The sequence below is a fragment of the Phocoena phocoena genome, chromosome 5 (genome assembly GCF_963924675.1).
Source record: "Phocoena phocoena chromosome 5, mPhoPho1.1, whole genome shotgun sequence".
In the NCBI taxonomy this organism is placed as follows: domain Eukaryota; kingdom Metazoa; phylum Chordata; class Mammalia; order Artiodactyla; family Phocoenidae; genus Phocoena; species Phocoena phocoena.
In genome coordinates this window covers 125,806,580-125,950,758 of record NC_089223.1, presented here as the reverse complement: position 1 = coordinate 125,950,758, position 144,179 = coordinate 125,806,580, and positions in this window count along the sequence as shown.

Genomic DNA, 144,179 nt, shown 5'->3' with positions numbered 1-144,179 from the left:
TCCAGTATTGTAGAGACACCTACCCAATATGTAACAGCAGCAAGTATTTACACATTGCCAGGCGTGTACTTTCTTCTTGGATACTGGGAATTATCAGGGGCAAACAAATCACAAGAGAAAATTTACAGTCCTGTCCAAAAGAAGCTCACGGATTAGTAGGAAGCAGATATAAAACATAATTACTGGCATTTATCCCTCTGTTTTGAAGACTTATGTACAACAAAGGGTGGTAAGAGGACCCAAGAGAACAAAATCTTCCCAAGAGGATCAAAAAACACAGTCACAGAGATGACTTTTGAGTGGGGTCCTGAAGGATGAGTAGAAGTTTGCCATGTAGAAAATAGAGAAGGAATATACTGGGCAAAGAAAAATGTGCAGGAAAAAATGAAGTAAAAGAATCTTCTAAGCATAACTATACCATTGAAACCACTGTAACAAATTAAATCCATGGCCACTTGCTCTGCATCATCAACAACCTGACTTTCTCTGGATCTACTGCTACAAAGTGATTTCAGGGTCACACTAAACAATTCGTTCTTCCTTGACTAAAAACGATGCCTTGAGAATTCACTGATGGCCAGAGTGCAATCAATATTAATCAGGTAATATGCACTGGCCCTGAGATAACAAAGCATCCAGAATCCCTATGTATGAATTCATACTTAATCAATACTGCCTTATATGAGGAGAGGATTTTTTCACATTCCAAATCATTTTAGTAAGATGCTGAGAAAAATCAATAACTTATTAGATGCCAGTTTCCTCATTAAAACAAACTATTAATCACTGCTGTTTCTATCAGATTGGGGCCACAGATCTGCCTTTATTTCTTGGTGTTGCAAGGATGATAGTCAGGTGTTGGAAATATTTCAAGAAATTATTTTATTAACAAGAAATTATTGTTATTTTATTAACAAAGTCTCTCCTCCTCCTAGCAATTATTTTTCACCAGTTTCAGCTGAAGTTAATAGTGTTCCTTTTTTTCCTCTACTGAGACCTTTTTTTCTTCAGTAATGCATTGGGAGTCCATTTCCTATAGCAGCCCCATCTTGGCTGCAGTGTGCAGTCATTCTGTACATCATTTCTTCCAATGAATGGGGTAAACCTGTGAGCATGCACCCCACTACAAAATATATAAAGTTATATTCATCTCTAGTTTTCAGATGGCCCCTTTTTAGCAACTTGAAAGTACACATTAATGTACATGTGTATTTTGTGAAATGGAAAAGTGAGATCCAATCAACCCTAGTGTTAAGTACATTCCTCAGCAAATGAGGACTTCTGGTCCTATTTCGCTGAATTATTAAGGGGCTTATTTCCCCAGGGATGGTTAACTTTTTAATCTTGTTGAACACAGATTTCAAGTTGCCTCCTCCATTGCCATTCTGCCATCATCTTCTCAGAAACAGAGATTTTGAACTACATGCTTATGAATTTATGAACAAGTTACTCCTATTACTAATGGAAATGTCCACTTATTAAAAAATAAAGTCTTCTTTATGTGAGCTAAACTTGAGAAACACTGAGTTAAACAAAATAATCTTACAAAATTACATAAGATACAGCTACTTTCCAGTAATCTTTGAGTAGCATTTCTTAAGAAATTGTGATCATTAAACCCAAATAATAGAAAAATAGCCATTTTATCTGGAGGTGGTTAGTTTTTGCATAAATACTTTTTCAAAGAGCATTCACATGTGTCTTCCCTACATGCTGCATAGTACAGTAGAAAGACACAGATGCTACATTTATTAGTCCTGAATTTGAATGCTGTCTAACCACTCTCAAACTGTGTCCTTAGACTTAGTCACTGCACGTCCCTAAGTCAGTACTGTCAGAGATTAAATGGGGATAAGTAATGTTTCACCTACCTACCTCACTGAATTATTATGATCAATGGAAATCACATGCGTAAAAGAATCTTATAATATCTGGGACCCCAATTAGTCAGTCTTACTGTGGCATTGCAATAAAAGAAGCACACCAAAAAGAACTCCAGCAACTGAAAGTTAAGTTATTCTGAGAAAAATTTTAGAATATTTTCTAAACATCTTTATAACCTCTGGGTAGAGAAATATTTCTTAAATTAGATCCCCAAAGCACAACTATAAAAAAAGATTGATGAATCCATCTGTATTAAAATGTAAAACTTCTCTTCATGAAAAGACACCACTAAGAAAGTGAGAACTTGGACTTCCCCAGTGGTCAAGACTCCGAGCTTCCACTGCAGGGGGCACAGGTTCGATCCCTGGATAGGAAGCTAAGATCCCACATGCTGCACGGCACCAAAAAAAACCAACAACGACAAAAAAAAAAAAAAAAAAAAGTGAAAACTTGAATCACAAATTGGGAGAAGAAATTTACAAACATATAACAAGAATTCCAATGAAGAATGCAAAAAGAACTCCTACAAATCAATAAGGAAAAGACAACATAATTAGAAACTGGGCAAGAACATGGATGGCATTTACAGAAGATGAAACTGAAATGACCAATAAATATATGAAAAGATGATTAAACTCACAAATAATAAGAGAAATGAGAACCATAATCCCAATGAGATAGGCAAAAAAATTTAGGTCTAGCATTACCAAGTGTTGATGAGGATACAGAGCAATGAATTCTTTTTCTGTTTTGTTTTGTTTTTTTTTAATTTATTTATTTTTGGCTGTGTTGGGTCTTCGTTTCTGTGCGAGGGCTTTCTCTAGTTGCGGTAAGCTAGAGCCACTCTTCATCACGGCACGCGGGCCTCTCACTATCGCAGCCTCTCTTGTTGCGGAGCACGGGCTCCAGACACACAGGCTCAGTAGTTGTGGCACACGGGCCTAGTTGCTCCGCAGCACGTGGGATCTTCCCATACCAGGGCTCGGACCCGTGTCCCCTGCATTGGCAGGCGGATTCTCAACCACTGTGCCACCAGGGAAGCCCCAGAGCAATGAATCCTTAAAGCCTGTTGGAGTGAATGAAAATTGCAACCATCTCTTTGGAACACAACTTGGTTTATCCTACAAAGCTGAAGATGTGCTAACCCTCACATCCAGTAATTCTACTCTTAGGTATGTACCCTAGAGAAATGCTTGCACATGTGCCCCAGGAACCACATACAAGAAAGTTCATAACTCCATTGTTTGTAATAGGAAAACACTGTAAGCAACACAACATCCTTAAAAAAAAAAAAGAGAGAGAATGGTAAATAAATTGTGGTATATTCATGGAATGGGTAATAACAATGAAAATGGACTACAGTTGTGAGTATCAGTGTATATAAAGACCAGGAACATTGAGTTGAATGAAGAGCAAATCTCAGTAGAATATCTACAGTATGCTATTGATACAAAGATAACTCAAAAGAATATAAAAATTTAAACTACATTATTTAAGGATATATACATACAGAGTTGAACCATTATGAAGAGCAAAACTCACACACAAAATTCAGAAAACTGGTTACCTGGGGAGAGAGAAGGACACAGTCAGAAAGGGGCATCCAGGTGGATTGATGGGACTGGTAATGTTGTCTTTATTAAAGATGGATTTTTTGCTATTTACACCTTATATATGTTTTTATATAGATTTTTTTTGTTATGCATGAATGTTTCATGCATACATTCTAAATCTTAATTTAACTTGTTTAATTCAGTATCTCAAAAACATTGCCCATGTAATCCTCTTATCTCCTCACACATACTAAAACCCTGTTGAGTTCAGTTAGGAAAACACTGCTCCAGGTCTTATAACCTCTCTTTTTTGGCAAAGAGACTTCCCCCAGCTAAGTCTCATGGCCATTTATTCCAGCAGGGCCAGCATGCAGCTACAGATGCAGAGCTTTCCCTGGGTTGAAGTGTCCCAGGATATTTTTGCACGTGTCCTTATAAGCAGACATAAACTGTGCATATCGGTCTTACCTTGGGTTTAAAAAGTGCTAGTCATGGAAGCAGCAGGTGGTCTGTTGATCTGTACTAAAGTAACTGACATTCAACTGTTCCATGTCCTTGGAGACCACTTTCCCTCCCCATTCTGTCCAGATACACGACAGGATAAACAACACTCCAAGCCGAGATGCACACTCTGGTAAGAATGAAAATTACTCTGAAGAGCTCAGTGTTCTGGGGTTTACAGCAGAAGTACCTAGTTAGAGGCACCATTTTCAGAGGCAATTCCTCTCCTCAGCAAATGCCTAATAATCTTCAGATATAAATAGCTCCTGCTGGGCTTTTAAGTTCACACCTTGGTGAACTCATTGAGAGATACTTTACAGCTGGTTGCATTGCTGAGCCCTCAACGTTTTTCTCCCGGGACTTTGCTGATAAGGGGCTTTTGAACTGGTGTGATTGGAGCAATATTAAACTCCCAGCCATGACCATTGGACTTTAGTCCCTCATTAGTATCAGGTGTAATGAGGTCGGGCAAAGAGGGGATTGTGTGCTGTTAAACTGAGTTGGCAATGATTGTTACCAACGGTGGAGCAGCCTACTATACTTTAAACCCCTGGTTCCAAGGGAATATTTCATTTTTGCTGCATTTGTCTTCCATTGTGAAGACGGATTTCATCATAATGATGCATCACCTGAGAAGATTCACTCTGCTGCTTCTAAACACATAACTTGCAAACAAACATTTTATATTCTATAAGCCCCCTAGTTCTCAGAAGCCCTGCTCACTGCGATTGGGCCCACACAGCTCCCTGCTAATTGCTTCGGCACTTGCTTTTTCATCACTCACACCTCCCCTTTTCAGAGCTTGCTTTACTCTCTCCTTGCAAGGGATGCCACAAAGATGCTGGGCTCTCACTGCTTTTTCTCCATTTGCTTCTTCTAGAAATCTTCTCACTTACACACAGTTTCTAGCTGAAAAGCAAGTCATCTGTCATCATATGAGGTGAAAATGGCACAGGGCATCATGCACTAAAGCAGAACCAACATGATAATGGCAAATTTGTTTTCACTAAGTGTTAAATTGACTGAGATATCCTCACCACACTGATTTCATGTATGGGTTGGCATTTGAAGGGTAGGCAGCTGATTTCTCCCTGATCCCAAGGGCAGGAGTTCAGCTGGGCAGCAGGATGATACTGGAATCAGAACCTGGAAAGTCATCCAGACGCTCTCCCTGTGTCTCATGTCACAGTTTCTCTCTGCCCATCTACTCAGTCTTCTCTCTCTTTGCTCACCAGCCTTCTGTGATCCCCAGAGCAGAACTCATGACTGCTCAGGTCTCCTGAGGATACATAGTACAGTCCAACCGTATTACTCTCAGTCCTAATTCCAAATTGCAAAGGTTGCAATTTTGGTTCGCCCAGCTTGGGTCAGCTGTCCAATCCACTGCTGCAGGAGATCAGGGGCATGTTCAGCCAAATGGTCCTGGGGGCGATTTTCTCCGAATTGGGGAACCCAATTAAGAGGGTAATTATGAGCTGAGCAGACATTCCAAAATGTGTCCCCTATAAGCACCTAAGCTTAAAAACATAATAATACTTTAAAAAATTATGATGCATTGCTTTATCAGATATTTAACGAACCCACAACTTGTCAGACACTGAGGACTTAGACAGATGAGGTCTAGCCCTCCAATGGAAGAGATGAAAGAACAACCAGCTTGCAAATAATAATAGATTGGAATGATTGCTGCATAAAAAGTTGAAAGGGTGATGTTATAGAGTATTTGAGAGATGCATGTGAAGGTGTACTTACTTGAGGCCTCTTTGAAGAGATAACATTAAATATCTAAGTAAGGAGGTGATCCCACCAGAGGGAATCCAGGTACAAAGTTGGCCCCGAGATGGGAAAGGACTTACGATACAAAAAGAGTTTAGAGAAGTGGGCAAGATCCTGTTCACCAAGGGCCTTGTGTGCCCTTTTAACAGACTGGGATTTTATTCTAAATGCAGTAGGAAGATGTCAATGAAGATTAGGAGGAGAGAAGACATAATCTGATTTATGTTTTTGAAAGCTGACTTTAGGGTGGGATTTTAGGAAAGTGGGAGTGAAAGCAGAGTGGCTATTATGTTAGTTCAGGAGAGAGAGAGTAGATGAACCTTTGGACCAAGGAAGGTGGTGGCTATTGGGATAGACCGAAGAGTCCAGATTCTAGATGTATTTTAAAGTAGGACAATCAGAACTTGCTGATGAGTAGGATTTGAGGAGGGAAGAAAACAGAGAAAGTGCAGATGACTCCTAGCTTAGGTTTGAGTGGCTGGGAGAATGGTGAGCTATTTTCTGGAATGGGGCAGCCCAGAGTGACAGAGCAGGTCTTCATCACAGAAGATGCCAAAGCAAGAACTCTGAGCCCAGGCATAGAGGTCCCTGGTTCCTGATCTGGTGAGAGACTCTCATTGGTTCTCTCTGCAGTTCAGGTCCTACCCTTTTAGGACACCATTATAATCCCACCTCAGCTCTGTTGGCCTTCCCACTTTAGCTACCCAACCACCTCCCTTCTTAAAACCCACCTAAATTCCAAAGGCTCTCCTCCTCCTTGAGCAGCTGAGAGGAAGAAAGGCTTGGGGTCGAAGCAGTATTAGGAGGCAGTGAATTAATCCAAATATCAATTCTCCCCTTCCTAGCTTTATACCTTACTAGGACACATTGCTCTAAGTGCCTTATCATCTTCCACATCTATAATAAAGGCAAGGAGAAGATACTTCATTTTTAAGGCTGAAACCAAACTGTACGTGTAAAGCTCTTAGCACGGTGTCTAAATTATGGCAGGTGTTTAATATACATTAGATATCATTATTCTTAACATTTCTTCCTTTTACCTGCTTTTCAAAGTAAATGTATTACCAGACACCAATCTGCTGCTTATACAAAGAGCCTGGAAATAAGTTTTGTTTGTCTCTAGCTATATTGACTAGGAATGTTTTGTAGATATAATTATTTAGGCAAAAAATTTCACCACTAGCGGGCTTCCCTGGTGGCTCAGCAGTTAAGAATCCACCTGTCAATGCAGGGGACACGGGTTCGAGCCCTGGTCTGGGAAGATCCCACGTGCCATGGAGCAACTAAGCCCGTGCGCCACAACTACTGAGCCTGTGCTCTAGAGCCTGTGATCCATGACTACTAAGCCCATGTGCCACAACTATGGAAGCCCACGTGCCTACAGCCCATGCTCTGCAACAAGAGAAGCCACTGCAATAAGAAGCCCGTGCACCGCAAGGAACAGTAGCCTCCACTCGCTGCAACTACAGAAAGCCTGTGTGCAGCAAGGAAGACACAACGCAGCCAAAAATAAATAAATTAAAAATAAATAATTAAAAAATAAAAATTAAAATACTTAAAAAACAAAATTCCACCACTAGGAAGACACATTTGACTACACTTGCTCAAACTGAAATTAAGATGGATTAAGACAGAGGATCTTATTCTGATTTGTGAAGTTATTTGTATGAAAAGTCTTACAAGGTAAAAATTAAATTGCATTTAGTTATGCATTTAATTAATTCTTTATTGAGGAGAATAAAATTATATGAAATGACAACTCTTCCATAAATTCAGGACATATGGTCATTTTCCAATGGAGATCGATATAATGGGAGTTTACTTGGATTTCCTGCCAAAGAATAGTTTCTTTAGCATATAGACATAACTTAGAGGTTGAAGACAGCAAAAGAAGGTCTCACCGAGGAACATTCTGGTATCTCTTCACGTATAAATTTCCTAGTGTGGGGAAGACAGATGTGTCCACTAAATAAAGCTTAATAATAATTCTTCTGAGAGTTTAGAACTTGTGCTATCTAATATGATTCCCTCTATTTCCACAACCCCCCTTGCCCGCAGTGCATTCTCACTTGGGTGTCATCTCATCAAACAGGAAGATCATAAACTCTCAGGGTTAGGAGGTACCTTAAAGGTCAATGATCTTTATTAACAGCAAAGGCTTCTATTCGCATCATCCCACATTCAGTTGCCCTTGCAGGAAAAAGTAATAATCCTGCTCTATTGATGGGCATAGCTTCACCATGTTTATAGAACCAAAGCAATCAGATTCCCGTGACAGGCCTTCTCTTAGTCTTAGTGGGTTTTCCATTTGTAGGAAGTCCCCATGAGCCACAGATATTTAAGAAATCTTAATACATAAAAGAGGCTTGGTGTGCTGGCAAAATAATGACCCCCTCAAAGATGTCCATATCCTAGTCGCTGATACTTGTGAATACATTATATGACACAATAAGGGAGAAGTCAGGTTATCAATGAGTTAACCTTGAGATGGGGAGATTATCCTATCCTGGATTATCCAGGTAGGCACCATGTAATCACAGGGTCCTTAGAAGTGGAAGTAGAAGTAAGAAAGTGAAGGTCGGAGTCAGAGAGAGATTGGAGGAAGCTACCCTGATAGTTTTGAAGATGCAGGAATAGGCCACAAGCTAAGAGATCTGGGGGACCTCTAGAAGCTGAAAAAAGAGAAGGAAATGGGTTCTCCTCAGAGCCTCCAGAAAGGAACACAGCTCTGCCAGCATATTGATTTAACCCCAGTAAGACCCATTTAGGACCTCTGACCCCCAGAACTATAAAAGGATAAATCTGTGTTGTTTTAAACCACTAGGTTTGTGGTAATTTGTTAAAGCAGCAATAGAAAACTAACACACAGGTGGTTAAACGTTAGAGGCTATCAAGAGGCCTCTTGGAAATCTCACAGGGAGCAAACATCCCAGGAGCAGAGCTGCCTGTCTTTTTGGCCCCCAAAGGTCAGCCTGCTACTACTCAACTACTGAAGGCTTTTTACCATGGCAGAATGATGTGAAAATTTCAGGCTAATTAGACATTCATGCGCAAAATAGTTTGGAGGAGAGAGTGAAAGTGGGGAAAAATTAAAGGGCATCATATAATGGGCCATGTACGAGGTGATGGAGCACAGGAACCAAGCAGCAGAGGTTAAAGAAAAGTCATGATTATCAGGATTACCCCATCGCCTCTGCCACCAAAAGCCCTACAGCCACACTAGCCTCCTTCTGTTCCTAGAACTTACCAAGGTCATCCAGGGCTTGGGCCCTTCTGCCCGGAAAGCTCATCCCCCTACTACTAGTGCATGGACTTTTCAGACCTCACCCTAAATGGCACCCCCTGATAATTCTATAGCAGCCACCCAGGCAGTATTATATCACTTGCTTTAATTCTCTTCTTAGCACTTACCAATAATTTTCTGATTAACATGCTTATATACTTGTTCATTATCTATCTTTCCCAGACAGAATATAAGCTCCATGAGAGCAAGGACCTTGTCTGTTTTCTTCACACATATCCTCAGGGCTTAATTCAGTACCTGGCGCTTAGCAGGTGCTCAATAAATATATGTAGCATGAACAAATGACAGAGGAAAGGTCTTAGTTATACATTAGATACAGGTGAAAATGAAAGAATGTGTCACATATGGCTCCAAAGTTTTTAGTTTTAAGTGACTAGGAGATGGTGGTGCCACCGACACAGATAGGAGAACAGAGGAAAAGGAAGTTTGGGGCATAAAGCCAAGGATGAGTTTGGTTTTTAATGTGTTGGGCATGAAGTAAGAGCAGAAAGTCCTGTAGGCATGTGAACTCAGCAAGTCCAAAGTTCCACTTGGTCTCTCATTATCTTCCTAAACTGGCCCCCGTCCTCTCCTCCATCTACCTCATTTGGTGACACCACATTCAGGCAGCTGTCCCCGCTGGAAAGCTCAGAATTCATTCTGGACTCCTTTCTCTCACCCATTCTAACATCCAATCAGGCCAATTTTGGCAATTTTCAAATTGCCAAACTTAAATAAGAGGCATATCTTTTGTTTCACAAAAAGACAAATAGCCTACATTTGCTGCCCTTTTCTTGATGGTGTTAGTACACCTCCCAGTTGTTTCTGAAAACAAAAACAAAAGCAAATAAACAAAAAACTACATACTCAGTCCCTTCAAAGTAAAGATAAGATTTTGACAATGAGTGAGAAAGTAACTACTTTTCAAAAGAAACCCCTACTAAAGAGATATTTGAAAATAGAAGTTTGGAAATGTTTCCATCATTTTTGTGGTTTTACTGCCAAAAAATGATATAAAGGCATCACGTATACAAACATTTGTATTAGAACACTTTAAGGACTTGGGATAGATATAGAATTTACTGACCTGTTTTTAAAATTTTTAAACAGAGGTTTAAAAATTGAAACATTTGTCAACACTATGAAAAACACACACCCCTGCCAATTAGCTTACAAGAACAACTGATTGATACCAGGGATAAAGGAAACTTACTGACTTGAATTTCAACAAAACAATTACATAATTGCTAGATAGAACTTGAACTGAATCTGTTGACTCAGGAAGTGCATTTCCATTGTGGGGGGATATCACTTTATGAGGCCTTATCCACTACTTCAGCCATTAAAACCAAAACTGAAATAAACTTAGAGCAAGACCTGCAAATCACAGCATCACAAGAATAAACCAAGATTTAAAAAAAATAATTAGACAAAATCATGAGGGTTTTTTAATAAGTAAATAAAAATTATTTTAAATGTTTTAATCTCATATTTATCTTATCCTTTTACAGTTTCCATTTTGGAGGATTTTTTTTTTTTTTTTTTTGCTGTACGCGGGCCTCTCACTGCTGTGGCCTCTCCCATTGCAGAGCACAGGCTCTGGATGCGCAGGCTCAGCGGCCATGGCTCAAGGGCCCAGCCACTCCGCGGCACGTGGGATCTTCCCGGACCGGGGCACGAACCCGCGTCCCCTGCATCGGCAGGCGGACTCTCAATCACTGCGCCACCAGGGAAGCCCTTGGAGGATGTTTTTAAACAGGCACAATATATTAGTGCAGCAATAAACATATGTAATTTATTTGAAAAATAACTACGTTGGGAGTATGTGGCTGAGATTTCCTTGCCTACGGGATGCCTAATCACTGCTCTACGAAGCCAGAGGAATCGCCGTAAGATGCACGTGAGCCCACAACATGGAAAGCCTTCCCCAGCTTTGCATTCTTCGTGGCCACAGTCCTCTCAGGACCAACGAGATGGGTAATATACACACACGGAGGTGTACTGTCCTCTGGGTGTACTCACATTTGATGAAACCCCCAAATCTTGGTAAGAAGGTAAAGTGCAGAGGCAATCTGTTAATGCCATGCTGCTAGCTTGATGCTTGGATGAGGTGAGCAGGGAGTTATTCTCAAGGCCTGGCTCCTAGCCCTAGCTCTATCCCTTCCTCTCTCTCTGTCTCAAGAAAGCATATGGAATGCCAGTGGGGGAGAGTCACAATGTTATGGGGATAACCTTGAACTGGCTCTAATTTAAGTTTTTTAAGGAGTAAAGCCATCACAGACCCAGCACTTTATTATTAGTAACATTATTTGGTTACACCTGGTGAGTCAAAAAGCCTGTGACTTACAGAATCAAATCTCAGCTCCTTAGCAGTGCTCTTGACCCTACCTTCCTCTCAGCTCTCATTTCCTACCAACCTCAGTCTCACACTTTACACTCTGTTGCCTGCACATACCATCTACTTCTCACCTTGTTCATACAGTCCCTCTTTGCCCAAAATGTCCTCCATTCCGTATACCCATCCAGCTAACTTCTATTCTTCCATTAAGACCAGGCTTAAACCCCCTCTTCCAGAAAGTCGTCCTTGACCTACTCAGGCTACCTTTGTTGGTAGCTCCATCCTACTGTTTATGTTCCCATCATACTGTTGCATGGCTCTATCACTGTACCAAAATTATCCATTTATGGGTTGGTCACCCCCACCAGACTGTGAGCTTTATTTTAAGCTGCGGATGGAGTCTTAGTGGTAAGCACGATGCCTGGCATGTAGCAGACATTCCATAGATGTTTGCTGAATGAGTGAGACACTGAGTGAGTGAGTGAATCAAATAGCAGCAGTAAGTCGTTGGATATTTAGGACTGACTGAATCAAAGGTTAATCTAATGACAAAACATCTACATTTAATTACTGACCCTTCATTGCCTAAGAATATAACTTTAATGAAAAGTTGCCAAAGAATGAGAAATTACAAGGAAGTAGCATTGGGGGAGGGGTGTCAGTGAAAAGATAGAGAAGAGGAGAGGACCATGGATAGGGACCCTCTGCCTACCCTCCCAAACAGGGCTACTTCTCCCCCTTCACAGGTACACCCACAGAGCAAAGATCTCTGAAGTAGCATACAGCTAAAGAGGGTTGGCAGCCCCAGGATTGTCTGACATTAACTCTTTAGTTGCTGTATTGTCCAGAGGTCTAGAGGAACCAGGAAGTGTGGACAGTGGAGAGGGGCTCTCAGGGAACCCTGGACTGTGGCTATTTTCCAACAGGTATGAAACTATTTCAATTTTTTTAAACAATTGATACAGGCACATCAGTGAATATCAGCTTAATATCAGCCTGCTTATAGGTAAATCAGGTAATAATGTCTATACCCGTGTACCTCCATGGAGAATAATGGCCCCTTTAGAGGCTGAGGATTTTTTCATTGGTTAAGAACCACTTCCCCCTTGACATTTGAGAACACTTTCTTTCTCAGGACTTGGTGGATAGGGCAAGCTCTAAACAAGCACTGAGTGATATTTTTTTTCCCCACTCCTTTTGTTCACCTTAAAAACTTGCCTGTAATTGTGTCCGGTAGCTCTGTTCTTCCCCCTTGGCGATGAAATGAAAACTGATTCAGGCCTTACCATGTGTGGGACTTTTAGTCACAAAAAGCAACAGCCTTATAGTTATTTGCATTCTAAGCTTCCTCCTTCAAGTAATTGGAAGAGATTTTGATTCAGTTCTTAACCTAGTTTTTACAGAGCCTCCACCAAATGCCTCAGACACAGACACACTTTATCACTCTCGGCTAAATAAATGAAATGGGCTTTCATCAGAAATGATCAGTCCTCCTCCCAGAGAGAGTTTCTATGATTCCAGCAGTTCATGGGTTTTTTTTTCCTTCCCACCTAATGGATTTATTTCTCAATTGATTGTCCTTTCCACATCAAGTATAAGCTGCAGCTCTTTCCCACGTGGAGCTCTCTCGGTGTTTCCATTTTCCAGGAGTGATTCACTCTCAGAAGGTGAAAGGTGGGGGGGCTCTGAAATTACCTAAAATAACTGCAATGTACAAAGCAACTGATCAAATTATTTTGAAGGGTTGATGAATGCTTTAAAAATCTCTACCCTGAATGTAATTACCAAGGTAGGGGAATAAAATTTTTTCCTCTACTCTTCTTGGTTCTTTGGTTGGTCTAATAATCAAGTTAACATAGGACGTATTAACAGGAGAAAAACAAATTTAATTACTTATGTACAGGGGCCGCATAAGAATATGAGACAAGTAGTTAGGCAATTGAGGCTTATATGCCATCTGACCTAAGGAGAAGGGGGTAGGGATCTGGCACTTCAAAGGGGAAAAAAACAGTCTGGAAGATGGGAAGAGCAAATGTTTGGCAACAAACATTTGCACCCTGTGCCATGTAAAGACAATGAGACACAAGGAGGAATTGTATCTCTGGAATTGGAGAGCCACGCTCTCCCCCAACTTATCACACTTAGCCCATATTCTTTGTAGTTATCTATGGTAATCTCTTCTTGGACCAGGCCCTCTACCTAAATTCTTTTAGGCAGTTAAGGGAAAGGTAAAAGCTTTTTTTAATCTGCTGGGTCTGGATTGCCTTCAGCTCAAAACAGTCCACATGACAAAGTGGCACATTCTGAACCCCTTCACCAATGTTTCTCAAAGTGCACTTTGGGGCCACCTGCATCCCAATCACCCACATGCTTGTTAAACATGCAAAGTCCCAGGTCCCATCAAAGGACCAAACTTTTCATGGTAAGGGCCTGAAAATCTGTACTTAAAAAAAAGTTCTAATCAAAAGTAGAATATACATACAGAAGAGTACACACACCATAAATGGACACCTTGCTGAAGTTTCACAACTAAACCTGTCTGAAAGACCAGCACTCACATCAAGAACCAGAATATCACTGATATCCCAGAGGCTCCCTTCTGCTCCCTTTCATTTACAACCTATTTCCCCACCCCAAGGTTAACCATTATCTTAACTTCTAAGGCCATAGATTAGTTTCATCTGAGGTCTTGATTTTCTTTTTTGAAGTCTATAAATGGAATCATACAGTATGCATTCTTTTGTCTGGCTTCTTTTATTGATTATATTTGTGAGATTCATCCACATTGTTGCATGTGGTTGTAGTTTGTTCATTCTCTTTGGTTGAATGGTATTCCACTGTGTGATTATACCAAAATTTACTTATACATTCAACTTAAATTTAAATGATAATGAAATACTGCTATATAACCACCAGAATGGCTAAAATTAAAACAGAAAATAATAAGTGTTGCTGAGGATGTGGAACAACAGAAACTCTTACATACTGAGCGAGGGACTATAGATTGGTACATTACTTTGGAACACTTTTTGGCAGTATTCTACTAACGCTGAATGTGTGGCTAACTGATGATGCAGAAATTCCACTCCTAGTTATATGCCCCACAGAAATACATACATATGTTCACCACAATAACACAACCTAAAATGTGCACAGCTGTTCATAATAGTCAAAAACATGATACTACCTAAGTCATCAGCAATTGAGCCAAATCTGCATTTTTAACAAGTCCACCAGCTGATTCTTATGCACACAAAACTTTGAGAATCCTTGCATTCAATATTCTGAAGATTTACATTGAGACTAAGCCTGGGAATTTCAGCAACTATTAAAATCCATTAGGTCAATGTGTTTGAATTTGTCAAAGAAAAAAGATATTTTCTCATCATTGAACTTACAAAAGGACTTCAAGTAGGAGTTTATACTTAAGCACCATATACATTTCCCCATTACTTTGAAAGCTGAGTGCTAGAGAAAAGTGTTTCACAAAATGTGTGAAAATCTTAATTGTGTTCTCACAGCCATGGGCTTAGGGCAGCTGCTGCTATTCCTCAATCACACTATCACTGTTGTGAATGAATATTTCACATACTGCTATTTTCCCATGAAGTTCCTCTGATTAAATAAAAACTTGGATTTATAAGCTCAAGAAATAACTGGGAAAAAACTCGGCTCTTAGAAACTTTGACAAGAAGCAATTGAGCAGACCCCTACTCTGAAGTCAAGTGTGAGAGTTTATTGTATGTTGGTGGCAGCTGACAGATTTTGAATAATCACCTGCAAAAAGGACTACCCTTAAGATGAGTGGCCTTAAATAACACACAGATAACTCAATTATCACTCCTAAGGAGGTGGAAAAACACCCATAAGCAAACCACCTTAAAGATGAACAAAGAGGGACTTCCCTGGTGGCGCAGTGGTTAAGAATCCACCTGTCAATGCAGGGGACACGGGTTCGATCCTGGTCCGGGAAGATCCACATGCCGTGGAGCAACTAAGCCTGTGCGCCACAACTACTGAGCCTGCGCTCTAAAGCCTAAGAGCCACGACTCCTGAAGCCTGGCATGCCTAGAGCCTGTGCCCCGCAGCAAGAGAAGCCACTGCAATGAGAAGCACGTGCACCACAATGAAGAGTAGCCCCCACTCGCTGCAACTAGAGAAAGCCCACGTGCAGCAACGAAGACCCAACCCAGCCAAAAATAAATAAATTTATATATTAAAAAAAATGAACAAAGAAACAGCCATTCTTATGCCTCAGGATTTCCACAGACTAAAAATGATCCAAACAAACCCCAAACGCAAACTATTTGGAATCAAAATGTTTAGAACCGAAAAAGACCTTAAAGAACATCTACAAAGGGGAAAGGAGACTCTTACGTGGATATAATGAAATAAGCAAAATTACACATGGCTGTGATTTTAAAATAATGCCCTTGTAGCCAGACTTAGGCACTCAATAAACTGAATTTAGACTCTATGTGAGACATCTCATCAGTTACTTAAAAAGTACAACAAACTTAAGGAAAATTTAGCATCTCCAGCTGTAAGCCATGAACCTGTCCTTCTAAAACTAGTATCATTGCATATATTACTCCTTTTGTTGTATTTATAATGGACTATTCAGAGGTAACCTACCAAGTTACAAGGTGAAAGCTTACTGGCAGGCACCAATATCTCATACCTAAGGTTCAGAAGGGCACAGTGGTATTAATATTTAGGACAACTCTACACTTAAGGGGAAGTGTAGGTCAGCCTTAGCAGGTAAAATGAAAGAGTGTTGTCCCTGGGCCTTGGGAAACAAACGCCTTCTATGCGCAAGTGACTGAGATATAAAAAATATGGAGGAAGACCTCTGTGGCAGCAGGAAGTTCAATGGCTGAGGAGAGAGGGGAAAAAATCCCCCCACCTTTCATCATTAATCTGCTCAGTCTCAAGAGAGATGGCAAATACTTAGAATATCAAGAGGCTTGGTCACTTACAAAAAGCAGCCCGTCTGGGAATACACGTCTAATCCGCCCTAAATTCCAGAACATCACTTCACTTGGTCCTTAAGATCAAGTTTAACTTGCCAGGCAGTGAAGTTACAAGTAGAGGGAGGGAGGGAGGTGGAGGAGGTGATAATAGTTGGCCTGTGCACAAGAAAAGGGAGTGCTGGCAAGTCTAGGCTTTGGAATGTCCTGTCTTTGTGCCCTCTGAGGACTCCACCACCCTGTCATTCATGCTCCCTAGAATGGTAGCCTCAAAGGGTATTGTCAAGTGAAGGACTCTCTTTGTGTTGGTAGTTTTTTGTGAAGAAAAGAGCTTGACTCTTTAGGACAATGAAATGATTCTAAATATGGTGATTTTTTTTTTTTTTTTTTTAAGTTAGATGCTAGCCTGGCATTTAGTGGTTCTTTGAGACAAAAGCTTTATCCTCATCATTTAGTTTACTTGGACTGCACAGGAGTTTTCTAAACAAAAATGGTCTCTAACAGGGTTACTAGTGAACTCCCTGTAATTTCAGGTCTAAAATACAGCTTCGTCCACAGACAGCAAATACAAACCAGGGGCAACTTTGGCCCGCTGAGGCCCTCCTCCTCCACGTGGGAAATAGCTGCTGGCACACTTGGGTTGTTCTGTGCTCCCGAGCTCTAATTAAGTTCACGTGGACAACAGGGCTGCTGCAGCTGCCAGCAGGGTGAGGCCATGCGTCTGTGCCAAGCAGACCTGTTGTTCTGCTGCTTGTACCCCATTCTTAAGGCCATCCTGGTACTACCCTGGCCCAGGCTCTATCTCACCTTCTCCTTTATGGGTCAACCAAGCAATCCCAGTTGGGAATCCCTTACATTTCTGACAAATAGGGGAAACTTGTGCAATGACTGGATAATACCCATTGAGGCCACCCTGGTACAGACCTGATTCCCTCACATTTGTGTCGTATAGGGGAGTGGACAAAGGTATACATGGGCCAGATACATGGGACATAAGCTCCATGATAGCAGGTGTTTGTGTGTGCTTTATTCAGGTCTACCTCCCCAGGGCCTAGAAGAGTGCCCCGCATATAAATAGGAGCTAGATAAATGTTTGGTGGGTGTAATGCTGACGAAGAGAAGATGAGAGCATGAGTTAGAAGGAACCAGGGACCAGCAATGTGGACCTGGTTCTTTTTTTAAATTTATTTTTAAATTTATTTTATTTATTTGGTTGCACCAGGTCTTAGTTGCGACAGGAGGGCTCTTAGTTTTGGAATGTGTGCTCCTTAGCTGCAGCAGGCAGGCTCCTTAGTTGTGGCTTGCTGGCTCCTTAGTTGAGGCATGTGAACTCTCAGTTGCGGTACGCATGTGGGATCTAGTTCCCCAAGCAGGGATCGAACCCAGGCCCCCTGTACTGGGAGCGTGGAGTCGTAACCACTGCGCCACCAGGGAAGTCCCAGTGGGCCTGGTACTTAAGAGCTAAAAATAAGAGAAAGGCATCTGCACCTGGTAGTACTCAACACCCATTGCAGGCTTTAAAAAAACTAGATCGTCAAGATAAATCCTCCATCATTAGTGTTTTTTTCATTAATTTGGCAAATGTTTATTGCATACCCACATTGTACTAAGCACCGTCTAGGTGCCAGGCATACCAAAATGAAAAGACAAAATCCATGTTCTCATGAAGTTTACATTCTATTAGGGAAGACAGACAATAAACACACAGGTATTTTGGAGAGTTTTAAGAGCAAAGAAGAAAATAAAATAACCATTAAAGCAGCACAAAGTGATGGGGGAAGAGCAGTGCTATTGCTTCTGCTAGGATAGTCCAAGAAGGTCTCTCTGAGGACCACATATTTGATCTGAGACCTGAATGTTGAGAAGAAAGCAGCCAGGGGAACTTCTGGCAGAAGAACATTCCAGCTGGGAAGAGCAAAGGCCCATAGACATGGGTGCCTTGGGAATGTTGAGGGACAGAATGTGTAGATAGAGACAGAGGCTGAGAGCGGGAATGGATAGAGGAAGGTTGAGGTGTGGGTCCTTGTAACCCTTGGTGAGGAGCTTACATTCTATTTCAAAGTGAAAAGAAACAATAAAATAAATTTAAGTGTGAGAGTAGATTGATCTTTACCCATTAAAAAGATCTCTCCAGCTGCTGTTTAAAGAATGGCTATGGGGAGGAAGCAGAGAGACTAGTTAGGAGGCTAGTGGCTGCTAGCTGCAGTCGCTTGGTTGGGCTGTAGCAGTGGAGGTGTTGAGAAGTGGTCAGCTTTGGATACTGCGTGCAGCTGCAGGACCTGATGATGGATGACAGGTGAGGTATGAAATCAAGGGAAGAATGGGAGACTCCTAGCATTTTGACTAAGCAATTGAGTAGATAGTGGTACTACTTACTGATATGGGGAGGTTGAGAGAGGAGAAACCGAGTGGGGTGGATGTGGAATCAAGAGTATCTTTTCGCCATGTTGCATTTGAAGTTGACTGTTAGACGTCCAAGGGTCTCATGATGTTAAGCGACAGTTGGATATACAAATCTAAAGGTATGAGCAAAAATAGGGCTAGAGATAGTGACTCAGGGGTCATCAGCACATTCATGCTGTGTAAAGTTCTGGGCCTGGATGAGACTACCTGGGCAGAGCAGCTTCCCCTCAGTAGCATCTTCTGCAGAGATAACTAGCTCTGGGGTTAATGGAGAGCTCCCCAGCATCCTGCTAACTCATAGAAAAATTTATTTCAGACCTATTTGTGTTCCTTCGTTAATGTAACGTGAAAAAATGAGGGGAAATTATAGGGACAAAATGTCTGATCAACATGAAACTTCAAGGATGATGAAGGTTCCTTTTAACTAGATAATCAAGAGGGAAAAGCAGCAAAATGTAAAAGCAAAACACAAATAATCATTCTTCTCTAACTTGGTTTCAAGCCTGTTTTCCTGGTAATGCCATGTGAAAGACTGGGGGTGGAGGTAGGAAAGAGCCTCCAAGCATTCCTTTTTAATGACATCATTGATTCTAACCAAAGAATCAAGGGCTCTGGGACAGCAGGACTTAGGAGATAAGGAAAAGGGCAAACCATTAACATTTAGGTAATATAAACACAGAACCTTTTTGGTTTTTACATTTTTAAAATATTCCATTCTGAAACCTAGGATGCTTCATTCCAAATATATTTGACTTTCATTTTAAATTGTAAGGTCTCATATTTACTGCAATAAGCTTCAAAGGTACATCTGTAATTACAAGAAGAAAACTAAAGCTTAAAGTTCTTTGACAAATAGACCTAGTTTTCTATTTTGCTACTGGGAACCTAGGCAGACTGCACATTGTATTTTATAACCAAATCCCCCAGAGTCCTTACACAAAACCTAAGCCATATACACATCTCTACTTTGAAACAGTGGAATCTTGGGGTGCAGCCAACCTTCACAAAACAAGTCAAGGAATTTCCCATGACGCCAAGGACTCTAGTCAGAGTTTGTAGTATATGGGGCACCACTTTCCCCTTTTACCCGGTTCAAATATTTTTTTTTTGCGGTACGCGGGCCTCTCACTGCTGTGGCCTCTCCCATTGCGGAGCACAGGCTCCAGACGCGCAGGCTCAGCGGCCATGGCTCACGGGCCCAGCCGCTCCGCGGCATGTGGGATCTTCCCGGACTGGGGCACAAACCCGTGTCCCCTGCATCGGAAGGAGGACTCTCAACCACTGTGCCACCAGGGAAGCCCAAAGAAAGTTTTTGTGTTTTTTTGTTTTGTTTTTTTGAGGTACACGGGCCTCTCACTGTTGTCAAATATTTTTTTAAGAAAGGAAGGAAGAAAAGAAGGAAGGAGGGAAGGAAGGAAGGAAGGAAGGAAGGAAGGAAGGAAGGAAGGAAGGAATCTCAGATAGATAGATGATAGTTCTTTCATGCTTCTATACCTTTGTACACATTCTACCCTCTCTTATCACACTTATTTGTTTTGCATGCCTATGTCTCCCATTTATATCTTTCACATTCATATCCTGGTCTATCATCACACCTAAAGGAAGAGGTCACAGGTAGAATATTTTTTAAATTCCTTACAGTTTAGGTCCTTTGGTCGGTTGACTGTGTTCATGGCCCCAGTTCCTCACTTGTGCCATGTATGTGGCAGTGCTCTCATGCTCTGGGCTGAGTATTCTGCCCCACCCCTGACTCTGGGTTCAGAGAGGGGACTTGATTCGGCCAAAGAGGTGTTAGCAAATAATTCAAGCAGAGGCTGTAAAAGTGCTTGCACATTTCCACTTGTACTCATGTGCCTCTACCATTTCCGTGAGAACATGTTCAGGCAAACCGGCTGGCTAGTTATGTAGCACAGGGGTCCCCAACCTTTGTTGCACCAGGGACCAGTTTCATGGAAGACAATTTTTCCATGGACGAGGAAGGGGGCGCAGATGGAATGGCTCAGGTGGCAACGCGAGGGATGGGGAGTGATGGAGGGCGGCAGATACAGCGTCACCTGCTCGCTCACCTGCCTCTCACCTCCTGCTGTGCGGCCCGGGTCCTAACACACAGGGGGATTGGGGACTCCAGATGTAGCAGAACCAAGTTGCCATGGTTGCCACACAGCCAAGGCTATCCTAGAGCAGCTCACCAATCCTCAGACAAGTAAATGAACCCATCGTACATCAGCAGAGCTGCTAAGCCAACTCACAGCTGATTACAGATTCATAAACAAGTGCAGCCCAGAGAAACCAAGCCCAGTGCAGAGCGGAGTCATGAGCTAAATCAGGGGTCAGCCTACTATGGCCCATGGGCCAAATCTGGCCCACCACCTGTTTTTACATGGCCCAGGGAAAAAAGTAATCACAGGACATTCAATTTCATGGTTGAAAAAAATAAAAATAACATTTCATAACACATGAAATAATATTTTATAAGAAAAATTATATGAAATTCAAATTTCAGTTCCATTAAAGCTTTATTGGAACACAGACACATTCATTTGTTTATATATTGTCTATGGCTGCCTTTGCACTACAAAGGCAGAGCTGAGTGTTTGTGACATGGCCTGAGAAGCCTAAAATATTTACTTTCTGGCCCCTTAAGAAAAAAGATTGCTACCCCCTGAACTAAGTGAATGTTTATTGCTGTATGCCCCTGGGGCTCAACTGTATTTTGTTACAATGCATCACTGAAGCAAAAGTTCACTGACACAACTTCTCATCTGAAAGCGAATTCCTTTCTCTCCCATTAGAGAGTGCTGGTGAAGCAGCAGGGGCTCAGGGTCAGAACAAAACCAGGCCCTCCTCACCACCACAGGGCTGAACTTCACCACCAAGGCTCCAAGGAAGAATGCCAGTACATCAAAGAATGTCACCTTCTTCAATGGTTCCCAGTCCAGGGAACAGATCACATCGACCTCTCTGCCACAGTGAGTGACAAGTGAGGATCCAAAAGGGCCCTTATCCTGATGACAGAGCCACAAAACCTATGAGCCAGGGATTCCACACATTGCCAGCTGTATACCCAGAGATCAACTTGCATAGGAGCAGAGGTAGGGAGAAGAAATATGGAAGAGGAAACGAAACTGAGTGTTTACCTAGATCATTATATTGGACTAAGTTTACCAAACTGGACTAAAATTTAATTCCCACCTTGGAACCCAGTGATGGAAACTTGGAGGAACATTATTTCAATTAATAAAGAAAAATTAACAAGTTACATTGTTCTTTTCCTCTTTCAATATAATATGAGCTAATTTTACAAACCTGATAGGAATTTTTGTGGAATAAATAAATAGGTTAATGAATAAACGAATGGTAAACTTCCCACCATACCCCTGTGTACTCTTACTAACACCTCCTGGCATTTCTATCCAGTCAAGTTATTAGTCCGGAAATAACCCATTCTTCCTCTTGAACTGCCTTCTAAGTTCCAGAAGCAAGCAGTAACTTTTAGGTCCAGGACCCCTCATTCAGAAATGCCTAAACACCCTCCCTCTGATCCTTTGGTTCAGGAATCTAAATAGGTGGTCTCAAAGACTTAGATAAATTTACATGAAACAGGCATCTTCTGGGTTAGGGGAACTTGGATCTTTCAGTAGGCTTTGGCCTTAAACCTGTACTGAATATCTTCTGAGATTGTAACGAGGCAATGTTTTCCCCAAGAGGAGAAAAAGTCAGATTCCCACATCTGGTGTTTGACCTTTGTGCATGCTGTCATTTCACCCACCATAGGAAACCTTTCTGGGATCGGCTGAAATGTGTAACTTCTCAACAGTGAGGCTGGTAGCAATCCCACCCAGCTGTGTGGAACGGGAAGTGACAGGGTAATTAATATTCTGTTAAAATTTCAGGGGGCTACACTAAAGCTGGCCAGATTTCAGGGCTGACTCATCATGTTAAAACCAAACATGGTATTATCTGTCCACTCTGCTGACTCACTTGTCATCCCTAAGAAATATGTATCAGGCAGAGCTGCAAGGTCTTGGATCTGCCTTTCTAGGGGGTTACCCTTCAGTACCAGCCATGCCAGTTCACTCTGTGAAGAAGCTTCTATAATAAGCCACGGATGGTTTTCAAATGTGTGAGGGACTGTTTTGTGGAGGGAGATGGCCAGCCTCTTTCCTGCATTGCTTTATATGAAAAAACCCAGCATGGATAGCCAACACAACTGACATTTGAGAAGAACCATAGCATTTCCAAGCTGGAAGGGAGGCTTAGAGATCAAGCTAAAAGTACTTTCCTAAGAGGGTGGGAGGATATAGAGCATAGTGGATAAGAGCTTTGAGTCAGGCATCCTGAATTCATGTCCCATCTCTGCCACTCATAGTGGAATTATAAGTAGGAGGATAATGTAGCTATTAAGTAACTTTAAGCAAATTGCTCAGACTCCCTGAGCTTCGATTTCCTTATCTGTAAAATGAGGAATAATTATAGTACCCGTCTCATTGGGCTATTGTGAGGATTAAAGGGGATAAAGTATAAAAAGAGTACAGTGCTTTGCACAGAGTGCTCAGATAGCAGCTATTATTAAGGCTGATGGGGCAATCCATGGAAACCTCTTTCCTGGAAACAGGATAGATCCGCCATGTGTGTGGTATTAGATGGGTAAAGGGTAGAAGAATACCATTGCAAGCTGGGTATTGATGGGGGTGGGGTAGGCAAAAGAGGAAAAGTTGCCCAGAGAAAGGATGGGTCCTCAGTGTCTTCAGTGGCTGTGCCTTGGGACCTCAAGTAGGGAAGGCCCCATCTTTTGGTCCCAGTTTTAGATCTGCTGAAGATATTCATTTTCAAAAAAAGACCTCTCTGATTATAAGTCTTTGAAGGCTCTGCTCAGATTTCCCTTTAAGGGCCTTAAATGCACACACAGCCAGCACAGACCAGTTTAAAAAAAAAAAAAAGCCTGGCCAGTAATGGCACACAGAAACTGATACTTACATGATACTGTTAAGTGCACTCTTTTTAAACCACTAATTCTTATTCCACGAAAAGTGGTCTTTATGGCAAAGTCCTTAAGAGATCCAACAGCTTGTATAACCAGCAAACCTCATGGTTGGTTAGCAGCTTCAGGACTTGGATTCCCAGTGATAAACAAAAGAATTCCAAAGGCCACAATCCATAAACTCTCCATAGAAACATATGGAACTACTTAAGTCGGTTGGCTCAGAGCTGTTGTTTTGAAAACAAGTATCCTCAGCCAGAATCTCCACTGAGTGCTATTTATTGAATGGTTAGAAGGGCAAGACCCCGTGGGTCCTGTAGGGCAGCTCTTCAGCACTCTCAAACGTTCTGCAGATATCTCTCTGAGCCTCCTGATACCCAGGAAAGGATATAGGAAGTCTGTACATTTCTACCCATTCCACCAAAGGCATCGAGGACACTCATTGAGGAGTGTGCACTCCTCAAATATCCTTCTACAAATCTCTGATCACAAGATCGTATGCCTCCAACTCTCTCCTTTCTTACTCTCATTTCTTTTTTGATGATCACCCCTACCATCAAGATTCAACTCACCACTTCTGCTTTGTACCTTGACAACAGTCCATGAAAGCATACAATAACTGATTCCAAGCCTGTCTCCTACTGCTGAACTGTAAGTTCCCTGAGAGCAGCAACTTTTATCTGCTTCTCTTCCATATCTCCAGAATTCGACTTAGTAGGTGCTTCACAATTCTTTTCTTGTTGTATTAATAAAATCTAATTAATTAAGATTATAAATTACTGAATACATACTTAGGTCCTGACTATCCTGAACTTTTCAGTCAGTGGTAGAGCCAATGGCTAGAACTCAAAATTCTGATACTCACTATTACGAGTTACTTCACAAGGACTTACTTAGTAAACCCATCATGTAATTGCTCACGTTCTCTGATGGAAAGAAATTATGTGGCCACCAAGATGCAGATGTAGGATAGCTTTGGGATCTATTGGTCATCATACTTCAAAACACGGACATAGCCAACTTTTCTGGCTTGTGCTCTGTGAGTAATTTGTCCTGGTCCCTGATCAACACAGATTGTCATTCTCTTTTTAAAACAAATAATGGGAGTTTTTTTTTCTCTCATTATTAAAGTATTACTCAAGACTTTCTATTCTAGCAAAATGCAGACTAAGATAAATCTCACTATAAAAACCTAGAAATGCTGGATAAAATATGTTTTAAATTCATAGCCAAGCTCTCAAGAAAGAAAGAGAAATCCTCAGGCACCAGAAACAGAGAGGTAATTGAAAACAGAACAAAGTTTCAAAGTGTCTGCTCATGATATAGCTGCATTATAGTGATGGAGAGTTTATTATTGATCTATTCACCTAAGTGCTTGGAATTTCATGCTCATGTGGAGATATAAGGTGGGCATTGGCCCATATGTACAGAGATGGAGCTGAGGACACTGCATAAAAGTTACAACCCTTAAAGGACTGCACCCTATGTGAAGGCGCTAAGTAAAAATCCATCCATAGTGTAGACAGATATCAAGGAAATTAAAAATGTAAATGGATGGGTTACAGAGCAATTCGATACAGCAAGAAAAGTCATAAACTGGAAAACAGATTTGAGGAAATTATCCAGAAGTCACAAGGACATAAAAGTCTGGAAAATATGAAAGATTAAGAGACATGGAAGATGGAATGAGGAAGTATAACATATATTTAATTCCAAAAGTGGAAAATAGAGAAAATAGGACACTTAAAAAAAATTTTTAAGGTAATGGCTGAATTTTTACATAAATGACTAAAAGACTTGAATCCTGAAGTTCAATAATAATAAAAAGTTCTAAGAATAAATTAAACTAAACCCAGAGCTTGCCATAACATAATAAAACTTTAGCAATTCAAAGACAAAGAAGAGATCTCAAAGTGCCATGCAAAAATAACCATGAATGTAGAATTCAATGCCCAGCTAAGCTCTCATTAAAAAGTGAAGGTAAAATAAACATATATTTTGGGGGGGCTTCCCTGGTGGCACAGTAGTTGAGAATCCTCCCACCAATGCAGGGGACATGGGTTCAAGCCCTGGTCCGGGAAGATCCCAAATGCCGCAGAGCAACTAAGCCTGTGCACCGCAACTACTGAGCCTGCGCTCTAGAGCCTAAGAGCCACAACTACTGAAGCCCACACGACTAGAGCCCATGCTCCGCAGCAAAGAGAAGCCACTGCAGTGAGAAGCCCAAGCACCGCGATAAAGGGTAGCCCCCGCTCACCACAACTAAAAAGAAAGAAAGCCTGCACACAGCAACAAAGACCCAATGCAGCCCAAAAAATTAAAAAAATAAAAAGTGATGAGATGCCTCAGTTTGGTCAGGGGTGTCCTCATTTAAAAATAAAAAAAAAAAAAAATAATAAATATATATATGTATATATTTTTTAAAGACCAAGAAAGTTTACTGCTCACAGATGATGAAATTAGCACCTCCATAACTGATCAAACTTTATGCTATGATTTCCAAAAGTTAAAAATTGAACTGACAAAAATATTCTAATGTTCTACTCCTTGAACAACAATCATGACCCCTTTATAGACCTTCAATGCCATATTCCTCTATTTTTTCAGAACAAAGGACCCCCTTCTTTTAGAAGGCATATTTGAATCTTTCTATGTATATATATTTGAAATCTTTCAGCCTTCTTGTTTTGAAAATGTATAGTTGACCCTCTTTTGAAATTTGTTTATTTGTGAGTACTAGCCCTCCCTTCCTTGTGGATCCTAAAGTAATTCTTGGAAGGGGTACACATTTGCATGGGGGTGGAGAAGAACCTTGCATTCACATTTAAAAGAGACCTTACAAAATGTATGTACAAAGAAATGAGTTGTGATATGTAGTTCTGGCCTCTGGTTGCCAGTCTTTTCATTTCTTCCTGCATAAAGATCTTAAATAAATGACAAAAAGGCACATTTTAAAATACTAAATCTGTAGGTTTTCCAAAACATGGCCGCTTATTGAAAGAAATACTAAAGATATACTCACAAAGAAGAAAATTTTAACCAAAAAGTAAAGTGGAATGCAAAGAGCAAGGGTGCTCAGAGTAATTAATAAATGTGGGTAAATTTAAACAAACATGTATTGGGAATTCCCTGGTGGTCCAGTGGTGAGGACTCAGCGCTTTCACTGCCGGGGCCTGGGTTCAATTCCTGGTCAGGGAACTAAGAAGATCCCACAGGGCACGGCCCGCCCAAAAAAAAACAAACACGTATTAGTCAGAGTTCTCCAGAGAAACAGAACCAATGGGATATATACAGAGAGAGAGATAGAAGAAGAAATTTATTACAGAAGTCTCATGATCTGCCATCTGCAAGCTGGAGAACCAGGAAAGCCAGTGGTATAATTCAGTCTAAGTTCAAAGACCTGAGAGTGGGAGATTGATAGTATAAAATCCTGGTCAGAGTCTGAAGGCCCAAGAAACAGGACCACTGATGTCTGAGGGCAAAAGAAAATCCATGTCTCAGCTCCAGCATAAAGAGAGAATTTATGCTTCTTTCACCTTTGTATTCTAGTCAGGCCCTCAATAGATTGGATGATACCCACCCACATTGTGAGGATGATCTTTTTTACTCAGTCTAACTGATTGAAATGATAATCTCTTCCAGAGACAACCCCACAGACACACCCAGAAATAATGTATTACCAGCTATCTGGGCATCCTGTAGCCCAGTCAAGTTGGACACATAAAATTAACTATCACAATGGAGAAAAGGGAACCCTCCTACATTGTTGGTGAGAATGTAAACTGGTTCAGCCACTATGGAAAACAATATGGTGGTTCCTTAAAAAACTAAAAATAGAGTTACCATATGATCTAGCGATCCTTTGCTCCTCGGGCACCTAGAACACCAACTCTCCTGAAGCTCCACTTGTCCCTTATACCCAATGGGCAGGGACTTGCCCTGCTGTACCTGCTTAAGTACACCTCTAGGTAGGAGAGCATGTTGGCCATGCAAAGTGCATATGGCAGAGCAGTCACTGCTCCATGTTGCTTATTGTGCTCAGCTCCTCTAGAGACCGTGGGGCTCCCTGTCAAACCTTGTCCTGCTCAAGCATCCCTCCAAGGAATCTTGGCTGTGGCTTCTAGCAGCCTGGGCCTCCAGTCAGGCCCTGCCAGGCTGTCCTGAGGGCCAAGGGGATCAATATCTGTAACTGATGCTTGGCATTCCAGCATACCTGGCACATTTGTTAGCAGCTTTGAATTAAGTCAAGCTTCTTAATTGTGTTGCTTAAATTTTCTAAATTCTTACTAACTTTTTATTTGCTTGATCACCCCTTTCCCATCTTTTGTCCTTTATTACATATTTAATTCTATTATTTTGAAACCTTTAGTCATTATTGTGCTAATCAGCTGCCTTTGCTCTCAGAATCCTTAAGATCTACTCTCTTAGCAAATTTCAAGTATACAATACAGTATTATTAACTACAGTCAACACTATGTAAATTAGATCCTCAGAACTTACTCATCTTATAACTGAAAGCTTGTACACTTTGACCAGCATCTCCCTTTTTCGCCCATCCCCTAGCCTGTTACATGATAGCGCAGATGCCAGGAGGCCAAAGCAGAACCTGCCAAGTCCTTTTAGAGGATAGGCCTGGAAATGGTATAGCATAACTGTTCCCTACTCAACTGGTTGAAGAAGTCACAGGCCAGCCCATATTCAATAAAAGGAGAAATAGACTCCACCTCTCAATGGGAAGAGTGTCAAAGAATTCATAGCAATCTTTAATCCACCACCAATGCCTTTGTCTGTTTGTGACTAAGGTGCACTTGAGTGAACGCCAAGCTAGAGGTAAGTAACTGCTCTACCAATTCATTTGCATAATGAATTTTAAACCACTCACTATGTGAACGTTTGTTTGGATTTGTCTTTTGTCTAAGTCAGGGTTCAATCCTTGAAGCAGAACCACTAGGAGATCAGCTACCTAGCTAGCTGGATAGATAGCTGGATAAATTTATTGATAGATAGATACATACATACATATATACATAGATGATATATTTGTTATAGGTTTGACCTTATACAAGGCTAGCTAAGCAGTCTCTATAAGGCTGTTATTTTTTTATCTAATGGTGGATATGAAGCCCACAAAGTAGACAAAATAGGTATAAATGACGAAGAGCAAAGTCAAGTTAGAACCCACCAGCATGAGCTAGAATAAGAAATTTCAACGTTACATTGGTCCATGTAATAAAGAGCTTTAGATGCTTTCAAAGTAATTTCAACTGAATTGTTTTTTAAATGTCTTAAATACTTTTTGTCATTTATTTGGGCAAAGTTTTTCACTGTTTTTTTTTTAAACCACCAATTTGGAGAGATTAGAAGGGATCATTATTAATAAGTCTTGATCAGGAGTAGTAATATAGTCATTTCTAATATAAAACTTGATATAAGCAGGTTATGTGTATGAAAGAAAACAAGTTTCTCATATAAAATTTTGAAAATGCTTTAACTAGGCTTATAAAAATGTAATAGTTAATGTCTTATCTAATGTTTCATATTTTTTATAATTATATAGAAGAAAGGATGTTTATAAACATTTTGCTAAACCCTATAAAAATTTTCAAATCAATTCCATCGTATGCTACTGTGCTGTACAAATATTATAATTTTCTGTATGTGTCATGGCATTAAAAGGATTGAAATCACTGATATAAATTGATATATATATAGATTTTTCTACCTAACAAAAAAAGTCACATTATGCTTAGGTGCACATTATACATTTGCAGAAACTGACCACATTTTAGGGAACAAAGCACATCTCAACATACAGCAAAGAATTAATATCATGTATACCAAGCTCTTTAACAACAATTCAATTAAGTTATAAATCAATGATATAAAAAAAATAAAGCAAAAAGAACTCCACATATTTGGCAATTTTAAAACATGCATTTCGCCCACTCTTACCTCTTCTATTCAACATAGTATTGAAAGTCCCAACCACAGCAATCAGATAAAAAAAAGAAATAAAAGGTATCCAATTTAGAAGGGAAGAGGTAAAATTGCCATTATATGCAGATAATATGATACTATATATAGAAAACCCTAAAGACTCCACACAAAAAATACTAGAACTGATAAATGAATTCACCAAGGTAGCAGGGTACAAGATTAAAATACAAAAATCAGTTACATTTCTTTACACCAACAATGAAATATCAGAAAGGGAATGTGAAAAAAAAAACCATGTAAAATCAGAAACCCCAAAATAAAATACTTAGGAATAAATCTCACCAAGGAGATGAAAGACTTATATGCTGAGAACTATAAAACATTAATAAAGGGAACTGAAGATGATTCAAAGAAATGGAAAGATATCTCATGCTCTTGGATTGGAAGAATTAATATTGTTAAAATGGCCATACTACCCAAAGCAATCTACAGATTTAAAGGAATCCCTATCAAATTATCCATGACTTTTTTCACAGAACTAGAACAAATAATCCTAAAATTCAAATGGAACCATAAAAACCCAGAATTACCAAAGCAATCCTGAAGAAAAATAACAAAGCAGGAGTCATAACCTTCCCAGACTTCAGACAATATTACAAAGCTACAATAATCAAAACAGCATGGTATTGGCACAAAAGCAGATATATGGATCAATGGAACAGAATAGAGAGCCCAGAAATAAACCCACACACCTACAGTCAGTTAATCTTTGACAAAAGAGGCAAGAATATACAATAGGAAAAAGACAGTCTCTTCAGCAAGTGCTGTTGGGGAAGTTGAACAGCTGCATGTAAATCAATGAAGTTAGAACACACCCTCTCACCATACACAAAAATAAACTCAAAGTGGCTTAAAGATTTAAACATAAGATGTGACACCATAAAACTCCTAGAAGAGAACATAGGCAAAATATTCTCTGACATAAATTGTATCAATGTTTTCTTAGGTCAGTCTCCCAACGCAATAGAAATAAAAACAAAAATAAATAAATGGGACCTAATCAAACTTACAAGCTTTTGCATAGCAAAGGAAACAATAAACAAAACAAAAAGACAACCTACAGAATGGGAGAAAATATTTCCAAATGATGTAACCAACAAGGGCTTAATTTCCAAAATATACAACTCAATATCAATCAATCAATAAGTGGACAGGGGCTTCCCTGGTGGTGCAGTGGTTGAGAGTCCACCTGCCGATGCAGGGGACACGGGTTTGTGCCCTGGTCCGGGAAGATCCCACATGCCGCGGAGCGGCTAGGCCCATGAGCCATGGCCACTGAGCCTGTATGTCCGGAGCCTGTGCTCTGCAACAGGACAGGCCACAACAGTGAGAGGCCCACGTACTGCAACAACAACAACAACAACAAATAAATAATAAATAAATGGACAGAAGACCCAAATAGACATTTCTCCAAAGAAAACATACACATGGCCAATAGGCACATGAAAAGATGCTCAACATCACTAATTATTAGAGAAATGCAAATCAAAACTACAATGAGCTACCACCTCATAGCAGTCAGAATGGCCATAATTAAAAAGTCTACAAATAACAAATGCTGGAGGGGGTGTGGAGAAAAGGGAACCTTCCAACACTATTGGTGGCAATGTAAATTGGTGCAGCCACTATGGAGAACAGTATGGAGGTTCCTCATAAAACTAAAAACAGGATTACCATATGATCCAGCAATCCCACTCCTGGGCATATATCCACACAAACTATAATTCAAAAAGATACATGCAACCCTATGTTCATAGCTTCACTATTCACAATAGTGAAGACATGGGAACAACCTAAATGTCCATCGACAGATGAATGGATAAAGATGATGTGGTACATATATACAATGCAATACTAATCAGCATAAAAAAGAACAAAATAATGCCATTTGCAGCAACACGGATGTGACTAGAGATTATCATACTAAGTGAAGTTAAGTCAGAAAGAGAAAGACAAATACTACATGATATCACTTGTATGTGGAATCTAAATTATGACACAAATGAATCAATCTATGAAAGAGAGAGTCACAGACATATAGAACAGACTGGTAGTTGCCAAGGGGGAGGGGGCTGGAGTGGGAGATTGGGGTTAGCAGATGTAAGCTTTTATATGTAGAATGGATAAACGACAAAGTCCTACTGTATAACACAGAGAACTATATTCTATACATATCCTGTGATAAACCATAATGGAAAAGAATATATTAAAAAAAAGAATGTGTATATGTGTATAACTGAATCACTTTGCTGTACAGCAGTAATTAACACAACATTGTAAATCAACTATACTTCAATAAAAAATAAATAAATAAAATAAATAAAACATGCTTTTCCTCTAGGCAAATTCTTAATCAACTTCTAGTTTCAGCCTATTATCCAGAAGAAACTATCTGAATACCTTTATGACAAGATGTTTTTGAAATGCCTTTATGTACGTTATGGATCAAAGAAGAAATAAATAACATTGGGAATTAGAAAATACTTGGTACTGAGTTATAATTAAAACTCTATAAAAATATGTGAGGTGCAGCTAAAGCTACACTTAGAGTGAAATTTATTGCCAAAATACATGTGTTGACACAAAAGACTGAAAATTAATGAGCTAAATAAACAACTCACTAAATTTTTAAAAAGACAAATTGACTAAAGAAAATGATAAAGACTGAAAATTGATGAACTAAAAGCAATGAAACAATAGAGTTACAAAACCCAAAACTGATTTGAAAACAAACTTCTAACAAGACTTTGAATAAAAGAGAGAATAAGAATAAAAGATTTCATGAACAAAAGGAGACATAGTTTAAAATATGGTTGATACTTAATAATCATAAAAGAATGTTTTGAACAAATTAATTAGAAAATACGTGAAAAAGACAATTTTTTGAAACAAATGTAAGACCAAAACTGACTCCCCCCACCACCCCCCTTAAAAAAGGAAATCTGAATAAACCACTGAACAACTGAATCAGCAATTAAAATGTACCCAGAACAAAATTTATAAACATAGGCCCAAATAATTTTCAAGGGTGGTTCTACCATACTTTCAAGGAATAGACAATTCCAGAATCATCCAGAAAATAGAAAAGAAAAGAAAGGAATCTACAAGCAACTATATTTATTTTGTGAGGCAGATATAACTTGATCCCCAAACCAGACACAAAACTGAAAAGTCAATTGCATTTCTGAGCAAAGACCCAAAAATTCTAAATAAAATATTACCAAATGGATTTCAGCAATGCAGGTAAATATATATGAATATATATTAATATTTTATTACTTTTTAAATCCTCAACATTATATATTAAAAAAGAAAAATATACATACATTTCAATACATGCAAAAAATATTTTACAGAATTCAATCATATTTTCATGATTAAACTGATAGCTAACTTCCTTAACCTGATAAAAAGTACTTACCAAAAATATACAGAAAATATTATACTTAATGATGAAATTCAGAAACACTCTTGTTTAAATGCCAAGCAAAAGAAGAATACCCATTATAATCACTTCTAGTTAATTTTGTTCTGGAGGATATAAACAGCACAATAAGACAAGAAATAAAATGAGTAAAGGATTGGGAAGGAAGAAACAGAACTATAATTATTTGTAGATGATGTAAGGGACTTCAGCAAAGCTGATGGATTAAAATATCAACATATATATATATATAAATAGCATCCTCATACATCAGCCACAAACAACTAGAAAAATGTAATTTTAAGATAGATTCCATTTACAACAGGAAAAACAAAAAGAAAAAAAAAGACCTGGGAATAAATTTAACAAAATGTGTAAGACTTTATGAAGAAAAAAATTATAAGTATATACTGACAGACTAAAATAAAAACTAAATAAATGGAGATATATATTTATTCATGGGTTGGAAAATTCAAAACCATATATATCTCAGTTATCCTCAAATTAAGCTATAAATTGAATGTAATTCCAGTCAACAGGGTTTTAAATAGAACTTGGTAAGTTAATTCTAATGCATATGGAAAAATAAAATGTCAAGAATACACAAAAATATTTCTGAAAGACATAAGAGTTGACTTGAACAAATGGAAAGACATCTTCTGTTCTTGGAAAGGACAACCCAACATTGTGAACACATCAGTTCCTCCTAAGTTCATTTATATATTTACAGCAATCTTGATGAAAATACCAACAAATGTCTTCATGAATTCAGACAAGTCGATATTAAAATTTATATTAAAAAACATGAAATGATAGTCATGAAAACACCAAAAAAAATGGGGAATTCCCTGGTGGTCCAGTGTTTAGGACTCAATGCTTTCCCTGTTGTGGCCCAGGTTCAACATCTGGTTGAGGAACTAAGATCCCGCAAGCCACCTGGAGTGGCCAAAAAAACCCCAAGAAACAAAACACAAACAATGAATGGAGGGAAAAGGAGTGTAGTCCTACCACATTAAACATATTCTGAAGCCTCTATAATTAAAACAGTGTGAAACTAGCACAAAAATAGGCAAATAGATCAATGGACTAGAATAGAAAGCTCAACAGTAGACACAAATTCATATGGAATTTTAGTATGTTATAAATGTGGCATCTCAAATCTTTGTTACAGATGTGGATTTTATAATAAGTGGTGCTCAAACAACTGGACATTCATTGAGAAAAAGGTAAATTAGATCTATAACTTACACCATACACACAAAAAAATTCAAATGGACCAGAAATCTAAATGGAGAAAAATGAAACCATACAAGTACTGGAAGAAAGCATGGGGAATTTCTCTTCAGCCCTTGGTATGGGAAAGACTCTATGACTCAAAATCCAGAAGGAATAAAAGATTGACAAATTTGACTACATAAAAAACATTTTATTTATTTATTTTTTATTAAAAAATATTTTATTTATTTATGTTTTACTTATTTTATTTTATTTTATTTTTGGCTGCATTGGGTCTTCATTGCTGCATGTCAGCTTTCTCTAGTTGTGGCGAGCAGGGGCTACTCTTCATTGCGGTGCATGGGCTTCTCATTGTAGTGGCTTCTCTTGTTGCGGAACATGGGCTCTAGGTGCATGGGCATGTAGTTGTGGCACACGGACTCAGTAGTTGTGCCTCGTGGGCTCAAGAGCACAGGCTTGGTAGTTGTGGCAGATGGGCTTAGTTGCTCCGTGGCATGTGGGATCTTCCCGGATGAGGGATCAAACCTCTGTCCCCTGCATTGGCAGGTAGATTCTTAACCACTGTGCCACCAGGGAAGCCCCATAAAAAACATTTTAAATTGCATTACAAAGTAGCACTATAAATAAAGTCAAAGGGCAACTGACAAACTGGGAGAAAATATTTGGAACATATACAACCAAATACTAATAACACTAACATATGACAAACTCTTTTAAATAAATGAGGGATAAAGGAACAAAACCCCATAGAAAAATGGGAAACATACATGAACAAACAGTTCACCAAAAGTAGATATAAAAAAATCTTCAAATTTGCTCATAATTAGAGAAATAATCTTAAGATAATACTATGATACCATGTTGTACCTCTTAGATTAGAAAAAATTATAAAGTATGAGAACACAATCTGTTGGTGAGCCTATCAGGAAAAGACACTTTCATGCAATGCTGGTGGTAGTGCAACCTGGTGCAGTGTTCTGGAGGAAAGTTTGACAATAACTAACAAAACTACATATGCACTTACCTTTTAACCCAGTAATATCATTTCTAGAAATCTACTCTGCTGATACACTTCCAATAACAGTTAGGAAAAAAATGTATGCCCAAGGTTAGTCATTTGCAGCATTGTTTGTAATTACAAAAAGTTGGAAACACAGAAAGAGAAATTAAAGAAACAATCCCTTTTACCACTGCATCAAAAAGAATAAAATACCTAGGAATAAACCTACCTAAGGAGGTACAAAAGACCTGTACTCCAAAAACTATAATATGTTGATGAAAGAAATCAAAGACCACAAAAACTGATGGAAAGATACACCATGATCTTGGATTGGAAGAATCAATATTGTTAAAATGACCATACTACCCAAGGCAATCTACATATTCAGTGCAATCCCTATCAAATTACCAACGACATTTTTCACAGAACAAAAAATTTTTAAATTTGTATAGAAACACAAAAGACTCTGAATAGCCAACACAATCTTGAGAAAGAAAATTGGAACTGGAGGAATCATGCTTTCTGACTTCAGACTAAACTACAAAGCTATAGCCATTAAAACAGTATGGGACTGGCACAAACACACACACACATAGATCAATGGAACAAGATAGGCAACCCAGAAATAAACCCACACACTTATGGTCAATTAATCTACAAAAAGGGAGGCAAGAATATACAATAGAGAAAAGATAATCTCTTCAATAAGTGGCACTGAGAAAACTGGACAGCTACACGTAAAAGAATGAAATTAGAACATTCTCTAGCACCATATACAAAAATAAGCTCAAAATGGATTAAAGACCTAAATATAAGACCGGATACTATGAAACTCGTAGAGGAAAACATAGGTGGAACACTCTTTGAAATAAATAGCAGCAATATCTTTTTGGATCCATCTCCTAGAGTATTGGAAACAAAAGCAAAAATAAACAAATGGGACCTAATTAAACTTAAAAGCTTTTGCACAGCAAAGGAAACCATAAACAAAATGAAAAGACAACCTATGGAGTAGGAGAAAATATTTGCAAACAATGAGACTGACAGGGGATTAATTTCCAAAATATACAAGCAGCTTATATAGCTCAATATCAAAAAACAAACAACCCAATCAAAAAATGGGCAAAAGACCTTAATAGACATTTCTCCAAAGAAGACATGCAGATGATCAATAAGCACATGAAAAGACGCTCAACTTCTCTAATTATTAGAGAAAGGCAAATCAAAACTACAATGACATGTCACCTCACACGGGTCAGAATGGCCATCACCAAAATGTCTACAAATAATAGATGCTGGAGAGGGTGTGGAGAAAAGGGAACCCTCTTGCACTGTTAGTGGGAATGTAAATTGATACAGCCATTGTGGAGAACGGTATGAAGGTTCCTTAAAAACTAAAAATAGAATTACCATATGACCCAGCAATCCCACTCCTGGGCATATATCCAAAAAAGATGAAAACTCTAATTTGAAAAGATACATGCACCACAATATTCATAGAAGCACTATTTACAATAGCCAAGACATGGAAGCAACCCAAATGTCCATCAACAGATGACTGGATAAAGATGTGATATATATATATATGGAATACTACTCAGCCATAAAAAAGAATGAAATAATGCCATTTGCAGCAACATGGATGGACCTAGAGATTATCATACTAAGTGAAGTAAGTCATACAGAGAAAGACAAATATATGATATTGTTTGTACGTGGAATCTAAAAAATGATACAAATGAACTTATTTACAAAACAGATGTAGACTCATAGACATAGCAAACAAACTTATGGTTACCAAAGGGGAAAGGGGGTGGGGGGGTGATAAATTAGGAGTTTGGGAAAAGCAGATACACACTGCTATATATAAAATAGATAAACAACAAGGACCTACTGTATAGCACAGAGAACTATATTCAATACCTTGTAATAACCTATAATGGAAAGAATATGAAAAAGAATATATATAGAATATATATACAGTAAGTCCCCTACATACGAACCTACAAGTTGCGAACTTTCAAAGATGCGAATGTGTGTTCGCATGTCCCATCACATAAGTTAATTCACATGTCTGGTGTACGTCGTCATGTGCTTGTATCCTCTACAAGTAGTTGTGTTTTGTGTACTTTACTGTACTGTGTTTGTTTTTTATGTATTATTTGTGTGAAAAGTATTATAAACCTATACAGTACTATATAGGCAATTGTGTTAGTAGGGTACCTAAGCTAACTTTGTTGGACTTACAAAGAAATTGGACTTTCACACACGCTCTTGGAACGGAACTCGTTCGTATGTAGGGGACTTACTGTATATGTATAATTGAATCACTTTTCTGTACACCTGAAAAATTGTAAAGCAATTATACTTCAATTTAAAAATATGCAAAACAAACAAAAAAGTTGGAAACAACAGAAGTTCTCATATATAGGGGAACAGCTGAATAAACTATGGTACATTCATATAATGGAGCACTATGCAGCAGTAAAAAAAAAAGTGAGATCTCTGTGATTTCCAACATACGCTATTAACAGATTTTTAAAAAGCAAAGTACAGGGCTTCCCTAGTGGCACGGTGGTTAAGAATCCACCTGCCAATGCAGGAGACACGGGTTCGAGCCCTGGTCCGCGAAGATCCCACATGCCACGGAGAAAGTAAGCCCGTGCGCCACAACTACTGAGCCTGCGCTCTAGAACCCATGAGCCACAACTACTGAAGCCCGCACGCCTAGAGCCCGTGCTCTGCAACAAGAGAAGCCACTGCAATGAAGAGTAGCCCCCACTCGCCACAACTAGAGAAAGCCTGCATGCAGCAACAAAGACCCAACGCAGCCAAAAATAAATAAATAAATTTATTTTTTAAAAAATGCAAAGTACAACAGTATCTATAGTACCACTTTACATGTAAAAAAAAAGAAAGATGAGAAAATACACATGTACCTGCTCATTTGTGCACATGTAAACGATATATAGGAAGATTAAGCAGAAGCTAATTGAGATTGGTTACCTAGCAGAGGTAGGTGAGAACAGAATGGATAGAATGGAGAATAAAAATGGCGATGAGTGAGGAAGCCAAACTTCTTTGAGTAAGCCATGCTTCTTTGCATTGTTCTGATTCTTAGAACCATAGTATGATGGTTAATTTTATGTGTCAACTTGACTGCCCACAGTGTCTCTAGATTAAACATTATTTCTGAGTGAGGATGTTTCCAGATGACATTAACATTTGAAGTAGTGGACTCAGTAAAGTAGATTGCCCTCCCCAATGTGGCTGGGTATCATCCAATTCATTGAAGGCCTGAATAGAACAAAAGGCAGAGGAAGGAGGAACTCACCCCTGTTTTCCTTCTTTAACACTGAGCTGGGACATCTCGTGTCATCTTTTTCTGCCCTCCAGCTGGGATTTAAGCCATCAGCTCTCCTGATTCTCAGGCTTTGGACATGGACTGAATTATACCACTGGCTTCCCTGGGTCTCCAGCTTGCAGGTAGCAGATCATGGGACTTCTCAGCCTCCATAATTGTGTGAGCCAATTCCTCTTTATACATACACACACACACACACAATCTCCTATTGGCTCTGTTTCTCTGGAGAACACTGATTAATACACATGGTAATATTTCACATCAAATAAATAAAGTAAATAAATAAATAAATATCAACCAGAATGTGATGGGGACCTCAAATGGAATACAAATAGTAACAAATGAACCTAACTGTATTACAAATGACTAAAACCCAAACTCAAGGGGGTGGCAAAGAATAAACTAAGTATTTTTGGAAAAGAGTATTTTGACTGGACACTGTAAACCTAAAAAAAAAACTGTACACAAAATTCTGTACTCTGTTAGTATGGGTTGATAATTCTGAAACTACTTTATATGTATACTAAGATTTTAAAAATTAAGTAAATATATTGTGGATAATAAGAGCTAGGTTTCTTGCTGTAAACAACAATAAAAGCTACATATAAGGAGAGGAGAAAAGCTAGAATGAAACTTGTGGTACTGAGTAAGGTAAGAACACATGGTTTTTAATATGTATACATATGAACAGATGCAGAAATAAATATGAATGTATAAATTTCTTAGTTCTATTGACTGTCTATTGTTCTACAGAAACAATGACATCCTGTAGCAATAAGCATACTGGTGCCCAGATCTTGGTTCAGAATACCATTTCTCAATAAAAGGAATCAGGGCTATAGAATTAACCCCAGAAAAATGGTTGAGTCCAGGGGTAGGGTAAGGAAAATTGAAGATGGTCTGGAACTACCTATTCTTCCAAGTAAGAACATGCTCAAAAATAAAATTGGGGGCATGTTGAAAGGGCAGAGAAGCAACTTGAAAGAGCTCTCAAAGACCAAAGCTGGTTCAATTTAAGCAACAAAATAAATAATGATGGTATCAAATTATGATCCCTGTGTCCATACTAATATAAAGCAAAAATTAAATAAATAAACAGGAGAGAAGGGACAGCTCCTTCTTGCAATGGATGTCGATTAATAAATTTAAAAGAAATAATGGGAAATAGAAAGATCACCAGTAGACAAACACCCAGTGATAAATGTTGCAGGCAAGAACCATCCATGGATTCTAAAATTAGTGGACAAAAGTATGACATGAAATGGGATATATGCATAGTCTCCAAGTATCTCCCCAGAAGATACTTACTGACTGCAAAGGGAAAAATAATGTCTCACAGTTGAGAAATCTGGCAGACATCATCTTAGCCAAGTGATAAAGGCTAACATCAACACTAATGAATCATACTGGTACATGTGGCCCCTGATATAATGTGTTAATATCACTTCAGTGGTATCCTTGACAAAAAGACATAATCTCAATGTAATAATGAAAAAACAAAGACCATTCCAAATTAGGGAACATTCTATAAGTAACTGACCAGTTGTCTTCAAAAATGTTGAGGGCATGAAAGACAAAAAAAAGACTGAAGATATGTCACAGATTAGAGAAGACTAAGGAGACATGACAACTTTTCTCATCTATAAAAAAATATATACATTTTAGGTTTGTTGCAGAAATAACAATAATGTGTACAGCACACATGGCCCCTGGCACCCAAAACTTGGTAGTTGTCACCTTCTTCAAAATAAAACCTAAGACTTGTTAAAAGATTTTCCACTCTCTTTATCTAATTTGATACACTCTACAGCCCTGATGAGGTAGGTAGGGCAAGTGTTACTGCCTCCATTTCACAGATGGCTTAGTGAAAATTCATAACTCCCCAGGACCAGAGAGCTGGCAAGTGAAAAAACAGAGACTTGAATACAGGGCTTATGACTGCTGGTCAATTTGCATTTTTCACCAGATAGCCTCTCATTTCATCAAAGTCCAGAGAGTGCACTCATGGATAAGGAAAAAAATTGCAACCAAGAAGTTGAAAAATTATGGAGAGAAGGATCCTGATTAACCCTCAGTTCAAGAGAAAAACTTGTTCCATTAAAATTCCTCAAATACTGTATATTAACACATATATGTGGAATCTAGAAAAATGGTACAGATGGACTGGTTTGCAAGACAGAAATAGAGACACAGATGTAGAGAACAAGGTTATGGACACCAAGAGGGGAACGTGGGGGTTGGAGGGGTGATGAATTGGGAGATTGGGATTGACATGTATACACTAATATGTGTAAAATAGATAACTAACAAAAAAAATAAAATTCCTTTTTCCTGGTCGTTCCCGATTTGAGATTTTCATAGTTCTTTGAAATACCACAAGATCAACAAAACGCACACACATATAGCTCCATGAGATAATGGCAATAGTGGTACTTTCCAGGGTAGAGGAAGAGAAATTCATTACATTAGACAATCCCAGAAGAATGACATGAGAGGCCAGGATGCAATGCAAATAATGTAGAAAAGGAGGGAGGAAGAGGGGGAGAGAGGGAGGGAATTATTTCTGGCACACCTAATTACTACAGAAACTTACCTGCTAATCTCCAGGGTAATTCACACTTTTATAGATCATATGACAAATTACTTTTTCAGATTTTATTAAAACAATCCTGAAAGTTTCAGATTTAGATTGTGAACAAACTTTATGTTAGATGCAATGGCAGGTCTAAATAAAAGTTAGTTGCTGAATCTAAGTTTTCAAAGTTTCCCTTTTATATAAAATAAAGTTTTTAATTCTTGTACATATTTACCTTCTCATGATTTGAATAACCAAAACATTAAAACCACAGCCATATCCTAGTATAGGAAGCCCCAGAGGGGCAAAACTTCCACTTCCTGAGAATTCTGTTTGGCACCTGGAACATTGTGAATACACAATACAAACGACGCCGTGCTCCCCGTTCATTCTTGTTGGCAGCCTTGACAGGAAGATCCAGGTCAGATGAGATGAAGTACACAGGACTCTCATTGAACTGCTCCAGGGCCTCAGGTTCCCTGACAACATGACCTCTAAGGTCTCACCTAGAGCTAAATTTCTAAGCTCTCTAAACTTTCTTTCTGAGCCACTGCTTCAAATCAAGTGTAATGAAGATATGAGATGACTGAACTGCCTCATAAGTGCAGTCAATGTTCATTAAGTCCTGCATATCTTGTATGACCCCAAAGCCTAGAGTGACCATAGTCTTAGGGTTAGGAGCTTGAGCTTTGGCATTTATGAGCTGTGTGACCCTAGGAAAGTAATCTAATCTCTCTGTGTTTTAATTTACTCAACCATAAAATGGGATCATACCTACCTCATAGTATTGTTGGGAGGATTAAATGAGTTAATGAGTTTAATACACATTAAATGAATGCTTATAAGAATGTCTACAACACTGTAAGCTCTCAGTAATTGTTAGCTGCCCTTATTATCTTCTTTCAACTAAGCAACATTCTTTAATATGTGCAAGCACAAAGTCTATGGAAACACCTGCCACCAGGGAGAAAAGATGGAGTCAAATGTTCATAAAGATCAAGGACAGGGAAGTATGACACAATGCATTGCTTGCTGCAGGCTGCATCTGTTCAGCTGGGCTGAGATGAGCCTCCTGTAGTTCCACGGTTGGCCTGCACCACCAGCCTCTGCTGGCAGACTGAAGGGCAGAGTGTGGGTGGACCAGGAGAAATCCATCCCTACCACTGGTCAGAGAGCCTGGCCCTGCGTTCTCTGCCGTCCCACGTTAGAGCACAATGGATGCGAAACACTGCTAACAGGCTTTAAGAGTTGGGAGGCTGGGAGAAAGAACTAAGGGCATAATGGAAGAGCCGGCATTCAGGGTATCTCTGTGAAGTGTTCTCAAGCTGCTTTTTGAGGGCAGGTGGGAGGAGAGCTTGGGGAGAAGTGAGCAGAGCTTTCCAGATGGGAGGAGTAGGATGTATGTGCCCCTGGGCATGAAGTTTGGGGAAGCCCACATGGAAGAGGACCAATAGTGTTGCCAGGAAGAGACAGCATGAAATAAAGTGTAGCAGCAGGTACAGTCAGTAATAGCCAGGGAGGATTTTTGCCTATTTTGCCAATTTCCAGAGAAAATCTCTGCAACTGGGTGTGCTTTGTTATCAGGTTAACTGCCTTTTAGGATTATATTTAGACTTTCTTTTTCCTTTCTTAGAAAACCTCAAATGATTGCAACTTCCACAGAATGTTTAAATAGGTCACAATAACCAAGGAATACCTTTTTTCCTTTCAAACAGACACTCGAAACTCTAGATTCCAGAGAACTAGATTCCTCATTCTCCTGGGGGGACAGAGTGGCAAATTCAACCTGCCCCTCTCCCATCTCCCTTCATTCTATTTAAGGGCTCTCAGTTCACTGTTGAGTAAAAGGAAGGAGCATTTTCTCAGAATGAAAACCAATTCTCCAGTAAAAGAAAGCTAGGTGAGGATTTCTAAAGGTTAGAGACTTCTCACACAAGTCAGGGCATTTTATATCACTTGAGAGAGATAGCCAAGGGGACTGCAGGGATATTACTCTAGAGAAAAACAATAACATTTAAAACTGCAAACCCCACTAGCTTCCTTATATGGCAACCAATAGTGATGCTCAATACCTGCTGTCATGGCACAATAGTTAGATGTGAACCTCAACTCAATCACAGAACTCTTTCATCCATGCTGCTCATACAGAAAAGAGAAAAAATAATGGAAAATCTTCTAGGAAGAATTTTTCTTTTTTAAAGTTCATCGTGGGGTTCAGGGAGAACTTGGAAACAATATTCTAATTAGGAAAAAAGTTATCCTCACTGGGACAGGCACTTCCTACCATCCCTTTTCACAAGCTATCAACACATGCTTTACACATTTTGAAGTCATGGCTTCCCAGAATCTTCATCTGATTCTCAATTCCTTTTCCAATCAGGGAAAATGTTGCCAGAGATTTTCACTGAATGTCATTTTTACCAAAAAGACCCTGATTAAGAATTTTGGAATCTTGCACTGGAAAACTTTCCAGGATAGTTATTGTAATCCAGGGCTTCAAAGGAGTAAAAACTGAGAGTAAGAGAGAGAATTACCGAAGATAATCTGTAAGGTGGCTGCTATTAGTTACCCGTCTGCCCGAATTCTGGCTTTGCTCCTTCCCAGTGAACTTACTGTTGAGATTCTGTTAGCATTCCAGCCAGGGTCAAGGGATTTATGACAGCATAATATAGAGAATGAAGGAGAAAAGAAGATGATTCCAAGGCTCCAAGCCCAAGAAACAAGAGAATGGGGTGGATGATACAGGGCAAGAGTTTCATTTTTGAAGGGAAGAGAATGGCGATAGGCTGAAAGGCAGTTAGAAATATGAGACTGGAGAGAAGGTGTGAAATCTAGCTTCAAAGATAGGGTCACAGCTAAAGCCATGAGATAAACTCTCCTACGATAAAGGTAAGTAGCAACACATACACGTTAGCATGTGCATCCAGGTACACAAACACACAAGGCCTGAGTTTCAGTGTAATCAGAAGGAGGAGGGGGAAAAAAAGGAAAAAGAGAAAGACACAGTGAAGATAGGTTGGAAAAGCAGGAGAAAAAACTCTAAGATATTCCAAAAGCAAAGAGAATATTTTACTCAGGGGCAAACACTAACCAAAAAAAAACAAAGAAAGAAAAAATTGGTGTTACAGTATTCATATCATACAAAGTAGATTTAAATTCATCATTTAAAATTCATCATTTCAGGTAAGAGATCACTATATAATGATAAAAGTCAACTTACAAGAAAGACAGAACAGTTCTCAAGTTGTATTGCAATGAATAACACAGTCTCAAAATGAATAAAGCAATAATTGAGAGAACTTCAAGGGAAATAAACACTCTGCCATCATAGTGGGAGCTTTTTACACCCTTTTACTCAATAAATGATTATCCTAAAAATCAGTAATATCATAAAAATATTGCTAATGATTTTTAACTATCAAATTCCAAATTCTTTAATAATGGTCTTTAATATTCTTACCTCACTTATCTTCCTCCTACTTGAAACTCTCCAACTTTAAACGTGAACTCTGGTCAAGCCAGTTCACCAAACATACCTTCTTGGTTTCACTTCTATGCCTATCTTCAGGCTATGTCCCATAGCTGGGATGTTCTTTCCCCTCCATAGATTTTTTTTCCTTGCAATTGTGAAGGAGGCTGAAGCAGGGCTGGCAGAAGCAGACTTCTGGATCACAGTGATGGAGGAGACAGAAAGGTAGGTGGGTCCCAAATACAATCCCATTCCTCAGCTTTCACTGGAGAGTTGTATTTGTTTCTAAATCTCCCTTCTGGTTAGGGGCCATTCATTCCAAGCAGTGTCCAAGCACTCAGCTTGGATCAAGTTTGGGGGTGACAATATGTGGACAATGGAGAACAAGAAGGATCAGGGGTCACTTGTGTCCTCTCTTTCAGGAGAAAGTCAGTGGTCCAGGAAGGTAACAGGTGGTCCTGAGGCTGGGTGGATGAAGCAGAGTAGGAACAGAGTACCTGTGATGTCAAGCTAAAATGGGACAGACAAGGGAGGAGCCAGAAAATAACCTGAAGGTACCAGTGATTGAATGAGGAACACAAGATTGATAAGCCAAGATACAAGTTGAGTCTGATGTGGACCAAGTATAATCAGTTATATTGTGAAGTTTGGGGACTGGTCTCTTAATCTCACCAAGGAGCCATGGAATGATTCAATATTTTGGGATGGGCCCTTGACATTCTGCCTCTTCTGACAGGTAAGCCTTTATCAGAATTTAGGAACACTTTGATCCCAAGGCACAAGGAAAGAGGTGTATTGCTTCCTTTTCTCCCTCCCGTAGTTGTAATGCACCTGTAAGTAGTCAGTATATAGAAAGTGACAAGTCATGATAAAGGTAATGCTGTCTGCAACTTCCCTAAGGGCAAGAAAAGCAGAAGAGTCAATCACCTTCCTGAACCAGACTGTGGTCCTGGTCCTGTTATAATTGTCAGCACTTTATGAAAAAACATAAATAATTCAAAGCTAAGTGTCAGATGTTAGTTTTAATAAACTAACAATTTTACAGCATGAAAGCAATGTTGTTTGCTCATATTACTTGCTGTCTAAAATGAAAACAACAACAATAATATACCCAGATGTAAGATACACCCTTAAATAGAAATTACAAAACCCACATAATGTCAAAAAAGGACCTCTTCCAAATAACCAGAAAGCCATGAAAATCAGTAAGCCCCAGGCTATCTTTACCCTGGGGATACCGTCTAAGAATCAGATGTTTAATAAATCATTAACATCTCTATGCTAATCATAGATGGTCCTGCCCCTTTCATAGCCTCAGAAAAGCCAGAAGAGGCCACGAAGACGAATTCACTCAGGTGTAGGTTGAGGCTGCTGTCAGCACAGGCAACTGGAAGAGGGCTATCGAAAGGGGTTTTAACTCCTTCACATGGGTCTCGGCAATGATTTTGTGGATTTGACACCAAAATTAAAGGCAACAAAAGCAAAAATAAACAAGAAGGACTACATCAAAGTAAAAAGCTTCTGCACAGCAAAGGAAATCAATAAAACTAAAGGGCAACCCACTGAAAGGGAGAAAATATTTGCAAATCACTTACCTGATAAGGGGTTAATATCCAAAATATATAAAGAACTCATACAACCCAATAGAAAAAAAAAGTCCAATTTTAAAATGAGCAGAGGATCTGGATAGATATTTTTCCACAGAAGACATAAAAATGGCAAACAAGTACATGAAGAGTATTCAACATCACTAATCATCAGGGCAATGCAAGTCAAAACTACAATGAGGGGTATCACTTCAAATCTGTTAGAATGGCTATTAACAAAAAGACAAGAAATGACAAATATTGGCAAGGATGTGGAGAAAGGGAACACTTGTGCACTGTTGGTGGGGATGTAAATGGGTGCATCCGCTATGGAAAACAGTACAAAGGTTTCTCTAAAAATTAAAAATACAACTACCACACGATCCAGCAATCCTACATCTGGGTATATAGCCAAAGAAAATAAAAACACTAATTTGAAAAGCTATATGCACCCCTATGTTGATGGCAGCATTATTCACAATAGCCAAGACATGGAAACAACCTATGTGGCCATCAATGGATAAATCCATAAAGAAGATGTGGTATATATACAATGGAATATGATTCAGCCATGAGAAAGAAGAAAAACTGCCATTGTGACAACGTGGACGGACTTTGAGGTGAAAAGTGAAATATGCTTTCACTTATACTAAGTGAAATAAGTCAGACAGAAAAAGGCAAATAATGCCTGGTATCACTTATGCATGACATCTTAAGAAAAAAAAAAGTCAAACTCATAGAAACAGAGAGTATAAAAGTGGTTGCCAGAAAAGTGGCTTGGGTGGGTGGGTATGTTTGAAACAGGGAGAGGTTGGCAAAAGGGTATAAACTTTCAGCTATAAGATGAATAAGGTCTGAGGATCTAATATAAAACGTGGTGATTAAAGTTGCTAATATACTGTATTTTATTTGCTAAGAAAGTAAACTTAAATATTCTCACCAAAAAAAAAAAAAGATGAATACGTAAGGTGATGTATGTGCTAATTAACTCAATGGTGGGAATCCCTTCACGATGTCTATGTATATCAAACCATCACGACGTACACTTCAAATAGCTTAGAATTTTATTTGTCAGTTGTACACCTGTGAAGCTGAAAAAAAGAAAAAGAAAAAGAAAAGAGGTTTAAGCTCTCTAGGGAACCTTCTAACGCTGAGTCTCTACTTTTTGGAGTACTATGAAAGCTCAGCTGAAAAGAAACAAACACAACAACGTCAAGTAGTGGTGATATCGATAACACTGGGGATAACAGCAGCTGCTGAAGGAGGGGTTTTCCCACACTGTGACTGACCAGGGGGGATCACAGCGCTATTGAGGAAACAGACGATATGGCCCAACAGTGAGTACAATGATCTTCGCTTGGGTTCCACCTGAGAATAAGACTTAGCACCAAACTCCACATTGTAAAGGATTTCCTAGTCTGTCAGTGTTCCCATGTAACTCAAAGAAACGATTCTGTTGCAACACTTAAATGGTTCCCAAGGTCTTAGACTGAGGTCCAGGTTTTTTCTTGGTTTAATGCCAGGTTTCCGCTTTCTTTATGCCAGGCTCTGTGTTGTTTTGTAAGTTACACAATAAAATGCTGTCTGTTCAAAGGGGAAGATCATTAGAGGGTTTGCAGGAGCCCCTCAAATACTCCATTCATTTTTAATGGAGCACTTGACATCCTGCAAAGTTCACACGCATGACGAAGCGACTGCACAGCATGAACTGGAAAAAAATCCACTATTCCTCCAGGAGGATGCTGATAACATGAGGTGACTAGTACACGACATGTTTTATAGGACAGCTCTGTAAATGGTCGTGCCCTTCAGCACAAAACGAATGAAACCATAATCATAAACCCAGTATCACTGTTACCACTGGGTGGCATTCTTTGGGATTAACTATATATCACATTGTTTCCAGGCCTGCTAGGGTAAAAACTGCTGAATTCAGATTGGCAATTTACTTTAAGTTTCGAAAATAAAAGTGATGTTCCAAAAAAAATTCTTTTTTTTTTTTTTTTGCGGTACATGGGCCCCTCACTGTTGTGGCCTCTCCTGTTGCAGAGCACAGGCTCCAGACACGCAGGCTCAGCGGCCATGGCTCACGGGCCCAGCCGCTCCGCGGCACGTGGGATCTTCCCTGACCGGGGCACGAACCCTCGTCCCCTGCATCAGCAGGCGGACTCGCAACCACTGCGCCACCAGGGAAGCCCCCCAAAAATTGTTTTTTAATTAAGACTTTATTTTCAGTTACAAATCAAGTCATTATGACAAATGTTGAGGAGGTGTCCAAAGATCTTCCCAACACTGTAGTTTCATGGTGTTGAATATTGTTCAAAATAAATAGGACATTTGGTAAATATTTTAAAATCTATTCTTTATGGTTTCAATTTACTGTCAAAAAGTCTAAGATATGAAAAGTCAGATTTATAGAAAAGATAAATTGGAGAAAGGATGTTATTTACATTTTCTTCAAGATTCCTTTATAGTAAGCCCCTGTGATAAAATGACAGCTCTCAGGTGGGTTCCTGCTACTGTGTGCTTTGGGTAATTTTCTTCTGTCAACATTTGGAGGGATCAAAGAGAAGGGTTTTATTTCTCTTTCAAAGAGCGAACCATTCCCAGTCTCCTCTCTCTGCCAAGCTCCACATTTAAGATCACATCCAAGAGTCTGATGCAAGTCGGCTACCAATCTTTGCACCCTGTTTGAGGAAGGGTGCCCATTGTTATTTCTCCACAACTTTAATTCTTCCTTTCTCAGCCTTATGTAAAAAACATTCACCAGCTTTCGGGGACCCTATGACAAGGCTCAGTCATGGTCCTGGGCATCTAGACCTCATGGAAAGAAAATGGGTACTGGTGTCTGGATCCCAATTCTGACCCCACCACTTAATAGCCAAGTGACTGCAATATTCTGAAGCTTCAGTTCTCCCATCAATAATGGGGATAAGAATGCCCAATTCATTGGAGAGTGAGCGGTTAAGTTAAATGTTGATAAAGCATCCAGGCCTGGGCATGTCACATAACAGGTGCTTAAGAAATGGGAGTTTCCATGATGACAGCTATTATCCTGGGTGTTTTCTCTTTTCTTTCTCTTGTCTGTTTTGGTTTTTTTTCCCTTGTCTATTTTTAATGTTCTTCCAGTAGGTTCTCAGCTGATCCAGAGTTTCTTCCCCCTGACCTCCTTATCTCTGTTACTAACCTCCTTATCTCTTACTCTCCGTCCTCACCAGCAAGCTCAGTGGATCAGCATTCCCATCCCTCTCAACAGGAACTATCACGCCTTTCTCCTTAACCCCATCTTGAGTCAGACACTATTTCCATAGAACAGTGATGCATCTGCATGTCATCGTAGTTCAGTTCCTCTGGCCCCAGTCACATTAAACAGGATGCCAAACCCACAGTAACTCTTAGGGAATAGAGACTCTGTCAAAAAGCTCCTCTGTATACTTAAAATAGGATTTGATTTACAACACTTCAGTGTACAGGCAACTTTCACGTTCAAGTCTGTGGTCCTTGAGAAGTGAGTTTCACAGGTTTAAAAAGGAGTTCTATGCAGTATTTGTCTCTATATTGAGCCTGGATAGGGAAGAAGACAGGAATAAAGGTACCTAAAATGTATTGGGCTTCCCTGGTGACACAGTGGTTAAGAATCCACCTGCCACAGCAGGGGACATGGGTTCGAGCCCTGGTCCAGGAAGATCCCACATGCCGTGGAGCAACTAAGCCTGTGTGCCACAACTACTGAGCCTGTGCTCTAGAGGCCACGAGTCGTAGCTACTGAGCCCGCGCACCACAACTACTGAAGCCTGCGTGCCTAGAGCCCGTGCTCCGCAACAAGAGAAGCCACCACAATGAGAAGCCCGCACACCTCAACGAAGAGTAGCCCCTGCTCGCCGCAACTAGAGAAAGCCTGCAGGCAGCAACGAAGACCCAATGCAGCCAAAAATAAATAAATAAATAAATTTACTTATTTTAAAAAATGTATTGTCTATTTGTGCAAGGCACTGTGCTAAGTGTTTCACAATCATTATGTTATTTAATCTTCATAACTACCCTCATAAAATGAGTATTGTTAACCTCACTTTGTGATGAAAAAAACAGATTCCAAGAGGTCGACCTGCCAAAGGCATAAAGCTAGTAAGTGGCAGAGCCAATATAAATCTAAGATTGCCTCACTGTTAACGGTACAGAAAACTTTATAAAATGTAAAACACAATAAAACATGTTCTTGTTGGCTTAAATATTTTACACAGTACTTTGGATCATTAGAGGTGAAAGGCCCTCATATAGGAGGGAGTAAGACAACTATGACACCTTCAGCACCTGGGTGGTTGCAATACTCTAGTTGCAGGAAGTCTTAGGGACCAGTCTGATCCATTTTTCATTTCAAGGCTTTCAGAAAGCCCCTAATTGCCTGGTGAAAAGTTTTTTGATTCAGCTCTCACAATCACAGTGGAAGTACTAACTCTGCTGACCACAAGTTAATCCTCTTTTCCTGAAACTGTGTATGGACAAAGGTATAGAAGGACTTTGGCCTCTTCCATTCTGAGATGAACAAGCAACAGGCCAGCCAGGTGAGGCCCTTTACCAGGAACTATAACATGACTGGGAGCTCAAATTCCACTGAAAATATAACCCAAGAGTATTGAAAATTATAGTTACCAGGCCTCCTTTCAGGGAATATACTGAATGTGGTTGAAAGGAATGCCTTAAATGCTGCTTGGGGTGAGAGAAAGAAACTCACAAAGGCTATGACAAAGTCATGGCTGACAAGCCCTCAGTTGTGTTCTAACTAGATGAGATTGGGATGACTACCAGACTCTTGTTTTGTAAGGTGGGGTTTGCATATTTGGATCCAGAGCTAGAATGTCCAGGAGAGGCTGAATCCTGTCATGCAGCATTCATTCATTCAATACAGGTATGCTGGGTGATCCCTATATGCTGTGTTCTGTTTGTGGTGCTGGGGATAAACCAGTGAACAAAATGACAAACAAAAAGACCTCAGCCTTTCTGCTAAATAAATACTAAAAAGTACTTAAAGGCATCTCATGCCGGCATGTGGCCAACTAAGCTAATGCAGAACCCCTTTATCTTACAGACTAAAAATGACTGACATAATTTAACAAGCAATGTTTTTAACATAGTTGAGATTCAACGAAAGGATACCCCAGGCAACATAAATGAAAAAGAAACATAAAATTGAAGTAGTAACAGTGGCCCAGGGAGAGGACTGGACTAAAAATGAGAGACCTTAGTCCATTAAGTGCTATGGTATTAGTTGTGATGGGTGTCAAGAGATATGGCCTTGGGCTCATATGAGATAGGAAGCTAGAACTGAAATTGAAACAGGAGGGAAGGGGGCAGGGCACAACCTTTGAAAGAATGACAAAGCCCAAGGACATGACATAAACTGATTAGAACCAAATGGGTCCAAGATGGCGGAGAAGTCAACTTCCACCAGACCTTGAGCCTCAGTATATAACACATCAGCTAGCTAAATGACACAACCACAGGTGCCATGACAATTCCAAGACTGACCATAAGGATCAGAAAGTGGGCATTGGCCCAATTCCTGGAAATCCCCGCCCCTTCCTGAAATAGCTGGAATACTCCTCCCACTCATTAGCCTATGAAATTACCCACCCCTATAAAAACTGACAATCCCATACCCTGGGGCCTTTCTCACCTTCTGAGACGGCCCACACTCTGTGGAGTATGTTTCTCTCAAGGCTGCTCTCGCCTTCTGGGATGGCCCACGCCCTGCCTGTGGAGTGTGTTTCTCTCTAAATAAACCCACTTCTTACCTATCACTTTGTCTCGCACTGAATTCTTTCTGTGATGAGACATCAAGAACTTGAGCTTCATAAGTCCTGAAACCACGTGTGTGATTTCAGTTGGAAGACTGTGGGTTTTGGCTGGGTTTGAGTCCTGGACGCATGGGTTCCAGTCCCAATCTGGGTTTAGGCTGGGTTCGAGTCCTGGGACATGGGTTCAAGTCCCAATATGAGGTGCACGGTTTCAAAATCCTTAAATAAAGCTGGTACTCACAAAGTTTAATGCCCAGAGTGAAAGGGAAGTGACAAAGACACAAGGGAGGGTGACTCTTCCCAGAGTATTTGGATGAAAAATAAAAAACACAGTTCTGTGCCATGTCCAGTTTAGGAGTTCTCATTTACATTGAGAAAATGAACATAAAAACTGGTCCCAGACTAGCATGTGACAAAAGCAAATCTAAACCATTCTCTACGGCACATAAGACCTTATAGAAAAAAACGATTCCAACTGAAGATGAGTTCACAAAGCATATACAGAGCATATACAGAAACAATCTACCTTCAGAGAGAGTGAACACACACAAAAGTTATGGAGGATTAGCACCCCCAAATAGTTAAGGTAGTAAAATAATCTGGAATAGCCTATTTTAAAAAGAACATCTAAAAAGACTAAAAAGAAAAATGAATTGAAACTGTAAGAAAAGAACTAGATACTATGGGAGAAAATTAAGAATATCTGTTGATGTGCCACATTACTAACCCACTATGAATACCATAGTATTTACCAAAGTATTAAGCCACCTTGAGTGCCCTGATTCTAACTCTGCTTCCACTTTATGATTCTATAATTCTTTATCACATTCAGATAACAAGCATTCACCAACATGAGGAGCAGAATTGGGAGAATTATTTTACTAGTGTTTCAAGAACTTCTCAATTCTATGTACCCATCTTTCCTTTGAATAATGGGGGACACTAAGGAACAAAGACATCAACTGAGTTTACCTACTGTATTAGTCAGGATTAAGGCTAAGTTTTTGTAACAAACAGCTCCCAAAATACAGAAGTTTAAAGAAAATAGACATTTATTTCTCTCCCAAGTAACTGGCAGAGCATCTCTGTTCCACCAGGTCATTCAAGGACTCAGGTTCCTTTTATCTTATTTCTCCATCATCTTATAGGGCTGAAGGAGAGTAGATTTTGCCACTCCAAAATATGACTTCTTGGCATATTGATTATTTTAAGCTGGTTATTTTTAAAAAGCCACAGAGAGAAGCTCTGAAAATTGAGGAGATGTTAGCCTTTTCTAAAAAAAAAATTTACATTTACAAGGGGAATCTCCATTTGTAAGAGTGTCTACCTCTCTGTACCAGGAAGAGAAGGATGACTCTAATCATAAGAAACTCTTATCAATAGAGAAGGCAAGGACTTAAATCTGCATAACAACCTTACCTTTGTTTTTTTACTGTGCTTGTCCTAGTAACCTCCCATAACTGATTTCCCACTCCCCAAATCTTTTGTCTTTAGCTGAAGAGATGGTATTTAAGGTGATGACTTCAGCCATTTCAGAGGCTTATTCAGTTTTCCTGGTCATCTCCCGTGTTTACAGGAAGTATACATGTTATCAAACTTTTTTTTGTTCTTCTCCTGTTAATCTGTCTTATATCAATTTAATTATTAGACCAGAACCTAGAAGGGAAGAAGGGAAAATTTCTCCACCTGTATAGGGTATTTTACTTAATCTTCATGGTCATATTTGAGTCATAAAATAGTTCTGTTTCACTTCAGGGGCCAGAGGCCAGACCAAATGGGAGCATTGACTTACTATTTTAAGGCCAAGTTCTGGAAATGGCACACATCACTTCCACTCTCATCACTTGGCATGACTTCAGTGACTTGGTCTCAGCCAACTGCAAGGAAATATAGTTTCTAGCTAAGTGACCATGTATCCAGCTAAAACTAGGAAATATAGTTTCTAGCTATATTTCCTAGGAAATATGGTTTCTAGCTAAGTGACCATGTATCCAGCTAAAACCCTATCACTCTGAAGAAGGGGGCCATCTAGCAGTGTGTCATAGTGTAACAGGGAAGAGCAAAATCTGACTCCATGTTGGATCTGTTTCTTTTACTTTAACCTTTGCTTTTCATTGCTTTTGTTATTATAATCACTAAAAGGATTATAATAGCTGTAAGCATACATAACAGCCTGCCTCAGGGAACCCTGCCCCTCTGCCTGAATGTTAAACTAAAGTGCCTTTGTTCGGCTCACATGAAGACAATCTGACCCTCCCCACCTGTGAACGAGCTGCAGAAAAGAAGACATTAACACACCCCCTCCCCCTTTGCAAGACTTACGGGCCTTTTTACTTTACTTCCTCACCTCCTCCCCCTCTCTGTTCTATAAAAGAAACTGGCTTCCAGACCCTGATAAGATGGTACTCTGGGACATTAGTCCACCATCTTCTCGGATGTCTGGCTTTCCAAATAAAGTCGCTATTCCTTGCCTCAACACTTCACCTCTGGATTATTGGCCTGTTATGCAGCAAGCAGACTGAGCTTGGATTCGGTAATATAGCTGTAATTCTGGCAAATACTGGGGGGTTAGATGATTAGCTAAACTTTTTCATTTTCATTTTTTAAAGTTTATTTATTATTGGCCTTGCAGCATGGCTGTGGAATCTTAGTTCCCCAAGCAGGGATGGAACCCGGGCCCTGGCAGTGAAAGCACCAAGTCCTAACCATTGGACCACCAGGGAATTCCTGCTTTTTTCATTTTTAAAATATGTTTCAGCCTGTCAGCCAATCACAACTATTTGTCAAAGTCCTGCTATTAGTTCACCACTGCAGGTAGCAGAAAAAAAAATTAAAAATGAGGTGGCAATTGAAGTGTAGCAGAATATGCCACCCCAAAATATTCCTCTTTGGCTTAAGGATTATTTTGAGCTGATTAGTTTTTAGAAAAAGTGTACACAGGAGAATTTCTAAACATGGAGTAAAATTTACTCTTTTGTAAGGGAAATTTACATTTGTAAGGGAAATCTCCATTTGTAAGGTTATCTCCCTCTCTGTACCAGGAAGAAAAGGATGACTCTAGGTCACAAGAAACACTTATCAATGGAGAAGGACACTTGACTCTGTATAACAACCTTACCCTTGTTTATCTTACTTTTCCTGATAAACTCCCATTACTGACCTCCCCACCCCCTAACAGTTTTTTTTTTTTTTGTCTTTAGCTGAAAATGGTATATCAGGTGGTGACCTGGACCATTTCAGAGAGTTTTACTCGGTTTTCCTGGGCATCTCCCATGTATACACGAGGTATACATGTTATTAAACTTCTGTTTGGTTTTCTCTTGTTAATCTGTCTTTTATTACAGCGAGGTCTCAGTCAAAAATAATGAACGGCAAAGGGAAAATTATCTGAAAGTCACCACTCACCACTGTTGCTCTCCCTCTGCCCCCATAAAAGACTGCCATCCATTTCTATTGGTTCTACCAACAAATACTTACTCATCTCCCTTCTTGCCTCTTTTCTAGTTCAGTTTCTCATCAACATTTCTTGCAAGGATTATCGCACGGATCTTAAGAGTTTCCTTTCTTTCTTGCCTGGGAACTATCCTTTATATTGCTTCCTGAGTGTTCTTTCTAAAACACAGATCTGGGACTTCCCTGGAGGTCCAGTGGGTAAGACTATGTGCTCCCAATTCAGGGGGTCCAAGTTCAATCCCTGGTCAGGGAACTAGATCCCGCATGCATGCCACAACTAAGAGTCTGCATGCTGCAACTAAGAAGTCCACATGCCACAACTAAAAAGTCCACATGTTGAAACTAGATGATCCCATCTGCCCCAACTAGGACCTAACACAGCCAAAATAAGTAAATATAAACTTTTACAAAAAATTTTAAAAAAATAAAATAAAACATGGATCTATCTATCTACCTACCCACCTATGTATCTTATCTATCTATCTGGTGTCTACATTGTGGCAGGCACTGTCCTAAGAGTTTGGGATTCAACAGCGAACAGATACAGAAGACCTCATGATGTGTACGTTTTCATAGAAGGAGACAAAGCATAAATGATAAACACAATAATGAGTATATTATAAAGTATTTTAGAAGGTGACAAATACCAAAGAAAAAGTAGAGCAAAGTAAGAACGACTGAGAGTGTTGAAGGTGGGAGTGGGATGGTTGGCCAGGACTGAAGCCGATTGAGAAGGTTGTTCATTAAATGAGAAGGTACCATTTAAACCAGTACTGAAGAAGGTGAGGGAGTTAGCTGTGAATATCCAAGCAAAGAGAATTTCAAGAAGAGGGACAGCTGAATTGTAAAGACCTATGGTGGGAGCCCTCCTGGCATGTTCAAGGAACAGAAAAGAGGCCAGTGAGTCTGGAGAAAAATGAGTGAGTATAGACAGAGATGGGATCAGAGAGGGTAGTAAGGATTTTGGCTTTCAATTTGAATCATATCAGAAGACACTGGAGACTTCTGAGCAAAAGAATGACATGATCTGACTTAAGTTTTTTTAATGTTTATAGCAACTTTTTTTTATTTTTTTGAATTTTATTTTTTATGTAGCAGGTTCTTATTAGTTATCTCTTTTATACATATTAGTGTATACATGTCAATCCCCATCTCCCAATTCATCCCACCACCACCACCAACACCACCCCCAGCTTTCCCCCCTTGGTGTCCATACGTTTGTTCTCTACATCTGTGTCTCTATTTCTGCCCTGCAAACGAGTTCATCTGTACCATTTTTCTAGGTTCCACATATATGCATTAATATATGATATTTGTTTTTCTCTTTCTGACTTACTTCACTCTGTATGAGTGACAGATGGATGTAGACAGTCTCTATATCCATCCACGTATCTACAAATGACCCAATTTCATTCCTTTTTATGGTTGAGTAATAGTCCGTTGTATATATGTACCACATCTTCTTTATCCATTCATCTGTCAGTGGGCATTTGGGTTGCTTCCATGACCTGGCTATTGTAAATAGTGCTGCAATGAACATTGGGGTGCATGTGTCTTTTTGAATTATGGTTTTCTCTGGGTATATGCCCAGTACTGGGATTGCTGGGTCATATGGTAATTCTATTTAAAGGTTTTTAAGGAACCTCCACAGTGTTCTCCATAGTGACTGTATCAATTTATATTCCCACCAACAGTGCAAGAGGGTTCCCTTTTCTCCACACCCTCTCCAGCATTTGTTGTTTGTAGATTTTCTGATGATGCCCATTCTAACTGGTGTGAGGTGATACCTCATTGTAGTTTTGATTTGCATTTCTCTAATAATTAGTGATGTTGAGCAGCTTTTCATGTGCCTCTTGGCCATCTGTATATCTTCTTTGGAGAAATGTCTATTTAGGTCTTCTGCCCATTTTTTGATTGGGTTGTTTGGTTTTTTTAATATTGAGATGAATGAGCTGTTTATATATTTTGGAGATTAATGCTTTGTCTGTTGATTTGTTTGCAAATATTTTCTCCTATTCTGAGGGTTGTCTTTTCGTCTTGTTTGTAGTTTCCTTTGCTTTGCAAAAGCTTTTAAGTTTCATTAGGTCCCATTTGTTTATTTTTGTTTTTATTTCCATTACTCTAGGAGGTGGACCAAAAGAGATCTTGCTGTGATTTATGTCAAAGAGTGTTCTTCCTATGTTTTCCTATAAGAGATTTATAGTGTCCGGTCTTACATTTAGGTCTCTAATCCATTTTGAGTTTATTTTTGTGTATGGAGTTAGGGAGTGTTCTAATTTCATTCTTTTACATGTAGCTGTCCAGTTTTCCCAGCACCACTTATTGAAGGGACTGTCTTTTCTCCATTGTATATCCTTGCCTCCTTTGTCATAGATTAGTTGACCATAGGCATGTGGGTTTACATCTGGGCTTTCTGTCCTGTTCCATTGATCTATATTTCTGTTTTTCTTCCAGTACCATATTGTCTTGATTACTGTAGCTTTGTAGTATAGTATGAAGTCAGGGAGTCTGATTCCTTCAGCTCCACTTTTTTCCCTCAAGATTGCTTTGGCTCTTCGGGGTCCTTTGTGTCTCCATACAAATTTTAAGATTTTTTGTTCTAGTTCTGTAAAAAATGCCACTGGTAATTTGAAAGGGATTGTGTTGAATCTGTAGATTGCTTTGGGTAGTATAGTCATCTTCACAATATTGATTCTTCCAATCAAAGAACATGGTATATCTCTCCATCTGTTGGTGTCATCTTTAATTACTTTCATCAGTGTCTTATAGTTTTCTGAGTACAGGTCTTTTACCCCCTTAGGTAGGTTTATTCCTGGGTATTGTATTCTTTTTTATTGCAATGGTGAGTAGGATTATTTCCTTAATTTCTCTTTCTGATCTTTTGTTGTTAGTGTATAGGAATGCAAGACATTTTCGTGCACTAATTTTGTATCCTGCAACTTTACCAAATTCATTGATTAGTTCCAGTAGTTTTCTGGTGGCATCTTTAGGATTCTCTGTGTATAATATCATGTCATCTGCAAACAGTGGCATTTTTACTTCTTCGTTTCCAATTTGGATTCCTTTTATTTTTTTTATTTTTTTGTGGTACGCGGGCCAGCGGCCATGGCTCATGGGCCCAGCCGCTCCGCGGCACGTGGGATCCTCCCGGACCGGGGCACGAACCAGTGTCTCCTGCATTGGCAGGCGGACTCTCAACCACTGCACCACCAGGGAAGCCCCTGGATTCCTTTTATTTACTTTCCTTCTCTGACTGCCGTGGCTAGGACTTCCAAAACTATGTTGAATAATAGTGGTGAGAGTGGACATCCTTGTCTTGTTCCTGATCTTAGAGGAAATGCTTTCAGTTTTTCACCATTAAGAATGATGTTTGCTGTGGGTTTGTCATATATGGCCTTTATTATGTTGAGGTAGGTTCCCTCTATGCCCACTTTCGGGAGAGCTTTTATCATAAACGGGTGTTGAATTTTGTCAAAAGTTTCTCTGCATCCATTGAGATAATCATATGGTTTTTCTTCTTCAATTTGTTAATATGGTGTATCACATTGATTGATTTGTGTATATTGAAGAATCCTTGCATCCCTGGGATAAATCCCACCTCATCATGGTGTATGATCCTTTTAATGTGTTGTTGGATTCTGTTTGCTAGTATTTTGTTGAGGACTTTTGCATATATATTCATCAGTGATATTGGTCTGTAATTTTCTTTTTTCGTACTATCTTTGCCTGGTTTTGGTATCAGGGTGATGGTGGCCACGTAGAATGAGTTTGGGAGTGTTCCTTCCTCTGCAATTTTTTGGAAGAGTTTGAGAAAGATGGATGTTAGCTTTTCTCTAAATGTTTGATAGAATTCACGTGTGAAGCCATCTGGTCCTGGACTTTTATTTGTTGGAAGATTTTTAATCATAGTTTCAATTTCATTATTTGTGATTGGTCTGTTCATATTTTCTATTTCTTCCTGGTTCAGTCTTGGGAGGTTATACCTTTCTATGAATTTGTCCATTTCTTCCAGGTTGTCCATTTTATTTGCACAGTGTTACTTGTAATAGTCTCTTATGATGCTTTGTATTTCTGCGGTGTCCATTGTAACTTCTCCTCTTTCATTTCTAATTTCACTGATTTGAATCCTCTCCCTCTTTTTCTTGATGAGTCTGGAATTTTGTTTATCTTTTCAAAGAACCAGCTTTTAGTTTTATTGATCTATGCTATTGATTTCTTTGTTTCTATTTCATTTATTTCTGTTCTGATCTTTATGATTTCTTCCTTCTGCTAACTTTGGGTTTTGTTTGTTCTTCTTTCTCTAGTTCCTTTAGGTGTAAGGTTAGATTGTTTATTTAAGATTTTTCTTGTTTCTTGAGGTAGGATTGTATGCTATAAACTTCCCTCTTAGAACTGCTTTTGCTGTATCCCATAGGCTTTGGATCATCGTGTTTTCATTGTCATTTGTCTCTAGGTATTTTTTGATTTCCTCTTTGATTTTTTTCAGTGATCTCTTGGTTATTTAGTAATGTATTGTTTAGCCTCCATGTGTTTGCGATATTTATGTGTTTCTTTCCTCTGTAATTTATTTCTAACCTCATAGCATTGTGGTCAAAAAAGATGATTGATATGATTTCAATTTGCACAGGCTTGATTTGTGACCCAAGATGTGATCTATCCTGGAGAATGTTTTGTGTGCACTTGAGAAGAAAGCATAATCTGCTGTTATCGGATGGAATGTCCTATAAATATCAATTAAATCTATCTGGTCTATTATGTCATTTAAAGCTTGTGTTTCCTCAATAATTTTCAGTCTGGATGATCTGTCCATTGGTGTGAGTGAGGTGTAAAAGTCCCCTACTATTATTGCCTTACTGTTGATCTCTTCTTTTATAGCTGTTAGCATTTGCCTTATGTATTGAGGTGCTCCTATGCTGGGTGCATATACAATTGTTATATCTTCTTCTTGGATTGATCCCTTGATCATTATGTAGTGTCCTTCCTTGTCTCTTGTAACATTCTTTATTTTAAAGTCTATTTTATCTGATATGAGTATTGCTACTCCAGCTTTCTTTTGACTTCCATTTGCATGGAATATCTTTTTCCATCCCCTCACTTTCAGTCTGTATGTGTCCCTAGGTTTGAAGTGGGTCTCTTGTAGACAGCATATATATGGGTCTTGTTTTTATATCCATTCAGCGAGCCTGTGTCTTTTGGTTGGAGCATTTAATCCATTCCCGTTTAAGGTAATTATTGATATGTATGTTCCTATTACCATTTTCTTAACTGTTATGGGTTTGTTTTTGTAGGGCCTTTTCTTCTCTCATGTTTCCCAGTTAGAAAATTTCCTTTAGCATTTGTTGTAGTGCTGGTTTGGTGGTGCTGAATTCTCTTAGCTTTTGCTTGTCTGTAAAGCTTTTGATTTCTCCATCGAATCCGAATGAGATCTTTGTCGGGTAGAGTAATCTTGGTTGTAGGTTCTTCCCTTTCATCACTTTAAATATATCGTGCCACTTCCTTCTGGCTTGTAGAGTTTCTGCTGAGAAATCAGCTGTTAACCTTATGGGAGTTCCCTTGTATGTTATTTGTAGCTTTTTCCTGTTGCTTTCAATAATTTTTCTTTGTCTTTAATTTTTGTCAGTTTGATTACTATGTGTCTCAGTGTGTTTCTCCTTGGGTTTATCCTGCCTGGGACTCTGCACTTCCTGGACTTGGGTGGCTATTTCCTTTCCCATGTTAGAGAAGTTGTTGACTATAATCCCTTCAAATATTTTCTCAGGTCCTTTTTCTCTCTCTTCTCCTTCTGGGACACCTATAATGTGAATGTTGTTGCATTTAATGTTATCCCAAAGGTGTCTTGGGCTGTCTTCATTTCTTTTAATTCTTTTTTCTTTATTCTGTCCCACAGCAGTGAATCCCACCATTCTGTCTTCCAGGTCACTTATCCGTTCTTCTGCCTCAGTTATTCTGCTATTGATTCCTTCTAGTGTAGTTTTCATTTCAGTTATTGTATTGTTCATCTCTGTTTGTTTGATCTTTAATTCTTCTAGGTGTTTGTTCTTTAATTCTTCTAAGTCTTTGTTAAACATTTCTTGCATCTCCTCGATCTTTGCCTCCATTCTTTTTCCGAGGTCCTGGATCATCTTCACTATCATTATTCTGAATTCTTTTTCTGGAAGGTTTCCTATCTTCACTTCATTTCATTGTTTTTCTGGGGTTTTATCTTGTTCCTTCATCTGGTACGGAGTCCTCTGACTTTTTATTTTGTCTATCTTTCTGTGAATGTGGTTTTCCTTCCACAGGCAGCAGAATTGTGGCTCCTGACTTAAGTTTTTTTAAAAGACCACTCTGGTTGTTGTATTGAGAGTAGACTGTTGGGTGAGGTTTGGGGCAGGAAGAGTGGAAGCAGGAAGATCAGTTAGAAAGCTATTGTAATACGGCAGGTGAGAGAGGATGGAGGTTTCTACACGAGTAATAATGGTGAAGCACACCAGATATATTTTGAAAGCAGAGCCAACAGGATATGATATAAGATATGAAAACAAGAGAGTAGTCAAGGATGTGATCATGGCATTCGAGGCTAAGCAAATGGAAGGATGGAGATGCCATTAAATGAGATGAGGAAGACTGAGGGAGGGGTTGTGTGATGTTTGCAGGGGTAGATCAGGAATTTGGTTTTAGAATAATAAACTTGTGATGTCTATTTGACATCTAAGTGAGGATGCCAAGTAAGCAACTGGAGGTATAAGCCTGGAGTTCAGGTAAGAGGTCTGGCCTGGAGATACAATAATAAAGCCAATAGGTGTATATGTACACACACTGTTATAAGCATTTTACATATGCTAACTCATTTAATCCTCACAACAACCCCAAGAGGTAGTAGGAAATATTATCCTTGTTACTGAACTCAGGTCTGGCTGCTCACCACTCAAAAATCAATACCTGAGACACAGTTGTTGGTAGAAAGGAAAGTTACTTTTAATCAGAATGCCAGAAATCTGGGGAGATGGTGGACTCACTGTGCCCCCAAAACCACCTCCAAAGATTCTGCTCAGCCATGAAAGTTTTTAATGGGAAGTAATCTCAGTTAATCACTGAGATAGGAGGTCAGAGTCATCTCCATCCCCCACTGAGTGCAGGTTCATTGACTCCTTGTGATCTTTCTTTAGATGCTATCTTGTTCACACAGTTTGTTCCAGAGATTATGGACGCGGAAGCTAGGGAAGAGATCTGGTCATCTGTTAATTATTGATTCTTCATTTCTACTTTGATCTACAGAAAGAACCAATAGGTTAGGCAAGGTATTGTGTGATCAAAAGATTTGAAATGTGTGCAGGGCCAGAGATGAGTAGAGCATGGAGGTGCCTGGTTTAAGGTTAGTGACAGACAAAAGGGGCCTCCTGTAGAGAGCTCTCTCCTGCTAAAAGCTGCTTACAAATCCCCACTTCTCAGAATATCATTCCACTTCTACGGGATCATGGATGAAGGTCTGCCTTCTGTAACTTCTTCATGCTGACAGAGTGCCATGTTCTTAGAGTGGAAGATGTTGACATGGGTCTGTGGCATCTCTTTGCTGACAGTTGCTCCCGTTTACATATATGGGCAGAACAAGCTACAGTTATTCTGATGCCTGCAGATACAGATGATTATGAGCTACAGTGTTAATCCCATTCTCTTAAGGCCAGTTCTTGGAATTGTGCTAGCCATAGATTTAGTACTGCTCAAGATGTAGCAGCTTGTGTCATGGCTGCAGTCCTGTCATCATGCGTTAGCTTTTTCCCTCTGGTGGCAGTTATAGTATCTGTAAAGCAACTCGGGAATGTGCATCAGACAGATTCTGAATGTGATTCTATTGTTCTAATCCTTAGCTGCTTGAGCCTGCTCTTTTGTGACTCAGGGAAGCCTGGGAGACTTCAGCTTTTCTACAAAAAAGAGGCAGGGGAAATGGAGGAGCCTGCAGGGTTCTGCTTGGTTCCATCATCTCTTATTTCACGGACTGGAAAACTGAGGCACACAGCAATTAAGTAACTGAGGTCACAAAGGTAATTTGTGGAAGAGCCATGATTTTAATCCAGGCACGTAAGTATCACGACCCATGCTTTGAGCCACAATGATATAGTGCAGGTAATAAATTTGAGTCTTCAGCATATGAAGGAAATTTAAAGCTATGAGTCCAGGTGAGATCACCAAGAGAATATGATATCAAAAAGATGGTCTGAGAATTTGGTTAAAAATAAAATGGGGTGGGATGGAGGAAGGTGGGTAGGAACATAGATGGAAGAAAATTAGACCTGAGTAGATAAATTATGAAGCTGCGTAATGGGCACATGGAGGTTCATTATACATTGCTATTTTTTGTATGACTAAACTTTTCCATTTAATTTGCTCAGAATCTGCAATTTGGACAGGGCTCAGTGGGGACCTGTCATCTCTGCTCCAGTGGTGTCAGCTGTCAGCTGGGGTGACTCTCCTGGGCCCGAGGACCCATCTCTGAGTTGGCTCACTCACATGGCTGGCAAGTTGCTATGTCAGCTGGGAGCCCAGCCAGCATAGTCCTATCTTCATCTAGGGTCAATCCCAGATTTACTAAAGATAAGTAGTGCAAACGAGAATTACTTGAGACTTCTTCAAGCATGTGCCTTACTCTCAACTGACAAATGACCCTTCAGAGGTCATTGAGGAAGATTCCACTGATGCTGGGATTGTTTTCTTGATAACCGTTACAGGAAACAAGGAGAATACATTTGTTATCTAGGTCTTTGTAAATGCCAGGAGAGCCCCTGGACTTTACAGTAAGAGATATCTGAATTTTGTGCATACCCTTTGGCACAGCTCCTCCTTGGAACTTCTCCTTTGTAAAATACTGTAAATAGGGATTTCCCTAGTAGTCCAGCGGCAAGAATCCATCTTGCAATGCAGCGGCCGCTGGTTCAATCCCTGATCAGGGAACTAAGATCCACATGCCGCGGGGCAATTGAGCCCTCGCGCCACAACCAGAGAGAAGCCTGCACACTGCAACAAAAGATCCCGCGTGCCGCAACTAAGACCCAATGAAGCCAATAAATAAATAAAAATTTTTCAAAAATAAAATTAAACTAAAAAATAAGAAAATACTTTAAATAGCTGCAAGAAGATAGGGAGAGGCTAAAAAGATATGTACAAATCCTTGTGTCTCTAACAAATAATAGGCACATAGCAAAAACTAATTAATCTTCTTATTTATAATTCAAAACAGTTCTGCTTGTGGGTTTAAAGAAGGTTTTTACCATGGATGGGTAAAGTGGTTGTTCCTCATCAGCATTCTAAGGTACTGACTGCCACTAAAACCCATCAGAGTTCACCTGAGAGTTTTTAACACTGAGACCTGATTTCTAAGATGCTTTGACACTTCAAATCAGGTGAGAGGTTGGAGTGCCAGTGCAGCATCTCTCCCCATGTACACCTGGAAAATATAGAAGGGTAAGGGGCAGCCAATCCTGAGATAAGTGGGTCACCTCACCTGCCACTGAACATACACAACTGGACTGCTGGGCTGTTGTAGAGGAACCAAGGAGGATACAATTTTAAAAATACGTGGGGAGAACTGAAAGGCAAGTTTTGTTTTTACTTCCTCATTTCTCCTAACTTAAAAATACAAAGGCTATCTGAGACTATCAGATGTGAATTAGTACACATTTTGATCATGATGTAGTATTTCTGCAAGTTGTATCTTTGCTTGTGCTTTATTATCTGAGAACAGATTTAAACAAGCCAGTTTTTCTCTGTGGTGAAGTCTCCAAGGGCATCATTCTCAACAACAGGTACCTGTCATTGACCCATGTCACTGGCCAAGGGTCGAAGTACTGGTACTTCTCAAACACTCAAAGAATTGAAATAAGTCTCAGGAACAGGTATAAACCCTTTCACCCTCTGCCTTCTACTAGTGTAACGTAATTAAATCACAGTAAGGGAGTTCCCTGGTGGTGCAGTGGTTGGGAGTCCGCCTGCCAATGCAGGGGACACGGATTTGAGCCCTGGTCCGGGAAGATCCCACATGCCGTGGAGCAACTAAGCCTGTGCACCACAACTACTGAGCCCGTGTGCTGCAACTACTGAAGCCTGTGCACCTAGAGCCCGTGCTCCGCAACAAGAGAAGCCACCACAATGAGAAGCCCGCGCACGGCAACAAAGAGTAGCCCCCACTCGCTGCAACTAGAGAAAGCTGGCATGCAGCAATGAAGACCCAAAGCAGCCAAAAATAAATAAATAAACAAATTAATTATTTTTAAAAACTCACAGTAAGTTAATGAGGCATTTGGAGAGCAAACTACTTCATTCTCAATACAAACACATTTTGAGCTCTTTTCTTCCTTTGCCTCTCCCCACCACCTGTTAGTGCTCACCATCTTCTCCTTGGTTTCTAGGAGGTCCTCATCTCCTGATTTTCCTCTACCTTCCTTACTCTGCTTCTGCACCCAACCCCAATGTGTGGTTTTTTTCCCCACACCATGCAACTCTGTGGCACCAGCTGGGTGTCTTACAATTCAACTCAATTCTGACACTATCTACCTGGATGTAGCCTCAGATCCCACAAGCTAAGGACTCAGTGCTACAGTAAGACTGCCCCCAGCTCCAAACTTCAGAGGCTAATCGCAAGTCCAAGTTGTCACCTGTGCTTCTTACCCATCAGCTACAGATCAGAGGTTCCAACATCCCCCTCCTTGAGTTCAATTAATTTGCTAGAAAGGCTCACCTATCTCAGAGAAACATTTTACTTACTAGAGTATCAGTTTATTATAAAAGGGTATAACTCAAGAATGTCAGACAAAAGAGACCCATATGGCAAGGTATGGGGAAAGGACACAGAGCTTCCTGGCTCTCTGAGAGCACCACTCTCCCTGAACCTCCAGATGTTCATTAACCTGAAGCTCTCCCAACCCAATCCTTTTGGGGTTTCATGGAGGTTTCATTACAGAGGCATGATTGATTAAATCATTGGTCATTGGTGACTGAACTCAATCTTCGACCCTCTCTCCCCTCCTTAGAGGCTGAGGGGTTGGAGGTGGGACTGAAAGTTCCAACCCTCTAATCACACGATTTGTTCTCCTAGCAAGCAGCCCCCCCCTCCTCAGGTTACTTTCTAAAAGTCACTCATTAACATAACAAGACACTTTTATTGCTCTCATCACTTAGGAAATTCCAAGGGTTTTAGGAGCTCTGAGTCAGAAACAGGACAAAAACAGAATATATATATCTTATTATATATCACAGCATCACACTTACACATCTCAGACTCTTCTTCAGCTTCTCACACCTTCTCCCCATCATCCTTACTATTCCTGTGGGAGTAGCGGCAGTGGTAATAGCAGTAGGTAGGGAAACAGCACCAATGGCAGTGGTAGTAATAAGAGTAGTAAGTAACGGCATGGCAGTGTTGTTAACTTCAATTATTGTAGCAGTTTTCTAAAACTTTTCCCTGGCCTCAGTCTTGCCCCTTATTGCATCCTTCACATTACCACTAATATAATTCTTCCAAAATAAAAAGTTAATCATATCATGCCCTTTCAATCTTCTAATGTCTCCCATGACCTTGGGGATAAAATATAAATTCTTAGTATGGTATAAAAGTTCTGTCACCGGGCTTCCCTGGTGGCGCAGTGGTTGAGAGTCCGCCTGCCGATGCAGCAGACACGGGTCCGTGCCCCAGTCCGGGAAGATCCCACATGCCGCGGAGTGGCTGCGCCCGTGAGCCATGGCCGCTGAGCCTGCGCGTCCGGAGCCTGTGCGTCTGGAGCCTGTGCTCCGCAACGGGAGAGGCCACAGCAGTGAGAGGCCCGCGTACCGCCAAAAAAAAAAAAAAGTTCTGTCACCACCCAGCCCTGTCTGTCTCAGCCCCTACATGTGCCCTTTGCCACTGCCATCCCAAACAACTTGCATTTTGCCACATACGGCATGCTATTTCTCACCTCTCTTCCTGGAATGCCCTTCGCCTTATCTCCTGCTGGACTACCAACCCAAATGATTCCCATGTATCCCTCCAAAAACAGCTGCAGTAAATTTTCCTCTCTAGGAAGATAATCCCAAGTCTCCAGGCTACATCAAACACCACATGAAAAAGATTATTATTTTGCTCTTTGTTCATTTATTTGAATCCCTCTTTCCTGCGTGCCCAGTAGCCAACTGCAAGCATGTTAGAGATACTCAAGAAAAGGGTGAATGAATAAATGAGTGAATTATAGCTCAATTATAGATTAATACATACACTGCTTTTCTTTTTCCAGTTACAACTTGCCCTGTCTCCTCAGGTTGCTCATTGTCTAGCAAGGGAGACAGAAATGTAAGTATTATAATAATTTTAGAGGATTCATGGGCCCTCTTAGGCTCACTCAGGAATCCCACGTTAACAACCAATTAAATAATGATGAAATGGACACACAGGATAAAAGAGATCACACATCATTTAGTGACATATAGTGTCAGAGACTAGTCAGAGCATTTGCTTTATAAAATAAAGAACAGGGCCACGCCTGCCCTGCAGGCTGACAGCAATCCACTAGGCAGCACCTCTGGAGAAAGGTCACTCAACCAGTTTTGAATCCACCTAGTTGAGGGCACGGTGAAGTACCTGGTAAAATGCTTTGTCAGATCTACTAACCTCATAAACTTTATTTTTAAGAAATGCATACTAGCTTTTTGTTCCTCTGGACTTTATCCACATAAAGCCTCGAGAGTGTCTTCCTGGGTCTTCTGAGCTCTGGCCATTTTCCATGTAAAGTTTCCATTCTGGTTCTCTGATCTTGCCTCACTCAATTGGTTTCTCTTCTACTTTCCTCAGCCCTACTTTCAGCAATCTAATTCACAGGGTGTGACTGCTCACCTCACTACCTGCCCTAAGCTCTGTTCACCACTTTCCTTAATCACAAGCCTTTTCTTCCACACCAAGCTTTCTTTTCTCATCACTCCTTCCTCTACCCTAGATTAGGATGGTATTTTCCACCTTCCTCTTTATCAGCGTTCCGTCTAGTCTTGGCCAGGCAGCAGACTCTAGTTCACCCTGAAATGTAATCTCCAAAGTCCACATGTATTTGCATCTAAATATATCCTTTGTCAATACAGTGGTCAGTTCCAGGGCCCTCACAGATACTAAAATCCTGGAGGCTCAAGTTCCTCATATAAAAATGAGGCATAGTATTTGCATATAACCTACACACATCCTCCCGCGTACTTTAAATAATCTCTAGGTTACTTATAATAACTAATACAATGTGAATGCTATGTAAATTGTTGTAAATACAATGTAAAAGCTATGTAAATAGTTGCTGGTACACAGCAAATTCAAGTTTTGCTTTTTGGAACTTTCTAGGGTTTTATTTTTTTCTGAATATTTACTATCCATGGTTGATTGAATCCGTGGATGCAGTACCCACAGATATGGAGGGCCGACTGTAGTCAGAAAGAGTATTACACAGCATCATACAGCACTGGGATCCATGTTTCTACATCCCAGTTCGTTTTGCCATTGGTATCACCCCTGTGTGAGCTAACTGGCTCAACTGTTTAGAGCTGTCTTTCAAGTTTTCATGAGCTACAGACCCCCTTATTCAAATAAAATCTTAGGGCTAGAAAGTAACATTTAAAACTGACTTGCTCTGGCTGATGTGGGTGTGAAATCCTGAGCCCCCTTTGCCTCTCAGTCCCATCACCCCTACGGGTTCTGCAGTGCCTCAAGGTTGAAAAAACACTGGGTTAGGGCACATTCTAATGCAGCTCAAGTGGTAAACTCCACGTTTTGCCACCGGCCCTGCAGTATCCATGAAAGCAGCATGACAGTGGGCATGTGGGCCAACTCTGGAGAAAGACTGCCAGGGTCCAGAGCCCCGGTCCCTCCGTTCACTAGCTGAGGCTCTTTGGGCAATTGACTTAACCCCTCTGTACCTCCACTTTTTCATCATAAGACAAAGATCGTAACGGTTCCTGACTCTTTGCTTGTGAAAAGGATTAAATGAGTTCATAGGTGGAGAGAGCTTAAAAGAATGCCTGGCTGACCCAGAGAGGTGGTAAATAAATATTTGGTATTATTATCTTCCAAAATCATACTGTATTTTTAAAGAAGACCTGGGGGCAAAGTGTAAGTGACTCAGCACGGTCCTACTGTCACAGAACACAGCCTGGGTCAGCAGTCAGGACTGTCCCCTACATAAAGTACCACAGGCCATCCCTTCGCAAACTACGTCTTGCAATGCAGGAAACGGTAACTCAGGGCCTTCAAAGGGGACACTGGCTTTATCCAACAGAGTGATTAGCTCCACAAAGGAGTTTGCTTTCCAGGGTTTACTAGAGATTTAGGTCAGGTGAAAGGTTATACACAGTGCACAGCTTTTCAACGGAAACGGACTGGGCCGTTTGATTAGACTTGTAAATCTAAGGTTAATTGGGTGTTGAGCATTGCAGCTATAGGAAATAGGGTACTTGGCATGTTTGTATATTTCTGAGTCTGTCCCCTGTTTATAGCTACAAACATATGCCATTAATTTATGATTTTCCTTCTATAGGCTTCACCAGAGCAACACAAATAGAGATTAGTCATTAAACCCAGGAGGAATCTGAGAACAGGACATAAAATTTAAAGAAGGTTATACACTGAGAGGAAAAAAAAATGATGTAAGAAGTAGAGGCAACAGAAAATTAGCTGCTAAATCTTCAGGATAATGCGTTTTTACAGGTTGTTTTTAATAATACTCACTATATTGTACTTTAATCTGTGGTCCTCCAAGCTAAGCTAAGTGACTCCCAAGAGAAGGGGAGAGGTTTTTCTAAGTAGTGTAAATAAGTCTTTCAAATGAAAGAAAAAAAAAAAGAACTGAATTTTGTCTTTCCTGAGTTTGTATTTTCTTTATTACTCTTTGTCCACCAGACCCGCAGGGAATGTGGAGTGTGTAGGGATTGACTCTATTTCCTGACTGCCTGCTTTCCCAACTAAAACCTGGAACAAGAAGATGGGACTGAGGTCCTTCAGGCTCAGCCCACATCAGACCCCTTCCTGGCCAGTGGAGAAAATGTAGGAATAGCTTTGTCAGCACCTTCACGCACATCCCTCTGATTAGAGTGGAAGGAATTGGTGATGATACAATTCACATTCCCCATCCTCAATTCCAAAATCCCAAAAGCCCTGCAACCAAAAGTTTTTTCCCATAAATTTGGCACAAAAATTCGTTTGGTGGCAAAATCTGACCTTCTTAACATGTAGCTGAGGACAGTCATACTTTGTCTCACTTAGCGTGATGATACATACATTTTTGTGGTAGAAATATGATAATATTTAGTTATGGGGTGTTGATCCAGACCCCACTGGAAGTATTATACAATGTATGAGATACATACCATTTTACCTTTCTAAAATCTATAAAATTTTGAATTTCTAAACATACCTGGTCCCTCGGGTTTAGATAAAAGATGGTGGGCCTGTCCTGAATGTTCTGAGGTGGTAAGAGATCTGAAAAAAAAGAGGTCACGTTCTGGCTCTGCAGAAGGTAACGTGAACTGCAAATCTAGAAGTGCTTCAGATGGATGGGAACTAAAAGTGAGCTGTCGGTATTATCTATCTCAGCTTGAGGAGCAGGAAAGCAGTGCAGTGAGTGACAAAAATCGGTCAGCAGCCACATTCCTTGACCCACTATGCAGCGCTGCCCACCAGTCTAGACTGAGGCCCAGCTGAACACACAACAGAAGGTATTGCCACACCTACCTCCTAGAATCCTTATCTCGGAACCCACTGCAGGTGCTTTTACCAGCATCTTCATTTTTTCACTCTCTTTCACCATCTCTCTACACTAAACAATTCCTCTTCTATTCTTATAAGTTCAATATTAATCACCATGCAGAATTCACTGGTGGTGATAGTAAGTTTAGGAAATCTAAAAAGAACAATATTAGTTTCATTCTGGTTATACTTGTTTTATTTTCTTATTCTGGATTCACACTGGCTGGGTTCAAATGATGGTTCCGGTCATCTATGTGACTGTAGATGAATAATTTAATCTCCTTGTGCTTCAGTTTTCTCAGTTATAAAATAGGGATAATAGTACCGATCTCACACAGTTGTTGAGAGGATTAAATGAGCTAATACTACATGAAGCACTTAGAAGAGTGCTTGGCAAATTGTGAGTGCTCCGTAAATGTAAGCTACTATTATTTCTGCGGCTGTCTGTAACTGTCTTCTAAATGAGCTCCGTATACTGGTAATGTTTTTTTCCTTATAGAATTCCTTATATCAAATTTCCTAGGATGGTACCATAAGCACATTTGCTGGTCAGTAATTATTTGCTAGGTATGAAGACAAAGGAGAAGAAAACAGCAACAACAAAAAATAGACGCACAATCAAAACCTCAGTATGAAATTACAAGCTTTCATCACATTGCCGACAGTAACATTCTTGTGTTTTACACAGTTTCTCCCCCTCCTCTTTCCTCCTCTTGCTAATTTGTTTTAAAAGCTAAGAAATAAAATAAAAAGAGGATAACAAAAGACTTGGTGTAAATATTTCAAAATAAAACCATCAGGCAGGAACAAATCTTTGAGGATGTCCTTCATAGTATATATACATTTTTGTTTTCAGATTACCCATCCCTTAAATTAATGTAAATAATATTAATCGAATTGTCCAGCTAAGAATACACTAAGGACAATTAATTCTGTATTAAATTGAACCCCAATTACTTAAACATTGTAACTAGGAAAGGAATCTTTCCAATGATATATCCTTCCCTGATATCTCACAAAGCTCTTCCATTCAGAGTTAGACCTTGGAGAAGATACTCCTTGACCTTCCCCAAGACATTAAAAGCAACACCTGTTCAAACTGGCATGTGAGTCATCTCCACCAATGGGTTCATAATTTTCAGGTTCATTTTCAGTGCTCTCTACCCTGTGTCCGTCACTGTAGAAGAGAAACTGGGAACCCCATATACTCACTATTCCTCTCTCACCTCCTGCTCTGACTATGGAATTAACGTTGGGGCACCTGTGACTTTTTTCTAGGGTCAGCCCTAACTGGACCAACTCATATTTGTTTTAGTCAAATTCACCTCCACCCTATTTTATTTATCAAAAAAGTACACACCAAAAAGAATGCACAACTTAAGGTGGAAAAAAAAAATCACAGCTAAATGTAGGTTTAAAGCTGAAGAGACTTGAGATTGAAAAACTGCCAGTTCTCACTGCTCACTTACTCACATGAGGGTTTACAGCTCCTGAAATCATGCCAGGACTTTGAAAATGAAAGCTTGCAGTTAGAAAACGATGGCTCATGACAGCAGAGATCAGTCATGTGATAGGCCAAGCGTTTTCCGTCATTGCCTTCTTCGATCAGACAGAGCTCAGAAACAGAGGTTAATCGGTCAGATAGCATCCACAGAGGCTGAGGGCAGCAGAATCCGGCTGCAGCAATTAATCATTTAATTGCTTTCTGATTCACTTTAAATGTCTTTTAAAAAGATATTAAAGAAAAACATTATTGAAAGAACATTTTAGACTATTTAATAAAGATCCAACATACCCTTTGTGAACCAGAAAATAAATGGATCTCTAGCCCAACTCTGTTCAATGTTTTCTTGGGCAACATTTACTTATACAGAGGAAGGAATGACAGAGTCTCTGCAGCAGGCAGAAGAAAAAGCATGTATAAAAGCACTTAGGAAAGAAAGTATGGGTGTAAATAAAAATAGGCTTTTTGTTTGTTTGGCTGTTTGGTTTTTTTGGCTAAATTGTAGAGTGTGTGACAGGAGTTGATGGGAGAGCCGACAAACATAGTAAACTAGATTTTAGAGAGCCCTGAATGCTGAGATAAAAGAGCCTGGACTTTGAAAGAAAAAAGAAAAAGAGAGAGAGAGAGAGCCTGGACTTGATTTACTAATTAGGCAATGGGAGCCACTGAAGACTTCTGAGCAGAGAAAGCAGCACGAGTAGGGTATAGCATGAACTGTGGGGTCCATCAGCCCTAGGTTATAATTCTAGCTATCCCTCAGAGCTGGTGTGAGCACATTAGGACCTTTTTGGAGCCTCCCAAGCTGAACAATGGAAGTAATAATACCATTGCCAGGGTTACTGAAACATTAGAAATAACATACGTAACATCCACAGCCCAGGGCTTGGCACAGGAAAAGCACCTAGCAAATGGTGTTAGCTGTCCTCCTGCTGTGCTCTGGGTAGGAAGGTCAAAGGGGAAAAGATGGGAGGAGGGAGACCAGAGAGGTCCAGGTAGGAGGTAGAGAGCCCAGACAAGACAAAGTACAGGCAAGGAGAGCTGCAAAGAGAAAGTGGGACAGACTATGAGGGACACAACAAAGGTAGAACCCAAGGAAATGGAGACTAAGAAAGATTTAACTTGGGCAGAGCCATTTGACAATGACTGGACATGACTGAGGGAAGAGGAGAAGCCAGAGAGACTCCAAGAATCTGGTTGAGATAAGCATCACACAGGTCGGAGAGACGCAAATGTCTATGAGGTCCAAAATAAATAATAAACGTAAATAAATGCCAAACACTGAGCTTGTATTTCTAGAATGACTACAGAAATAACCAAAAACATATTTCTTTCTGCAATGATCCCATGTGAATTCCTGAGCTGCCCTGAGAACAATTTTTAAATCCACAGGGCCAGATGATTTTGGTCATGACATTACTCAGGCAGGGTCCTCCTTCACCATACTCTCCTCTTCACGTCACCTCAACCACAGACATCCCACCGTTTCCTCAGGCACTTCCTCCTGGCTTCACTGTCGTCACTTTATGATCCTCTCAGCCCAAATAACTGCTGATGCTCTCCTCAGGCTGGAACTGCCTTCCCCACAAGACCCAGATGCTTGGATAACAGGTAGAGAAATACCTGGCACTTCACAACAGCGGGGCAGCACCTAATAACTCATTGCACCTGACATTTTCATTACACACTGCATTAGAAGTTTCTTCAGGAAGCAGCCTTAATAATTTTGTACCACTCTGCTCAGTGGGGATTAATATTAATTACTTACACATAGGGGTGGAAGCCACTCTTTCAGGACAAACTTCTGTCCTCGTCTGGGTCATTGTGGGTTTCGGCCGTGTCAGCTCCATATAATTCTCAAAGGAATCAACACATAGACACTTCCCAGCCATGCATGTGCCTGCAGGACACACAGGGGAAACTTTATAGCGTATATAAATGGGCTTTAACATCACAATATACATTTTGGGATGTATGTCTAACTTGTTAGACATACTGAAAAGCTGACGAGCCACTTTGAGCCTTTTTGGAGGCCTCTGCTTCGCACCGGCAGCCCTAGAGAAGCACAGGATTGCACTGTCTTCCCACTCACCTCCCTCTTGCTCTCCCTGCAGAAGCATCTCTGCCTAAGCTTGCTCTGGAGCATTTAGAAGTTCCAGTGAGACGATGGGTTTTTTTTGTGTGTGTGTCCCTGAATAGTTTTTCTCTTCTTCCACTAAAGTTGTTTTTCTTGAATATCTCTGAGAAAACACTGAATATGGTTTAACTTTATTTGATCCTTAACTTCAGGACAAATGTCATGCTGATTTATTTCCAGTTAATGAGGTTGTACTTCCCATGCAACCTGACCGCCTCCAGAATGACAAAACTCCATACACATACAGGGTTTTAGAGGTAAAAATGTTTTATGCTTTACAAAGAGAAGTGGGACTTGGGAAGGGGGTTGACGACAATGTGAGGCCAAGGGTTGTTTAGAAGCCACCTCCTCACGGATAGGAAAGTGTTCCTTCTGGATTCTTCACAGTATTCTTAATCCAGGAGCACTTGGCATCGGGCACTAAATGGGCTATTTGCACGGCTGATCCTCTGATGGTGTGCAAGTGCTTTTCTTTTCAAGTTACTCCTGGTTCTGAAGAATGGAGGCTGATATGTATGGTTAAGAGTTCTACGTTTTTCTTTTTTTTAACCTCTGTGTACCAGAGTAACATTAGTGCTGAACATCGACTACCCACTTAGTGCTACTATTCCTATTTTAATCCTGTGCCACCACTCTGTGAAATAAGGTATTATTATTACTCCTATTTTTCAGATGAAGGAACTGAGCCCTACAGAGTTTAGATAACTTCCTCAAGGCCAGACAGCAGTAACTGGGAAAACCAGAACTCAAATCCAGGTCTCTTCTATACCAGAGTCAGAGTGAAAAGTCATAAAAACTCACTGGGACAATAGCATCCACGAATGGTCATTTACTAGAAAATTCTGGCTTGCCATCCACAATAAAGGGGAAAAAGCCTCAGTACTTACCACTATGAGTTTGATTCCACATACACCTCTGAGCATATAATAACCTTAACTGTTTCGGGAAGAGGTACATCAACTCTGTGACATTTATTGACTTCTTACTCTATACAAGGCACGCAGCTAATTAATCACTCAATGGAGGAGGTTGGGTCTCAAGAAGAGTAAGATGTCCGTTTCTCAAGGTACCTACAATCCAGCTGGGTAGACAAGCCCTAAATACATGCAATGTATTGATTGCGTGTAATGATACGTGTAATGATATCAGGAAAGGCATTGCAAATCTTGATGAGATTCATTACCAACTTAACAATACAGAGCAAAAGTGCTAGGGTGAGTCAGGTGAGGGAGACTTCTCTCCAAGCAGGAGTCAGAGAAGACTAGATTGGAGGCATGGGACTTGAGGTGGGAACTGAGAGAGGGGTAGCCCTTGGTGAGGTTGGAGATTGCTGGGAAGTGGAAGCGGCATCCAGGAGGAGTGAGAAGGTATCCCCGGAGTGGGTACGAGGTCTCCACAGTTCTGTGCCATTACACGGTGCTCGACTGGAATGCGGCATGGGCCCACAGTCAACAGTGACACACTATTACAGACTGAAGTGTGTCCCCTGAAACTCATGAGCTGAACCTCTAACCTCCAGTGTCAGTATATTTAGAGGTAGGGCGCTAAAAGAAGTAATTCAGGTTAAATAAGGTCATACGGGTGGGACCTTAATCCAATGTCCTTATAAGAAAGAGACACCAGAGATGCTCAAGCACAGAGGAAAGACCATGTGAGGACATGACAAAAAGGCAGCAATCTGCAAGCCAAGGGGAGAGGCCTCAGGAGAAACCAAACCTGTCAACACTTTTATCTTGGACTTCCAGCCTCCAGGACTTGTGAGAGAATACACTTCTGTTGTTTAAGCTACCCAGGCTGTGGTATTTTGTTCTGGCGGCCCTAGTAGACTAATTACACACACCTCCATCTATTTCACGTATAACTTCTCTGCCCTGGCAGGATCTGCCACCCCTCCCCTACGCTCCCTTGGATCCTAACTATCTTAGAGGGCTTGAAACCTGGAGTAGCAGGTTTCCAAACCTGTGGGCTCTTCCATTTGGTTATCACGCAGACCTCTGTTGGAATGCTTGAACAAGCTGAGGATGATCTAAGGCAGTGCATTTCAAATTCCCTATGGTGAAGAACCACCATCCCCCCATTCCTTGGCTGACAGATACACCATCTTACTGTGCTTGCTGAATAGGCAGTAGCAGCCACAAGCAACTCACTGTGTAAATTTAACAACATTCTATTCAACAGTGTCCCCTGATCAGGTGTGCGGATACGGCAGCCAGGCAGTGGTGGGCTGGCAATGAACAGCACCCAGGGTGGTGGGGTGGGATGTAGGAGGAGCCCTGATTTGTACCATTTGCCCATTTGCAAGATGAAAATACCTCCGGCCATGACTGATTTCAAGCTACCGACTTGAAGTCACTGAGCCACAGAGATGGGAAGAAACGCCCACAATCGGCTCTCTCCAGCCGGTATCACCCACCTCCAGCCCATCACGGTGGCAGTGCACAATGACTGAAAAGTTTCTAAGTACTTACTTGTCATTTTTGGACTTAACTCCTTGCAGAAAGCAGGTCACACTTGGCATAACACTGACCTAAATGTTTTAAGTGTAGGTGTCCCCAAAGAGGTCCCCTAAAGTCCATTAGCTCACTGTTTTATCAGGATAAATTCTGGATCCACAAGGTTCTAAGAAAGCATTTTCAGAAAGGGCCTGTTTCCCCAAAATTAGCTATGAAAAAAATGGCAGAACCTCAGCTCTTGTCTTCTCTCCCTCTTTTTCCTTCCCTTCATCTAGAAATATTATCTCAAAGACCTTCTCCCCATCTCTTACCTTTCCCCTTCCCTTGTCCTCTCTTTCCTAAAGGATTGTTCTTCCATTTCCCTTGCTTTCTTCCACATCACAGTTAAGCACAACCTTTCAAATGGTCTACTCTCTTTCTCCTACAACTTGGCTCTATTGTGGGGATGGGATCCCAGTCTTTGTTATAAGAAACAATGAAGGGATAAACCCACTCAGGCAACTCAAGGGTAAAACCCAGAGCAGCAAGCAGATTTAAAGGGCCGACAGGATTAAAGGCAGAAAATGGAGTTATATCAGCCCTCTTTATCCTTGCTTTTCCAGAACCAATTTGGCTTTGTTCTTTTTTCTTTTTTTTCAAACACGAAGCCAGCCATTAGTAGCATAGCGGAAGCCTATGGCATACAGAGCAGTGATTGGAGTGGGAGTGACACCGGCACTGACGCCCAGACAAGAGGTAATTAGGGCTGACCTTGGGAGGTGGCCATGAGAATAGAAACAAAAACAGAGATACAAGCCATAAAGCCATATGTTGAAGTAAAATCAACAAGATTGGACCACTGATTAGAGATAGAATAGGGAAGGAAATAGGCAAGGGAAGAAGATGGTGCAAGGTTTTGAACACTGACTGCAGCCAGATGAGTCATCCTGGAGCTCGGCTCCGAATGAGTTACTCAAATGAGAAAAAGCCTTGGATGGCTCCAAGCCCACTGCACACAGAATAAAGTCTAAATTCCTGTATAAGAACTGCCACAGTTCTGCACTGAGTTATCAGCAAGCTTGGACTCATTCATTCAGTCAACAGACATTTATTGAACAGCTATTATGTGTTATGCTGGATCAGGGAATCAAAAATGGGGAAAAGGCACAGTTCCTGACTTTGATGAATTCAGAGCCTGAAGGGGGTAACCTTCAAATAAATCAATACACATATGCTCAAGCCCTGTTCACAATGTTCTCTTCATCTGAAATCCATTTGTTTATTGAGTGCTCACTCTATGCCAGAGACTGCTCTTGGCCCTAGAGACCCAGTCAAGTTAATTCCATTCGTTTCCCCATCAGACCTGTGCATTATTGGTTTGGGATTGTCTGCATAGAGAGCTGAGGCCAAAGGGAACCTCAAAGGGGAAAGACTGAAGAAGAGGAAGAGAATCAGCACCAGACTCTTGGAGTAACGCCTACAGTTCAAGGATTAGAAAAAAGGGAGGAGAGCCAAAAGTGGCCAGAGGAGTAACCAGAGAGGGACAAACAAGTCATAGAAGCTGCATGTGGAGAGTTTCAAGAATAAAGAAGAATCTGGACTGTGTTCAAAGCTGCTGAAAGGCTAAGGGAGAGAAGACTGAGAAAGGAACCTATACAGCCACTCACTTCAGGTGACAGATGGAAAGAAGTCTGTGGTGAGGGACAGATCAAAGATGTATCACAGAGCAAGGGGGTGCTTTATAAAGACTCTAGAGCAGGAACTGGGAGGGTGCATAATTCGTGGACACAAGTGAAAATGTTGACCTTAGAGAGAGGAGAGACAATTCTTTCCCCAAGACCAGAAAGAAGGAAAGGACAGAAGAATATGCAGAGACACAGGGTAAAAGGAGGTCGTAGAGGCCCCAGGAGTATTTGAAGTCAGACAATCCCATGTTTGGATCTCAGCTCTTCCACTTACTTTCTGCATCATATCAGGCAAGTTGCTCAAGCTCTCTGATCCTTAGTTTCTTCATCTATAAGATGCATATAATAATGCCTTTCTCATACAGTTGTTGTGAGAACACATGGAGAAAATACAAGTGTCACCAGTTTCCCCCTTGCCTTATCAGCTAAGGTACATACGAGGGTCACATAAATAAATTCTACTGGCCCTTGCCCCTCCCTATCTGCTCATATAGCACCATGGCACTCTGCAAAGTCTTCTTGAAAAAGTGCTCACCAGTGAGCCCACCTCACTAAGCTCCAGGGGGTTAGCTAAGCCTCTGCTGTCTCCACACTGCTGCAGGTGAGGTCCTGGAACAAACATGATGGCAAATCCAAACATGCTGCCTGCTACTACAGAGTATTGCTGAAGCAGCCTTTTCAGATTTTACTTCAAGCCTTTCCCTGACCCAGCCTCCACCAGTCTCAGCCTGGGCCTGGATAGAAACCCGAGTGAAAAGCACAATGCTATACTTCACGTTGTCCCTCCTCTCTCACGACCAGGTTTGAGTCAGGCTCTGGAAATCTCTCTATTCTTCATCTGAACACACTTTTGGCAGGTCCACCTCTTTAATGTGCTAAATGCCTCCTGATATGTATCCATCCCAATCTAGGTTACAGTAGACCCTGGCACACAGCATGGGCTCAATGAAAGTTAGCTCCCTTTCTCCCTTACCTCAGCACCACGGTTTCATTCATATTTCGGATTTGCCATGTCCCTTTTCCCATCCTTGGTTACATCTGGGTTTGACCCAGGTGCACAAAGACTTGGTTATACTGTATACTGAGCTTATAAATGTTTAGCGACCAGCTCTCTGGGAGAAAAAGCCTGATTTTGTAAGTGTTTGCCAATTTTCATGGTGTAAACACTCCCACCACGGCTGCTTTCAATTTACCAACATGACATCAACCACCTTGCAAAATTCCTGAAAATCTAGCAATCATTCTCCCAAGCTGGTAGAAGCTTATCACTCAACTGGTTACCTGGAAGTCTTGGCTAGTAGTATACTGAAGCAGCTTTGAAGTTTCTGCCCATTTAATAAAGTCCCATGCATATCCGGCTACTGCTTTGTGAAGATAACATCCCACCCCAACTGCATTGCAATGGGGATGAATTGCAAAGGCACCAAGTCTCATATAGGGATCTTTGCTATTTTCATGTGGTTTGGGAAATGATTGTGTTTAAATGGCATTTTGAGGGAAACAGACACACCCTGATGGGTGAAATCTCAGGGATGATCAGTGAACAAAAACACTGTCACCAAGTAAGTAAACAGTGACAAGTTTATAAGATGCTTTTGGCAGTAGCTGGATTTCTCAGTGCTGAACACTTGAGTTGGGCATGGTGGGAGCGGCTGGTTAGCCATTTGTCAGGCAAAGTCAAAACAGCCCTCCAGCTACAGCACAGACGGCAGACTGCAGCTCGTCAGCATTTTATTTATGACTCTTAATTAGCAAGCAAAAAAGGAGGGAAGAAGTTTCCAGCTTGGGATATACATACTTATACATATATATTTCCCAGAAATTATCTTTGTCAAAATAATTTAAATCCCCACAACACTGAGAGGTAGATATAATTTACATTTTATAGAGAGGAAACTCCATCCTGGAAGGTAAATATAACTATCCTAATCTCACCAATGAAGGTTCAGAGAGGCAAAGTGACTTTTCCAAGGTAACACAGCTAGAACGTGACAGAACTGGGACTAACAATCTTCAGACTCTAATACAAAGACTCTTTCAATCACACCATGGTTGGCTTCTATCTGGCATGTCATAGTAATAGTCCATTGACTTGGATTAAAAGAGAGTTGAATAGCAAACTCATTACATTGGTGAATAAACTTATTGTACTTAACGGTTAGAATTAATTCTTCGGAGGGAGGGGAATTATTGAGTGAGTGAGGAACATAGGACAACTAAGTGAGTAGGTCAGCTCCCTGCCTGCTTTTGAAAAACCCGGGGTCTTGCTTTGCAACCAGCAGAGTCGAATCAGGCACAGGGCAGAACTAAAGAGTGGATCTTCACGGCCCATGAGTTCAAAGTGATTGTGCTCTGTGGAGGAGTCTTTGAGCTGTTGGGCCTTCAAGTGACTGTGAGGTATAGAAGCATCAGAAACAAAAACAGGCCTGGCAACTATAAACACATAGGATTGCATACCTCAAACCTCTATTTACAGATGGCATTCAAAAGGGATTGCACTGATTACTTCTGATCATTGATTTGACCCCCCCAAAATCCTGATACTTACATAATAAATATTTAAAAATTATTGATATAAATCACCTTTATTATGGGTTTATTTTGATTTTTAATTCCTGTGAAACCCAAAAAACAAAGCGTTTCTACTTATTCTCAAGGGTTCCATGCCTCGCTAAAGAATGAACTGTAAGGCGGTAACTTCCAAGCTCTCTGAAGAGGTGTGAAGGTCATTGTGGAGGTCGCCAGTATTTCTGGTTCTCTTCTCTTGCAGGGACAAGGAAGGATTGCACTTCTCCAACCCCTTGAAGATAAGCATGGCCACGTGACATACTTTGGCCAAGGAAATACGATCAGATGTAAAGTGTGTCACCTTTGGATGGGAGACTTAGTTAAGAGCTAGTGCACAATTACCCATTCTCGCTCCCCCTGCTGTAGTGATTCCCCAGCAGACAGTCTGGGATGACAGACTATCTGCCATTAGGTCCCAGAGTCACTCTGACAGGCAGAATCTTTCCTGAGTTTTGGAAGCTATCCTTACCACAGCATAACTTCACCTATCTTACTAGGAGAGGAGAATTGTTCGGTGAAAGAGGAAGTTAACTAAGAGGAAAATGAAAAAGGAATAAGTCAAAAGCTGAAGACTCCGGGACATTTTTAACCCCATTGGAGGCCTAGCACTCTGAGTGCTGGAAAACTCAGTATCTAGGGTGCTCTTCTTCCTGAAGTGATCAAGGAAGGTGGAAATTGGAACATTGGTCAAAATGAATCTGTACCTTCAGGTTCCCAAACGAATAACTGGAAAGGATCTAGACCCCTTGGAACCTAATAAGAAATCTCGTGAGCTGAACATGGAATTGAGATTGAGTCAAAACAACTTAACAAGTATCTATTAAGTGCCCATTCCTTGTATAAGACTATGTTTAACATTACAGGAGATGCTTTTACAAGTATAGAGGTCCCTTCTTCCTTTCAAGGAACTTCAACCTAATTAGTGATGTAGTTAATATACTCCCATCAATACTTAGAGCTGAGACTGACTACAACTGGAAGAGACGGAGGGGACCTTGAGGCTCTCAAGGCACACAGCAGAAGAAGAAAGAGCTCCTCAAGTTCTTGGTGGCTCAAATGGAAGTAACCAAAAGCAAACAAGCTGCTTCATGGGGTCTGCCTCATTTCGGCTCATGCCCTCAGTGTAACAGTGAAGGACTAGAGGCCAATAAACTGCAGCAGCTGTCTGGCCATCCTATCCTGTGTGCCCACCCCTCATCCCTGCTCCAGATGGCTTGGCTGTAACAATCAGGGATGCTGCCAACTCAATGGGCAACAGGTAAGTTGCTCATTGCTGCATATGTTATGGCACCTAGAGGTGGCATTCGAGGTCTTTGGATTAAAATACGTCAGACCTTAGTAAGGAAAACTTGATTATAACAAGGAGACTGGTACCTAATCCAACCACTCCCCTCCCCCAGCCTGACCCAAACAAACCTGTGCTGTACATAACCATGACATCATGGTTCAAATATAGGTCCTGTTCCCCTTTCTCCAAGTCTCTGAAATCATCGAAGGTTGAGTGTAACGTACCACCCTTAAGATCATTCTTCAAGCTGCATGACTGAACTCCTGCAAAGAAGAAAAGAGGTGAAGAGTTCATCTTTTACTAGAGTTTGAGCAACCCACCAGGGCAGCGGTACCCTGACACCAGGACATCCAGCATTACTGAGCCTGAGTGAACAATGCTGCTCCTTCCTTTGTGTGGAGAAAGGGGCAAAATATCAGTCAGCGCCTTTCACATCCACAGCCCTCCTGAAAGGAACACCTGTGCCCACTGTCCAGGCTGGGGAGCACCCAGAGCACGTCTTTAAGTCTTTAATAAAGGTGACTCAAGGACTGCCAATCACAGTCTGGCCCATTTGCTGGGAGGTGGTTAGGCCTCCAAAGCTCAATCTAGACAGGGACTATGTAATTAAGCCAATGAGATTCTCTTTCTCCCTCCTTCTCTCTCTCCCTCTTTCTCTCTCCCCCACTCCCTACCTTTCTCCTTTTGGAAATGATTGGGAAATACAGGGAAGATGGTCATTGAGTTGTCAGTGGGAACAGAAGCTGAAAATATGTATACGGAGAACACATGCCATGTAGGAAAGCTATGGGACAGAGGGTGTGAGAGTGCTAAACTAAGGAATGAGCTACTGAAAAGATGCACAGAGCTGAAAGCTGAAAGCTAGGCCAAGTCGGTGGCTCCAGTTGTGGTGAACACAGAAGCCAAGTCCCTATGATAGAAAGAGTGGGGATAGGAACTCCCATGGCTGAGCTGTGCTGGACTCCCCAGTTTCATCTTCCCTGTGGCCTCCTGAAGACTAGTTTCCCATAAGAGTCCTGTCTCCTGTCTCCTGCCAACAAATCCCATCAGCAAAGTGCCCCCAGTGCATCCCAGCTCTTGCCCTCAAACTAATACACATGCAAAGGGCCAGGTTCTACAGATACCTGGACATTGGCCAGCCTAGACCAGCCCTGATGCTCTCTTACCCATGTCACCTGCTGCTTTTCATCCCAGGCATTTGACCCTTAGCATGTCAGGCTACATTGTTACTCATTTGTGCAGGTTTTCATGCTATCTTGATAGCTATTTGTTCCGTGGAGTATTTTTAGCACGAGATGAGGGAGGTGGCTGGGAGAACAGTTGGGGAGGAAGAGAAGTGTTCTAGCCGGGGACAGTGTCACACTCTCAATGCTGTGTTAAATGCCGTGCACAAACACATGCTCCAAAGAATGACTGTTGATGATCTGTCTTAATCCCACCTTCCTGTGTTTATGAAGACAAGTACAGGCAATTGAAAATGAGGTCTCAGGGGATCCCTGACAATTAAAACTCTTCCTCCTTCAGGGAGCAAACCAGGAAACCCTTAAGTGCACCCATGTGGTCTTCATAGAAAGATATCACATAGGGCCAAAGATTTCAGGACAAAAAAAGAAAGAAAGAAAAGGAAAACGTTTTCAAATCCATTTAAAACAATCCGTGCAGCTGTTTCCTCAACTCTCCGGAAGAACTGAGACGCAAAATGCTATGTATCCCCTCCATCCTCCCCTCACCCCAACCCTGCAAACTGGCTTTCAGGTGACGCAATCATGAGACCTCTGCGGTGAGCTCTGTCTGGAGGGATGCAACGGCCAACAGCACATGGGGTGCTGCCACCTCTTGGATGTTCATAGCCAAAGCAAGTCTCTGTCCCAGAAAGGATGTATTTCAGTGATATTATGAAATGTTAACGGGCAATCTGTTCTGAAATAATTGCTCAGTGTGTTGGCCTCCTTTTCCATTTTAGAATTTCAAAGGCATTGCAGGCCAAAAGCAGTGCCAGCCTATTAGTGGTACCTACACTGGTTAAATCTAGCCCATACAACCATGGCTACACAAAAGCTCTTCTTCTCAATTAATAAAATGCGATTAATGGTATCATTGAAAAACTCCTGCCACTTCAATTTAGAGCCAGTTAGAGCTTCAATTTAGAGCTGTGTGCAAATTTTAGGATATGCATTTTTTTTTTTACCTGACACGATTAACAGTACCTAATTTATGGGATACGCCCAAATTTCTGTAGGGAAAAAAGAATGTTTACCAGAAACATACACAGTAATGACAGCTTCCTTCCCCTTCCTTCCCTACACACACACACACACACACACACATACACACACAGGCTCACACACCTGCACCTCAGTTCAGTTCCAGTTATTCAGCGACCACACCATCTCTCTTGCCACTGGGAAACGTCATATGTCCACCTTGGAAATATCAGTCCAGTTCCTGAGAAGAAATACGTTGTTTCTCTTATTCTCCCAGGTATAGGTCATTTGAGCAGTTGGGTTGTCATTTTTTTAACCTCCACCTTTCCCTAAGGATAGTGAGAGGATGATTTAAACAGCAACATTAGCTGCTTTAGGCTAGATTTTCAAAGCTACACCAGGGGAGTTAAGAGCGCAAATCCTGTTATTGTTACAGGATTAATGCACAGAAGTCCCAGAATACCACTTTGGAAATATAGCCAAAGAATAATATTTTAATGTACTGTATGTTATTTTTAGACTCAGCTGTAGCCCGATTATCAACTAGCATATCAAAAATGAGACAAGACAGATAGCTTTCTTTAATCCAAAATTCTAATGAGGTTTTTGGTGTTTGTGCTTTTTTTGACACTTAGAAATCTGGATATTCGGAGGAAAAAAGTAAAAGAAACTATAGCAGCTACCTCCTACCTGCTCTGTTGCTATAGAGGCTGCTACTCAGAATACTGGTTCTACAGAATATTTTAGCATTGTTTCTTTCTAAGAGAGGCAGGTGGTGGGAAAAAGAGGTACTGAATCATGGGGACCTCTTGACCACACCATAAAAAGCTGCAAATCAACCACAGCATACTAATGATTTCAAGGCACAAGTCAGGGTTCCTGCCATCAGTCATTTCTATTTCTGCTTTTACACATCTTAGATTGTTGTTCAAAAATAACTATCTACAAAAGGTCTTCCAGTTGGCATAACTTTGCTTTCAAGTTGCCCTGTGGGCATCAACCAACGTTTATTGATTCTCTAGATGCCTGCTGTTGAGTTTTATTAAACTGGGCTTGTCTTTGCTTTTGGCCTCAGCATAACTGCATAGATTGAAGATGACCATATCACTGTCTCTACGCTACATCTAGTCTGCCAAACGATGGCTCCCCGAAGAACTCCTACCTTTTTGTTAGTCAAGAAATACTCTACACCAGTAATTCCTCTCACTGACTTTCAAATCCCAGAGTATCTTCCGTTGTCTCAGAAGGCATTGTATCTTTCTAAAAAGAAAAAGCATGCTTGCACTGATCTGTTTTTGTGTGGGGCATGGTGATGGGGCCCAACCCCACTTCCATAAACTCTAGGATTTCACTATGTCAATACGGATGGTTTCACTTGTAGCTCTTCCTCTCGGGTCACCAAAGACTCACACACCCCAGAGCCGAACCCCTTTTGTACTACCAGTGTCCGCCAGCTCTGACTTTGTTTTTCACAGTAGTGGTGACGAGGATTAAATGAGTAACATTCTAAGAGGCAATTCACACAGTGCTTGGCACATTGTAGGCTCCCTGAGTTAAGGTAGCGGGAGCACTAACAATTTTAAAGATTCATCTCTTATGTTTATAGACATTTTTCAATTTATAAAATGATTTCTGTACTTTATCTCACCAGCGATACAGTGACGAGCCTTGGAGTGGATACTAACGCATTTAATGTGGAGCTAACTCAAGTTACATGCCGGTTTTTCCCACGTAGTTTGTACCTTGAGGTTGGCTATAAATAAGCCCTGGAATGAAATTCTCCATTTCAGTTTCTGGGGCGTTGTTCATATCATAACCACTACTCATCTGTGTTTCAACTCTGAAATAGGAGTGATTGGGTCCTAGACACTCAAAAACCAGAAAAGTGCTCCCAGTTATATATTTGAAAAAAACTTTTCATAGATTAATAACTCTTATGAATATCTACTACTGCTATAACTCAATATATTAGGCACTATGACATCCACTATGAACAGTTCCTCTCCTTAAGGAACAGTTGTTTAAGAACTATTAGAATGCTTGTACACACCTATATTCTACCAAGAATACAGACTCACCAGCACCTAGCACAGTAGCACACCTAATATCTTTTAATTCTACATATTCATGAAATAAATGCATACATGAGTAAACACTATGAGTCACTAAAGATGAATTTCAATGTCAGTAGGTGCAAGCAGGAGAGACTGAGAACTTGATGCCTCTTCTATAAAATGGAGGAACCAGCAATGCACTGGAGAATTCTTACGAGGATAAAGTGAGACAAGGTATGTGAAGGACTGCGGTACTCAGCCTTCTCAAACGGCTTGCAATGACCCTCACCCCCCAGGTTTTAATGCCCTGTGTAATCCCCCATCCTCAAGCATGAATTGGTAGCTTAACAGAACTACTAGAATAAGAAGTGATGGGATGTCACTTCTGTGATTAGGTTACAAAGGGCTGACTTCCATCTTGCTAGCACTCTCTCTTGCTGGCACCTTCCTCAACCCCTCGCCTGTGAGACGCTCATGTGTAGAGGGACTGAGGTAAACCTTCAATCAAGAGCTTGTGAGGAACTAAGGCCTTAGTCCAACAGCCCACGAGGAACTGAATCCTGCCAAAACCCACACGAATGAAAGTAATTCTCCCCTCGTCAAGCCTTGATTTGACCACAGCCCTGGGTAACACCTTGACTTCAGCTTTGTGAGAGACCCTAAAGCTGAGGACCCAGTCAAGCCACACCAGGACTCCTGATCCACAGAAACTGGGAGATAACGAATGTTTTAAGGCACTCCATTTTGGGTAATTTGTCAGGCTGCAGCAATAGGTAACGGGTACAAGGACCTATTGCACCATGGCCATCTTAAAGTATGCAATATATAGAAGCCATTTTTTTTTTATAGTGGGGTTGCAAATTAAAGGGGCCTTATTTACAGGACTAGTTTTTAAAACGAGCAAAGAAAATCAGAAAGTTGCCCTTGCTAAGGAGAAGAACTAACTAGTCAGTAGAAAGGAGTGACTAGGATCCATTCTGCTCGTAATCTCCTCAGCAAATACCAAGAGCTTATCCTGTACGGCAACCAGCACCAAACAGTGCTGAAGGGATGTCTTCAGTTACACAACTGGTGGGCAAAGATGCAATTAAATTCATCACTGCTGAGCAGGGGTTGAAATGGCAGTGGTCTCCTAGAACCACTTCCGTAAAACATTGGGAAACATGCTTGTTTAGCATGAACCCTGGCCTTGCAGAAATTAAATGATTCCCTCAGCAGTCCTATTTTGAACTGTTCTCATCGCCTGCTGAAGACAGTTGGCTCTTAATGCATTTTATCGAAGCACTTTCTGTTCCTTGGATAAAAGGAAGTACATAAATTTCAAGTGCCATATTACCATACATGCATGGTTCTGTTTGGGCACAAGCATGTTGTTCTTGTCATAAATTCTGACTCAGAATGGGGACTCAGGATTTACCATCTCACTCTTTATAGTTACAAGATCGACTAAAGTGATTACAAGAAGAAATATGTAAGCTTTGAAACTGTTCACACCAGTGATGTGGTTCAGTAGCTTGTAAAAGTTGCAAATAACAGCAAGCCAAAAGAAGGAAATTTCAGGAAAGATATATTCTTAAAAACAGGGTTGGTTTCAGAATCCAGGAGAAGTTGGTTCTCTTTGGAGCCAGAATATCCTCTCCACTGCCTATGGTTGGACCGTGGTCCTTGGAAACTTGGGTTTACTGCCCTGTAGCACACCCTCCATCACACCAGAGTTTCTGGGGCCCCTCTCCAAAGGGTGGCACCCCCAGGAAGTGAGGGGCAGTCATTCTGAGGAATAACATTTTCTCCCATCCTTTAAATTTTCAGCTACAAATTGTGTATGTGTGTGTGTGTGTGTGTGTGTGCGCGTGCGTGTGTGTGTGTATTGGTTTGGCTGTTTTAGCCTGTCAAGAGGAATCTAGAGCACCATTATAGGCTTTTTTGCCCTTGTCCTGGACTTTAGGCAGGATACAACAGCCACTAAAATGAAAGGCGATGCAGATAGAGCACTAGGGTGTGGACCTCAGCCTCACTCTTTACTAGCTGTGAGATCTTGAACAAATTATCTATATCCTCGAAGACTCAGTTTCCTCATATGAAAACAATAGAATGATATTACCTCTCTTATATGGTTAAGGTGAAGATTAAATGTGATAATCCATATAAAGCACTGAGCATTGTGCCTGACACACAGTAAATACAGTGTAAACTTAATGCTTATAGTATTAACTGTTTTTTATGTTATTCATCCTATTTTCATGTGTCAAACTGCTAGCTCTTTGAGGACAAAGAATGTTGGGATCTGGGTCATGGATTTTTACATACAGTTGTCCCTTAGTAAACCACTCCCCCAGATATCAAAATCCACACATGCTCAAGTCCCTTATATAAAATGGCACACATATAACCTATGCACATCCTCCTGTATACTTTCTCTAGAATACTTATAATACCTAATACAATGTAAATGCTATGTAAATAGTTGTAAATACAATGTAAATGCTATGTAAATAGTTGCCAGTGTGCAGCAAATTCAAGTTTTGCTTTTTGGAACTTTCTAGAATTTTTTTCCAAATATTTGAATCTATGAATGTGGAACTCTCAAATACTGAAGGCAGATTGTAGTTGGAAATTTCTGAGCCATTTTTCAGTGAGATTACCTAGGCTGAAAAATCCCTGCCAAGCAGTCCTGAGAATGTCCTCTTTTTACTCAGTCTATATTCCCTCCCTTGATGATTTCACCCCCTACTGATTTTAAATACTATATGCTTGCCACCAACTCCCAAATTTATATCTCCAGCCTAGATCTCTTCTTGAACTCCAGATTCTGTGTCTACCTGCCTTTTTGATATCTTCATTAGGAAGTCTTACAAGTATCTCAAACTCAATATATCCAAAGTGGGATCCTCTCAAGAACACATGTTAGGACATCCCTGGTGGCACAGTGGTTAAGAACCTGCCCGCCAATGCAGGGGACACGGGTTTGAGCCCTGGTTGGGGAAGATGCCACATGCATGGCGCAACTAAGCCCGTGCGCCACAACCTCTGAGCCTCCTCTCTAGAGCCTGCGAGCCACAACTACTGAAGCTGCGTGCCACAACTACTGAAGCCCACGTGCCTAGAGCCCCTGCTCCACAGCAAGAGAAGCCACTGGAATGAGAAGCCCGCGCACTGCAACGAAGAATAGCCCCCACTCACCGCAGCAAAGAATAGACCCCGCTCGCCGCAACTAGAGATAGCTCAGGCACAGCAACAAAGACCCAAGGCAGCCATAAATAAATAAATAAACAAACAAATAAATAAATAAATAAATATTTTTTAATAAAAGAACACATGTTGTGCTTAGCTGTTATGACTCTTTAGATTCTTTGATCTGGAAAAATTCCTCAGTCTTTCCCCATTTTTCATGTACTAGACACTCTGTAAGATGTGTTGCATTTTGGAGGATGACCTCTGTCTTAGTCCATTCAGGCTGCTATAACAAAATACCACTGAATGGGTACCTTAAAAACAGCAAACATTTATTTCTCACCGTTCTGGAGACTGGAAAGTCCAAGCTCAAGGCACCAGGATGGTCATGTTTTGGTGAGGGCCTCTCCTGGTTCATAGTTCACACCTTCTCACTGTGTCCTCATATGGTGGAAGGGGGCTAGGGAATCTCTCTGGAGCCTCTCTTTTAAGGCACTAATCCCATTCAGGAGGATTTCACCTTTATGACATGAGCACCTCCCAAAGGTCCCACCTCCTAACAATATCACATTAGGCGTTGAGATTCCAGCATCTGAATTTTGGAGGAACACAAACATTCAGACCACAGCAACCTCCAACATGGAACATCTGTTTCCTCATGATCTGGCTCCGGAAGTTCATTCTTAGAAAGAATTCCACAGAAACAATGCCACGCTCTTCTCAGTGTATCACATTAAAAGGTACATAACATCAATCCATACAACATGGGTGATGTTAACCTTGGTCACATAGTCATGTTGATATCTGCCAGGTTTCTCCACTGAAATTCACCATTTTTTTCCTTTGTAATTGATTAATATTTTATGGAGAGCTATTCCTATATTATATCAAAATACCCTGTTCCTTGTGAATCTTTACCCTTCAGCCTTAGCTGATTGCCCATTTCAGCCAAACTCAAACACATCTGTGCAGGCTGCCAAATGGCAAGTCTCTGTTTACATTACTCATGCTACATTTATTAGTTGGCATTCTACAGGAAAGACAAGCTTTCCCTTTTATTTATTTAGATACATGGATTCATGGATTCACGATTTATTCAATGAGTTGTAATCCATTCTTCTTCTTTTTTTAATGCTAAGATTGTCCCTGATTTGGCCAGTGGGAGCCCCTGTGTCCTTCTGAAATGTCCCCATTATTCACTGAGTATTTCCTTATTTTCTAACATAAGAAGATGTTCCAGGCCATGCCCCCACCTTGGAATCAGCCATTGGCCATTTCTCCAACGACCCCTAGTTTCTTTTAGTGCAGAATGGTATTTATTTTTTACTGATGCACCCCAAGGACCTACTAGGTATCTGGCACATAGAAAAAAACTCAATAGATAATTGTTGAATAACCGAATTAATTAACAGATTAATATGAGATTATCTCCGTTTTACTTGTGAGGAAACTGTATCTCAGGAAAGCCAAAAAAGTTTTTCTAGGACTCATAAAGGTTAAAATAAATTTCCCAGGGTCACATAATATTAAGTCATTCCTGAAATTCTATCCCCAAATTGTTTAATTTTTAAACCATTTGGCATTTTAATAAATATTCATTAATTTGATTGACTGAGAATGGGCACCTCCAAGGTACCTAACTTAGAACCAAAAATCATTTTAAGAACTATGATAAGATGATTTATTGTGTATTAGATATTGGTATTTCCTCAAAAAGAAAATCCTAGTTTTGTCACATGTTAAGGGGCAGAATCAGAAAGAGGTTCTTGAGAAGCTGGTGATATCTCAGAGTCACTGAGATCCTCAACACGATTATTTCTATACTTTCTAATTTTACTTCCTTTATTGGTCCAGGCCCCTCATAAAGAAAGAAAATCCCAGGGTAAATGGGTTTTATACACAAAGATGTTCATGAAGGCATTGTTTATGATAGTAAAATGGTAAAAACAACCAAATGTCTACCATATGGGAATGGTTAAGTAAACTGTGGTATATGCCTTCATCAGTAATTGAGTTTGTACTTGTTGTCCTCCAGTCAAACTCAATGACAGATTTACCCAGATTAAACTATAATGACAAATCACATATATTGAGTGCTTACTATATGCCAGGCAATGTTTCGAATAATTTATATGTATTATCTCTTTTAACCCTCATGAAATCCCTATGAGACAGGTAATATTATTAACACTATTTTACAGATGAGGAATCTGGGGCTCAGGAAGGCTAAGAGTCAAGGAGTAGACTAATGAGGGAAATGGCCTTTCCATCATTCTAGAAAGGTAGAGACAGAGACACCTGGGCTCTCATCCTGCTTCTTCCCCTTTAAAAGTCTGGGTCTAATAAGGAGAAAGAAGAAACATAGTGATTTGAACAGGAATGTTTAATATAAAGAACTACTAACTATATCAGGAGATTGGAGTAAAAAGGAATTGGCTACTAAGAACTAAAGGGAACTCTAAAGGATATGGAATTAAGGAGCAGCTACTACCCCCAGGGATGAGATACAGTACCCAAGGAATGACCCCAGCCTCTCCTCAAACAGGACTGAAATCCGGACTTCACTGGAGAGAGCACAGACACACAATGAATGGCAGAGAAACAGTTATGGTGCCATGCTGACCAAACATGCTGGAAATCTGCTTCTGGAACTTGCTGGTAATCCATTCTCTAGGGTATTGGGAAAGCTGTTCATAGGGAGATGTCTCACTAGAGGCATTCCACTACAAAACCACCCAGGAAGAGATGAAAGAGTAACCTGCTGGTCACTGGGTATGGCTGGCTACCATGCGTGGTAGGTGCTGGTCAGAGCCAGGTGCTGGAAAAGCCACATGCACTCCAGGAGCCTGCCTAGGGAGCAGAGGCCAGACTAGAAAGCAAAATTCTTTCCCCCTGCAATGTCTCTCAAGCACTGTCTACTAACAAAGCTTAACATGGCACCATGTGGCAAAGAAAAATTACTTAAAGGGCCTACGTCCATTCTCTAAGAGCAGGCAATGAAAGGCAAATTTGTAACTGTGAGGCAATAAACTGAGAACTGACACATCTTCCAAGGCAGGAACATCACTTATGCTTGCTGAGTTTGGTTCCAGGAAAGTTCAGTGTTATAATAATTATCTTCAACAGAAGTGTATAGTTTGTTGGTGTAAATTCTTCCAAGAATACAAAAGAGTGGTGAAAGGGTTGTGAAGCCTTCCAGATCCAGAGACCTACTATGGACAGTATCTGCTGAAGTCATGTGCCTCGTCTGGTTCAGTGTAGAGCAAGAAAAGCTATGCTGAGATATACTACAACTGCTCCCACCCTTTGAGGACAACTTGATATCCATAAGATATTACATCCCTGCCTTACTAATTTGGGAACATAATCAAAGCTGACTCTATGTGTATGTTGCAGTCTCCTCCACCAAGTTATGTCCTTTCTGAAATGCCATTGCACTCCATGGCGTGTTATGCAACCATCAAAAATGTTATTAAAAAGAGTTCATGGTAAAATGGAAAAATGCTTATGTTATAATTCACATTAAAAAAGTAGGGTGCAATATTGTAATATGTGAAACAAGCAAAGCTTTGTAAGAAAGAAAGAATAGAAGGAAATACCCACCAAATCAGTCATTGTCTCTGGGTAGAATCAGGGTAATTTTTCTCTTTTTCCTATTATTTTTCTATATTTTACAAATTTTACTATAGTGAACACATACTGGTTATACCTTTGGGACAAAATAATTTACATACCAATAACAACAACTATATATATATATATATATATATATATATATATATATATATATATATATGTCTTAAACTGAGCCAAAGTTTGGGATCTAGAATTTGACAAATAGAGTTCTCTATAGAGTATTTGAACCAGTTCTCTAAAGTTCACCCAAGCTGACTGGAACTTGATAGCAGTTTGAACTGAGATTAGACATGTTGTCTACTCTGGATGAGGTAGAAAAGGGCAGTATATTTACAAAATAAAATGGACTCTACTTCCTGCAACTTGAGTTATTGAGACTTATACATATATCTGATAAGATATAAGAGAAAACCCAATATAAAGAATTAACCAGCCAAAGACTGAAATTCAGCCAAACCTAAGTAAAACCAGCAGGATTTGAAATGTCAGCAATTCTCTCGTTTAAGACTAGGCAAGCCAGTCTCCTTTTAGTTCTAATAGCAATTTGGAGGAATCCCCTAAACACTGAACTCTCAGTTTAGGCCTCTCTTCCTGGAAATTTTTATTTAAATGTCCCAATACAAAGCAGTATTGTATTCCCCAAAATCATGGTTGATACTAAATAATAAGAGTTCTGCAATTCTAAACTCTAGGACACCCTCACACTTCCCCTGCATAAACCTGGGCAGCCACACCTCTCTTCCAATCCCATAATAACTTTTAAGAGGAAAAAAAAAATTGGATAAGATGTAAGAAATTCAAATAGCAAATAGTAAGGATTTTAAAATGATAGGAATAGCATTGTTCATTATCTGTGGATGCCCCTGCGCAGCCTGTCACTGGGAAAAGACAAACTGAACGGACCATCTAAATGAAATCTGCTGGGAGGCAAAGGATGACTTCATGACATCTGAGGATCCCTTCCAGTTCTGGGACTACATTATTTGGCAGAGATCTGGTATACAAGGAACATGTTAGAAAGAAGCATTCATCCTACAACAGAATGAAGAGAGGAAGAAAAGTTGAGGCTATGAAGGAAGAGGAATACTAACTAGGGTGATCACAGTTTGCCAAGGAATGTCCTGATTTTAGCACTGGAAGTTACACATCCCCACATTCATGGGCAAACCAGAATGGCTGGTTACCCTACTACTTGGATCTGACAAAGATTAGCTTCTTTGGGTTTCCATGCAAATTAAAATTAATTTCCATGCAAATTCTAATTAACTAAGCCTCATGAACCCCTTGCCAGGGAAATAACTAATTGCCTCACTTTCAACCAATGACACTGATTTCTGCCCCTTCCGACCAGCTCCATTTAAGCATATTCTCACCATCACCCACGCAAGAGCAGGCCTCTATGAGTCCTTCCAATTGCAGATAAAGGAGCAGCTGGTGTGTGGCTAAATCCTGGGACCTGCTGGAAATGTTTAGGAAAAAAAGCTTATTCTTTCCTTTACTAACTATAAAATGGCAAGCCCTCCAGGAGAAAGAGGCCTTGTCTTTGGTGGTCAGTTCTCTGACTATGTAAGAAAGGTGGTACTGAAATCCTAAAAAACTCAGAGGCCCACATGGTTAAGTTTTTGATGAGCACTCCCTTCAGAAAGTACAATTCAACAACCCAAATTATTGAATAAGCCATCCTATTATTTACTTGCTTCATTTTTAAAGGCAATAAAGAATATCCACATATGTGATCTGCACAGTACTTTCCTTTTTTCCATGCTTTCTCTCACCTACTTCTTTCTGATGTTTAATTCTCTCCACCGCCCTCTGTGATCCCCAGAAAACTTCCTCCGCCATCCCCAGCCTCTGTGGTTTTCTTTCCATTTTCTGCTCCCTCTACTCTTAGCATATTAGCTTATCTCCCCTAAAGACAAAGCTTTTTCATAAAGAGGTGGAAGGAGGGGAGAAATTAGGTGGGTAATTACAGGATTCTCTTTGGCAGCCTAGGAAAGATAGGAAGTTTGAGAATATTCCCATGTTAATTATTTTTGTTCCATGGCACTCCTAATGCTGGTAAGTATCTGACATAGATCCAATAGCATGCCGGTGCTGAAAAGGACTGTAGAATTCATGAGCCCAATTCCCAAATTTTAACAAATGAGAAAACTAGTAGCGATATTAAATAACTTGTACAAGGTCTCTAAGTGTCCTTTTCATTGCTTTATGCTGTACGTGCTTAAATACTGTGACCTGTGGTTATCAAAAGGAATAATGTCAATGCCCTCCAGCCAGAGACCGCCAGAAATACAGTTATAGTTGATTATGTTGGGATTATGGCATGCTGCAGCAAGGAAAAACACACACAGTGAGGAACCACAGGGCATCTCATGAGAAAGTGTTAAAAAGGACTTATAGAATTTGGGCTCTGTTAGATGATCTGGGGGAGGGATTAAGGAAGCAGGCTTTGCTCTGGATTGGATGCTATCAGAAAGTGGGAGTACTTCTATGACTATCATAATAAATCTTATCTAAAAAGAAGGAAGACTAGAGCCAGGCTAAGGCTGTAATTGCTAAAGAATCCATAGTCACTCATATTAGCCAGAATAAAGAAATGTTTTGTCATGCTTGTGAATTGGACAATGTCCATATTTTGTCTGTGTTCAAACATGGTTACACAGTGGTCTTGTTTGTTTGTTTGTTTGTTTCCTTAATCTTCCATGGTCATAGAGTGGCCTTGTCTGCTTTGATGTTTTGTGAAATTGTTTATATTCAACAGGAAAGCACCAAGACTCAGTGTCTGTCCCCTGGAAGTTGAGGACTGCTTTTCTCTTTCACATGATAATAAAACTACCTTCCAATGAGTGCTTTTAATGTGCCAGGAAAGTTTTCATCTTCATCACCAATCCAGGAGGTAGGTATAATTCTAATTTTCAGACGAAGAAAGAAAGGCTTGGTGAGGTTTTTCATTTGTCAGTGTCACAGAGCTAGTAAATGGTAGGGCTGGGCCTCAAAACTAGGCAGTCTATCTCCATGGCCTGTACTCTGATCTGCTCTGTGGTGCTGCCAAGTGTACACCAGAATATTGTTGGGAGGTGGGGGGCAGTTAATCTGTGGCGATGTGGGACGTTGTTGCAGTAGATACAATGGGGGGAATAAAGTATCAGGAATTGCAGACTGCACTGAATGATTGGATCATGAGACACTCAGGCTGGAAGAAGAGAAAATGTGGAAAAAAACAGCTGTGACATTTTGACCATAAAACGTTCTATGGGAATAGTCTAATAAAAGGAAAGCTGACTTATTGTTCCACAACTGAAGAATGAGTTTTATGATTTAGAATATTATTTTAAACTTTACTCTGTTTTCAGTATGAATTTAAATCGACAGACAGAAGAAGGAAAAAAAATCAGCAGCAACTCCTCTGGCAGTCAGTCAGAGGATCTCAGTGAAGTCAAATGGTAAAGCAAAATTGTTCAGGGCTTTGTGATGGAAGCTGCAGGCACCTAGCAGTACCAGCGACTTAATCATAATGATTAGGGGAGAAATATAGTTATTAATAACCTCATAAATGCATTCACTTTTCAGAATCACCTTACAGATTGAAATGACAGAATGAAGCTCAAATTAACAGACAAAAGCCCCCATTCCACGGTTCCCCCACGCATCTCCAGCTCCTCCTGACTTTAGAGGGTGTTCTGGGCACACAGAAAGAACAGGAGCAGGATATCGATCTATTTCTAGTATTCAAAAAATTTCTTCTCTGTAAATTTCAAGGCAGCCAAGATCCTAATGTTACAGCAGCACTACATTCTGTGCTCACCTTAACAGATCTAAGTAAGAGCACTGAGATACAATATGCACTCCTTTCCCAAACTAAATAGAAACAGAGTTCTTTCAGGTGTGGGGTGGGAGGTGGTTTGATAAAAAGAAAGAAAGATAGGAATGGAAAAGCTTACTCTTCAGCTATCACAGCCTTTTCACCAATCTGTTCTCATTATACATTCACTCTTCCAGGTAGAATTCAACAACCTGCCATGCCTCTACTTGTGACAGGCACTGTGCTAGACTCTAGGGATGAAAAGTCAGTTAAGACTCGATCCCTGCTCCCCCAAAATTCTGCTTAGATTGTGCATTAGATTTTCCTTTCCAACATACCTTGCATAGTATTTGATAGATATTTCTTACTGATTACAATTACAAGGATGATATTGGCAATGATGACAAATGAAAAGCACAGCTGACAAGTGTAAGTGGCAAATATGAAAAGATCCTGTCTCAAAGAAACTTTTATTCCAAAAAGTATTTATTGAGCAATAATTTTGTGGTTAAGATGTTGCCCGGGGCTCTGTGAGAGGCGCAGTAAAGGTTTCCACTCCCAGGAAGGTCTGGCGATCCTATAAGCTCAGTCCAGAGTGGGTAGAAATCCCCAGGTCAGCCTTTGGTCTCTCCAGGTCTCCAAATGACTGGTGGTCAGTGGAGATTTGGCCTTGCTGCTTCAGTTTCCATCACACCTCTAGGGTGCATTGAAAATTGGCCCAGGGAAGTAGTATATGGGACAAATAACAACAAAACAGAATAAATTTACTCATTCTATGGGCAGCAATACCAGAAAAAGCACTGTACATCCCACATTTTCAAGGCTGTGCATTCAAGGCACGGCTACTCCTGGGCCTGCAGCAGGATAGCAGCACATGAAAACCGCATGAGCTCGTGTCTGCAGCTTATCTTCTCCAGCACAAGGCCTTAAGAAAGATGTGTCCGTATGGGAAGTCACTTGACTATGCCATGCACTGAAGCAACCAGTTTCATTTCAAAGTGTCAGTGAGCATTGTGTGGACACAGAGCTACAAGGTTAAGTGACAAGAACACGGATAATTTCCCAGATATTTTCTAGGAGCAAATAACAGTCACTGGCTGAGGGATGGATTCTTTGAAGGTGCACATATCTGCCTCTGCCCCAATAAGAAGGACCATACCTCTGCTTGCCTCCCTGCCTCTGTCCCCTCCATCCCCAACTAGCACATCCTTGCAAAGACATCTGCTTTTCTGGATTCCCAGATGGTCCACCTCATCCAAACTTCCCAGGACCCTTAGCCAAGCCCTGGATTCTACATTTGCTCCACTTTTCTCCATTCCAGATGACCACTGTATCTTCACATTTGCTATTGTGATCATTGTTGAACCACAATGATGAGGATGGATGAGGATAAAGATACGCTTCTCAGCACATCATACAGAAGGGAAGGGATGGTCCTGGGTTAAATCAGAGGTTCTTAGCCCCAATAATTTTAAAAAGGCAGATGAATCTCTGCTGATTGGGATCAGAACCTCAAGACTCTCCTTAGCAAGCCTCTTCTATCAATCAAAAACAGCCAACAGGGAAAGCAATTTACATGTACTGAGTATTTACTATTTGCCTGGCCCTCTGTTAGGTGCCTAATACTATCTATTTATCTGAATATTAGTCTGGCAAGCTTGATATTATTATATTCAGTAATTTCTACAAAACATTACAGAGCCTGAAAAAGAAAAGATAAAGAACTTGCCCAAGGTCATCCAATTATTAAGTAAAAGAACTGAGCTTGGAGCCCAAGTCTATCTGATGCCACAGCTTTCACTGCATTCCTTAGGTGTTCATTCTGAAAATGTACAACAGAGGGTCATGGGGGTGAGAGACCTTCCTTCAGGATCGTAGTCCATAAAGTCAACAAATCATACTTACCTCTCCTATCAATTTCACAGGAGCAAATGGATTCTAACCCCTTAGATTATCTAAATACATTTGTGATTTTTGTTAAAGCAAAATAGCAATTATGTACTTGAAATATTTATAAAATAAGTCAAATACATTTGAGGGAAAATGTAAAAGCGTTGCAATTAAAGAGATCTGCACATACTGCAGGGTGTCTTTCTAACAAAAGGAGTAAGGAATAATGTTGCTAATAAAAACAATGATGATCTTGTTTAAACGTCCTAATAACTCATTTAGCACTGTTCTGAGTGGAACTATATATTAGTAATTTCAAAAAAAGTCTTTGATGAAAGATTAAATATATCTTCTGCTCATTCCCCTCTGCAAAGCTAGTGATTGAAGTAGGCTTATTTGTCCCCTTTCTTCTAGTAGAATGTTTTAAGTAATATATAAATGTTTTTTCCTTGTATTCATACTGTAAGAGGAACCAAGTGGGTAATAAGGAGTTATACTGATGTATCGCAAAGTAATGGGTGCCTCCACCATTACCATCACACACACACACACACACACACACACACACACACACACACACACACTTTAAATTCTCACTTGGGTTTCTATCGATAATAAGAACCAGGCAGATCTCACATTGCAAAATAAATATTCATTCAGAAAACTACATTAAATAGGAACTAATCTAACACAATTTCCTATTCACCTTTGGAAAGATTATCATGCTAATTAATAAAAAGTAGGGTTTAGTTTAGTTTTGTTTTCAGAAAGGGGGGATCTAAAAGTATACAGTATAATATATACTTAGCTCTTCCAGCAGAAATAAAGATTGGTTGATTAAATTCTAGACTGAAAAATTTCTCTTTGACACTTCAAATTTAACAATGTACAATATCTGTAGTACTTCTAAGCTACCAGTGTGGGAAACACAGGCCAACCCATTGTAGTCTCTTTTGAGATGTAGGACACTTAGTGGTAGATCAAAATAATCACATGCTGTGAAATGGTCCACCTAAATGAACAAACCTACACTTAGCAAACTTATCAGATTGGTCATTCTTTTAAAATCCTATTTAGAGGACAATATTGGATATAAAGACCTTTGGCTGCAGAGCTATACTGAAACTCTCTAATGCAAAGCAAAATGGCTATAGTACTAATCATACTTTCTATAGGTAATTTACTGCCTCCACAGCTGCTACGGGCTTGCTCTTTGAGAAAGACAATATCTTATCCTTTCTTATTGTCTCAGTGCCTAGTATTAGGCATTCAGTAAATATTAGTTGAATGGAATGAATGAATCCATCAATTAACATTTGGTATGAAATAATTTCTACATGAGTATGCATATTTTGAGTGCTTTCTTCATCAGACGTTATCTGAAAAACATTCTAATTCTCAATAAAACAGGTCAAGTCTTATTTCTGCATCCCACTAAGCCAGGTACAACCTAAAACATGTTGATTCAGGCCCCCCAAAACATGAGCATCAAGGGAGGTCATATTTTCCTCTGTGGAGAAGATTCAAGCTTGTTAAAGACAAGCCTTGGGGCTCTGCCCAATTCCCTTCCAGCCCAGGGACACAAAATCCCTGAGGAGGAAACTACAATGAAAAGAAGCACGAGGATATTGAGTAATCTATTTGCTCTAAGTTAAGGTGGAATGAAAAACTGAACTCGAAAAGGAGGCACAATAGCTGAGATGTCAAAGAAGTCTGCATAAAAGAGCCATCTCTCTTCCTGCATAAACAAATCAGCTAAAAACCCCAGCCCTTCAAGAGCAAAAATGGTCTTCTTTAGGGGTGACTATATAGGTGTAAATTTAGGCTGACTCCTGATAAAAAGGGACTGATTTATTTCAGTCAGTTTTTGAAACTATTAGATCAGGACTTTTCTTCTACCTTCAGGTTGAGGATCTCCTTGCTTCCCAAGCCTACCTGTTCTAGGACATGCCTTAGCCTCTTTCTACCTGTCAGCCTTTCCTCTGTAACCACTTAGCCTGAGTCCTGACCACGACTCCAATACTGAATCCCGCACCTTCATCTAAGTCAGACCAGAGTCCCAGTCCATTTTAGAGCCACAGACCTGATCCTCATTCCTCAGCCCAAGAAAGACACATCGCTGAAGACAGGGTTGAGAGAAGGTGCTGTGCGGTTGATACATGAGCAGAACAGAAATAGAAAGTATTTCCTCCAGGAGCTTATGAAACCCGTGAACACCTGGATTTTCAATTTTACATCCATCACCGTAGTTTTATATTTTAGGTTGAAAATGTTTCAGCATATTGGATAGAAGTAGAAGAAAGAACAAGCAAGGGGCTATCATGTCAGACACACACACACACATACACACACACACACACACATACACACACACATACACACACACATACACACACACACACTGCTTTAAAATGAGGCCTGTGATCACGTGATTTAAGCTTTGTCTGAAACCTGTCAGTCTCTTTCAATGTTTCCCTCAGGTTCCTGTGACTTTAATACTGTATGAGGCTGTCACGCAGTATAATAATCAGGTATTATAGAATATTATCTTTTAATTTAGGGGTGATTATCACTTTTTATAAGTTCGTTGAGGTTAGAATAAAAAGAAATCAGTTCATCAGAGAAACAGAATAGAGAGGTGGTTTCCTATGGCTGGGTGGTGGGGGAAATGGGCAGATAATGGTCAAAGGGTACAAACTTCCAGTTATAAGAGTAACAAGTTCTGGGGATCTAATGTACAGCACGGTGATTACAGCTAATAATATTGTATTATGTATTTGAAAGTTGCTAAGACAGTAGATCTTAAATATTATCACTACATAAAAGAAATGGTAATTATGTGACGAGGTAGAGGTGTTAGCTAATAGCTAATGCTATGGCAGTAATCAGTTTGCAATATATAAGTGTATCAAACCAGCATGTTGTACACCTTAAACTTAATATTATTTGTCCATTATATCTCAATAAAGTTAGGGCTTGGGGGGGGAAGAAATTGGTTTATATTATAGCAAGAGGGATTTAGTTTACTTATAACAATTTCCCAATGGTGAGAACTTGCACCAGCAGCAGCATGTGGTGCATGTGGAAGGGAGAGGGTCCTGGATCTGAGAAACTGGGTTGGCTTTATCATATATTAGTTGTGACTTTAATCAAGCTATTGGACCTCTCTGAATTCAAGTTGGCATGAGGTTTATTTATTTATTTAATATTTATTTATTTTGACTGTGCCGGGTCTTAGTTGCAGCAGGCAGGATCTTTAGTTGTGGCATGAGGACTTAGTTGTGGGATGCAGACTCTTAGTTGCGACATGAGGACTGCTTAGTTGTGGCATGCAGGCTTCTTAATTGTGGCATGTGAACTCTTAGTTGCAGCATGCATGAGGAATCTGGTTCCCTGACCAGGGATCAAACCCAGGTTCCCTGCATTGGGAACGTGGAGTCTTACCCACTGGACCACCAGGGAAGTCCCTGGTGTGAGGTTTAAATGAGATAATATAGGAAAAGTACTTTGTATATCAAAAAGTGTTTTTAAAAATAGTGTTATTATTGTCATAGTATGAATCCAGTAAGGTAACCCAAGTTTCTCATTACTGGCACACAATTGGCCTGAGCCTTCACTTTCACCAGGAAAGAACTGCAGTGTGGGATGAGGGATGGCTACAGTTCTGTTTAGACAAGAAGAATAAGGAAAGGAAGGCCTAGCCCCAGGAATATGCTGCAGTGTCAACAGATGATTAGAAGATGGTAACATCAGGTGGCTGTGGTCTCATCCCCATTAAAGATGGCTTCAAGTGTAGAAAGGCCAGACAAAAACTTCAGTAGGAAATAGGAAGATTGGGTGAGGAGATATTGAAAAATCATAGAGTTAACTTCAATTCAAAACTCTAAGCTAGACATATTGTAATAAAAGATAGTAAAAGGACTTCTAGGTTTGAGCTCAGAACCTTTAAGGAACCATATTTTGTAGGAGGGAGGCCAGAATACTGTCCCAATTTTCAAAGAGGGGCCTTTTTCAGAAATAATGATCAACTGAGCTTAACATAAATCCTCAGAAAATCTTAAATGGATCACTTTAAATGACTTTTGAGAATAATTATCTTATAGAACGGAGTGTAAATATTATCAACCTTGACACTCTGAAAGCAAAATTACAGCTGAGAGGAGCGAGAGGGTAAAGGATGTATTTTCATTTTTTATTTTTTAAAATATTTATTCATTTATTTATTTGGCTACACCGGGTCTTAATTGCAGCATGTGGGATCTTTGTTGCCACATGCGGGATCTTCGTTGCAGCACGCAGGATCTTTAGTTGCAGCATGCAAACTCTTAGTTTACGACATGCATGTGGGATCTAGTTCCCTGACCAGGGATCGAACCCAGGCCCCCTGCATTGGGAGCGCAGAGTCTTAGCCACTGGACCACCAGGGAAGTTCCAAGAAGGTATTTTTAAAAAGGCAGGGAGGTATGGATATCAATACCCTCATCTTAGAAAGTAAATGGTCAAGAAATTAAGTCAGTAGCTGATTGACCAAGAAAAAGATTTAAGTACATTACCTTGAGTTAAAAAAGTAACGTTTAGAAGAACTAAAAATAGTGATATAATTACATCACAAAAAGGAAGAGAGATGGGGGTGATGAATGAATGAAATTCTCACCTGCCATAGCAGGATATCATTACAAGATGCCTGCAGCAAATGAATCAAGAAACACATAGTAAGTGTGCTTTTGGAGATCTGGGAGTAACAGAAAACGCAATAAAGTAGAAATAGTTAAAGGTGCGGACTCCTGAGAAGTGAGGAGTGGGACGGAATAATGATACTTCTCAGTATTAACTCTTCCACACTGTTCCATTTTTTTAAGCTTAAACCATGTTCATGGTTTACTCACATTTTTTTTAAACTGTTTTTAAAATGATACACGCGCAGTTTAGAAAAAGCTACTAATCTCTAGGACATCCTAAAAGCTCACCAAGAACAACTTATCCCACACCAGCCTGGATAGGATAGGAGGGTGATGGGAAAAGATCCTATTGATTTCTTTCCACCTCACACAGTACCCAGAATATAATATGCATTCAACAACTCTTTCTTGAATGAATGAATGAATGAATGACATCTCAGGTTTCAGCCATTAAGTCTCCGATGAAGTCTTTGTGTGTACAGTGAAGGAATTCAGGTGGACTAGAGTACAATGGATGATTTGTTTGAGTGGATGTAGCTGAATCTTTCCAATCCAAAAGCCCTACATTGGGCATTGGCGTAATTCCAGATCTCTCCTAGGGATCACCAGCACCCTCTGAATCACTGCTACCGAGACTTGCCAGTAACCACGCTCAGCACTGGCTACAGGGACTTCACCTCTCCCGCGCCCAGTTAAGACTCTAGCTCCACAAGAGTATCCAAACACCGAGGGGAAATTTTCCCTCTGTATCTGTTAGGTGTATTTAGCTGCAACTCCACCTTCAAAAGGAGGCTTGGAGTGAGTCTTTTAACAGCATGAAAACATTATTTTGTGTTGAACTTGATTTTAAATACTGTGGCTCACTGTTTGTAATTTAATAATTAATCTGGCTTTGAGTTCCTCTGCTACCAAAACATTTTGAAGGTAGGTCTCCACAGCTGAAATGGACCATTCAGACAGCTAGGTCGAGAGATAAAACACTGCATACAAATTCAGAGCTGGGTGAATTAATTTTCCAGGTCTAGCTGGCTCTTGAATACATACATTTGCTTAAGAAAATTCCCCAGCATCTGGCTCTTTTTCTTTCTGTGTAAGGACAAGCACAGGGAGAGGAAAGTATGCCATCTGTCCTGAATGTAACTAATTCATTCCTCTTAATGCTAGGTGGAAACCACAATTTTACAAGTCAGAGAAGAAAACTTTAGAAATAACCAATGAAGTAACCTTAAATATACCTTTGTGTGATACCAGACAAGGTGTTCACTTTCAACTTCAAGTTTTCTTACTCCTAAATATAATACCTTCAGTTTGAATGTAATATGCTAGTGTAGGCTTGAAAGAAAATGTAAGACCTGCGTTTCCGTGGAGGAAGTCACTCTTGAAATGGATTTTGAGAGATGGATAAGATTTCACCAGGTAAAGTCTGGAATGGAAAATCATTCCAGGAAAAGAAGAATCTGGAGGTTTAAAAATAAATAAATAAAAAGTAATTTCTGATAGTTATGTCAGAATGTCACTTCTGAAGCAAAAGTGAGTTACCACAAATGACTGTGCTCAAATAGCTATTTATTCCCTCTCCTGTAATCTCCCTTACCATCCTCCCGCCACTATCCTCTCCCTGCTGCTCCATATAGCAAGCGTACCACATCAAACTGGAAAACTGTGACTCCAAGATAGGAAGCCCAGCTTGACAGGAGCAAAGCTGAATAGCTCTCTAAATCCAGACTCAAAAGCTCTGCCATTGAGTCTTAATGTCATTTAATGATAAATGATCCTTTCCCCACAATTTGCCACTGTTGTTAAACAGTGGTCTTAACAGGGCTCTCCCACCTGCACTCTACCTTTGTAATTAGTACATCTGGTCTCTGTGCATATATTTCATGGGTGACTCACATATAAGCTAAGTGATAGGTAACCAAATTACAAGGCTATAAATACATCAAGTGTTGCCTGGGAAAAAAGCCTGAGTGGTTTATGAAGTCAGCAATATTCTGATAACTGATCCTTACAACAGAGCTTAGTTTTCTTTCCCTCCCCCCTCCTCCCCACTTAAGTAATTTGATATTATGTATGTCTCTAAGCATAAATCACAAGTGAATTATTGGAAAAAGGTAACTTGGGCCTGAAAGATTTTAATTATAGCAACATTTTTTATTCATGAGAAGTCTCAGCTGGACCATCTCCAAATAGTCTGCATCTACCCAGAACATTTGGAAACAGGCAAGAACTTGTGGTATATAAAGCAAATCTGGCCATGCACCAATTGACTTCTTCCCTTGGTATCATCATTTTGTTTTTTCTGTCCAAGTGGTTGTTACCTACTGAATCCTAGAAAGAAATCCATTGGGTAGGATTTCCCAAAGTGTGGAATTCTAGGTTTCATAAGTCAAAAGGACCAAAATTGGCAGGAGATATCATAACAATGAAGACAACCAACACTGAATAGAAATCTACAGTTAATACTTTGCCAGTTCTATGCTCTCTGCATACCAATATCAGAGCTATTTTTATTTAAATTTTAAAAATTGTCCTTCTCCTGCCTAAAAAACTTCTGTTAGCATGAAGACTAAGCATTTAATCTGAACTCTTCTTACATAGTTCTATGTCATGATGTAGTTCTGACTCCTTATTGAAAGAAAGAATGATGTTTTACCCATCTTTGTACCCCAAGCACCTATTGCAGAGCCTAAAATAAAATTGGTGCTTATCAAATGTTTGTGCTGAACTATAAACTAAACCTAATTAAACAAGTCTTGAATCCATGTGGGGTGTGTGTATGTGTGTGTGTGTGTGTGTCTGTATTATCTGCCTAAAGCTTTTGTGAGTTTCCTGCTGTTCACAGCTTAAAATCTAACCTCCTCAATGTGACATAGGGGACTTAGCTCAATCTGACTCCAATCTTCCCTTCTGGCATAATCCCCTGCCGCTCCACCTCAGCACAATATCTGTGTTCAGCTTCTCTGATGTCAGGGCAAAGATTTGCTCTCCTCCTAGGCACATTGCCTAGACATTTTTGGAATGATGATCTCACCTAATGGAAGTTGAGTCTTGAGACATTCTCATAAAGGTCAGAAGCAAAGACAAGAGTGGGTCGTGTATTGAGTACATGGAACAAAAGCTAGAAAACAAAGACACTGTAAAAGAATGAGAGAAGAAATTCAGGCTTAAATATTTTTTTTCTAAAAACTAGACCATGACTATAGGTAATGTTTACCTATTCATGGGAAAAGGGGAAGGAGGATGGATTTTGTTCTGGGAGTTAAAGAGTTAGAGAGTCAGTCCCAAGTTTACTGTAACAGCTGAAGCAGAAAGAGTTTTACAAATATATGCATAGTCCCCCGTGCAGTATGTCACGAAGTAAGCTATTTTGTTGATTATGATGAGTCAGCACAAAGTCAACAGGTTTTTCCCATTCGCCATGTTTGCTTTTGCCATTGTCACAAAGAGCTCAATCTCCGTTGAGCCCATAATCAGACAGGACAAGGACCGTGGAGAGGATCTGTGCTGCTTCAGTCAACAGCAGCCTTCCTACCTGGAGCAGGCTCTCTGCACACCCAGATCCCCACACTGCTGGAACTGGCTCAGATTACCACATGGGTCCGAAAGTGTTGCTCAACCAGTAGGAGCCAGGGCTGCAGGACCCCTGGCACACTTACAGACAGATGAGATGCTGAGAACTTCCTAACTTCCTCAGGATGCTCTCGCTTCCTGAGATTGAACGAGATCATCAGAAGTCAGTATTTGCAGAGAGCTGTACAGGTGACTCTTCAGGTCTTACCATAGCAACCTCACCAAAGAAACAGAAGTCTAAAATGGCCAAATGCTTTACGGGTAACAAGTGGCAAATTAGCAGGAAAAAGGCATTTCCCTCAGCCAGTTTCATGCTTCATCCTCAGAACCATCTTGTCTCTCCTTTTAAACTTGTCCTGGGTCTGTGGATTAAAAAATTTTCTCGGAAACATGGAATAGTGCACTTCCTAACTGAAGAACTGTTTCCATTTCTCTGGATTGCCCTCTCTCAAATCTTTTCTTGTGCAAATTATAATGAACCTTTCTTTGTAACTAAGTAGGATTGGCCCAATGAGATTAGTTGTCCCAAGGGAATTGTCTCTGCTTATAACAGAGACCCTCCTGTAGAACAGCAATTCTCTCCTACAGGGGAAATGGAATCAAGACCAAAAGAAGAGCTAGATGCAAAACCAAGTCCAGATTTCTTCTGAGGAGAATTGCATTTCTTTCTCTAGCTGCATCTAAGAATTACAGGGGTGGGGAGGGGAAGGGCATAAATCTATCCATAGAATCAGAATTTTTTAGCTAAATGAAGAAACTGAGGCCCAGAGAGGTGACTGACTTGCCTGAGATAACACAGCAAGGCTCTGACTGGAACTCAGAGTCCTATCACCTGATTTATTGCAAGAGGGAGGCAGAACAGAGTGTAGTCTCTGAAGCCAGACTCCTGGTCTGAATTCTGGTTCTGTGGTTGACCAGCTGTGTGACCTTGGATAGGTTTCTTAAAGTCTATACTCTGTTTCCACATCTGTATAAGATGGGTGATTAATCCTTCCATGGAGGTTTTGTAAGGTATAAATGAGTGAGTATATGATCAGTGTGTAGAATGACAACTATTGGGATTTAGAAAGCAATTATCGTTAGCCTCATTTTAGCTGAGGATCCTTTCCAAACTTATCAAACAGCAAACCAAAAAACTGACTGTGGGAGGGGGGAAAACACCACAGAGCTGGGAAACAAGTTCTTCATATAAAGCCCTTGCCATTCCAGTCTCCTTCATACCTCGCGATCCTTTAAGGCAAGCAAGCTACAGTATCGTTCCGTGTCTAGTTCCTTTGCCAACTAGAGCTAAACACTTCTTTTTTTAACTTTTTAAAATTATGATCCTAGGATGCATCCTCTCAGTGACAGCATTACTGGTCATGCCAGTCTGTACAAAATTATCTTTTACCCAGTATGGCGTGGAATCATCAAATGAAGTCGTAGAGTTCCTCTCCCTCATGTCACCAAGCCTGTCCACCTCAGGGTGTGACAAAACTTGAGTTCAGTTGAATGCCCTGATCTTATTTTGGGCTAGGAAAGAAAACAGGGAGCCACTCCATGAGTGACTGCGAACAAATGAGGGTAAGTCACCCTCCCCTCATTGCATTAGGAGCCTGGAAAAGACACAGCATGCATAAACAAGGTCCTAGAAAGAGAGACAGCAAATTCCTGCAGTGACCTCAGGAAGGAAGTGTCTGGGTATTTCTAACATTGTGCATTAGGGAGTTGGGGTGGTACTGATAGGAATTTGAGAAATGCTAAAGAGTAACGGAAAGAAATAGCAGGAGATGAGGAGGCAAAATGAACAAAATGCCAGATACGCCCAGGTGCCAAGGAGGAAGACGTGAGGAGGTGAGGTGTGAGGAGAAGTCTGTCACAGTGGCCAGTAATCCACGAGGGCCAAATGTTTGGCTTGAATAACTCAGAATCTGTTCCCTGCCTACAGCAGGGCTTGGCAGTGAGTCAGCAAATCCAGCAACAGAATTTCTTTTTCAGGAGCCATAGACATTCCATTTACATACACACACACACATGCACACATACACACACACGTGCACAGACACTGTCTCTTGTAGATATGCCCTTTATCAGCAAGGAGAAAAATATATGGCATTTCTTATTAGGTTTCTAAAATCATGTATATCTTCGAAGACTATCAGGACCCATTTGCCAAGAAATCAAAAGATTTATTTAAGCATCATTTTGAATATTCTACTAAGAATATGCCACATGTCTTATGGCAATTTCTTCAAACTCCTCCTTTTGTAAAAAGCAAAACAGAAACACAAGGGCATAACCAAACTGTTAACAGTGGCTATATCTGAGTTATAAGATTATAAGTTAATTTTTATTTTCCTTTTCTTTGTTGTTTATTTGTATTTTCTAATTTGTTGTCGATAAAATTGTATTATTTTTCTATTATTTAAAATATATGTCAAAGGTAACGAGAGAGTGAGCAAAAGCAAAAAATTTCCAATGAGCAGCCTTGCTGTACTATGGAGATCCCTCAAATGACACCTCATTGAACCAGCAAGTATCCACTACAGTACCCTCTAGAAAGGGCAAGACCACCAGGGAAGGGCAAAGGGAATTCAGAATACAGGGCAATCGCAGAGCTGATTTCACGGTCTTACAGGAATGCTGAAGCCTGTGTGGTGACTGTGCAAGATACACTTTAATACATTGACGAAGCTCAGCAGGACATTGGTAAACACCAGGCACTTGAGCAGCAGAAGCCCCCGAACTATTGCTGGTCCCAAGTAAGCCCTCTGCAACTCAGTTGGAATTTTCCCTCTGCAAAGGTACTTGCAGCTTTCACATCACACGTGAGTTTACGTGCTAACTAACTGGGTGTGGATAGAGGAGAAGTCCATGTAACTGAAGCAAGAGCTGTCTGATAATATCAAAGGCCATTCGGTTCTAGGTGTCAAGCAGACTACAAAACAGCTGTGTGCTCCAAAATCTCTTCTGCTTCATTAATGGTAAAATATACCTAACAGGACCGTTGGAGAGGCTCACTTGGGTTTCAAGTAACATCTTCCTCACCTCCAGCTGATGCCCTTAATATTAAGGAAACCACAACACCAGAAGCCCTGACCCTTCCTTTAAAAGTACAATTGTTGCCCCAACAAACCTTGCCAGGGTTGGCTCTGACTACTGGCTTTCAATTCAGAATCATCAGTTCCCACAAACTACAAGTATTTTACATAGACCAGAGATCACACCAGCCTCAGTTGCCACGTCACAGAATCTTTAGTGGGCCAGAGGTGACAGGCAACATCGTGTTGTCCAGTCACTTCAACAGACATGCCCTGAGCACAAGGCAGCTGGGGGTAAGCAGAAGAAGCAGGGATTCAGGCAGAAGTACTGATCCCGAAGGAAGGAATCAGGGTTAGGGTGGGAGACCACAGTCCAATGAACAGTATTTGAAATGAAAAAGGCACATTTGGGCTCCCATCAGGTGTCATATCTCAGGTATCAGGTGTCCTGAACAGACAGGAGACAACAGCTGGGCATGGGTAGAGGTTTACCCATGACCAAACCTGTAGCTGGATCTCTATCTGAATCACCTACCTAGTATTCAAGCTTATCTAAGCCCTTAATTATCTCCACAGAGTTTATCGTTAAAATCCTGAATCCCAGTCCTGAAGTAGAGGCCCCGCCTGCAGCCAGCAGCCCTCTTATTATGCTGCATGCCAGCTTTTCCCCTGCCTCTCAGCATTTCTCACAGACTCCCATATTATGGCACCATTACATATGGCAACAGGGTGAAGAAGAGGCATCTACACCTGTGACTGAGCCCCAAATACCAGCTGTGCGACCTTGGGCAAGTTACTTTTATAAACTTCAGTTTTCTTATCCATAAAATGGGAACAATAAGAGTCTCTTCATCCTAGGATGTTGTGTGGATTAAATGAGATAATGAATGCAAAACAGAGTACCAGTCACATGGTAAGTGCTCAATAAATTTTAGGGATGATGATGAAAAAGGATGAGGAGAACAGGATGATAGATGGATCTTTTTAAATGGCCACATGCCTGGGATTCAGCCATACTTCAGTGGTTCTCAATCTGGGGTTATTTTGCCTCCAGGGGACACTTGGCAACGTCTAGAGACTTTATTGGTTGCATTAACTGGGAGCAAAGGGGAGGCATGGGGCGTGCTGCTGACATCTAGTGGGTAGAAGCCAGGGGTGGTGCTAATCGTCTTAAAACGCACAGCACAGTTCTCCTCCCCGCAACAGAGAATTATCTGGTCCAAAATGTCAATAATGCCAAGGTTGAGAAATGCTGCCTGCCAGTACAAGCATCTCCCGACTTCCTTCAGCCCCTTCTGTCAATGTGTCCCTAGCTGGTGTCTGTGGCTGATCTCTCAGACCTGACCCATCCCACTGGCTCCTGAGCTCCTATTCCATGGGATTTTTTGTCAAATGGCCACCAGGCTTCATTGGCCTGAGCTGAGACCATAACAGCAGGGATGGGGAGAATGACCAGGCCTTCCCTCTGACCAGCAACAGGCGAGAAACTGCTTCCTGCAGGGCCGTGGCAGAGAGCCACATGAAAACAAGCTCAGCAGCTAGTAGAGCGTTCCACCCAAACTGGCTCCTCACCAGGCCCAGACCATGAGTCACCACCACATGCTACCGCCTCTTGCCGTGACCTTTCTTTATCCCTTCATTAGCTGTAAATCTTCAGGAGCAAAATAGCAGAGAACAGACTGGGAAGGCCCTGGCAGAATATTGTGCCTGGCAAATGCCCAAATCAAAATTCAGAGTTAAGTACCCAGGCGCTGAATGAACGCCAATCCCGGCGAACCAAGGCTCCCGGGAGCCACCCCTATGCACCAGAGAAGTGGACAAATGGAACCCTCTCTCGACATAATTTAAATCGTGTGGCAGCACTGGAGCATCCTCTGCAGGAGAAGGAACAGATGTGTTTAGCAATACCCAGATGGCTGGGGACAAATTGAAGGACCTGTGTAATGTTTGCCCATACTTCATGTTTGCACCAAACCACATTGCACCCCTAAAGAAATCTTCCTTGTGTCCCTGATTCCTCTTGTGTCAAATGCAATTAATACTGTCATCCATGCAGTGTTGTGAGAAACAATTAACAAATAACATAGGTTATTAAGTAGTGCTTTGGATCAAAATAAAGCAGAACTGGATTTTTTTGTTTCTGCCTTTCCAAAAGCAAACCGTCACGCTGGGGAAAATCTCAATGGACAGGGCGGCTGCCTTCTGCAGGGGAGTTTACTCTGCCCAGTCTCACTAGAGTCATCTTTCTCAAAGTCTAGTCTAACCACCTGCATCAGAAGCACCTAGAGAAACAAAATAAGCTGATTCCCAGGCGACATTGACAACCTATTGAATTTCTGTAGGTGAGACTTTGGAAGATGTCCTTTAAACAAGTTCCATACTTGAGTTTTACACCCACTACAGTTTGAGAATTTTGTAAGAGTGAATAAACCCCAGGACAGCACAGCCACCATCACTATTTCCAGGAGTAAGAAGGAAGACTGGGTCCTTTACCTTCTTTTCTCTGCTGATGTCACCCCATCTTATGCAAGTGGAATTCCTGGATGAGACAGGGACACATCCAGAATGATTCATCTGAACTAAAGTGTCCACACTCACACTTGTAATACTGACAGCAACAAATCGCCATTTGCCCTTCTGAGTTTTGTCATTTCTCTCAGCATTCTTGAAGTTTAAAAGGGCTGAATGTTTCCCCTTTGCCGTCGGATGCCTGCTGCCCTGAGCAAATCCCCATCTCCAATCACTCGTTACCAGGGAACTAATCATAAAAAACCTGACCCACAATCAATCAATCCCTCCTCTCCTCCCCCTCGACAACTGTTGTGAATATTTGGTATGTGTCCCAAATATTCATATTCATTGTCCTTACAACAGTCTTGTGAGAAATGATCTCCATGGTACAGATAAGGGAACCAAACCACTAAAAGGCTACATAAATAATAGAACTGGCATTTGACTAGGCTGTCTGACTCCAACCCCAATGCTCTTAAGAGCTCAAATTGAACAAACTCAATGCTCTAAGCCACTCTGCCTCCTACCGTCCCTAGGAAATTATAATTCTAAGTAGCTAGCAATTGAGTATAGTGTTTAGAGTTCAAAATCTCCTAACCATCCCATGAGCAAGCACGTATGTGCAGACCAACCAAAGTGGAATTATTTGATGACCACTAGACCATTCGGTTTCATCCATTATAGGTAACTTCATGAGCTTCTGAGCTAATAACAACAGCTAACATTTGTTAAGCCCTTGTTGCTGCAGAGAACTGTTCTAAGTGCTTTAAGTACTCTAACTCAATAAATCCTCCCAACCCTCCTCTGAGGTTGGTACTATCACTGTTCTCTCTTCACAGCTGTGAAAATTGCAGCACTGACATGTTTAGTAAGGGGTCTAAGGTCACTCAGTGAGTAAATGGTTAGGCTGGGAAATATACCCAGATAATAAGGCTCCAGAACTAATACCTTAACTAACCTACTTTACTGCATATTCCAGTATTAACACAATGAGAGCCACATCAGTGCAGACAATGGGGGTGGTGGTTGGTGGGGGGGAGAACCCGCTTTTCCTAAAGATCTTTCTAGCACCCTAGAGAATTCATATTGTTTTGAACTGGTCTCTGAAATGCTATAGAAGAAGGAGACCCATAAAATGCCGTGCAACCTCGAAGATGAAAGCTCTAAAATAGTGTGGGATAAATAAAGTCCCAGAAAGAGATCAGGTCTGCAGTGTGCTTTCAGGTAAGGGCAGGGGGAAGCTTTGTTATGATTATTACAATCTAATTTAAAGCTAAAGCCAGGCTGGAGAAAAAATATATATATTGAAAATAAACTCTCTCCTAAAGCTGTCAGCCTGGTTGTGGTCTCCAACTGTTTTAGTCACTAAAACCCCGTATTTAATGGTCACTTTTATAACAAACACTAAAGAAATATAAAGCTCTAAATCAGAATTTATTTCTAAAGAATGGAAAGAAATGTGTTGCAGTGCTAAGGAAGGCCACAGAGAGAGAGGGCCACCGTGCTGCCCTTCCCGGTGTTGATTCTGAAGCAAGCACCAAGACCTCCAGTTTCAAGCTGGGATCCAACAACCTTACTCCTGCTTGAAGGGAATCCCCACTGTATGTGCTGAGGCCACATTGTTCCCAACATCACCGGAAACAGCAACTTCTGTCCATTTGGCCCCAGCCTGGAGCTCCACGTTCACACTTCCGAATGGCCATCTTTCCCGGTCAGCATATATTTTACACGGTGTTACTGCCACAGGAAGTAAATACTGGGTGGCCCAAGTGAAAGTCTCCCATAATCCTCATTAACAAAGTCCCAGAGCATTTATCTGCTAAGCCCCAAGGATGTGGTTTGTCTCTGACTATGTATGACATATTTTAAATTCTTTAGCTCAGAAGAACATTCCAGGGATTCTACTCCGGTCTATCACTAACTGCAAAACCAAAAGACCAAATGCTAAGACCATATTTAGCCAGACAATGTTTTCTAATATTAATAAGGTATTAACTAAAATCAGGTAAATATAATCCCAGCAAACGAGCAAATACCTCCTTATCCTTACATCCCAACTCTGGTGTTCCCTCCTCTCTGATTCTCTCAAGTTAGTCTCTCCCTCTCCTGGGTTCCCAAGACATTCTGTTTATACCTCAATTACGGCACTGAACACCTTGTTTCTGATTATCCTTCTTACATCGGTCTCCCTAGCTATACTATAGCCCCTGGAGAGTAGGAGCCAGTGCCCTATCATCATTAATGTTCTCAGCACTTAGAACAATTGGCAAGTTGGTGTTCAATAAATATTAATTGAAGAAAAGAATGTGAGGGGAAAAAACATCAGTTCAATTCAAAATGATCATATTAATTAATTAACCCCATGGTACTGCGTCAATATTTCTGTGGCTCAATTTTCTGACTTGGCCTAGCTCTCGCTCTGGTTCTCTTCTACTGTGATCTTACGTCAGAGTCTGGATTAGGTACCCTGAAGTTGGCGTAACAGATACATAAGCATGTAGGTTTACAGTAAATTGACATGCTATTTACTGGATTTATCAGCACAGGAAAATAGTGTATGGATGCCTCCATTTTCCATTAGCAAATTGGGTACAATGAATCTAAGACTGTGTCCTTTCTGCTTACTCCACGGAGAGGGAGGCAAGCCCACAGTCCACAGGAAACCAAGAATAGGACAGATCGTTTGCCCCCTGTCATTATCCCCTTACTCTGCACCAATACCTTCCATTCCATTCAACATAAGGGCATCATGACTCTACACCCAAGTTACAGATGTCATAAAGTCCCTTATCATGGGGCAAGGGAAGCCTTGGTAAAGGCAGGACCAGAAGAACCAAGTCCTGACCTTTGCCCCAACATGCCTGAGTATATTCCTGAGCTACAGCTACATTCCAAAGTTCTCTCCTCTTCTACCACACATTAATCACCCTTTATTTCCTAGATGACAGAGGAGATTTATCAACCTGTAAGAATTCCCCAACCCACCTGCAAGCAGAAGAATTGTCTTTGTCAGCCTAGTTCATAAATCTTTTATGATATAGAATCAGAGAATGAGTAGCAGGAAAGAAGTCCAGAGAGGCATGAGAAAAAAGGGAAACTCCAATCAGAGAGGCTTGGTCAGTCTACATGATAAAGAGCTGGGAGGTGGTTGTTAGAGGGAGCACATCTAGTTGTAAGTGGATATGTTGAGAGGTAGCAAGTGAAAGAGAATTGGAAAGGAAAAGAAGCAAGATTTTATGATATGTGGCTGACAGATAAGAGCAAGTTCCCTTTCATGTCCTTTGAAAGACCTAAGTAAAGATTGAAATCACTTTTAAATTATTTTTGGTCTAGGCTGGGCTTACTTATAGGGAATTCCATGCAGAGATTGGACCATTTGGGTTCTCAGCTTGCTTTAGAGTTATACCTACTCCTACCTAATGCAGTAACATCTTTCCAGTTTGGGAAACTTGTCTATGGTAAAAATCACTTTTCCATGCCCCTTCTAATATATTCCACAAGGGACCAACTTGGATCCACAAAGGATAATTAGACTGTTTACAAGGATATATAAAACTAACTTTTATGTTAGGTACCTACTATTGGCCAGGCACTGTGAAAACTGCTTCAAATGTGTTTGCTTCTTTATTTAGTGACGATGTTTTTTTATCCTGTCTCATTTCAGAAAGGCTAAAAAAGCAGCTTAGAGGAGTACTTAAAACACAATAACAGGAGAGGCCTTCAGGATACTGGAGGAGTAAGACGTGGAGATCACGTTCTTCCCCACAAATACATCAGAAATACATCTACATGTGGAACAACTCCTTCAGAACACCTACCGAATGCTGACAGAAGACCTCGGACTTCCCAAAAAGCAAGAAACTCCCCACGTACCTGGGTAGGGCAAAAGAAAAAAGAAAAGACAGAGACAAAAGAATAGGGATGGGACCTGCACCTCTGGGAGGGAGCTGTGAAAGAGGAAAAGTTTCCACACACTAGGAAGCCCCTTCACTGTTAGAGACGGGGTGTGGAGTGGGGGGAAGCTTGGGAGCCACGGAGGACAGTGCAGCAGCAGCGGTGCGGAGGGCAAAGCGGAGAGACTCCCGCACAGAGGATCGGTGCCGACCGGCACTCACCAGCCTGAGAGTCTTGTCTGCGTGACTGCCAGGGCAGGCGGGGCTGGGAGCTGAAGCTCGGGCTTCAGCCGGATCCCAGGGAGAGGACTGGGGTTGGCAGCATGAACACAGCCTGCAGGGGGTTAGTGCACCACAGCTAGTCGGGAGGGAGGCCGGGAAAAATTCTGGACCTGCCCAAGAGGCAGGAGACCATTGTTTCAGGTGCACGAGGAGAGGGGATTCAGAGCACGACCTAAATGAGCTCCAGAGACGGGTGCGAGCTGCAGCTATCAGCGTAGACACCAAAGACGGGCATGGAACACTAAAGCTGCTGCTGCCGCCACCAAGAAGCCTATGTGCGAGCACAGGTCACTCTCCACACCTCCCTTCCGGGGAGCCTGTGCAGCCCGCCACTGTCAGGGTCCCGGGATCCAGGGACAACCTCCCCGGGAGAACACACGGCGCGCCTCAGGCTGGTGCAACATCACGCCGGCCTCTGCCGCCACAGGCTCGCTCCGCATCCGTACCCCTCCCTCCCCCGGGCCTGAGTGAGCCAGAGCCGCCAAATCAGCTGCTCCTTTAACCCCGTCCTGTCTGAGCGAAGAACAGACACCCTCAGGCAACCTACACGCAGAGGGGGGGCCACATCCAAAGCTGAACCCCGGGAGCTGTGCAAACACAATAGAGAAAGGGAAATCTCTCCCAGCAGCCTCAGGAGCAGCAGATTAAAGCTCCACAATCAACTTGATGTACCCTGCACCTGTGGAATACCTGAATAGACAACGAATCATCCCAAAATTGAGGTGGTGGACTTTGGGAGCAACTGTAGACTTGGGGATTGCTTTCTGCATCTAATTTGTTTCTGGTTTTATGTTTTTCTTAGTTTAGTATTTAGAGTTTATTATCATTGGAGATTTGTTTATTGATTTGGTTGCTCTCTTCTTTTTTTAATATATATTTTTTTTCCTTTTTCTCTTTTTGTGAGTGTGTATGGGTATGATTCTTTGTGTGATTTTGTCTGTATAGCTTTGCTTTTACCATTTGTCCTAGAGTTCTGTCTGTTTTTGTTTTGTTTTGTTTTTTTAGTATAGTTTTCAGCACTTGTTATCATTGGTGGATTTGTTTTTTGGTTTGGTTGCTCTCTTCCTTCTTTTTTATTACTTTTTAATTTTTTAAAAAATAATTTTTTATTTTAAGAACTTCATTTTGTTTTCTTTTTTCTTTCTTTTTTTCTCCCTTTTCTTCTGAGCTGTGTGGCTGACAGGGTCTTGGTGCTCCGGTCAGGTGTCAGGCCTGTGACTCTGAGGTGGGAAAGCCGAGTTCAGGACATTGGTCCACCAGAGACCTCCCAACTCCAAATAATATCAAATGGCGAGAGCTCTCCCAGAGATCTCCATCTCAACGCTAAGACCCAGCTCCACTCAACGACCAGCAAGCTATAGTGTGGGACACCCTATGCCAAACAACTAGCAAGACAGGAACACAACCCCACCCATTAGCAGAGAGGCTGCCTAAAATCATAATAAGGTCACAGACATCCCAAAACACACTACCGGATGTGGTCCTGCCCACCAGAAAGACAAGATCCAGCCTCATCCACCAGAACACAGGCACTAGTCACCTCTACCAGGAAGCCTACACAACCCACTGAACCAACCTTACCCACTGGGGCAGACACGAAAAACAACTGGAACTACAAACCTGCAGTCTGGGAAAAGGAGACCCCAAACACAGTCAGTTAAGCAAAATGAGAAGACAGAGAAACACACAGCAGATAAAGGAGCAAGGTTAAAACCCACCAGACCAAACAAATGAAGACAAAATAGGCAGTCTACAGAAAAAGAATTCAGAGTAATGATAGTAAGGATGATCCAAAATCTTGGAAATACAATGGAGAAAATACAGGAGATGTTTAACAAGGACCTAGAAAAACTAAAGAGCAAACAAACAATGACAAACAACACAATAAATGAAATTTAAAATTCTCTACAAGGAATCAATAGCAAAATAACTGAGACAGAAGAATAGATAAGTGACCTGGAAGATAAAATAGTGGAAATAACTACCACAGAGAAGAAAAAAGAAAAAGAAATGAAAAGAATTGAGGACAGTCTCAGAGACCTCTGGGACAACAAAGAATGCATCAACATTTGAATTACAGGAGTCCCAGAAGAAGAGAAAAAGAAAGGAACTGAGGAAATATCTGAAGAGATTATAGTTGAAAACTTCCATAATATGGGAAAGGAAATAGTCAGTCAAGTTCAGGAAGCACAGAGAGCCCCATATAGGATAAATCCAAGGAAAAACACGTCAAGACACGTATTAATCAAACTATCAAAAACTAAATACAAAGAAAAAATATTAAAGGCAGAAACGGAAAAACAACAAATAACATACAAGGGAATCCCCATAAGGTTAACAGCTGATCTTTCAGCAGAAACTCTGCAAGCCAGAAGGCAGTGGCAGGACATATTTAAAGTGATGAAAGGGGAAAACCTAAAACCAAGATTCCTGTACCCAGCAAGGATCTCATTCAGATTCGACAGAGACATTAAAACCTTTACAGACAAGCAAAAGCTAAAAGCATTCAGCACCACTAAACCAGCTTTACAACAAATGCTAAAGGAACTTCTCTATGCAGGAAACACAAAAGAAGGAAAAGACCTACAATAACAAACCCAAAACAATTAAGAAAATGGTAATAGGAACATACATATCGATAACTACCTTAAGTGTAAGTGGATTAAATGCTCCAACCAAAAGACATAGACTGCCTGAACGGATACAAAAACAAGACCTGTATATATGCTGTCTACAAGGGACCTACTTCAGACCTAGGGACACATACAGACTGAAAGTGAGGGGAAGGAAAACGATATTCCATGCAAATGGAAATCAAAAGAAAGCTGGAGTAGCAATTCTCATATCAGACAAAATAGACTTTAAAGTAAAGACTATAACAAGACACAAAGAAGGACTCTGCATAATGATCAAGAGATCAATCCAAGTAGAAGATATAACAGTTGTAAATACTTATGCACCCAACATAGGAGCACCTCAATACATAAGGCAAATGCTGACAGCCATAAAAGGGGAAACCGACAGTAACACAATAATAGGAGGGGACTTTAACACCCCACTTTCACCAATGGACAGGTCATCCAAAATGAAAATAAAAAAGGAAACACAAGTTTTAAATAATACATTAAACAAGATGGACTTAATTTATTTTATAGGACATTCCATCCAAAAGCAACAGAATACACTTTCTTCTCAAGTGCTCATGGAACATTCTCCAGGATAGATCACATCTTCGGTCACAAATCAAGCCTTGGTAAATTTCAGAAAATGAAATCTTATCAAGTATCTTTTCTGACTACAACACTATGAGACTAGATATCAGTTACAGGAAAATATCTGTAAAAAATACAAACACATGGGCTTCCCTGGTCGGGCAGTGGTTGAGAGTCCACCTGCCTATGCAGGGGACACGGGTTCATGCCCCGGTCTGGGAAGATCCCACATGCCGCGGAGTGGCCAGGCCCGTGAGCCATGGCCACTGAGCCTGTGCGTCCAGAGCCTGTGCTCCGCAACAGGAGAGGCCACAACAGTGAGAGGCCCATGTATCGCAAACGAAACAAAACAAAAACAACACACATGGAAGCTAAACAATACACTGCTAAATAACCAAGAGATCACTGAGGAAATCAAAGAGGACATCAAAAAATACCTAGAAACAAATGACAATGAAAACACAATGACCCAAAACCTATGGAATGCAGCAAAAGCAGTTCTCAGAGGGAAGTTTATACTAATACAATCCTACCTCAAGAAACAAGAAACATCTCGAATAAACAACCTACCCTTGCACCTAAAGCAATTAGAGAAAGAAGAACAAAAAACCCCCAACATTAGCAGTAGGAAAGAAATCATAAAGATCACATCAGAAATAAATGAAAAAGAAATGAAGGAAACAATAGCAAACATCAATAAAACTAAAAGCTGGTTCTTTGAGAAGATAAACAAAATTGATAAACCATCAGCCAGACTCATCAAGAAAAAAAGGGAGAAGACTCAAATCAATAGAATTAGAAATGATAAAGGAGAAGTTATAACTGACACTGCAGAAATACAAAGGATCATAAGCGATTATTACAAACAACTATATGCCAATAAAATGGACAGCCCGGAAGAAATGCACAAATTCTTAGAAAAGCATAACCTTCTGAGACTGAACCAGGAAGAAACAGAAAATATAAACATGACAGTCACAAACACTGATATTGAGACTGTGATTAAATATCTTCCAACAAACAAAAGCCCAGGACCAGATGACTTCACAGGCAAATTCTATCAGATATTTAGAGAAGAGCTAACAACTATTCTTCTCAAAGTTTCCAAAATATAGCAGAGGGAGGAACACTCCCAAACTCACTCTATGAGGCCACCATCACCCTGATACCAAAACCAGACAAAGATGTCACAAAGAAAGAAAACTACAGGCCAATATCACTGATGAACATAGATGCAAAAATCCTCAACAAAATACTAGCAAACAGAATCCAACAGCACATTAAAAGGATCATACACCATGATCAAGTGGAGTTTATCCCAGGAATGCAAGAATTCTTCAACATACGCAAATCAATCAATGTGATAAATCATATTAACAAACTGAAGGAGAAAAACCATATGATTATCTCAATAGATGCAGAAAAAGCTTTCAACAAAATTCAACACCGATTTATGATAAAAACCCAACAGAAAGTAGGCATAGAGGGAACTTACGTCAACATAATAAAGGCCATATATGACAAACCCACAGCCAACATCGTTCTCAATGGTGAAAATCTGAAACCATTTCCTCTAAGATCAGGAACAAGACAAGGTTGTCCACTCTCACCACTATTATTCAACATAGTTTTGGAAGTTTTAGCCACAGCAATCAGAGAAGAAAAAGAAATAAAAGGAATCCAAATCTGAAAAGAAGAAGGAAAGCTGTCACTGTTTGCAGATTACATGATACTATACATAGAGAATCCTAAAGATGCTACCAGAAAACTACTAATCAATGAATTTGGTAAAGTAGCAGGATACAAAATTAATGCACAGAAATCTCTGGCATTCCTATACACTAATGATGAAAAGTCTGAAAGAGAAATTAAGGCAATACTCCCATTTACCATTGCAACAAAAAGAATAAAATACCTAGGTATAAACCTACCTAAGGAGACAAAAGACCTGTATGCAGAAAACTATAAGACACTTATGAAACAAATTAAAGATGATACAAATAGATGGAGAGATATACCATTTTCTTGGATTGAAAGAATCAACATTGTGAAAATGACTGTACTACCCAAAGCACTCTACAGATTCAATGTAATCTCTATCAAGCTATCAATGGCATTTTTCACAGAACCAGAAGAAGCAATTTCAAAATTTGTATGGAAACACAAAAGACCCCAAATAGCCAAAGCAATCTTGAGAAAGAAAAACAGAGCTGGAGGAATCAGGCTCCTGGACTTCAGACTATACTACAAAGCTACAGTAATCAAGACATTATTGTACTGGCACGAAAACAGAAATACAGATCAATGGAACAGGATACAAAGCCCAGAGATAAACCCACGCACATATGGTCACCTTATGTTTGATAAAGGAAGCAAGAATATACAATGGAGAAAAAGCAGCCTCTTCAATAAATGGTGCTGGGAAAACTGGACAGCTACATGTAAAAGAATAAAATTAGAACAGTCTCTAACACCATACCAAAAAAATAAACTCCAAATGGATTAAAGACCTAAATATAAGGCCAGACACTATAAAACTCTTAGAGGAAAACATAGGTAGAACACTCTTTGACATAAATCACAGCAAGATCCTTTTTGACCCACCTCCTTGAGAAATGGAAATAAAAACAAAAATAAACAAATGGGACCTAATGAAACTTAATAGCTTTTTGCACAGCAAAGGAAAACATAAACAAGATGAAAAGACAACTCTCAGAATGGGAGAAAATATTTGCAAATGAAGCAACTGAAAAAGGATTAATCTCCAAAATTTATAAGCAGCTCATGCAGCTCAATATCAAAAACACAAACAACCCAATCCAAAAACGTGCAGAAGACCTAAATAGACATTTCTCCAAAGAAGATATATGGATTGTCAACAAACACATGAAAGGATGCTCAACATCACTAATCATTAGAGAAATGCAAATCAAAACTACAATGAGGTATCACCTCATAGCAGTCAGAATGGCCATCATTAAAAATCTACAAACAATAAATGGTGGAGAGGGTGTGGAGAAAAAGGAACTCTCTTGCACTGTTGAAATTGATGCAGCCACTATGGAGAACAGTAGGGAGGTTCCTTAAAAAACTAAAAATAGAACTACCATACGACCCAGCAATCCCACTACTGGGCATATACCCTGAGAAAACCATAATTCAAAAAGAGTTATGTACCACAATGTTCATTGCAGCTCTATTTACAATAGCCAGAACATGGAAGCAACCTAAGTGTCCATCGACAGTTGAATGGATAAAGAATATGTGGCACATATATACAATGGAATATTACTCAGCCATAAGAAGAAACGAAATTGAGTTATTTGTAGTGACCTGGATGGACCTAGAGTCTGTCATATGGAGTGAAGTAAGTCAGAAAGAGCAAAACAAATACCGTATGCTAACACATATATATGGAATCTAAAAAAAAAAAAAAAATCGTCTGAACAACCTGGGGGCTGGACAGGAATAAAGACGCAGATGTAGAGAATGGACCTGAGGAAACAGGGAGGGGGAAGGGTAAGCTGGGACGAAGTGAGAGAATGGCATGGACATATATACACTACCAAATGTAAAATAGATAGCTAGTGGGAAGCAGCCCCATAGCACAGGGAGATCAGCTTGGTGCTTTGTGACCACCTAGAGGGGTGGGATAGGGAGGGTGGGAGGCAGGTGCAAGAGGGAGGAGATATGGGGATATATGTATATGTATAGCTGACTCACTTTGTTATAAAGCAGAAACTAACCCACCATTGTAAAGCAATTATACTCCAATAAAGATGTTAAAAAAAATTATAGGTAATCATAATGAAAAAAACTCATTAATAATTCTTCCCTTAACTCTAACCCTTGTTAAAAATTATGCCAATAACCTTCCAGAATATAATACACATATATTTAAATTCCATTTTATAAAGTATCGTATCTCATATACCATGTTAAACTTGATTTTTGTACTTAATATATTTTGGATATATTGCTGTGTCAATAAGTATTTTCTATAAAACCATTCTCAAGAGCAGTACAGTAAAAAAAAAAAAACACAATAACATAAATGAAAAATGAGAGCAAATCTAAAAAACAGAACAAAACAATAACAGTGTAAAAATGGAGCCAGGTATGAGGCCAAAACTGCACACCATAATGATGTGTCCACACTCGAAACTGATGGACCACACATTTGGCTCTAGGCTTTCTAGCAGCTAGTTCAAAGACTCAAAACCATTCAGTTATACAAATCATCAAATCCATAAGATTAAAGAAGAGCAGGAGAAGTGAAACTGTTCTTGGTATTAAGACCAAATGAGAATTTCTTCAATGGAGAGGAACACTGCATGATGGACAAAACAACTTCCTCTACAACATCCTTAAAATAGAATTTCAAATACAAGTGTCAAACTCTATTTCTTATAGTGACATTTGAATATAAGCTGAGGACTTTATAACTAACTAAAAGAAATTGTGCACAGAGCTGTGTTATTTCATAACTCTCTGAAGTTGTTGATAAAGAAGAAAATTTTTCTCTACCCTTCTAGGTTCTTTTGGCTGGTCTAATAATTAAATTGACATGAGACCAATTAACAGGAGAAAATCAAATTTAATTTTGTATGTACAGGAATCCTGTGTACATGAGAGGGTCAGAGACAGAAAGGTTAAATGAGGTACACATGCCATCCTGAGCTAAAGAATGGGATAGGGGCCTGAATTTGGTAATTAGATGTTCGTTCTGCCTATAGATGGGTCCACTTAGAAAACATTTATATTCAGTAATAACTCTTTTCTGGGATAAATCCCCAATTTAAATTCTTCTAGGTAGTTAAGGGAGGGGCAGTAGTTTCTCTTGAACCTACAGCCTCAATTGCCCTTAACTCAAAATAATCCTCATGCAAAAGTGGAACATTTGGGGGAGTCTTGTTTTTATTTATTTATTTATTGGCTGCGTCGGGTCTTAGTTGCAGCACGTGGGATCTTCCATTGCGGTGCACAGGCTTCTTTCTAGCTGTGGTGCGTGGGCTTCAGAGCGCATGGGCTCTGTAGTTGCAGCACTCGGGCTCTTTAGTTGTGGCCCGCAGGCTTAGTTGCCCTGCGGTATGTGGGATCTTAGTTCCCTGAGCAGGGATGGAACCTGCATCCCCTGCATTGCAAGACAGATTCCTAATCACTGGACCACCAGGGAAATCCCGGAGGAGGCTTGTTCTGAACGTTTACAAAGTCAACATTATTCTCCAGCCTTGTAGATGAGGAAATTAAGACTCAAAGAGGTTAATTGATTTTGTCACAAACACACCAAATGAGGTGCACACTAAGGTTAGGGGGTTTGTACAGGGTCATCTGCCTCCAAGGCCCAAGCTCTTTGTAGTACCTGTACTACTCTAGCAATGCCAAACCATATGACCAAAGGACTCATCTTTATCAAAAGTTATTTTCCTCCACAATAGGACATAGGAAGCATGATAATTTTTTACAATTATTATTACTATTAATTTTTGTCAACCCAATGGGTGAAAATAACATCTCATTTAACTGTTTCATTAATTATGAATGAGGTTCAACATTATTAAATATGTATAAAAATTGGTTTTTTAAATTGATGCATAATTTCTTATTTTATATTAAGAAGGTTAATTGTTTTTCTGCCATATATTTTTCAAATAAATTTTTCCAGTTAAAAAAAAAGTTATTCTCCTCCAAAGTCGACGTGATACATATGTATTTCCTTCTCAAAAACATAGAAAACAGATTTTCTCAGGAGACCATGTTAAAAGCCTCTGTTCTAAGCAAAGGGCTCTCATTAACTTTAGAGTGGTCTCTATTCCAGCATCAGTGTGTATGTATCTATTTAACTGTAACTGAAGTAGGTGGCATCCATCAATGATGGCTCTGAACACCAGACTTCAGAAGAGGCTGACCCCCTGTGGGTGGTAACCAAGATCTTGTTATGTTGTATCTTCCCAGGTGTCCTCCCTGGACCGGCAGATGAAGGCATCTCTGGGAACATCTCCCTCTCCTATAGGATGGGATGACAGGAAGAGATGTTCATGAAAAGAGGAACAGGAAGATGAGAGGGAGAGGGAGGCTTGGTCAGATTGAAGGGATCTCGGTGACATGCTCAAGAAAAAGGAATGTGTTGCCCAGACTCAAGCAGCTGAGGACCCACAGGCCCCAAAGTCCAGAGCAACAAGATGAAATTGCTATGTACAGGGCAGGAACAACTGGAGAGCAGTCCTCAAATCAGAATAACACAAGAGTTTTCTGGAATCACATTCCCAGCCCTACCCCAGACTACTGAATGAGAATTCCAGGGCCAGCTGACCATGGGTGATTCTAATAGGCAGAAAAGTTAAGAACCTTTGAGCTAGGACTTGAAGTGAAGATCAGGTTTTTAAACTCACAAATATTTATTAAGGGCCTTGTATGTGCCAGAATTTAAGGCAGACACAGGAAAAGAGGGATGAGCAAAAAGACAAGACCTGGTCCTCAGAGCTTACAGCTCAGTGGAGGAAACAGACATTAGATAAACAAACATATACTTCCAAACCTACACTTCTCTCTCCCCTCAAATCAAGTCTGTTGACCCACAGCTGAATATACTGAATTTCCCAAGACCCAGGAAACTTACCTCTAGGAAGTCTGAAGAGCTGCATTTCAAAAAGGCATAACCTGAAAGGAGGAAAGCACCCTCTTGTGGCCCTGGAGGTGGTGGTACCTGAAAGAACCCCCAGTTCTAAGAGGTAGGAGGTTGCCCTGGGCAAGCAACCTACGTAGGCAGCCCTAAAGCAGCCAGGAGTGTCAGCAGGCTCTGTTTTGCTTCAGTCATAAATCTCTCTTCGATGTCAAATCAGCCACTTCATGAGAAGACGTTTTCCCTTGTGTCCACTGCTAAGCGGTTTTACTTCTGACCACCTGGGTTCTCTGGTGTGGAGTCAAGTGACACATTCTACATTCAAGGCAGTAATCCCAGTCCATTTCCACTCTCCCCACAGCTCTAACACACAGCAGGGTCTGGAACAGGGAGGCATTCAATAAATATGCAGTGAATAAATAAATGAAGTGCATTATTCCATCCAGCCCAACATTGCCTGCTTTGTGGGATCTTGGGAAGACTGGACAAATAATCACAGTGGTTGAGTCCTTGAATTCTCTGAAAATAAATGACTTCTTAAAATATAAAATACAATCTATGTCCCTCCTAAGAGTCTCTATGAAAAGGATAATAGTCACAAGGGATATACTTTGTGCTTGGAGCTAAGCCTGGTATGGCTTAATTTGCAGTAAAGCAACATGTAAATTTATGATAATAAATTATATTATTTAAATGAATTATAAAAATAAGAGTCGCTCACTTATATTCAACTTTCATGAATGCCGACACTTCTTGAAGAACATGGAGGTCTGATTTGTATTCAGGCCTGAATACCAGCGTGAACCACAAGTGCCCAGGGACTGCTGGTTTCAAGTATGTAGATCGGAAGCCTGGTCAAACACCAGCACAGTATATTTAGCATTTCCAGCACGTCTCCACTCAAGAAGCTGTGAGGAAATCAGCTCAGTACAGGGCTCTGGGTTATGAGATGGTGCTGACAAAATCACTCAACACCATTTCTCAGGGGTCACCAGGAAAGAAGGCCAGAACAAGGAGGAGAAAGGAGTACATTAGAGGGTATGACAGAAGAATTAGAAGGGCAAAGAGAGAGAGAAAAGCACAGAATTAAAAAAAAAATTTTTTTTGGAATTATTTGTTACAGTACTTAATCCACAGAATCCAGAAGTAAACAAACCAGTCCATAGCCTCTGAAGGAGGGAATTGATTTTGAGACATGTTGATTATGCCTCTAACTCTGAAGCTCATGAAATACTCTACTGAGTTAAGAAATACTGGAGGCTAAAAAGTACTTCTGGCCAAAGAGTTAATCCATCTGTGTTGAAGAGACCACAGCACACAGGAGAAAAGACACTTGGCTAAATAGTCCATCACTGCACTGCCATAGTCTCTCACCAGATCCCACTTCTGGAGCTGAGAGTCTCCTCTGTCCACCACATCTGGCTAAACCCAAGTATCAGCTTTAACACCTGCACCTGTGGACTGTTTGCAAGGCAGCTAATGATGACCAAAGAAACAGCTGAGTCACTTCCAGGCAAGTCACATCAAATCCTCAATATTCATGATTTTGGAACCCTATCACTGAGGTTTGCTGCATACAATAATCCTATATTACTCCCAACCAACATCCTCATAAAATATATGGGAGGAGTGGTCAAAAATAGCTTTGGAGTCAGAGACTCAAGGGTTTGAACTCTGGGTTTGTCAATTAGTAGCTGTGCAAACTTGGGCAAGTTTTCTTACCTCTCTGAACTTTCATTTCAAAATGCATATTATAATAGTATCTACCTCATAGGATTATAGTAAGAACCAAATGACGTGACATATGTAAATCTCTTGGCAAATGCATGGAAAATAATAATCTTTCAATAATTTTTAAAAATTTTCTTACTTGAGTCCGAAGATACCAAATGACTTCCCTGAAGTGACACAGAGGCAACCCAGCACCATTTGCTCTTCACTATCATGAATGGGTTTCAATTACTACTTGTAAATATTATTTATTCCCTCACCTAGTCTATTAGTAAATGTGCTCAATTTTGAAAGAGCCCTTGTTTCATCCCTCCCAAACATTTCAACCTCTTTGGAGAAATAGTTATTAATCAGCATTCTCTGTTCATAACCATTCAGTTAGGCTCACAACCAAATGTCAAGTGTTCAGACCTGTAAATGTTGAAATAATTTTGCCAGTAAAATTTCATGAGTTTCCTCATAAAGTATTTCAATTAACTCCACTTTGCGATCTTAATCCTTAAAACAGCAATTAATCTTTGCTAGTGGTGTTCTGGTTTTCCCTTTAATGAAAATTAAAATATCCTTGAGGACAAGATTGTGGCTCCTACTTCCTTCATATCCTACCCAATATTGGGCAATATTAATATCTGTCTGATCAGGTACATCCTTGGTATCACTGAACACTGCTATGATAATCTCTAGTTCAGGAAAAGAAACATACTGAGTCTCTTTCTCAAACTAAAGACTGGGACTACAAAGTCATAAGAAAATTTTGAGAAAGTTGTTTCAACCAAAGCAACCGCTTTGAGGCCACTGTGGCAACTTCAGACTACACAGAGAGAGTGAAACAGCCTCCTTGAGTTCCCAGACCCAACATTCTCACCAGTCCATCTGTATAGCCAGAAGGAGAGAACCTTCATACTGTTAAAAAAAATTAGAGTAATAAAAACCATACAATCTAAATTTCATCAGCCTGTGGGTACACATGAGATATCATTGATGATAGTATCTCTCCGTTCCCTCATAGATTTAAATAGTGAAGGACCTCAACACCGCCACCCTCCCCCAGCCTTTCTATTATAGTTACAGGGTAGCTGCCACTTGTGTGATCATGGACAGTCCTCCTATGACCCTTACTCTATACTTCAAACCACAGAATACAGTCCCTTCCTTGCCAGTCTATGGAAATCCTAAGTCTTTGTCTAGGATTCTGTGCCTAATGTTCACAAACCTGTAACCCACCAGACCCCAGAATGGTAGCGTGTTTCCTTCCGGGCTCTCTTGATCACAGACCGCAGTGGTACTCACAGTGCAGGAGAGAATGCCACAGCTCTACGTGTCCTCACTTACCAAGTCCATGTATGTCATAATATTGTGGCTAGACACATGTGCTCCAGAGTCAGACCTCCTAGGAGAGAATCCTAGCTCTAATACTTAGGTAACTCTGTGAACTTGGGTAAACTACTAAACCTGTCTGAGGCTCAGTTTCCTTATCTATAAAATAGGGATAATACTGTTATCTCAAAAAGCCTTATAAAAAGTAGTGAATGAGATAAGATTGTAAAGCAGCCAGTATAATATCTGGCACATGGTAAACACTCAATAAACATTCACTATTGTTATACCTTGAGAATGAATCACTGGAGAATTATTTAATGACTGGCTGCCACATCCAGCAAGGGAAATCTAAAAGTAAATCCTTTTTTTTTTTTTTTTGCCAGGCATTATTCTGGGCCATATCAGATAGTTTAATATTCACAACAACCACTAAAGTAAATGTTCTCACTATTTTTATAGGCTCATAGAATTTATTTACCGAAAGTTAATTTGTCTATATAAAAGACTAGCCAGTAGCTGTGCAAAGCTCCTATTTTGTCCAGTAAGTCACGGTGCCTCTCATGCTTCAGAAGACTTGAGAGCTTTTTATTGGTACCATAATCACACTGAAATTAGCAGCACACTCATAGGTTTAATCTGTGGTCTAGAAAGTTGCCTGACTCCTGCCTGTTTCAGTGTCTGTCCACAGTTCATAAGGACACAGCCAACTACACAACTGTTGGATTACCACCTTTGAAGTTTTTATTTATTTTGAAGTCAACAGGGATGTGTTTTTACAAAAGTAATCAGACATGACCTTCAGGCATCCATGACCTCCTAGCAGGACTCCAGCGTTGGTTTATCTCAAAGACTTTGGACCCATGGCTCTTCCAAGCCTCTTCACAAGGAAAGGCTCTAAATCAATTAATCTGTTCTGAGACACTAACTTCCTGAACTGGGGTTGGGGGACCCTTGTTTGGAGAAGAGAGGGAAGGGCCTACGACGAGGTCTAAGCTGCTCCTTTCAGCTTCTGGCATGGAACACTCACTACAGCTAGGAATGTTGGAGAATTCTGGCCCATCACTCAAGATGCTACCTACTCTCAGCTCTGTGCTCAATTACACCCTCCTCTGTGATACCTTTTGAGTCCTCAGCCATCAGGAGGTGCCATTTTTGATACTTTTGATACTTTTGATACTTCAGGAGGCTAAATCCCAGCAAGACCTTTCCTAAATCTTACACACCTCTCCATAGACAGGCACATTGGAGGGGTGCTCTGAGAGACTCCTTAAGAATCCTGTCTTCCACTTTCTGTATTCTCTTAAGGGCAAGGTACAGAGTTTTTACCCATTCTTCTTTCTTTCTTTTTTTTAACTAAATTTTTAAAATTTATTTTATTTAATTTTCGGCTGAGTTGGGACTTCGTTGCTGCGCGCAGGCTTTTCTCTGGTTGTGGAGAGCGGGGGCTACTCTTCGTTGTGGCACGCAGGCTTCTCATCGCGGTGGCTTCTCTTGTTGGGGAACACAGGCTCTAGGCATGTGGGCTTCAGTAGTTGCAGCACACGGGCTCAGTAGTTGTGACACACGGGCTTAGTTGCTCTGCAGAACGTGGGATCTTCCCAAACCAAAGCTTGAACCTGTGTCCCCTGCATTGGCAGGCGGATTCTTAACCAATGTGCCACCAGGGAAGCCCCCATTCTTATTTCTGAAGTCAGAATATGTCATACAATAGATATGTACATTTCAGGTGGAAGTATCTCTCTTTTTTTCTCATTGTTATTACTACAATGATGCACTGACATTTACAAACTGCTTAGAATTCAGTAAAAGCCAAATAAAGACAATACCTTCCTTTGAGTTTCCTTGGTATTTTGTATGTTCCTCTATTATTATTTTCTTTTAAGTCATTTGCTGTTTTCATATCCCTGTCCCCTATTAGTCTGTAAATGCCTTAAAACCATTTGTTTTCATATCTGTCTCCCCTACCAGTCTGTAAATGTCTTAAGGGATGGAACTCGGTTTTGTTTCTCCCTGTAGCCTCAGCAAAATGCTAGGTCCCTGAAATATAGTAGATGATCAACAAATATTTAGATGGATGCATGCATGCATGGATGGACAGATAGATGGAATCCTCAGAGACTTTGTGAAGAAGCAGGTGCTTGAGCAAATCTAACCTGAATTTCTCTTTTATGATGTCATCTTTTTACTGGATAAGAGTTGAGAGACTAATAGAGATGACAATACCATCAACCAACTTCTCCTACTCCTTTTCCCCCTTGTCATTCTCCTAGCCATTCAAAGGACAGAAAAAGAATCCCAGTCTTTTTCATCCAACCATTTTCTTTACAGATAAGCAAGTTTCTTCAGAAGAATATGCTTAGTCAGTTTCAAGTATAGAGCTTCTTTTTTTTTTTTTTTTTTTTCTTTGCGGTACATAGGCCTCTCACTGTTGTGGCCTCTCCCGTTGCGGAGCACAGGCTCCGGACGCGCAGGCTCAGCGGTCATGGCTCACGGGCCCAGCCGCTCCGCGGCATGTGGGATCTTCCCGGACCGGGGCACGAACCCGTGTCCCCTGCATCGGCAGGTGGACTCTCAACCACTGTGCCAACAGGGAAGCCCAGAGCTTCTTTTTTTTTAAAAAATAAATTTATTTATTTACTTTTATTTTTAGCTGCGTTGGGTCTTCGTTCAAGTGAGGGCTACTCTTCGTTGTGGTACGCAGGCTTCTCATTGCGGTGGCTTCTCTTGCTGCAGAGCATGGGCTCTAGGCATGTGGGCTTCAGTAGTTGTGGTGCATGGGCTCAGTAGTTGTGGCTCACGGGCTCTACAGTGCAGGCTCAGTAGTTGTGGTGCACAGGCTTATTTGCTCTGCAGCATGTGGGATCTTCCCGAACCAGGGCTCAAACCCGTGTCCCCTGCATTGGCAGGTGGATTCTTAACCACTGTGCCACCAGGGAAGTCCCAGGGGCTTCTTAAGTACCATCTCATTTCCCTCTTGGAGAGTCCAACCTTGTAGACCATTGTAATACTGATATTAACGATAATAAAAATAGCTGACACTTATTGAGAGGCACTGTGTTACGGTTTTACACATATTGTCTCATTTTATCCTCATGACAGCCCTATGAGGCTCAGACAGGTTAAGTGCCTGCTTAAGACAACACAACTAATAAGTGGCAGAGCCAGAATTTGAACCCAGACAATCTACATTCAGAGCACTACTTGCTTAAGCTAGTCTCTCTGACAAAATCACATTTTTTGTATGTAGATATTTTGAGTGTTTTATTCTTAATGATCAACTGCTTTCATTCTATCACAGATGTGAAATATTTCAAATATGTTGATGCAAATTATTATGCAGGATATATTTAGGAAATAATTTAATGCCTAAATTAATCCCATGAAATGGGATAGACTTCTATTATGAAGGACCTTTGAAATGAGAGCTCAGATGGGAAACAGAACAGGAAAGCACATGGAAACCCAAGGTGCTGATTGTCTTTGCTGACTGTACCGGCCAGCAGTTGTCCCTTAGAGGGAGCAGTGAACTCACAGGGGATCATCGACTCTGTGTAAGATAACACGTCTTCATTAAATTTTTAAAAGGAAGAAAAGGAAAGTGTAGCCTCTGTACTGCCTACTTGAAGGTTACAACATATGCAAGAGGCTGATGTTTTCTCTTACTGGCTGTTGAAACATATCATATAACTTGTGCCTACTTAGGAATCAAGTTTGGGAAGGGAATTCCTACCTATGAATTCCTAGTAGCTGGCTTTATTAACATTTTGGGACATTAATGTTCTCTCTAACCTAGTGATTCATGCTATTTTCAACCACAGATTGTGTCACCACCAACTCAGTCAAAGACTAAGGTAAAACAATCCTTGGAAAATTCCCGTGACATACTCATCAAAGAGGGATATGACCTTCAAAAGACTCACTGAAATGCTTGTTCAAAGTCCCAGCATTCTCTGCCCTTCACATGCACAACCGAGCATTCCCAACTCAGAATATATTTGCAATCTCAAATTCTTTACTCACCCCCACCTGCTTGGCAAAAGGCTTTCCCTGCTGGAACGTGCCACAACTTGTAGAAAGAACTCCATCTAGTTAGGAATGCTGCATGGACAGTGGTCATGAATAAGTTGTGCCAGGTGTTCACATGTCATGAATACCAGCCATGTCTGGTTATTTATAACACAAAGTCAGGGCAACAGAATGCTGAGTCTTACAGACTGCTTATCTGGTTGCTATGCTGCATTTTAGTTCATATCACAGACTAATTAAAGGCACTAAAAAGTATAACCTTTAGCTCAAATTTTCAAAAGGGAGAGAAAGGAGTCCAAAATGTACTGAATACCTACTAAAGGCCAGGCCTTGTGCTGGAAGCTTTACTTATGTTACCTCTTTAATTCCCACTACAATCATATGAAGGAGGTATTACTGTCCCCATCTTACAGATAAGGAAACATAACCTCTGAAGGATTAAATATCTTGCCCAGGTAAGTGGTAAAGCCAGGATGGGAAACAGGACTGTGAAAACCCAAATTCTATGTTTATTTTCACTACCAGATCAAAATTTCCCCTACGTTGCCAAGTCCAGAATCAGAGGCATAAGAATAATGGTTTAAAAGGTGCAGATTCTGCAGTTGGCCTTCCTGGTTGTTTAATCTGCTCCATCACTTTCCAGGTGTGTGACCTCGTCAAATTACTTAACCTCTCTAAACCTCAGTTTCCTCATCTTTAAAAAATAGAGATCATTATCATGCTAACTCATAAATTTTAAATATTTGACAACAATTATGATTTGGCCATTTTTTTTTCCACAAAGCCTCCTCTCCCACTAAATAGAATAATGATAACAATAGTTAATATTTATTGAATACTTACTAAAAGCCGGGCACTATGCTAAGGATTTTACATGAATTATTCTGTTTAATTCTAACAATAATCCAATGAAACTAAGCTAACACATCTTGAGCATTCAATATATTCCAAGATCTGTTCTAAACCCTTTACTCACATTAACTGCTGAGTAACTTGGGCAGGTAATATGGTTGTCCCAATTTTGCAAATAAGAAAACAGAAAGCTCAGAGAGGATAAGTAAATCACCTGTGGTCACACAGCCAGGAAAACATGAAGCCATGTTAAGAACTCAGGCAGCCAGATTTATGAGTTCACAGTCTTAACCTTGACTCTTATGTTCCTGAACTGGGCTGGGCCACAAAAAAAACACATCTGACTGTCCCTGTGCTTAAAGAGCTCCCAAACATATTCAAGTTATAAGACCTACATATTTAACAAATAAGGATGCTATAATATTCTGTAGCTAAATGTCCAAAACATAAAAAATATACTCTAAGGGTCTTGGAAAATAAATGAGAGAGTGGGGATGGTGGCCTGTGGGTTCTGGGGAAGGCTTCTGAGACAACTTGCACCTTTCACTGAGACTTGAGGGAGTGTGGTTAGTCAGGAGGTGAGATAGGAAAAGGAAGTGTCTCAGGAGGGAGACTCACCAAGTGCAGAGATGTAGATCTGAGCCTTGTTTGGGGAAGAATGAGGACACTGGCCTGACAAAAGATGGGTTTCATGTTGGACAATAAAGTTAGACGTGAAGGAAGAACAATCTACAGGAAGACCCTTGACAATCATCTAAAAAATGAGACATTGTTTATAAGAGGCAATAGGAAGCATTAGATTCTTAAGGAGGAGAGTCACCTGTTAAGAGTGTGACTCTTATAAGTGTAAGCACTGTGCAGCATGGCTTAGTATGGGGAGAATGGAGAGAGACATGGAGGAGTCTCTGGCAGGCACCCCAGCTCGAGGCAGAGAGGGCCTGCTTTGAATAAAATGACAGCAGCAGGAGACAGAAGCAAGAGCCCAACCAGAGATACTCTGAGGATGGAATCAATGGACTTAGTGAAAGATTGATGCAAGAGCTTTTTGGAGAATAGGTCTGTGATGTCGGGATTTGGGCCCAGCTCAGTCACCGTCATACTCCCACACCAGTCTCTTAATGACTGACCGACACATTGTAGATGCTGAAAATATATTTGTTAAATAAACGAGTGAACCACCTAGCTTCCAGCCCAGGCCCTTCATTTTGCCCATGAGGAAAGATCCTGAAGGTTATGTGAATTAACCAAAAGTATGTATGTGTGAGCAGCAGAATCTAAACTAAACCCCCAAATCTTGAACAACTATTCCAGAATTCTTTCTGCTATAACTTATTCTTGATTTAGAAAATCCTGGGGACTATAATATTAGTGATATCCATAACAGAAATTGAGATTTGGGGAAAGATTACTGGGGCTCCTGGATAATATTAATTTGGTTTTAGTTATGTAAACACTGATGTAATGAGAGAATTTCTAATTAGAAATGTCCTGTAAGGGTTTTCAATCTGGGACTAGAGTAAAAGTGAGAACTAACGACTAGAGATAGATATATTTGAGAATCATAAACACAGAACTATTAGTTGAAGGCACGAGAAATATATTTTTATAATATGAATAAGAAATGTTTTCGAGAAGGTTGCAGAGTAGAAGGACGTGCGCTCACTCCCTCTTGCGAGAGCCCCAGAATCACAAATAACTGCTGAACAATCATCAACAGGAAGACACTGGAGCTCACCAAAAAAGATACCCCACATCCAAGACAAAGGAGAAGCCACAATGAGATGGTAGAAGGGGCACAATTACAATAAAATCAAATCCCATAACCTCTGGGTGGGTGACTCACAAACTGGAGAACAATCATACCACAAAAGTCCACCCACTGGAGTGAAGATTCTGAGCCCCACATCAGGCTTCCCAACCTGGGCATCCAGCAATGGGAGGAGGAATCCCCAGAGAATCAGACTTTGAAGGTTAGCGGGATTTGATTGCAGGAATTCAACAGGACTGGGGGAAACAGAGACTCTGTTCTTGGAGGGCACACACAAAGTAGTGTGCACATCAGGACCCAGGGAAAGGAGCAGTGACCCTATTGGAGACTGAACCAGACTCACCTGCTAGTGTTGGAGGCTCTCCTGCAGAGGCGGGTGGTGTCTGTGGCTCACTGCAGGGACAAGGAGACTGGCAGCAGAAGTTCTGGGAAGTACTCCTTAGTGTGCATCCTCACGGATCCTCTCCATTAGTGCAACCAAAGAGCCTGTAGGCTCCAGTGCTGCGTTGCCTCAGGCCAAACAACCAACAGGGATGGAACTCAGCCCCACCCATCATCAGACAAGCAGATTAAAGTTTACTGAACTCTGCCTGCCAGAGCAACACCCAGCTCTACCTACCACCAGTCCCTCCATCAGGAAGCTTGCACAACCCACTTAGATAGCCTCATCCACCAGAGGGCAGACAGCAGAAGCAAGAAGAACTGTAATCCTGCAGCCCGTGGAACGAAAACCACATTCACAGAAAAAGACAAAACGGAAAGGCAGAGGATATGTACCAGATGAAGGAACAAGATAAAACCCTAGAAAAACAACAAAATGAAGTGGAGATACACAACCTTCCAGAAAAATAATTCAGAATAATGATAGTGAAGATGATCCAGGACCTCAGAAATAGAATGCTGGCAAAGATTGAGAAGATGCAGGAAATGTTTAACAGAGATCTAGAAGAATTAAAGAAACAACAAACAGAGATGAACAATACAATAATTGAGATGAAAAATACACTAGAAGGAATCAATAGCAGAATAACTGAGCAGAAGAATAGATAAGTGACCTGGTGGAATAGATAAGTGATAAGATAAGTGACAGAATGGTGGAATTCACTGCCGTGGAACAGAATAAAGAAAAAAGAATGAAAAGAAATGAAGACAGCTTAAGAGACATCTGGGACAATATTAAATGCATCAACATTCACATTATAGGGGTCCCAGAAGGAGAAGAGAGAGAGAAAGGACCCGACAAAACATTTGAAGAGACTATAGTTGAAAACTTCCCTAACATGGGAAAGGAAATAACCACCCAAGTCCAGGAAGCACAGAGAGTTGCAAGCAGGATAAACCCAAGGAGAAACAATCTGAGACACATAGTAATCAAACTGACAAAAATTAAAGACAAAGAAATATTATTAAGAGTAACAAGGGAAAAATGAAAAATAACATACAAAGGAACTCCCATAAGGTTAACAGCTGATTTCTCAGTAGAAACTCTACAAGCCAGAAGGGAGTGCCATGATATATTTAAAGTGATGAAAGGGAAGAACCTACAACCAAGATTACTCTACCCAAAAGGGATCTCATTCAGATTTGATGGAGAAATCAAAAGCTTTACAGACAAGCAAAAGTTAAGAGAATTCACCACCACCAAACCAGCACTACAACAAATGCTAAAGGAAATTCTCTAAGTGGGAAACGCAAGAGAAGAAAAGGACCTATAAAAACAAACCCAAAACCAAAAACTATTAAGAAAGTGGTAATAGGAACATACATACCAACAATCATCTTAAGTGTGAATGGATTAAACGCTCCAACCAAAAGACACAGGCTCACTGAATGGATACAAAAACAAGACCTGTATATATGCTGTCTACAAGAGACCCACTTCAGACCGAGGGACACATACAGACTGAAAGTGAGGGGAAGGAAAAAGATATTCCATGCAAATGGAAATCGAAAGAATACTGGAGTACCAATACTCATATCAGATAAAATAGACTTTAAAATAAAGAATGTTACAAGAGACAAGGAAGGACACTACATAATGATCAAGGGATCAATCCAAGAAGAAGATATAACAATTATATATGCACCCAGCATAGGAGCACCTCAATACATAAGGCAAATGCTAACAGCTATAAAAGAAGAGATCAACAGTAAGAAAATAATAGTAGGGGACTTTTACACCTCACTTACACCAATGGACAGCTCATCCAGACAGAAAATTAATAAGGAAACACAAGCTTTAAATGACACAACAGACCAGATAGATTTAATTGATATTTATAGGACATTCCATCCGATAACGGCAGATTACACTTTCTTCTCAAGTACACACAGAACATTCTCCAAGACAGATCACATCTTGGGTCACAAACCAAGCCTTGGTAAATTTAAGAAAATTGAAATCATACCAAGCATCTTTTCCGACCACAATGCTATGAGGTTAGAAATAAATTACAGGAAAAAAAATGTAAAGAACACAAACACATGGAGGCTAAACAATACGTTACTAAATAACCAAGAGATCACTGAAAAAATCAAAGAGGAAATCAAAATATACCTAGAGACAAAGGACAATGAAAACACGATGATCCAAAGCCTATGGGATACAGCAAAAGCCATTCTAAGAGGGAAGTTTATAGCAATAAAATCCTACCTCAAGAAACAAGAAAAATCTCAAGTAAACAATTTAAACTTACACCTAAAGGAACTATAGAAAGAAGAACAAACAAAACCAGGAAGGAAAGAAATCATAAAGATCGAGCAGAAATAAATGAAATAGAAACAAAAAAAACAATAGCAAAATCAATAAAACTAAGACCTGGTTCTTTGAGAAGATAAATAAAATTGATAAACCTTTAGCCAGACTCATCAAGAAAAAGAGGGAGAGGACTCAAATCAATAAAATTAGAAATGAAAAAGGAGAAGTTACAACAGACACCACAGAAATACAAAGCCTCATAAGAGACTACTACAAGCAACTATATGCCAATAAAATGGACAACCTGGAAGAAATGGAAAACTTCTTAGAAAGGTATTACCTTCCAAGACTGAACCAGGAAGAAATAGAAAATATGAACAGAGCAATCAATCACAAGTAATGAAATTGAAACTGTGATTAAAAATCTTCCAACAAACAGAAGTCAAGAATCAGATGGCTTCACAGGTGATGTGTATCAAACATTTAGAGAAGAACTAACACCTATCCTTCTCAAACTCTTCCAAAAAACTGCAGAGGAAGGAACACTCCCAAACTCATTCTACGTGGCCACCATCACCCTGATACCAAACCAGGCAAAGATACTACCAAAAAAAAGAAAATTACAGACCAATATCACTGATGAATACAGATGCAAAAAACCTCAACAAAATACCAGCAAACAGAATCCAACAACACATTAAAAGGATCATACACCATGATCAAGTGGGATTTATCCCAGGGATGCAAGGATTCTTCAATAATGCAAATCAATCAATGTGATACACCATATTGACAAATTGAACAATAAAAACCATATGATCATCTCAATAGATGCAGAAAAAGCTTTTGACAAAATTCAACACCCATTTATGATAAAAATTCTCCACAAAGTGGGCATAGAGGGAACCTGCCTTAACATAATAAAGGCCATATATGACAAACCCACAGTCAACATCATTCTCAATGGTGAAAAACTGAAAGCATTTCCTCTAAGATCAGGAATAAGACAAAGCTGTTCACTCTCAAGACTATTATTCAACATAGTTTTGGAAGTCCTAGCCATGGCAATCAGAGAAGAAAAAGAAATAAAAGGAATACAAATTGGAAAAGAAGAAGTAAAACTGCCACTGTTCACAGGTGACATGATACTATATATAGATAATCCTAAAGATGCCACTAGAAAACTACTAGAGCTAATCAATGAATTTGGCAAAGTAGCAGGATACAAAATTAATGCACAGAAATCTCTTGCATTCCTATACACTAATGATGAAAAATCTGAAAGGGAAATTAAGGAAACACTCCCATATACAATTGCAACTAAAAGAAATAAAATACCTGGAAATAAACCTACCTAAGGAGGTAAAAGACCTGTACTCAGAAAACTGTACGACACTGATGAAAGAAGTCAAAGATGACACACACAGATGGAGAGATATACCATGTTCTTGGATTGGAAGATATATCATGTGAGAATAACTATACTACCCAAAGCAATCTACAGATTCAACGCAATCCCCGTCAAGTTACCAATGACATTGTTTACAGAACTAGAACAAAAAATCTTAAAATTTGTATGGAGACACAAAAGACCCCGAATATCCAAAGCAATCTTGAGGGAAAAAAAACGGAGCTGGAGGAATCAGATTCCCTGACTTCATACTATACTTCAAAGATACAGTAATCAAGACAATATAGTACTGGCACAAAAACAGAAATATAGATCAATGGAACAGGTTAGAAAGCCCAGAGATAAACACACACACTCCTTTGTCAACTAATCTAAGACAAAGGAGACAAGGATACACAATGGAGAAAAGACAGTCTCTTCAACAGGTGGTGCTGGGAAAACTGGACAGCTACATGTAAAAGTATGAAATTAGAACACTCCCTAACTCCACACACAAAAACTCAAAATGGATTAAAGACCTAAATGTAAGACCAGACACTATAAAACTCTTAGAGGAAAACATAGGAAGATCACATTTTGACATAAATCACAGGAAGATCTTTTTTGACCCACCTCCTAGAGAAATGGAAATAAAAACAAAAATAAGCAGGCTTCTGGGAAGATGGCAGAAGAGTAAGACGCGGAGATCATCTTCCTCCCCACAGATACACCAGAAATACATCTACACGTAGAACAACTCCTACAGAACACCTACTGAATGCTGGCAGAAGACCTCAGACCTCCCAAAAGGCAAGAAAACCCCACATACCTGGGTAAGGCAAAAGAAAAAAGAATAAACAGAGACAAAAGGATACGGACGAGACCTGCACCAGTGGGAGGGAACTGTGAAGGAGGAAAGATTTCCACACACTAGGAAGCCCCTTCGCGGGTGGAGACTGCAAGTGGCAGAGGGGGAAAGATTCGGAGCCGCGGAAGAGAGCAGAGCAACAGGGGTGCGGAGGGCAAAGCAGAGAGAATGCCGCACAGAGGGTCAGGGCCAACCAGCACTCACCAGCCCGAGAGGCTTGTCTGCTCACCCGCTGGGGCAGGCGGGGCTGGGAGCTGAGGCTCGGGCTTCGGTCGAGCGCCAGGTGAGGACTGGGGCTGGTGGCATGAACACAGCCTGCCGGGGGTTAGTGCACCACGGCTAGCCGGGAGGGAGTCCGAGGAAAAGTCTGGACCTGACGAAGAGTCAAGAGACTTTTTCTTCCCTCTTTGTTTCCTGGTGCGCGAGAAGAGGGGATTAAGAGCACTGCTTAAAGGAGCTCCAGAGACGGGCGCGAGCCAAGGCTAAAAGCGCGGACCCCAGTGACGGGCATGAGACGCTAAGGCTGCTGCTGCCGCCACCAAGAAGCCTGTGTGCGAACACAAGTTACTATCCACACCCCCCTTCCGAGGAGCCTGTGCAGCCCGTCACTGCCAGGGTCCCGGGATCCAGGGACAACTCCCCCGGGAAAACGCATGGCACGCCTCAGGCTGGTGCAACGTCCCATTGGCCTCTGCCGCTGCAGGCCCGCCACGCACTCCATGCCCCTCCCTCCCCCCCCACCCCCAGCCTGAGTGAGCCAGAGCCCCCGAATCAGCGGCTCCTTTAACCCCGTCCTGTCTGAGCGAAGAACAGACGCCCTCTGGCGACCTACACGCAGAGGCGGAGCCAAATCCAAAGCTGAGCCCCTGGGAGCTGTGAGAACAAAGAAGAGAAAGGGAAATCTCTCCCAGCAGCCTCAGAAGCAGCAGATTAAAGCTCCACAATCAACTTGATATACCCTGCAACGGTAGAACACCTGAATAGACAACGAATCATCCCAAATTGAGGAGGTGGACTTTGAGAGCAAGATTTATGATTTTTTCCCCTTTTCCTCTTTTTGTGAGTGTGTATGTGTATGCTTCTGTGTGAGATTTTGTCTGTATAACTTTGCTTCCAGCATTTGTCCTAGGGTTCTATCCACCGGTTTGTTTTTTTTTTTAATTTTTTTCTTTTTTCCGTAATAATTATTTTATTTTAATAACTTTATTTTATCTTACTTTATTTTACTGTATCTTCTTTCTTTTTTTCCTTCCTTCCTTCCTCTCTCCCTCCCTCCCTTCGTTCTTTCTTTCTTTCTACTTCTACTAATTCTTTCTTTCTACTTTTTCTCCCTTTTATTCTGAGCTGTGTGGATGAAAAGCTCTTGGTGCTGCAGCCAGGAGTCAGTGCTGTGCCTCTGAGGTGGGAGAGCCAACTTCAGGACACTGGTCCACTCCCAGCTCCACATAATATCAAACAGCGAAAATCTCCCAGCGATCTTCATCTCAACACCAGCACCCAGCTTCACTCAACAACCAGCAAGCTACAGTGCTGGACATCCTATACCAAACAACTAGCAAGACAGGAACACAACCCCACCCATTAGCAGAGAGGCTGCCTAAAATCATAATAAGTCCACAGACACCCCAAAACACCACCAGATGTGGACCTGCCCACCAGAAAGACAAGATCCAGCCTCATCCACCAGAACACAGGCACTAGTCCCCTCCACCAGGAAGCCTACACAACCCACTGAACCAACCTTAGCCACTGGGGACAGACACCAAAAACAATGGAAACTACGAACCTGCAGCCTGCAAAAAGGAGACCCCAAACACAGTAAGATAAGCAAAATGAGAAGACAGAAAAACACACAGCAGATGAAGGAGCAAGATAAAAACCCATCAGACCTAACAAATGAAGAGGAAATAGGCAGTCTACCTGAAAAAGAATTCAGAATAATGATAGTAAAGATGATCCAAAATCTTGGAAATAAAATGGACAAAATGCAAGAAACATTTAACAAGGACCTAGAAGAACTAAAGATGAAACAAACAACGATGAACAACACAATAAATGAAATT